This window comes from Cyprinus carpio, chromosome A8 (genome assembly GCF_018340385.1).
Source record: "Cyprinus carpio isolate SPL01 chromosome A8, ASM1834038v1, whole genome shotgun sequence".
NCBI classification, from domain to species: Eukaryota; Metazoa; Chordata; class Actinopteri; order Cypriniformes; family Cyprinidae; genus Cyprinus; species Cyprinus carpio.
Genome location: NC_056579.1, coordinates 22,637,447 through 22,749,924, shown reverse-complemented (window position 1 = coordinate 22,749,924; position 112,478 = coordinate 22,637,447). Strand labels below are relative to the sequence as shown.

Here is a 112,478-nt window from a genome sequence, read left to right as displayed (position 1 = left end):
ACTGAATCTAATCTAATTCAAAGTAGTAACATGTTTTAAACCATTAAGGGCATGTTAATATAAAGGTACATAACATTATATGAAATCGATACAGCAGCATTTTATGGCTCATACACTTGGTCTACATCAGTGGAATGAAATTCAAATAAATGTACAGCTGTAAGTGTTTTTTCAAAAATGCTTTGTTTTCCAATTTTCAAAGGTGTACACAAGAGTAATAATATTTACTCCAGCTGCACTGAGACTTTCTAGTGTGAAATGATCAGAGCTGGGTAAATAACTTGAAAATTGCAATCTGTTACTGATTCCAAATTATATGGCAAAAATTGTAGTTAGTACTGTAATCCATTACATTACATGTTAGGTAATAATCAGACTACTTTTTGATTACTTTTAGATTACTTTTGACCTAACTCTTTTATCACATTGATTTAAATAAGACAGTCTTGTACCATATTGACATACAAATGCAAAGAAAAAGAAAATATAGTCCATTCATTGTTATTAACAACATAAAGTGCATTAAACAGTACATTACTTCAAGGTTTACCAAGCTGGGGTTTGTGAGGGAACTGAAGGGGGTTTCTGAGTTTAATGAAAAGCAAATAATTAATTGAATCATAAAAATGTACAATTAAAATAAATCATTTTAAATTTAATTTGATTACCTGCATGTCATGTGACCATTAACCAATATCAGAGAACCTGAGTATGCAAATGTTACTTAATTATGAACTTATTATCCTAAAATCTCAGGGGTAGTTCAAGTAAATGTATTGGTTTTGCTGACCAAAAAAAAAAAAGTGAATTGTGAATCCCTGCAGTAAATGTAAATAAGAAATAACATGGATTTGTGCATTTTAATGTGTTTGAAAGACAAAAAACTTTCCAAGACAATAGGCTAATACATGGTTAAATAACTACTGAGTAATAATAATAAAACATTAGTTGAAATGATTTTTGAAAAAACATTAACAAAATTCTCCATTACTTGAAATGATTTTTGTAAATCCACTCAACAAACTCTCTAATTATACTCAACTTTCTGTTTAATTATAGCCACCCCACCTGACTGTAGTGTGAATGTCCACAAAAAATGCAGACTTTCTGAATGCATATTACTTAATTTTAGGAATCTGATTACTTAATCCAGATAACATGTAATCAATTACTATCCAGGGGTATGTCTCCCAAAAGCCTACTATGGTTGCAAGTTCTGTCGTTACAACATAGTTCAACGATTAAGTGTTTCGTGAAACCATAGTTCAAACTAACATTCGCAAACAGCTACTTGCATGGAAGGAACTACAGCTCTCAACCTGTAGTTAGAAGCACATGCTGCGTCCCAGTTGTGCCTATATACTACGCCCTTAAAGTATGTACTCTTTTGAGTGACATATTATAATGTCATACTGTACAATTGCATCTTTAATGGTCCGCTCTGTCGCATAATTACCATAGACTGTAAAAAAAAAAAAAAATGGAAGTAATGTCCGTGACGTCACCCATAGGTTTCTAAAGAACATTTTTGATGCCCAAAGTGGGCGGAGCCGGCCATCTTCTTGGCAGCCCTTCACCGCGCATCACTCTCGGATAATCGAAAATGGGCAAAGAGGCGAGACATGGGTGGAGCTGGTAGTTGAAACCACGCCTGCCTAGGGGCAAACCACCTGTCACTCAAATGGCCACACCCTTAATTATGCAGAAATTTACGGCTTAATATAATTTAAATGGATGAGTTATAAAAAATTCACCCCCAGTTGTCATGAAGGCCAAAATTAGCTATATAGACCAAAACTACTTTTTGTACCAGGCTGTTAATATATTTTTCTGCTGTAAATTTGGGCATTTTAACATGGAGGGTCTAAGGCGGGGTTATTCAAATCTTACCCTCGAGGGCCAGTGCACTGCAGAGTTTAGCTCCAACCCTGATCAAACTTACCTACCTGTGATTTTCTAATGATCCTGAAGACACTGATTAGCATGCTCAGGTGTGTTTGATCAGGGTTGGAGCTAAACTCTGCAGTGCACTGGCCCTCAAGGGTAAGATTTGAATAACCCTGGTCTAAGGGATTGACTCCCTTTGGGAGCCAGTCTCTATCAAACATCCAACAAACACAACCTCAATCCACCTCCATGTTGGTTTCAAGAAAGGGGGTGGAAGATTGCCGCTTGATAATTACATGCATCCTGTCACTGTAAACTGGCCTGTCAATCATACTCCACATTTAATTTCATTTAACTTCCTACTGTATTGGAGAGAAAAGAAGAAGCACGTTGATCTACCAGCCGTGGGTATTTATGCAAAGAATTCTGCTCATATTTTTTGCAAAATGATGCATTGAAAAGTTGATGGCCAACGGGTATTTATAAAAGTTCACATTGCTGTTGTAGATGAAATATCCTAACACAGATAACATTAAATATATATTTTAAAATGTTAAATGTTGATTATTAGTAACTCTAACCCCTTATTTAAACCTTTCTACTTAACTGTCGATCACACACATCCGCCATCTTTGTAGTTTTTTAACTTTTGTAGTTCTGAACTGATTTATTCGTCAAAGCGCAATGGATTGTGGGTAATATAAGCCATTAGAATGTGCACAGATCCACACTTCAAAGATCTTCCTGAAATAGTTGATGATCTGAGGACTTCTGGCATACATTTTTTAACATACTATGCTTTGGGACACACTTATTTTAATATTTAATACTATTTAGGATGGATAGTATGAACATTGGGACGCAGGGATAGTTTCTTGTTAGTAACACATATGGGCTTAAAATAAAGTATGCTCTTGGGTACAATAAGCAAGCTAACATGCAGTACCATTTATATCTTCCATTCTATTTAAATATATATACATTTTAATCAATAAATTTTAGCGCGTCCTCAATAAGCGCCGTTTTTGAAGACTGCACATGCATATAAATGCCTAAGGGAACCCCGGAGTATGAGGTAAAAGGAAACCCGAGATGAATCAAACATCAAATAAAGAAAAATGACAGGGAATAAAACATAGTAAATTAGTCATCAGGTGCCATTCAATACAGCAACATCTCAGAGATCTCGAATAAATGAACGGCCCTAAATTGTTGAACTAATGTGGTTCAAATAACAGTGAGTGTATCTGACTCCGCCCTCAGTGCTACAAACCACGCCTCTACACGCAACGCCCGCCCACTATCACAAGTTACGCCCACCATTAAAAAACGCTTCCACTTTCCACTACCGCCGCATTGATAAGGCACACGAGTCATATTCTATTTATCACAGACAAAGCAACACATCCTGTTTGGTTTCCCTATGGTTTTAAAGCATTTTAATTATTAAATTATACAGTAATTGTGTGTGCATGTTTCAGACAAATATTGTCTACTTTAGTGGTGAGGAATTTTTAATTACTCCTTTCTCAGGTTACGTCCACTGTCCATATCAGAGAGTCATTGAATCATTGAATCGATTCATTTAAAACACTGATGGATTCAGGAACGCGACTATCGTGTTCCTCGAAGAGCAGCTTGCTTCTGCTTTGATGAAGATGAAGTAAAGTAAGTGGCAATATTGTGTAAGTTAGGCTACTCAGTGTTAACTTCATGTTCATTTTATCAGCATTGTCATGATTTCCCACGTCCTTATTCATAAAGCGAATCACAGCCGGGCTGATCGAAAGGCTATTCCGAAGTTTGTTTGTATATTACTTCATGACATTCAGTTTTTGATTTGTAATTAGAAAATGTTAAAACAGCATCAACAAATTCTAAAAAAGGAGTGAAAATCTGACATAAATTTTTATTTAGGGAGTTAATGCAGTTCTATACAGACATGTTTGCTTATAAAGTACTTCACGCATTGAATGCAGACTCTAGACATTAATATATTCAATAATCTGAAAACATACAACTTTTAAAATTCTATTCAATTATTTGAAAACCTTCCTCTTACTTGAATCATTAAAAAACTGAATTACTTCAAAACCTTAATTTTCTAAACCGGCAAGTGTGTCACTGTTAGACCTTGAAAAGAAAAAAAGAAAGTATAGAATGTACTATTATTAACATTCCTAAATCTTATAAGATTGAGACATTGGTTGACACTCATTTGTCTTACCTTGTGTTTCCGAGATCCTGTTGAATCTGCTTCCGATGTGATTTATTGATTGGGTACAAATAGAAAAACACTAAACCCACCAGCAAAAAGGCGACTGGTATGGGGGCCCAAAGCAGTTTGAGGGCCAAGACGATTTCATCCACATGACTACATGCACCTGCTTTATATCCTGTGAAGCTTCAACAAAACACATTGCTCAGTGTAAATATATCAAGACATTGCTCAGTGTAAATATATCAAGACATTGCTCAGTGTAAATATATCAAGACATTGCTCAGTGTAAATATATCAAGGTAAACATTTCAGACTTCCACAAAAAGGCTGAACTATTTCAGACATGAGCTTGGTTTTGGTTTGGTCAAACATTCTCGCCTGACAGTATTTAAAAACTTGCAGGACACAGAGCCTGAACGATCAAATTCGGATTTAGTGCCGATGTCCTCAGTATTTTTAAAAATTGACCGACTGTCACTTTAAGTGAGGCATTACATTGGCTTAAAGAGAGCGAGTGCTGACTCACTGTAGTGTCATAGTGGAGATGCCAGCAGACAGGCCGCCTCCGAGCTTGTTACAAAACCTCGAGCCAGAAATAAACAGGGGCTCCAGGCCTTTGCAGGACGGGTTCTGAACAGCAATCTCATCCACTACATCCGACAGCATTGACCTGAGCAAAACAAGGCATTTTAGCCATTTTACTGAAGTTTCGCAAAACTCACAACCACCATGCTAGGGAGTAGGCTGGTTGTTAGGATGTTCGGAGGGGTTTTTAGTGCATTGCTGTGGAATTTCTAGGGTGTTGCATACTGGCCCCATTTCAAAACTCTACTTCTCTCCTTTTGTGTAAATCGATTAGATTTTGTCACCCATTATATCATTCAGTAGGCAAAATTGTACATCTGTTTGCTTATAGAAATAATAGCACACCTCTCACTAATAAGATTTAATGTTTCATTGCACAGTGGTTCAGGATTAGCTAGTGGTGTGCAGAAGTTTAATCGATCAATGGCTAATGATAAATAAGAGTGTCCAAGATGAAGAAAAGGGGGAAAAAAAAAGAAAAAAAAAATCTAGTTTAAAAGACATGTGCCGAGTTCTTAGAAATGTACTCTTTGTTTGAAATGTAATGCGGTGTAATCATCAAGTAAAAACATTTTAACATATCGTCCTTGCATCTGATTGTAAGTATACACGTCTTAAACATTATGTAAATTTTAATTAATTAATTAATAATAATAATAAAAAAAAAACATTCACATGTTTTTGGGAGGCTGCACCACATGACATTTTACAACCTGAACTAACCATGTAATGAAAATTTGTTGGACCACGTGACTTTTACCCACCCATGTGGGACAAAATATTATTATAAATTATTTTGTTCAAATATTACTTAGCAGTGAAGCAGTTTTTTTCCTTAGAATTAATAATAAAATTTTATAATTAAATAATATAATATCATAAAACATTTAATAATTTTAATGAGGCTGTTCTGAGGCTTCATTATGGAGGACAGTTGTATGACCCTGACATTTCTGACTTTCCCCCTAAAAGTATGTTTGTATAAATTGCATTTTAATGTATTTTGAAGACATTAATAGATCCAGTTGACCCATCTACCATTTAATGCTCTCTCCTTAAGCAGTGATCGTATTAGCAAAATACCACTAAATATATGACCTCTCCATTGTGTAAAACGAATGACTGAGAAGTCATTTAATTGACAATGTAATAAAACCAGTGCACAATGTCCCATTAAAATATAAACGTTACCAAAAGTGATGGCAGTGTCCTGCATAAAACTTGTGAAGATTTACTGATGGATCACCAAGTGCTGAACTCTTCATGGTGAGGAATGCTGGCCTGATTAGCAGAGATGAACAGTGTGAAGTGGACAGATCTAGGTCTTACTGTTACTCACCATGGTAACAAGAACAGTGCCGCTAAACTAGAGCCAGCCGAAACACACGATCATGTACACTGGAAATTTCTCTGGCATGGAAACTAGGACCACCAGAGCTTGCATGAGGAGCTATGGAGAAACGCAGGCAAATTACATATTGATTGCCAAAAAAAAAAAAAAAAAAAAAAGTTAAGTTGTTTTACGGTGGGAACAAAATTAATAGCTCAAGTACCTTCCAGCTACTAACCCAGATCTTTAACCACCAGAATTACTATGTATGGTCTCTTCACCATCACCATTAAACAGAGGGATCTTACAGGTAGACCTATAAAAAGTGCAGTTTTCTTGCCCAGCCTCACCAGCGTCATCTGCCACATTGGCACTGATATGTTAGCAGACACCTGTACGCACATTAGGACATCCAATGAAATAAAAATCTCATAAACCATGCTAAAGCATATTTCCATTATAACTGATTTGGATTTTGGCAAAATAAAGATTATAATGACAATTATAAAATAGATACAGTAATTCTAGTCCTGGTTGCTGATTTGTCAATACAGTGTTCAAGTTCAGCTCCAACCTTGATCAAACTCACCTGCTGTAACTTTCTAGCAGTCCTGAAGACCTTGATGATCTTATTAAGATTTGATCTAAAATATACAGAACCAAACCACATAGGAATATCTAATCAAACATGCAATACATGTTACACAACAGTGTTGTTTTGAGTTTAATTATACAACTCCCTACCACATTTGTATATCTAGTCGGTCCTTCTCGAAAAATTAGAATATTGTGAAAAAGTTCATTATTTTCCATAATGTAATGATAAAAATTAAACGTTCATATATTTTAGATTCATTGCACACCAACTAAAATATTTCAGGTCTTTTATTGTTTTAATACTGATGATTTTGGCATACAGCTCATGAAAACCCAAAATTCCTATCTCAAAAAAAAATAGCATATTTCATCCGACCAATAAAATAAAATTGTTTTTAATACAAAAAAGTCAACCTTCAAATAATTATGTTCAGTTATGCACTCAATACTTGGTCGGGAATCCTTTTGCAGAAATGACTGCTTCAATGCGGCGTGGCATGGAGGCAATCAGCCTGTGGCACTGCTGAGGTGTTATGGAGGCCCAGGATGCTTCGATAGCGGCCTTAAGCTCATCCAGAGTGTTGGGTCTTGCGTCTCTCAACTTCCTCTTCACAATATCCCACAGATTCTCTATGGGGTTCAGGTCAGGAGAGTTGGCAGGCCAATTGAGCACAGTAATACCATGGTCAGTAAACCATTTACCAGTGGTTTTGGCACTGTGAGCAGGTGCCAGGTCGTGCTGAAAAACAAAATCTTCATCTCCATAAAGCTTTTCAGCAGATGGAAGCATGAAGTGCTCCAAAATCTCCTGATAGCTAGCTGCATTGACCCTGCCCTTGATAAAAACACAGTGGACCAACACCAGCAGCTGACATGGCACCCCAGACCATCACTGACTGTGGGTACTTGACACTGGACTTCAGGCATTTTGGCATTTCCTTCTCCCCAGTCTTCCTCCAGACTCTGGCACCTTGATTTCCGAATGACATGCAAAATTTGCTTTCATCCGAAAAAAAAGTACTTTGGACCACTGAGCAACAGTCCAGTGCTGCTTCTCTGTAGCCCAGGTCAGGCACTTCTGCCGCTGTTTCTGGTTCAAAAGCACACGCCTGTGCACGGTGTCTCTGGATGTTTCTACTCCAGACTCAGTCCACTGCTTCCGCAGGTCCCCCAAGGTCTGGAATCGGTCCTTCTCCACAATCTTCCTCAGGGTCTGGTCACCTCTTCTCTTTGTGCAGCGTTTTTTGTCACACTTTTTCCTTCCCACAGACTTCCCACTGAGGTGCCTTGATACAGCACTCTGGGAACAGCCTATTCGTTCAGAAATTTCTTTCTGTGTCTTACCCTCTCGCTTGAGGGTGTCAATGATGGCCTTCTGGACAGCAGTCAGGTCGGCAGTCTTACCCATGATTGCGGTTTTGAGTAATGAACCAGGCTGGGCGTTTTTAAAAGCCTCAGGAATCTTTTGCAGGTGTTTAGAGTTAATTAGTTGATTCAGATGATAAGGTTAATAGCTCGTTTAGAGAACCTTTTTCATGATATGCTAATTTTTTTAGATAGGAATTTTGGGTTTTCGTGAGCTGTATGCCAAAATCATCAGTATTAAAAACAATAAAAGACCTGAAATATTTCAGTTGGTGTGCAATGAATCTAAAATATATGAAAGTTTAATTTTTTATCATTACTATATCTAAAATAACCAACCTATCCAAAATAAGATAATGTAACTAACATCCTAACTACAACTCCCTACCACATTTGTATATCTAGTCTTACCAGTATAGCTAACATGAGATACTGTAACTGAGCTCCTAAACCAGCAACATGAGTGCAAAACAGTGACATTCCCCAAAGACATCTGGAAATGAACACAAAAAGGTTTCAGCAACCACTAATGGAGCACTCTCATAAAAATGGAAGTTATTTGCTGTATTAGTTCCTAGCTTCCAAATAACCATGATCAAAATAATGAAACCACCTTTTTATACATTATAGAAGATTGTTCTAGTTCTAATTTTACATGTACTGTATAAGTAAACCAGTCATCTGACCTGAAAAGCTACAGTGGAGAAGAGGAAGCAGAGGATCAGACGCTGGTATGACACATGGCCAATCAGCTTCTTCACAGCATTCAGGTATGTAGTGTGCATGTGACTCCCACCTACAGCAACCAGAGAGAGAACAATACATCTGAACAAAGCCATGGAATTTGACACTGAACTGGTGAAGAGTTTAAGAGCCAGTTTGATAAGATTTTATTCGTAAACAATGAATTCACTACAGTTTAAACACATATTGGTTCACTGCCTGATAAACAAAATTTAGCCTGCTATAAAGTTATTATTGTAATGTTGTTAAGAGTCCTTAACAAACCCTCACTATAAATCACCAATATTGTCTATATTCATGGAATCTGGCAAAACAAAAACAATACAAAACATATATTCATGGAACATAGACAATCACTTCACTACAGTCCAAACCCATATTTGTTAAATATTGTTAAGAGTCTATATTCATGGAATAATATATTTAAATTATATATAATAATTATAAATTATATTCATAATCAATTCACTACAGAGGAGGATTTTATTCATAATCAGTTCACTACAGCTCAAAGCTGTATACTTGTTGAATATTGTTGAGAGTCTTCAATAAAGTCTCATGCTCAATTATATATTTATGGAATCTAGCAAAAAAAAAAAATCTAGCCTGTCATAAAGCTATTATTTAATGTTGTTAAAAAAGCCTAATTCTCAATAATATACTCAAATGTTTCACTGATAAACATGCCTAAAATGAAACATAAACAATTCAAGCCCATTATGTTTCACTGATAAACATGCCTAAAATGTAACCTACCACAATAATAATAAAAAGTCATAACAAAAAAAAAAAAAAATTTAACTTGCAAAAAATAAACAAAACAAAAATTAAGATTTTATTTTTAAACAGTGAATTCACTACATTTCAAACCCATATTGTTTCTCTGATGAACATGTGCAAAATTAGCCTAATATAAAGTTATTATTAAATGTTAAGACTCAACAAAACCTCATGCTTAATAATATATTCAGGGAATCTTGCAAAACAAACAAACAAAACAAAACAAAACAAAAAGTAAGATTTCATTTGTAAACAGTGATTTTGCTACAGTTCATATTGGTTCGCTGATGAACATGTGCAAAATGTAGCCTACTATAAAGTTGTTAAATGTCATTAAGAGTCTTCAACAAACCTGTGTGCTCAACAATATAATCAGGGAATCTGACAAAACAAAACATTTTTGGAATTGACTCTTATTTGTGCAAAAATGTACACCGCACCTCTTTGCTCTTCGACCCCCAGGAACAGCACCGCAGCAAACAAAGGAGAGAGCACTCATGTGCTGATATCATAAAAGCCATTCACTGATAAGAAACACAGACATATATGTACAGTAAGTTATATGCAAACAGTCTTAGATCGCAAATTACAGGGGCTTTAGAAACCTCTCTAAAGAAAGTGTGAGGGGTCTGCAGTATACTATACAGTCTACATATAAGGCATTTTTCAACCGTGTTTCCAAACAGTGATTTGTCTAGATTACAAGAGTTCAAAGTTGGATTACATGTCAGACAGAATGTGAAATTTCACATGACACCACAGACTAAGAGTCCCCGAGGCCCCAAAACAATCTGCAAATTACCCATAGAAACTGCTTTAAAAAAGATTGATAGTAATTGTATAATTGACACACTAAACAGAACCAAAATTACACCCTAAGGTTCCTTCATGGCTTTGTTCAGATTGAGCAGTATTACGAGTAATGCTTTCCTCATCGAACGCCAGTAATTATAAATAGTAAAATGGCTGAGTAACGTCAGAAGAGTTGCACTGCACAGTATTTTACAGTGTGATGTGGGTGTGTAGGTGTTATCGTGTTTCAGTTTCGTGCAGCGCTGTACTGTGTGGGAGATCCAGTGTTTGGTCCACGTTCAGACAGGCTTGATCTCTGTCTTTGTTATACACCCACAGCTACTGACCCTGAATCACAGACTCCACAAACAAATCAAACCACACCACACCAGCTACTGCTCAGAGAAATGCCATCACACACTTCCTGCCTGGAATACGTTTTTTTTAATAATAGGTTATAATGGCTCTGTTGCACAATCTAGTGAGCTATCTACTGCCTAAATGGACAGCTGTTTTATAAGGCAGCATTCTACCCAAAATGTAACTTTGCAAGTGACTGATTTGGAACAGTCTCTGTAGGTGGCAACATTTGCCCCACACAAGCCAGGTGTAAACGACTGAGTGCTGCTTGTAATTGTAACATAGGGCATCAGTTCTCTCTGATACAGTGTGCTTATGAATAATGAAGCGAGCTGTATTGTTTAACATGTGGTCTTTTGGGTATACACTATAATCCAAATGTTTGGGGTCCTGAAATTTTTATATTTACAATCAGGCACTAGATAAAGAAGCTATTTAAAGACTTTTCGACCGATGTAATTGTTAGAAGGACCAGTCTCCAAAAGACAATGGCTTAGGAGACTTAACAGTTGTTTCCAACAGAGCAGTGTTCTTTTAGTATCATTATATACAATTATAGTATTTATTAATATTTCGAATTAGCTCTAATTTTTATATTTTCAATTATAATTTTAAGTTTTAATACATTTGTTATGTGTTTGACACTTTTATTAAGTTGTAAAAAAAAATCAATGTAGCCTTTTTATTTAAGTTCAAGTGATTTTAGTACATCAAATTATACTGAAGTTAGTCGGCAATGTATCTATTTTTTGTGAAGTAGTTACATTTGTGTTAAACTTTTTCATCTAATATTTATATTTTATATGATTACAGCTTTATTTAAATTAATGAAAAACATTTCTAATAAATAAAAATGCATAGCACAAACAAACATTGCATAAAATAGAAAAAAAGACAAAAAGTCACTCTCATGTTGTTTCAAACCTGTATGAATTTCTTTAATTCTTCCGTGGAACACATAAGGTGAATATTTGAAGCATGTTCTGACTGCTCCTTCCCACGTTGTTTCCTCAGAATTCCTCCTTTTGTGTTCCATAAATAAAAGTCAGGTTTGAAACAAGGTGGTTATGAGAAAATGATGACTGAATTTGAATATTTGAGAGCTGACGACTGAAGTGTTCTCACTGTAAGCTGTGGCAGAGTCTCCTCCCAGAAACATGTTGAGGGATGTATAGGGAACACTGTAGCGCTGCAGGGAGCAGAACGTTCACTTTAAAGAGAACAGCACATAAAAGACGTGTGGGGGAAGCTGTGTGATGTAACAGCCATTTGACCTCAATAATGAACACTAGAGTGCCGCTAATGGAAACCGGCTAATTTTGCTATTACATAAAAAGCATCACATGGTAAAAGGCTTATGTTAGTGATTGAGAGAATAAGGAAGGAAGTCATACACTCATGAAGGTCTCAAAAAAACAGCTGATGGTTAGGTACCAGGGCACACTGAAGGCTGAGCTCATTGCATTGCGGGGTATGAACCAAAGGAAGATGTAAGCGAGAATGGCCAATGACATTGACAGCACAGCCCTGAGACAGGAACAACCAGATCAGTCATGTCAAGCAGCATAAAGCAGCCTGAACTACTTTTAAGATTTCTTGCAAGTGTTGGCAACTTAGAACATGCACTTCACTTTAGAACCATTCCATTCTCAGCTCTTTAATAGAATGTAATGTGTTATTTTCAGCTTGATGTCTGTGATCATCTGTAGTATACTGTCTGTCATAATAATTATGACTCGTACATCAGTGTGTGAAAACAAACAGGAAATGCACTTACAGTGCAGAGGCCAGATGGTTTAAAAGCATAAATGACAAGCTTTTATTTTTTATTTATTTTGGCAATTTGTAAATGGACACTTTTCACATTTGGAATGCAAGTAAAGTATAACAGGGTAAACTTTTATAAAAGTGAATAGGAGATTGTAGCAACTATTTTGCAACTTACTGTCCATCATCATAAAAAAAAAAAAAATAACAATAATAATAACATAAATACAAAACATCATAGGAGTCGAATTGGTTGTGAATGTGTTTCATGTTTACTTTTAACTGAAAAAAAAAAAATGGGAGGGCGGGCTTCAACAGAAGGAAATGGTTTTATTAGATCAGGAGTAAATCTACAGAATACCGGGAGACTGAAGTAGAGCAGATGGCAAACGCACGTATGGCCTGCGATAAGAATGTATTTGATTATATAAATCATTAAGCTGTGTTTGGACTATAATTCAGCCAAAGGTGAGAAAATGCAGATTCCTCCCTGTACTACATCTAACAGAAAGATCTGTAGTGAAAAACCCATAGCAATGTTGGTCATCTGATATGGGACACCACCTTCTGCATAACACAGCTTTGTGGAAAGGGGAAGCCTCATCTTATTGTGAAGACACAGAAAGAGTGACAAATGCAGAGACGTCAGCCTCTTAAAAAAATGAAAAAGCATACAAAAGTTTAAAAGAGATATGCTCTTTATGGATGTGTTGCAAAACACTTTAAGAAGAACTTCCAGAGGTCTCTTGTCTTTCTCTGTTGCCATGTTCATCACTGATGCAAGTGAAAACACTGTTCGTTATCTAGCCGTGTTGTAGCAGGCGGCATACTGAGTGAAACTAGTCCGGCTGAATCCTGATTTCACTGATCCTCCCACAGGAACAGCACACTGTAACTAGAGCTGCTGGCACTCACATAGGGACTACTTTTACAAAGTAAACACAATTTGCAGAACAACATTGATTTTTTTTAATAAATCATTTTTCATTATCAACTTTCATTTGTTGGGTTACTTTCTGGATTTCATTTGGAGAAAGTATTTCAGTTAAAGACAAAAATCCTAAGAATTTCACTGTATCGAGAAGGATCTTATCCCATTCTTAAAATCTTATGGCATATTATGTCATTTTTAATGAATTTTTTAATTATTGTATTTTGATTTTGCTGAAGGCTTCCAGTGGGAGCTACTGGAGTATTTTAAAATATAAAAATTGAAGCATAAATAGACATATTTAAAGTGATTTAATTCATAGTTAAAATGTAGTTAAACGTAACATTTTCAATACCATTTTAAATTATTTAAAACATTTTTAAAATTTTATTTATGGTTCAAATTATATTTGAATGTTTCAATTAAAAATGTCATTGGAGTGTTTATTGCAAACATCTTTATTTTAGATACTATTATAGTTTTATCAATAGTTTGAATTATTATTTTTTTCCCATTTAAATTTTTGTTAAAAGTTGTAGTAATTTAAAAAAATAAAAATAAAAAAATTCTATAGTTTCAGTATAGTTATTTTAGTACATCATGTATGTTAAACAAAATAAAAATGAGAATATTCCTTGACAGCTAGCTGAAATAAAATAAGTTTTAATATTTTATTTTATTTATGTTTCATTGTATTTCAAGTAACAAAAAAAAAAAATTTTTTTTTTATATTTTTAATGGTTTTGCTTTTGGTTAACTATAATAACCCTGTTCGGTCAAGACTGAAAGACTAAATGCCATGCACCAGAAGAAGTATAAAAAAATAAAAATAAAACAAAAAACTTGTTGTCTTTGTCAAATAGTACAGTAACTTTATATCAGCATACTGTCAGTTTAATAAACATTTCATGTTTAATCACAAAACAATAAAAATTAATAGTTATGTTTATTTGTAATTTTTTTTATTATAATTATTAAGAATACAACCAAATATTCATCTTATAAATTATCAGAATTATCATAATTCGTCAGTTATACACTATAACAGTGCATTATGTATATAAAAGTGTGCACTATATAGGGAATTAAATAGTTTATTTAGAATTTGCAAAATGCCCGGCTCCTATTATTGTGCACATTGCATAGACAGTGATTTACAGTAAGTTGGAAACAGGAATTAGGTGGTTCTATTTAATGTTGGAGAAGCAACTTTGAAACTCTAGTTTGTCGTGCTGCAGTTTAAAGTAATTCAGCTCTAGTCGTGTCCACAGGAACCCAGTTTCACTCCTGACAATGTGTGACCCATGAAATGGAAAGTTACAGAGATTTGTTTTCATCACTTTGCCCTTGAATAGAAAACTTAATCCCAGGTTGTTTCTAGATGCCTGTGCCTTTCACAAACTCTTAAGAGATAGATGGGCTGGGCACAAGAGAAGGTAAGCGTTTCTACACTTTTGATGGAAATATACAGCTTAGAAAGTTAAAACTATGTTCTAAAAACTTAACTACATCCCCCACGTTTTTTCCTGGCCATAATAACAGGAAATGATGATAAAGTGAAAACAGAAAAAAAAACAAAAAAAAAACGTTGTGACCTTCAAATACTGTATTCTTTTAAATGCTATTTTTATGCCAGAGGAAACACCAGTTTTGACGCCACCCCAACTGTATTCATTACGGTCCAAACTGTTACATAGTATACAATGACAAAACAGAAATGCTCTGATGTAAATTAATTTTTATTCCCATTTGTTTGTTAAAAAGGTCTGTTTGTCAGTACAACACAACACTGGTTTTTGGACTGCCATTTGATGACAAACCCCTAAACAGATCAAAGCTGCTCACTTCTGCTCAAATCATACACAGAGTATGCTGTGCACCATTGCGTTCAGTGTACCAAATGTTATCAAAGTCATAATACTCATAATAAAGATCTGAGGCGACTTGAGTCAACCAATTAGTTTTAACACATTGACAAACAATAGAAATATATTTACATGTTATTTGTCGTCACATGACACAAGATATAAAAAAGATATTAAAACAAGCAATAAAGCTTAGCTGCAATATTTTAGTTTTTTTGGATGACACAAATAACTTTGCATTCATCAGTTTTGCATATCTTCACCAAAACTCCTGCCATTGTTTGATTTGGCCTGTCAAGTACAGCATGTCATTGCTGAAAAAGACAACAATGCAAAATAATGCATTGTATTTAAGGGTTTATTGGTGGTCACCATAACAATGCAACCATGCATGTGTAGTTATTGTTTGAGAACACGGGTGTTTATGGTAAGGCAAGTGACAACGATGCGTAAGCTACTGTATATGACACATGTACAGCAGATTCAACTTGACAACTCTAAAGTACACAGATAAGCGACAAAATACAAAATGCGAAAAGTAAGCATTTTGTACAATAGATTGCATTACATTTCTGTCTGGATAGTGGTTGTTTGTTACACCCTTGTTGTCTGTTACATATCGGCCACTTTGGGACTCTCTTTGGCCTGACGCATTCCATAAAGCCACTTGATCACTCGAGCATTTCTCTCAATGACGGAAACACCATAAACAGGACGTTCATCTTTTGCTGCTGCTGCTTCTTCCTCATCTTCACCCTCAGCCGAACGCTCGGATGCCGGGGCACTGGCGCTACGTAGACGTGAAACGGACACAATGTCAGAACCCGGTCTTGCTAACTCCTCTAAATCCGATGGGTCAAGGCCACAATAATTAAAGAAGCGCTCAAGCTCTGCTCCTGCTCGTGAAAAGCAGTCGCTGACGTCCGATTTTGAGCGTGTCAGTGAAGGACGCTTCCTGGAGCTTGTTGAGGAGATGCGAGTGATGGCTGGAGATGGCGGAGACTGGAAGTCATTTTTGGCTAGGAGCGAATCAACGGAGTTTGGAGTAAGTGGGGTCGGTGAGGGACATGATAATGATTCTGTGTTTGGTTTTATGGGGAGGGGTAGAGGTGGGCTAGTTGGGGATTTCAAAGGAGGCGAGGTTTGTGCAGCACAGTTTGGTGGTTTAACAGGTCCTCTGGTGACATTTGTTTGTGTGACATTGTGGGGCCTTTTGAAGTCAGTTGGTTGCTGATTTGGCTGTATGTATGGTCTAAGCAAGCGCAGAAGTTGCATTGGGACCTGCGGCATGGTCTGTTGCACCGGTGAGCGGTTCTTTAGCTGTGGTCTACCGGCCATCCTCATCTGAGGTAACTGGGGTCTGACGTCGACTCTCCGCACTGTCATGGTAGGACATCCACTTGCCCCTGAGGCTTCTACTGCAGCTTTCCCTTGACTTGCAGAAGTTGACCCCAGAGAAGGTTCTTCTGGTGTTGGAGAGGTGGTCTTGCATGGATCTGTAGCATCTTTCTCATTGCTGTTGGGTTGTGTAGGAACGACTGGAACGGTGGCATCCCTGACTCCATCAATCAGTTTGCAAAGATGTTCCAGGTTAAGGGGCGGCGTCTCAGACTTTGTGGGTCTTGCAGGGATCTTCCTTGATGGCTGTTGAGTACCTTGTCCATTCGGGCTGTTGTTGGAGGGACAAATAACTGGCTGCTGCTTCTTCAAAACCACCTGTTGGCTCTTGACGTACTTGGCCTTGTCTGCTTCTAAACGTTCCACTGCACTTGGTTTGCGTATCCCTGGAGATGCTTTGTCTGGACAACTGGACTCTGTGTTGCGACTTGGAGTGGCAGGAGTTCCAGCCAGCCTTATTATTCTCCGTGAAGACGGCTGGAGAGTGTCAGTTGACATCCTTGAAAAATAAAAATTCTGCACTGGTTTGCTTGGAAGTAGATGAATGGACTTACAGACAAAGTATACTTCCACATTAATGGGTTGGATTCATGCTTTAATACCTGGGGGAAGAGAAATAATTATGACAAACAGACAATTGCAACCAGACATCATTCTACAGTAGATGGTTTACTCTTCATTGTTTAGGGCGTTGTTTGTGGGTGGTTGCAATGTATATCAGGTTTTTAGAATGTGGCTGGGTTTGTTGTGGTTAAAGAAGATATTTTGAAGAATGTGGGTAAACAAATAGTTTCTGGTTCTCATTGACTTCCATAGTCTTTTTTCCCCACCCTATGGAACAAACAACTGTTTGGTAACCCACATTCTTCAAAATATCTGCTTGTTTTCAGTAAAAAATGAAAAAGGGGGAGGGGGGTAGGGGTGTCTAACGTTATTTCATGCATTCTGAGTTGTTTACACTGTTAAAGAGTTGGATTCTAATGCAAAACATGACCAAAGTCTCAAAAAACGAGTTGAACGTTTTTGCACCAAATACACTTCTTCCGGGTTCTTATAAGTTTTGGAATGTTTTTTTCGAGTATGGCCCTACATGACATCATGAAGGGCTGAATTCCTTGTATGAGCCCCTTCTCCCAGAAGAGCTCGACTGTTTTCAGAGAGAAGTATAAATCTGTATCTTTCTTTAATAAATCTGATCAAAAGAAAGACTCGGAGTAATGCTACTATAAAGGTACTCAAGATTAAAATGAGATTGGCCGAAACTGTGTGTGTCCCCTTTAAGTCTGATGTCATGTGTCACAGTTCCGGGGTCCAAACCAGTGTTGCCAGGTCTGCGGTTTTCCAGCGGAATTTGGCTACTTTAACACTGTTATCCCTGGAATGCTAATTTTACCAGGGGAAACCCACCAAAAAAATGTATTTTACCCCCGGAATGTGATTTATACTGGTGGAATTTTGAGTAGCAATTAGGCAGGTTTAGTTGTGAAAACCAGGCAACACTGATCCAAACGCTCCTTAAGATACAAAAGCAAAAAAAAAACAGTACTAAATGCTAATATACACTCATGATGTGCTGTAATACTACTGAAAAATCATGGTCCTAAGCTTTTTATCTCCATAGTGAAATATAATTTGGCCAGACAGTGATTTTTTTTTTTTATAATAATTTGTTAAAATATTGGTGTCCATCGTGAGTTTTTAAACTCCAACATAAAAATAGTGCAGTTTATAAACAGCTAACGTAAACCGCTAATGAGATACAATTCTCACTTAAACGGACTAAAGTTTTGGACCCAGATTCAGTATTTGATATGTCACAAGCAGATTTGATACATATTTGATATTCGTCACAAGCAGACAAGTGTGTTTTCCAGCATAGGGCCGACATGTAACAGCACCAATACCATCCAGTAGAACATGTTTTAATATGGTATGATTGTAAACTGTTTCACACATACATTTCACAGCATGGTTCGGTAACCATACCTTAGGACAGAATTGCGATATGAATTACGAATGGTCACATGGATTCAAATCCTGATTTTGCAGCACCGCAATGTCAACCTGCCCAGATTACTATAGACTATAGATTTGGTGGCAGTTGCCGAATGGTCAGATGGTTAAAAAGTCTCTACATATATGGCTCAAGTCTTTCCGTAAACAAGTCAATGGGATTTTCTGTCCTCAGTTTTATTGTATGCTATTGGAAATCGTTTTATTTGCTTACAAAAGTGATAGCACAACTCTTATCAGCTAGCTCCACAGTTTGAGTCTGGCCGCAACACAAATGGCACAGAAAGTTATGCTTCCAAAAAATAAATACTTTGGGTTAGAGGTATGAGCATTAATAAAAGTGATACTTGCTTAAGCAGACACCACTAATGAGCTCTTTAGGCTGTTGATGTATATTCCAGGATGGCTTGAAACCATTATGACTCCATTCTCAGAAGACTATATTAGCAGTGGCTAAAAGGCTAGCACTTACGTCTAGAATATTGATGAAACTAACATTCACTTAATTGATTTTTAAAGGAATTATTATTTGACTACTTCCTAAAATAACTGTAAATCACACTGAAAGCCTGCAGTGTCCTTCCATTTAGCAAACCAACATGACTGATATGAAAACATTGTTCCGAGACTGTGGGAAATACATTGCCCACTTAGGAATGTGACCTCGTGAGAAATGTGACGCTGAAGTCACTGGTTAACTCGAGGGAATTTTTGATGTTTCATACTGGATTTTTGTCCAGTGTTGTTGATAAATGACAGCTGTGCTGCAATGGACTTAAGATACTTTCACTTAGAGGCAAAGTACAGCCAATGACATACCAGCTCATTGTCTAAATGCTTATCATTCGTTTAACATATCAGCCAGCACTCCTCCTGAGGTTAAAGTGCGCCGTGTCTTTCCTGTCTAATACGATCCATACATTATTCCATCCTTTCATCCTCTCTGCTCTCCCATTGTCTCCATCAATTAATCAGTCTTTCTGACCTCACCCTCCCTTTATCTCTTTCTATATACTGGTTTAAAACACAACAATGATATTACAATTCAAGATGAATTAAATATGAAATCGATCCCTTAAGGCAAGAGAAAATAAGGTCAACAAGAATAAACGAAACACAAGATTTTCACTTACAGATTCCAGGGACAGGATACAGCATGTCTCTACATGATCCAGGATTGTTTCTAGAACCAAAACAACAGTTACAGGGAATTAAAAGGGACAAACTTAGATAACAGAGTGTAGTAAAGTATATGTAAGCCACATTGTTTAAAGGTATAGATCGCATTGAGACACATTAACAGACAACACACACACAACCAAACACATACCTGTGACTGTTTCAGGAAACTCAACAGCACTGCTTCCCCTCTAACCTCTAAAGTTTGAGTCAGGTAGGACAGAGAGAGACTGAGTTCAGTCAGTAATGTCTTTTGTGTGTCAGAGAGCAGAAAGATAGCAAGGCAGATGGTGCACGCGTGTGTTTGTGTTAAGGAGAAAGTAAAACTTGCCAGACCGGTTCGACTCTCTCCTCAAACACTCCTCCTGCCCTTTTTCTTGTCCCATCCAATCAGAAACTCATTCACGCTCCAGGAAGTATGTCCCATATGCCCTTTGAGTCACCTGATCACTAAAGGAAAAAGCCACCTTTTGTCTGTAATCTACGAGTGCTGCTGTATGTAGAGAAGAGACAAGCCGTTTGACATCAAGCAAAACTTACATGCTAAAAACAAGATGCGAGTATAATCATTTATTTTTGCATAGTGCCTTAAAAAATTACTTTAAAATACACACAAAAAAAAGAAAGAAAAAAAAAAAGACCATAATGTTTAGGATCAAGTGTTTATTTTCTCATTGAAAAAGATATCTTTTCAAAGTTTCTAAAAATGATATTAGGCCACAAAGCATCTTGACAAGAATATAAAACCATCACCATGTTGTTTATAAAAATACAATTCTAACATACAGTCCTTTGAGCTCTATTTTGCAAAACACAAAGTGAAAGTCATGTCTTTATTTAAACTCTCATTTACACAGAGAGAGGTTTGAAATGTCAGTATGTACATATTTACAGTTGATGAGAAGATAAAGATTATATTTCCCCACATTATGGCCTGCAGTAGCCTTATGTCTTTCACTATACAGCATGTTGACTTGTGACTCTAGTACATGCTGTAAAACAATAACTTCACCACATTGTGTTTGCATTTCAATTCAGTGAGTTTCATGTAGTTAAACCTTCAGCAAGTGCAAGTTACACAGCACTCTCAAAACCAGACAAGCAACCACTATTCACCTGTTTAAGTAGTTTGTTTTAGATTTAGCACTTAACATTTTATCTTATAACACCTTACAAGTAATGTGAGTTACGTAATCAGATTACTTTTTTCAAGTAACTAGTAAAGTATCCAGTTACTTTTTAATTTACAGGAAAATATATGAGTTACTTTTTCAAATAAATAATTCCAGCTACTCTGTTTTCCCACTGATCGGCTGACAGTTCTCCTGTCCTCATGTTGAGAGAAATCAGGAGTGAGTGCAGAAGTGTTGTGTTCGCTGTGTGAACATGTGAACATGCATTTACTCATCTCACTTACACAAAAACAGATTCAGTATTCCTCAAAATAAATAAAAAACAGTGAAATGCACTCTCAGAATATGATGCAAACCTGCAATATTTAAATGTCCTTCAGCCTGAGGCTTATTCATTTCACTTTTGGTGTGAAAGGGCTTTTACATTTGCCAAAAATATAACCTTTTTTATTTTTTTTTTTTTTTTAATTTTTAAATTGCGTGAAATTGCTTTTTCATTGATTCGTCTGACTATGGAAGCCCGGTTCCGCCACTGAATGAAATATAAAAAAAGTAATTGGTAATTCTAACGTTTTAATATTTAACATATATTACACATTTCTCATTAAATTTTGATTTAAATACTAATTCTCAGAATTACACGACTATATCTCACAAAAACACGTTTATATCATAACAAAAAGTCATAACTGCGAGATGTAAATTACGAGAAAAAAGTCTGAATTATGAGGGGGAAAAAGTAGCATTTACCTTTTATTTATTTATTACGTGGAGGAAACAAGCTTCCATACTGATCAAATGAACTGCATGCCAAAATTGAAGTGATTTTTTGCGCTAAATATTTTTGTGTGAAACAGGCCTTTAGCTGTAAAGAGATGTAAAATGAAATCAGCTCACCTAGCTCTCTCACATTAAATGTAGAAACTGTAGTTCTAATTTTCCTGTAACAAACAAAGCTTGGATTCAAAATGTTCCTCGGCCCGAATAATAATGCTAGTAAATTTGACTAAGCACCATGATACTGAAACTGATATTAGATAATATTTCATCACCTTTATAAAAATACTGGCACACATTTGCAAAGACTGTAAGATAGTTTCTATTTTTATCACACAAAATGTGACTCATAAACTTTGATCTACACTGAGCAGCTGGGACCGCGTTCTTTAATTTCCAGTTTTTAACACGCATGTCTTTGTCTCAGGACAGTATGCAGTTCTTGTCCTTATCCTTGTCTTTTCTACCAAGACTCTGTGTCCTCCTCCTGAAACTTCCTCTTCGGCTCTTGTCCTCGTCCTCTCTCTGTCCTTCTGCTGCTCTCTCTCCACCCGTCAGCTGCGGCGGCAGAGGAATGCGCTGGCCCAGAAAGAAGCCTTCCTCCTCTGAGTCTGAGGAGGAGGAGCAGGTGGAGCAGGAGTCTTCGTGCCGGTAGCGGGTGGAGTGCAGGGTAAGGCTGCCGTCCAGGACGCTGTTGGACCGCCTGCGGTCCCCTACCCTGCATTCCAGGGTTTCCAGGCGAGGTCTGTCGCTTCGTGGACCTCGGGAGCGTCTGAGCCGCTTCTCGCTGGGATGGTGGCCGCCGCTTCCCCGATGGAACCTGCGGTGGTTTGACCCATCTGAAGGAAACATGATCAAATGAGATCACCACTGATGCAAGTCAAAACAGCATTTTGCTGGAACTTAGTGAAAGTGAAAAAAGTGAAAGTGAAAGTGACGTGACATACAGCCAAGTATGGTGACCCATACTCGGAATTCGTGCTCTGCTTTTAACCCATCCAAAGTGCACACACACACACAGCACTGAACACACACACACACCGTGAACACACACCCCGGAGCAGTGGGCAGCCATTTTATGCTGCGGCGCCCGGGGAGCAGTTGGGGGTTCGATGCCTTGCTCAAGGGCACCTCAGTCGTGGTATTGAGGGTGGAGAGAGCACTGTACATGCACTCCCCCCACCCACAATTCCTGCCGGCCCGAGACTCAAACTCACAACCCCTGAATTGCAAGTCCGACACTCTAACCGTTAGGCCACGACTTCCCCAAGTGTGAATAGTTCACCCAAAAACTAAACTTTATTATTTACTCAAGTCTCATGAGTTATTTTCCTGATTCATAAAGAAATCATTATTTTGATTCAGATCTTTTCTGTGAATCTGCTGATCCAGCGTGTGCATGGCATCCGGTGTGTAAAGTGTGTACGCACTCTGGCAAAGTTTATGCAAGTCATCTCTCGCGAGAATACGTCACTCATTGTATACACAGAGCACGGTCATGGATTGATGGATGACGGATGACGTGCACGCGTTCAAGGCAGTTGGACATAGTGGTGTATTAGAGGTAAAAAATTATATAAATACTATTCGGTTTCTCACACAAACCGATGGTTTCGTGTCTCAGGACATCAGTGTGTCATCACGAGCCGCAGGGTTAATTTGGATTTGTCTGTGTATGTTTGTTTTTTTACTCTCATGGATTTTTGTTACCATTGCCATGCATTATACGTCTGGGAGACTGAAACGGCTGGAGTTAAAAATCATCATTTGTGTTCTGCTGAAGAAACAAAGTTACCTACATCCTGGATGCCCCGGGGGTAAGCAGATAAACACCAAATTAAAATTTTTGGGTGAACTATCCCTTTTAGCCTCCGCAAGCTTTCATGGTCCCAGTTGCCAGATGTAAAGAATTTAAGTGACCCTATCAGAGCTTTTCTCCTGAATGCATACAGTTTCTGCCCAGTGTCATGCAAATTTTGTAATCTTCCCAACCTGGCGTTGTTTGGGTGAACTATGCCCTGATGCAAACATGACATGATAAACTTCTTGAATTTCTTGTTTTGGCTCCCAGGTTTCAGTCTGGCCTCATCACTACTGAATCCATCTGTCCGATCCAGAATTTGGATAAAAAAAATAAAAAACGGTGACTAGTATAAACTTGAAACACCAACAGCTTCTTCGTAATGATGTTAGACAAAAGTGTCTTTCCTAAAATAACCTAAATCTTGATAATCACAGTTCTTGTGTTCAATCACATAATCCTGTCTTCTATTGAATTAATTATTAGCTTTTTGTGAATTCGCAAACCCTGCGCGGTTCCCTCACAAACCCCCGTTCGGGAAACCTAGCCTTTAAGCATTTCCAACACAACCTCGTCAGGTGCTTGGAAGTGCTGAAAGTTTCATGATCTTACCCAGCAGGTCCATTTGAGAGGGTCCTTCAGCGCAGAAGTGCAACCTGTGTCCCAAACTTCCTTCATCTTCCTCCTGCTCCTCATCCTCACCCCCTCTTCTCTCCGTCTCCACCACTTCCTCTTCCTCCCACTCTTCCTCTTCCACTGAATAGCTGCAGCTGATTGGCTCTCTGAAGCTGACCCTGGCGGTGCTGCTGCGGACCGGTGTCGCGGGCACGTCTTCGGCTTCGGTGACAGCCGCCGGGGAATCAGACGGATCAAAGAAAACCGGGGGCGGAGGAGGCGGGAAGGAGTCGGAGTCATTTAGATCATCAAATGCATCTGAAGACTCCAGCTGAGAGGAAATTCCTATGATAGAGGTAGTGAAATAAGAAATACAGCTTCTGACCAGATACACTGCCTTACTGACTCACGCATACCTGAACAACTGCTCTCGATGATGTTCCCACAATCCTTTGCAGTGGAAGTCCCTCTAGACGTGAAGCTTGGTGGGAAAGGGCCAAATTCTGCGTATCCGTTCAGCTCCACGGTAAACTCCAGACTGTCTGGCCGGTGATTCACTTGCTGTGTGCTGATGCTTGACTGGTCCTTGCAAACTAATGCTGCCCTGTCATTGGCTGCTGGACAGAGCTGAGAGGACAGATGTGAGTGTGGTCCATACGGTGGAGGCTCGCCATTCAACATAGGATGGAAAGAGGTGTGAACACCTGCAAAATCAACAAGCAGGGACTTTAGAGACGCTTCTGATTACAAACAGTGTCAATAATATTCAATTTTACAAATGTTGATCATGAAGGTAAATCTCACAATAAAAATGTCCTGGGCTGCGCTTCCCAAAAGCACTTAATCGTAGAGAACACTGATCAACTTGAGCTCACACTGCTTTTGGGAAACGCAGCATCGGTTATATTTTGGTAAGATTTTTTTATATTTTTTACAGAAGTGTCTTTTCTTCACCATTTGGAAATTAGTGAAATATTATTACAATTTAAAATAACTGTTTTATATTTGAATATATTGTAAAGTGTAATTTATTTCTGTGATTCAAAGCTGGATTTTCAGCATCATTACTCCAGTCTTCAGTGTCACATGATCCTTCAGAAATCGTTCCAAAATGCTGATTTGCTGCTCAAGTAACATTTCTTAATATTATCAGTGTTAATACATTTATGCTATATTTTTGTTGAAACTGTAATTTACAGGATTCTTAGATGAATAGAAAGTTCAAAAGAACAACATTTATAATTTGTATCTTTTGTAACATTATAAATGTCTTTACTATCAATTTTGATCAATTTAACCCATCCATGTTGAATATCAATTTTTCCAGACAGACAGACTATTTTAGGACCTGATCATCTTGTCCAGAATTTTTTTTTTTTTTTAAATCAGCATAAACTAAAGGTAACATATGCATACAATTGTACTTTACAATTAAAATATCTAAATAATTTGTCTTTACAATAATGAGAATTTAGAGATAAAAAAGTGCTTAATTGTGTTTAATTACCAAATAATTAGATTTATAAATGTTAATATATATATATATATATATATTATATATATATATATATATATATATATATATATATATTTATAGATATATATATATATATTTTTTTTTTTTATTTTGGGGTGAAATGACTTTTCTTGCTAGGTTTTGTGAGATTTACCTAAGTTATGTATATTCCTTGTATTTTAATGAGAAAATAGTGCATATGTGTGAACCACCACAAAAAAGCAAGGTAAATATAATAATGCATGGTAACATTTGTACCTTTGCTCTCCAGTGGAAAGCTGGCTGTTGTTGTACTGGCTGCTTTGACTGCAGTTCTGCATGTGTTCACTTTAGAGGTGACAGTGACGCTGCTTCCCCCCTGTGGCCGTGGTGTGGAACTATGCTGTGGGTTTTGAATGGTCTTGTGTGACACTGGTTTGCTCTGTAGGGCAGAATCGCAGGAGTCGGAGTTGTCTGGGTCTTCCCCGAGCGAGCAGGAGCGGGAGCAGAAGATGAGTCCGCGGCGAGGCAGGAAGGGTCTGCCCAGCAGAGGGAGCCGACAGCAGGCGCAGGAGAAACACTCTTCAGACGCGTGCCAGTGCTGGCCCTCGTACGTCATCTGACCCTGGTCTATACCTACAGACAGACAGAGAGAGAGAGAGAGGAAATCAAGCCTCACAGCACTCCTAAAAACGAGTTAAGCTTCTGCATCTGTAGCAATGCTGTCAATTACACAGAGAAATCTTCAACAAGTGCTTCAAACTGTTTTTGTGTGTGAATCTATTTTATAATGTAACTTATTTCTGTGATGCACAGATTAATTTTTTCAGTCTTCAGTGTCACATGATCCTTCTGAATATAATTATATATATGCTGATTTGCTCCTCAAGAAAAACATCGTATATATCATATATATATTGTATTTAATTTTTTTCCTGGAATAAATGTATTTCTGGAATAAAATCAGTTATTTGAAATATAAATCTTTTGCTCTCTCACTTTTTGATCAATACTATAATTATAATGTGTCCAAAGTGTACATTACATAAATAAAAATAAAAAAAAAAAAAATAAAAAAAAATTACAAATAAACAAAACAAATAACAAAAAAAAAAATAAAAAAAAATAATTTATACCACACATTTTTCATAAAAACTTTTATGACACAAACATACACAACATAAATATACTAAAAAAAATAGATTTATACCACATATTTTGCATAAATACATTTTTAGGACACACATTAAGACTATAATTTCATGATTATAAAGTACATTTCCCCCATATTCTCAATATTGTAATGAATAAGGTATATTATTTAGATTATTTAAATATATTTATACATCAGAAGTATTTGTTGCTTTGCCTTCAATTTTTATGGTTTTTAATTAAAAATGTGATATAATGAAAAGTGGATTTTTTTCTGATGATATGTATTTGTTTATCCTCAAAAATTCACCTATATATGAGTTATATTTATATTTACTCTAAATATTCTTTCCCTCTCTCACTGTGTGGCAGCGGTTTGCTCCTCGTGCTGTATACAGTGTAGTCTGTGTGCTCTCACCGATATGTTCTCCGCAGGCGTCGCAGTATTCGGCGTACAGGGACTCGTAGCAGTGGCAGCAGTACGGCCGGCTCTCTCTCATGATGTACCGCTGGCCGCCCAGCACCGTCTCACACTCAAAACAACAGAAGTGCTTCATGTGCCAGTGCCGGCCCTCAGCCTCCGTACACTCGTCTGCAAAGATGATCTGATCACCACAGGAGGAGCAAGATACTGCGTAAGTCACATGCACCACCTCTGTTTCTATCGCAGAAATATGTGTTTGAAATATGTGATCCACTCAGTAAATGATGGAGGGCTGTGATCAAACTCTATTTCAGTGTCAAATTCTGTTTTGGTAAATTTGAACCTGTGTCTCCTGCATGAGCACCAAGGCTCTGTGTGTCTGGCACATGTGTGATAAGCATTACACCACGCCTCCAACAAATGGATGAAAACATGAACTGGGTGGAAAGCAGTGGGATAGCGGTCACCTCGTCGCAGGCCTGGCAGCGGGGTTTGATGCGCTCGGCGTGGTGCCGGCCGCAGTAGATGTGTCCGTCCTGATAGAAGTATATGAGATCCACCAGCAGCTCGTTACAGGAACCGCACTGGAAGCACTGAGGATGCCAGCAGGAGCCGTGACCTGCTCGCGACGCAAACACTGCTATGTCACCACCGCAGATCTGCCTGCCACACTGAGACGAAGACAGCGGGGTGAGAAGAGAGATACAGAAAGTTTCTAAACTCATAATTACATGTTGAAAACTCTGTGATGAGACAGAAACAAGACGAACAGCAGGAGCAGGAACAGTTCAAGATCCCACCAAATCTCCTGATCAGTGCTATTTATTCATTTATTTATAACTTATAATATAATAACAAAATAACACTCTGTGGTTTAACATTTGAAAGCAAAGAAATTAAAACATCCATAAATATTAGTATTGTCAATTTACAAAATTGTAAAATTACTATTTTTTACAGTCCAATAGTACTATTTCTATAAAATATTTGTATAACTTAACATAAAATTTGTACATAATAATAAAATATTTAATAGTAATGGTTATTATTATTATTATTATGAAATACTCTATTTTAAAGTACAATAGTATTATGACTAAAGCAATATTTCTTTATTGACAATTTTCTAAATTATTAAAATCTTTTAATAAAAATAATAATTATATTAATAATAATAGTATTATTATTATTATTATTACTACTATTATTATTAAATACTCGATTTTTTTTACAGAACAATAATAATACTATAGTAATATCTTTATTGATTTAATTGTTTTAATTTATTAAAATTAAACTGTTATTACTATTATTACTACTAATACTATTAAATACTCTATACTTTTTTACAGTACAATAATATTACTATAGAAACATATCTTTATTGATTTAATTATTTTTATAATTTATTAAAATTAAATTATTGTTATTACTATTATTACTACTAATATGAAATACTCCATTCTTTTTTTACAGTACAATAATATTATTGTAGCAACATATCTTTGATTAAATTTTTATAATTTATTAAAATTAAATTGTTATTACTATTATTACTACTAATATTATTAAATACTCCATTCTTTTTTTACAGTACAATAATATTACTATAGTAACGTTATAATATCTTTTTATAATTTATTAAAATTAAATTATTATATTATAAATTAAAAAAATATATATACTAGGGAAGGAAAAAAAGTCACTCAAACTTGTGTTACAGTGATTTTAACACAAGTAAAGTGGCAAATCTGCTTCATATCATTTCTAGCACTCTTTAACAGCACTTCCTTGGTCTTTAGCAGAGCACAGCCTCTATAATGAACAGCTATAATAAAGCCAAAATTTCTAAGTAAAATATGAAAAAGATACATACTATTTCTGTTTCTTCTGTGTTTGATGACATACAAAGTCTGAGTATTCACACAAATCAACACAACATGACACAAACTGCCTCTCCTCAGCACAGTCACACCCTCCTGGCAGCTACTCATCAGCTGGAGTGCATTATGGGTGTTGAAATGTGGCAAAACTCTTAAAATATCACAGAGGGTGAATGGAAAGTATGTGCTTTTATCTAGTACAAATGATATCTGCCTTGGCTCTGCTCAGGCTGGAGTCTGAATTGATCGCAGCATATTAAAAAGTTTCCTGAAGCCACATGCCAGACGAGAGCCTCTTCAGCTCAAGTAGCTCAACGCACACACCAGCTTCAGCTGAAGCGCTGCTCAGATAAGTATGCACTGTTTGTCCTGGGCAAGGAAGCAGTGAGTTGTCATTTCAAGGTGACGTTACAGTTGAGAAGATCTTTCATGTCTCTGTTTCTCTACCTGTTGACAGATGGCTCCGGTCATGGTGACTGGAAAAAGTCGTACGATGCCACGGCCCAGATTCTCTCTCTTCCTCTGCTGGCTGAATAACCTCAATTCTTTTTTCTCTTCTTCACCCAGAGAGTTACAGTACTGAGGCTGTGCACACACACATTTACAGTTCTGTTACAACTCCACACAGACCAACACACACTTAGAACCTAACACTGTCATCGTCATTGATGGATTCAGGGTGAAATCCATGAAAACATGTTGAACATGAAAAAAGAAATTATGTTTTGCATAATGAAAATGAAGCCTTATGGCCATTAAGTTTGTTTTGCATTATTTATATGGTGATTAAGTTATCCCAAAAATATCTTATTACCATAGTAAAAAAAGGTAAAAACTGATTTTAATTTATTTTTTTGTTCCAAATCAGCATGAAAATGTAAAGTTCAAAAGAACAGCATTTATTTGAAATGCAAACCTTCTCCAACATTATAAAATAATGTCTTTGCTGTCACTTTTGATCAATTTAATGTACATCTCATAACTTGTAGCATACTGTACTGTTGTTTTTAATTAGTTTTAATAATAATCACTGCATACTGCTTACTACTGTAAAAAGTAGTACTCCGTATGCAGGAAGCTATGATTCATGTGTGAGTTTGGATAAGAATCTAAGACCAGGCTGTAGGGTTCATAGATTCAGGATTCACAGCTGTGGGTTTGGGATCCGGAGACGAGTGTGAGGATGTAAGCAGTTTTACCTCGCTGTCATGGGCCGGCAGCTGGTGTAAAAGCTGTTTGATACGGTATCGCTCTCCTGGACTGTTGACGAATGGAACCTTTTCCTCTGGAATACAGCTGAAGTACTGATACACCTGTATCAGGTAATGAACACAGATAACTGTCACAGCCTTTCTGAACATAGATGTGAAAATCTGAACTTAAATGGTTGTAATTTATGAACGCTTTGGAATACAGATCTAAGGTTGGTCAGATTATTAAAAGTGAACATAAAAAAATATATATATTAATAATCATTTAAAAAAATAAAGTGTAAAAAAAAAAAAATGATATAAAACCAAAGATACGAAAAAAAAAAAAAACTGTCAAATTGCTATAAAACCAAAGCTATGCATTTAATTAAGTTAGGTTCCAAATTTGAAGTTGATATTACAAAAACTGAGGTCCTGGTGTTGAGGCGTTATACCAAAAATAGCCACCGGGTGTAAATGTGTGTCAAAGTACTTTGAGACTCAAACCTTTCCAATAATGTTTTTTCAAGATTAGAAAATTTAGATTAATAGTGTAGTAAATTTCGTAATATGACACTCGATACCGCCCACTAGGGGGTGGTGCCTGCTAAATGGATTTAAAGTATAATTTCTATGGTTATGCAATGTCTGTTTTCAAAACTACTTTCACAGGATGAATTCTGAGTGTTTCACTGTTTCGAATGATATTTAATTTAGGATGATTACTAAAATATGTGATGGGGGGGAAAAGGCCATAAAAAGAGCACTATGGACACACACTTAAAATACAATTTTAGACTGACCTAGAAAACTACTCACAAACTGAGACTGGTCGCTTTTCATGCGAGTACAATCTCTTCCTGTGCTAGTGGGTGGTTAAAATAAAATGGGCTGTGATTGGCTGATTCAGACCAAACTCTCCAATCACTAAATCAATGTAACTTTATGTATAGATTCTCCTGAATGCTGCCTGCTCACCTGTTCAGGCTTGATCCCGGGCGGCACCCAGGCATATTCTTCCGAGGCGCAGCCCGAGTCGTCGTCAGATATGGAGTGCCTCTGGAAGTCAGACACCAGCTTTAACATCATTCTCTCCAGCTGTCCGGGCACAGAGCGCACCACATGCTCCTCCCGCACACACTTACAGTGCACACAGATCTTCCTGTGGAAACAGGTCAGCAGAGCGGCGCTGAATGACCACAGCCAAAACAACCAACCCAAACTGAAACTATGCAAAACTCTTCATGATTTAGGATCTGTAAAAAGTTAATAAAATTTTGTGAAACAGACAACCAGGCAAACAAAATGATATATTCATTGTTGAACGGAAGCAGCTAAAAAAGACTTTATAAACATAAGAAAGAGGGAGACGGCACTGCCCATGGTACATTTGTGCAACTTCAGCATTTCCACAAAAAGACAGTTCACCCAAAATAAAAATGTTGTCATCTACTCATCATCATTTTTCATGAAACGCAATAGGAGATATTAAGACTCCTCATTTCCACAATGTGAATTCAGACCATTCATGACTTGTGTGCTATACAAAAACCCAAAGTTGACTTCCCTTTTTTATGCGTACACTAAGGTTATCAGAACAGTAAGGACATACTGTATATGCACCGCCTGATTTTTGTAAAGCTCAAAGTGTACTCAGGTTTTAACATGTGCGCGAGGTTCCATGCACAGTGTGCTTGATGCATATTTCCTCACCAGGGGTGCATTTCCCAAAAGCAACTCGTTGCAAGTTCCGTCATTACCAATAGAGTTCAATGGAACTAACAATCATAGGTAGCCAACGATGCTTTTGGGAAACACACCCCAGAATAGTACGCAAGTACTGCATGCGTACAAAACAAAAACTAAAGAGACAGAACAACAACAACAATATAGCAGAGACTGCAAGAACAACAGATGGCTGCATTGACAAGTACATGTGTGAGAGAGTTATGAGGCTTCTGCAACTTTAGTTTAAAAGAGTACAAAGGTCATAACTTCTGGAGTAAAATAGTGCAGGCGATGGACAAAGACGACGCTTTCTAGAGTGCATGTTTCGACCGCCTGTGTTCGAGCACGCTATGGAGTATATTTGAAAGGCTACGTGTTTGACTGTATATTTCTCCTTGTGTTATCATTAAACTTAAACGTAGAGTAGGCGATTTCAAAGAGGCTAGCAATAGCAAGCTAGCTCTGAAAGCATAAGATCCCAGCCTCCCTGCAAATCACTCTCCAAAGCCACGCTTCCTCCAAAACACATGACCTGAGGCTAACCAGCGACATGATGAGAGACGGTGTTAGTGGAGGATTGAATACAACACTGTCAGATTAGCTCATGTCTCATTCATTCATATTATAATAATAACACCTTTCATTCTCGCTCAGTCTGATATAGCGTAATGGAACGCTCTGATGATGTATCATGTGTGAATCTCTGCATCTTACTCTATTCTGTTCCATTATCATCTATAGCACAACTGTTCATTCAATTTATTTATTTGCATTTTTTTTTCTCTGTGTGTTGTTGTGAAAGAGGTTTGCAAATACATACATTAACAGGCAGGTAGGACCATAGATATGTATAGGTAGGTGCCTCATTCGACAGCTCCAAGCATGTAGACGCGTCCGCTATCTCGCAACTCGACATCATTCACCATAATAATCAACCAGTATTCGAAGATGCCACAATCCAAAAAAAACCATGATTTAAAAAACCAAAGGGAAACCTAATAACAAAGAAACGGAATAACCTTTCACAGGTGAGAATGCGAGAAAAGGGGCGGGACCTTAGATATGTAAGGATTGTGGCATCTTTGGATATTCATTGATTATTATGGTGAATGACGTCAAGTAGACTCTTCCAATATGGCAGACAGCTCACGTTTAGCGGCCCAGAGAAACAGTCGCTAATGAGGAATCTATGTATACTTATCTATGGGTAGGACAGCCTATCGTAGCCCTCGGAACCAAGGGATGTTATTAGAAGAACATTTTATGGTCCTAGGCCTTCCACAGATTATATAAATACATTTAGACCACTTCATTAAGTAATTGCTATCTGAAGAGACTTTCAACCAGCAAAACAAAACATGTTTTTGAACCAAATCACCCTGCCTTTAAATGAGAGAAATGTCTAATCAGTTATTAAGAAAAAAGTATTTTCTTTAAATCATGAAAAAAAATGGCATAATTATTTGTCAGAGGCTATCTGCAATGTGAAAATAGCTGTATTTTCTTTGCACTAAGTCTAATGTATTATAGTACACTGTAAAACAGTATGCAATAGACTATTCAGTGAATCTGATTATATTAAAAAAATAATAAATGTACATATTTATTAAAATAATAAATGGATGTTGGCTTATTGGGACCTTACAAATAAAGCACCTATTATTAACACCTATTATGATACCTATTATTACTCAAAACACACCATCATTTCAGGCAGATGATTCATGACTTAAACCACACACACACACACACACACACACACACACACACACACACACACACACACACACACACACACACACACACACACACACAAAAGGTGTTTCATCCACTCAAGTTCACATCCCTCAAAAATCAAATGTCAAAACTGCCCCAGAGCCAAACTTTTTACTTTCTACCCATAACTGGTCTTACTGTGAATGATTAATCATTCAACACATCAATTCAAAGAAAAAAAAAAAATCATCAAAATCAAACCAAATTATAGAACTTCCTCTGCCTTTGCTATGACTTTTCTTTTTGGCTGATGTTACCAATCCCTCTTATTTTTCAGGCTCTCCCTTCTGTCATAGAGAGAATTTTCACAATCCAATCAATTCCTCAATGATAAAATCAAGCCCTGACCTCATTTTTTTTTCTCACTGACTATCCTGTCAAATTACGGAAAAAAGTCTGGGTTGTAAATGGCGTTCATGTTGGCTTCTACATGTTTCTTAAACACCCATAATATTAAAAAGGCTAAACATACATCTTATCCAATCACACATTAAAACACATTTCAAGAAATAAGAAAAGTTGTGTTTTTGTTCGTGCAGACTGGCCTGTCCAACTGCATTGGTTTTACACCTCACCCTGATTTAATTAATCTGCTGCTGTGACAGCAATTTATTTAATGACATCTGAGATATCTATTAATGACAACATATTCTAATGTTTCTGATGCAGTCAAGCACAGCAGGTTCATCCATGGCAACTACAGAAACAATGACTAGAGTCACGGCAACATGTTCTGAACTTACACTTCACTACACAGTGAAACTCACACCAACAAAAACCACCAACAAACACAAAATCACAGCAAAACAAAACTAATCTTCACGTTATTTCACATAGAACCAAGACCAAATAAATAAATAAATAATAATAAAGAAAAAAGAAAGTCAGTAGGTTCCAATGTTGTTTTGGACCCCATTGATATTCATTGTATGGACAAACATGAAAAACATTCTTCAAAATATCTTCTTTTTAAAAAAATAATCAAATCAGAGGTTTGAAACAACAATGATAACAGAATTTACAATGCCTCACATGAAATGGAATGGTTTATTAAACCTTTAGCAAAATATTTTTTTGAAAATCTAATTATGTATTGCATACGTTTGATATGTATTTTTAGTCGAGCGTCACATTTGATACATCTTTTACTTACATATTTAATTTTTCTACATAAGACATTATTGCTCATGGAGTATGGAGCTCATACTTGAGGAAAAACAAGTCAACTTTATTTAGAAACACAAACTGAACAAAGATATGCAATTTGGTGCAGTTGCTGATATAGCTAAATATTAGTTTATATTATTGGGAGATCCTCTATATCTCCCAAAAATATGTCTTCGTAAGATGATATTAAAATGCTTAGTTTTGTGATCAGTGCTCCTTAGTTTCAAAACATATAATGCAATGCAATACAATTATGATTGAGAGATGAACAAATAAACATTGATCGAAAGCCTGATGTTCAGTAATGCTCACATTTAACAGGAACTTTTTCAAATATTATATACATATAATCAAATAAACCTCAGTACAGCAAGTGTTAATCTTGAAATATTACTAACAATATAAAAGTTATTCTTTTTTACTTTAAATAAAATAAAGATTTCATAGCAAAAAAAAAAAACAACAACAAAAAAAACACATGACCTGAAGTTTTACATATAATAATAATAATAATAATAATAGGATTTTTACTTGCTAAAAAAAGTATAAACTATCAATCAGACAACAGAAGGTATATTTTAGACTGTGTACAACAGATTTCAGGTAAAAATTTGATCATGCTCATAATTTAGAAATTTGCTAATCAAATATGATACAGTAGGCTTAAAAGTAAATTGACAAAAGTTTAAGAATATAGATTTTGTGTTCTATTCTTAATGAAATACAGATGTTGTGTTGACTTGCCTATACAGTTTGAGATGTTTAAATAACTTGTTTAATGAAATAAAGTTTTTTTTTTCCCCTGTAATATTATTATTATGCAGTGTTTTAAAGCCATAAACGAATGTAATGTAAACAATCCGCAATCCTTAAAACATTAGATTAAAAGAGAATGAATAAATACGTACGTACTGAATACAGTTCAAGAATCAGCCAGAAAACGTCCAGGTGCGACACACTTTTCAAAGAAACTAATCCTCTGTCCTGACTTTGTCCCAACAAAACTCTAAACAAACGTCCTCCTCGGACGGCGTGCTGCTGAGACTGATGAACGCACGTGTCCCAGTCTGAGCCGCCGTCCCTGGACACGCCACCGATGATATCAAACCCTTCATCTCACTCTCTCTCTGTCTCATGCTGAGAATGAGGTCAGAGCCGGGTCTACAGGTCCACACGGAGGTGAAGCGGCAATACAGCGGTCTGTGTGTGTGTGTGTGTGTGGACGGGATGGGGGTTTAATCCTCCTCAGTACAGTTATGGGATAAGTGCTGGTGTTCTCTTTAAATCAGACATCAGTTCATTTTAATGGACATCTTCAGTCACCATGTCTTATTAAAAAATAAAATCTCACAGACCATAATCTTTTGAATGTAAGTGTACTGTATATACAGTATGTTGTCTTGTATATTAAAGATAATGAATATAATTCATTAGCACATGATATGATAAATAATTAAATAACTGTAATTAAGTTATCAATATATAAATATATTATATATCAATACTTTGCAAAAAACAAACAAAGATCATTTAAACACATTATGAGCCTGATCCATTCCTGACTTTTTAGACTGTTTTCTGTCATGAGTGTCATGTTTTATTAGGCAATCAAGTAAAAAGCAGCTCAACTTTAAAAAGAAAACATTTTCAGGGATCTTGTGTAAGTGTGAAATACAGCTCCTGTAGTATCAAGAAAATGTATATGGAATCTAATTCAAAAGTTGTTAACTTATGTGCATTTATTTTGAGAACCACTAAGTACGTACTTCACACAAATCTTCCGGAATAATAACTAATATTTATACAACTCCACACAATAAGAGGTTACAGGAAAGCTTACATAAACGGGACATTTTGTCCTATTGTTCCCAGAAAGGGACAAACACAGATTAACACACTACAAAAACAGCGTAGAAACGTTAAAGCTCAGGCACTGGTCAACAGGTTCACTCATGCTGGTTAAGCTCTGCTGGCAAAAGCCATCCTCCTGACGAAAGATCAACATGCAATCTGCTGCCAGATGTGTCCTCGAGATGCTATGACTGCACATGATTCATGCACACGCATTCACAGGGAAATTACTTGTAATAATGTGCCGTACCATTTATGATGAATCAGCACACCGACACAGAGTAATATAAGCGCGTGCGGTCACAGTAATATTTCAGCAAAAATGTTTTCAATAGATTAACAAAGCAGTTTTCCGAGTAAAAACTTGAGCACAATTGGAAATTACTGGAAATTATTTAACGTTGTAACTGCTAGCTAGATAACGTTACTAAAATAAAACCATCACAGTTTAGCAGAATGCTAGTTTCTGTTCTTTCAAACACTCGACTGACGTAGTTAATAGAGTGAGTTTAGGGCAGTGACATTGTATTAATCTCATAAATGGTTGTGTTTTGTCACTATGCTAAGATAACATACTACCTAACCCTAAAGCACCTGTTGCCACCAGCGATTATGTTTTATAGGACAAATGTTATTTTTGAAAATTGTGAATAGAAAGTGGTTAGTAAAAGTGTTTTTATGCTTCTTTATGATGGTATTCAACTTAATAGAACATTTAAATGTAAAGCCTCTCATGCAAATCCAGTCTTGTCAGTTAAATCTTTTTTTTTTTGCTCAAACAATCTATAATTTGTTAAAAAACAACAATAGCAAGGCTTTGGATTCACTGCAGAATAAGACAAAGTGTAAGTTGAGGAGCATACAGAAGGAGAGATTGGAAAAGAAATAGAAATTAATTACAGATGTAATTACATGCAGGTATTTTTAAAATATAAGTACCATGTAAAAACATGTATGTACACAATAAGAGCAGAGGTTCTGAACTCTTGCGCTGGACGTCCATGTTCCTGCAGAGTTTAGCAAGCTGGGACTCTCCAGTGATCCTGAAGACCTTGATGAGCTTGTTCAGGTGTGTTTGATTAGGGATGGAGCTAAACTCTGCAGGAAAGTGAGAAACCCCTGCTATAGAAATTAATATAGTTTATGTGGTCATAATAAAAAAATAAAAAAAGAGCAATGTTTACATAATCGTAGGAAGTACTATTTATTCATAGAAAGAAATGGAAATATCAAACATAAATATATAATTATATCGACTTGTTAAATTCAGTAAATAGTCAGATTTACTTAATATTTTGATAAATGCAAGGCATTATTATAAAATAATACACTTTACTTAATTACATTAAATAAGCACAAATTCCAAATTAAATATAATTAAGTACAAACCCGATTCCAAAAAAGTTGGGACACTGTACAAATTGTGAGTAAAAAAGGAATGGAATAATTTACAAATCTCATAAACTTATATTTTATTCACAATAGAATATAGATAACATATCAAATGTTGAAAGTGAGACATTTTGAAATGTCATGCCAAATATTGGCTCATTTTGGATTTCATTTCATTTACACATTCCAAAAAAGTTGGGACAGGTAGCAATAAGAGGCTGGAGAAGTTAAATGTACATATAAGGAACAGCTGGAGGACCAATTTGCAACTTATTAGGACAATTGGCAACATGATTGGGTATAAAAAGAGCCTCTCAGAGTGGCAGTGTCTCTCAGAAGTCAAGATGGGCAGAGGATCACCAATTCCCCCAATGCTGCCGCGAAAAATAGTGGAGCAATATCAAAAAGGAGTTTCTCAGAGAATAATTGCAAAGAGTTGGAAGTTATCATCATCTACAGTGCATAATATCATCCAGAGATTCAGAGAATCTCGAACAATCATACTGCACAAGGGTCAAGGCCAGAAAACCATACTGGATGCCCGTGATCTTCGGGCCCTTAGACGGCACTGCATCACATACAGGAATGCTACTGTAATGGAAATCACAACATGGGCTCAGGAATACTTCCAGAAAACATTGTCGGTGAACACAATCCACCGTGCCATTCACCGTTGCCGGCGAAAACTCTATAGGTCAAAAAAGAAGCCATATCTAAGCATGATCCAGAAGCGCAGGCGTTTTCTCTGGGCCAAGGCTCATTTAAAATGGACTGTGGCAAAGTGGAAAACTGTTCTGTGGTCAGACGAATCAAAATTTGAAGTTCTTTTTGGAAAACTGGGGATGCCATGTCATCCGATATAAAGAGGACAAGGACAACCCAAGTTGTTATCAGCGCTCAGTTTCAGAAGCCTGCCATCTCTGATGGTATGGGGTTGCATGAGTGCGTGTGGCATGGGCAGCTTACACATCTGGAAAGGCACCATCAATGCTGAAAGGTATATCCAAGTTCTAGAACAACATATTTCTCCCATCCAGACGTCGTCTCTTTCAGGGAAGACCTTGCATTTTTCAACATGACAATGCCAGACCACATACTGCATCAATTACAACATCATGGCTGCGTAGAAGAAGGATCCTGGTACTGAAATGGCCAGCCTGCAGTCCAGGCAGATCTTTCACTCAGAGAAACATTTGGCGCATTATAAAGAGGAAGATGTGACAAAGAAGACCTAAGACAGTTGAGCAACTAGAAGCCTGTATTACACAAGAATGGGACAACATTCCTATTCCTAAACTTGAGCAACTTGTCTCCTCAGTCCCCAGACGTTTGCAGACTGTTATAAAAAGAAGAGGGAATGCCACACAGTGGTAAACATGGCCTTGTCCCAACATTTTTGAGATGTGTTGATGCCATGAAATTTAAAATCAACTTATTTTCCCTTAAAATTATAAATTTTCTTAGTTTAAACATTTGATATGTAATCTATGTTGGATTCTGAATAAAATATTGAAATTTGAAACTTCCACATCATTGCATTCTGTTTTTATTCACATTTTGTACAGTGTCCCAACTTTTTTGGAATCGGGTTTGTAATATTTAATTAGAGTGCAATTAGATTTAATTTCTTCATGAATGTTAAAGGCACAATATGTAATTTTTTGCCGCTAGAGGACATATTCAAAACAAACAAAGAAGTTTGATGACGCCGTGACTGAGTGTAGAATCATGGGAGTTGTGGTCTTCATCCCCACAGCTGATGCAATCCATGTTCATGGATGAGCTAATGATTTATTAACGTAGTAGAATGAAGCAGGGTGAGGCTGAAAGACGAGGCTGCTGAACGAGTGCAACACACGGCTTGAAAGCAGCGGAGCATTTATAGTGCCACAAGGGGCGGTCACACTGCACTTTTCTTTCCGTTGACTTCCATTCATACGCATGCGTCAGACCAGAAACGCAAGCTAATGCGAAAAATTTCGCATTTCGCTGTGTTCCAAAGTTCAAGTTTGGTGACCTAGGTGGGCGTGGCTTCAGCAACCAGCTCCCGCCTCTTTGCCCATTTTCGATGATCCGGGAGTGACGCGCTGCCAAGATGGCGATGGACCACTCCTCCCACTTTGAGCTTCAAAAACGCTCCTCAGAAAACTTCGGGTGACGTCACGGACACTATGTCCATGTTTAATGATTAAAACGCACAACATATTAATGCGTCTTTGGTGTTTCCATGTTTTCTACAAAACAAAACCGGAACTCGAGGGGTAATGACGTCATTGGGAGGCGACACAATGACACTATGGACACGGTCCGTGTCACTAGTTAAAACTGCTTATTCTCTGGATTTAAACATTCTTCTAAACATTTGGGATAATGTAAGTACACTAGTCAGCAAAATATATAACACTGTTCTAGTGGTTTTTGGATTTTTTTTTTATAAAAAAATCTTACATATTGTGCCTTTAAGTTCAGTAGTAAGCAGATTTGACTTGATAGTAGTTGTACTTGTACTTTATATCAAAGCAGTAAAATTAGCTTAAAATGTGTTATAATAAGACTATATAAGATTATAATAATTAAGGTTCACCTTTAAAAAAAATTGTACTGTACCAAAACCATTGCTAATAAATCATGTATAAATCAGATACATTGTCAAATCTACCTGGCAATAATTAAATGCTGACTTCATTTTTACCTTTTACTTTATTGAGTCACTCTGGCCATGCCACAGTCACCACTGAATTAAACTTATTAAATACTGGCTCACTTGCTGCCCTAGGCAAGACTTAATCAAAGAACATTTTCAATCAACCAATAAATCAATTGATTTGACATTTTAATGAAATAATAGTTCACTTTTCATGTTTAAGATATGATAGTCTACTGATATCACTTTGTTTAGCAAGCTTATGGATGCAGGTTCGAATCCTGACAACCTTCTTGCAAAACTGCAATTAAACATGAAAGCTAATAATAACCGCTCATTGTATGAAGAAGATATGGGAAAAGGCAGCATTTTCATAATAACTCATTTTCCACTATTTCAGTTTAAAGAAAGCGATCTGGAGAAAATTTTAATATTAATTTTGATATCTGCAACTTTCAGACAATCACCCCCCCCCCACCCACCCGATAGTAGAGTAATGACGGGCACCTTAATTAACAAAGAAAATTACAGGAATGAAAACATTTTAACTTGAATTATTATATATGCCATTTTAAGAAAACAATTTCCCTCCACAGTCCAGTAATCATGCACACTTTACTATAAAACTGCATTTCTGCATTCATAAGCTACTTGTCCGAAAAATCTGAGGGGGAATATTTACAAAATTTGAGACGTTATTTAAAACTCCAAAATGAGTAATTCAACAAAGAAACCGGAGCAAACCTCCCACAAGCCCTCAGCACATACTTCTTCCAAACTACAGCCAATACATCATCACCATCATCATCATCACTGCTGCTGTTCTGACTGTGGAACCGAACAGACTTCCTGTCAGACGAGTTCAAACACAAAACCAATTGATATGCTTTACAAAATCATATATAAAGCACCGAACACCATGTGATCAGTATCCAGAGTATATTACCTTGATCACAGTGTCGTCCATGACACAGCAAAATCCATTTCCAACTTGGTTTTTAAGAGCTGTAATATGTCGAATTGTTCAAACATAAGAAGGTTTAAGCAAGTTCAGCCATTCATCAATGACCGCGTAGCGAATAAAACGTCATCCCACTTGAGCCGAGTCAAATGACGGTCCTCTCCGCTTCTCTGATTCTCGCCCCTCAGGCCGCTGAAGCCAACACTGGACCCAAACAATAGGTGGCTTCCTTCACAATCCCTCCCCTCGGCCTCCTCCCTCACTAACGTTTCAGATTTCATTTTTCAAACATGTTCTCATCTATAACAGCTCATGTGATAGTAAGGATGTACAGTATGAAGCTGCCTCTCTTTTGCCTCCTTCATCTAAAAGAATATTCCGGTTTTAAAGCAAGTTAAGCTCAATGGACAATTTCTTCTCCAAAAACTGGCACCATTCCCATCCATTAAATGACTCACTGTAACCTTGCTGTTTTTTTTTTTTTTTTTTTTTTTTTTTTAAGAGAACTATTCAGAACATCAACATTATGCCACAAATGCCTGCTGAAAAAAAAAACAGCATAAGCTTGTTAGCTGGTTTTATCTGGTTTAAGCTGGAAATAGCCTGACCAGCTAAAGAGGTGGTCAAAACCCCTCTAAAACCAGCCTGCAAACCAGCTATGACCAGACTGGAAGACCAGCTTAAACCAGCCATCCGGCTTAGGCTGGTTTTTTGGTTTGGTTTTTTTAAGCAGGGATGCTGTTGATAGTTTAACCTGTAATTTTCCTTAACAAATATGACCAAATATTTCAAATTTGACCTGATTTATTGGTGTTTGCTAAGGCATTACTATTTTACATTCTTGGTTACCTTTGTTTTGGACTAACTTTGGCCATGTGGCTTGTGCTGTGGATATTTATGGTGCTTCAAATCATGTCACTTCCTGAGGAGAGCATAGCAACTCTCTAGCAACAACCCAGAACACATTAGCAATGCATTGGAAACCATTAACCTTAGCAAACACTTTAGCCAAGCCAACTCCAACAGACCTCAATCAGGTTAGATGCCATATTGAATTATACGTGGATGAAAATGAGGCTGTGAGAATAGACTTACAGTTACAATAGCATGCACTGTATAAAGGACAAAGATCAAACAATTGTCAAACCTCACAAAAAAATTAAACATGGTGTCACCCTTGCTGCGGCACTCATATTTTCTTAAGAAAATGTAAAAATCTAGTTTGATTTACCATTACAACCACTAAGACTTCTACTGCAACCAAATGAATGGGGTTAGGTTTTAATACGCTTGTCAATCAATGGAGAAAGCATCCGTCAGCCAGAATGCTTTAACAAGGCCTCTGTCAGCATGTTTGTCAGTCTCTTCATTCTTGTCAATCTTTAAATCTTTGATGTGGTCCAAGTCAAGTCAAAACATGTCAGGTAAAAGATCCTTTATAAAACTGATAGTTTTGAGTCTAAAGCCCAAAGTATCCTTTGATTATGTTAGCGTACATGTAAAGAACATGTGGCATTAATTTCCTTATCAGTATAGTATGCATGTATTGTTCACATAAAGCCTGATTTTCTAACCCTGAGTACTTTGTATGTGCCGCTTACATATGAGGAATTCACAATTTAGTCTTGGAAGTTTGTTAACACGGGGAGGTGTACAATGTTCGCATGTAAATGGTCAACAACAAACACAACTAAGAAAACATCTACAGAGTTCTGGAAGAAAAACTCTATTTTCTCCATAACGAAATAGAAATAGAGTTTCTTAACTGATGGTAAATGCTTTTGTTGATCTCATCTATGTTCACATTAATTCAAATTAGGTTTAAAATGATCGTGTTTAATTTGTGGTGAAAAACTACATTACCTGTGATGCTGTAAGAAAATTCCACCAATCAGAGAGTCGCAGCGAGCAAAGTGTGCCAATGCGCTCTTTAGCTCCGCCCACCCCTTTGAAGCACAGTACTTAATCGAGTACTAAATATTGGTGTGTGTTTATATATGCATATTTTGCAATGAACTTAAAAGGTTTTATTTTTATAAATACAACCAACAACTTAAATGAACAGTTTTGTATTTCTCTGTCGTTTTTAATCCAACTAATGTCATTCACAATGCTTCATGGGATTGTAGTTCTTTCCCTCACTAAAGCAGTTTTGTCAGATTTTCATGTACTTGTTTTGCTTCAAATCAAAGTATGTAATGTTTTGATAGTCCTCATAGCTGGTTGGTTTGGTTCATGGCTTATAACACTAAGATTTTTTTTTTTTCCAAAACCCTATGGGAAAAAATACTAGAACCAGCGCCACTGAAAAAGATGCTGAAAAAACGCACTCTATACTGATATGCAAATTTCCTGTTTTACCTACCGTCATGCTTTTGAAGTACAAAAGAAATTTAAACAATGCAGTATAAATAGCATTCTGTGCTAAAGAGTTGCATGAGTTATGGAGGGATGTGGTTTCAGTAACAGATGGACACTTTCTGGTGCGGGTGTCACGATGGCAGCAATTAGCGGTTGAGTAATAGCTGCCATGTGTTATTCAGCTAGTATCATCCTGCCAGACTCTTATCACGACCAGGAGGACACTGGTAACTCAATCAAAATCTCACAAGAGCTGGACGACCTCCATGACATCTTAACTTGTACTCCAGCAGACACGCATGACATGATGGATGCTCTCTCTCTCTCTCTCTCTCTCTCTCTCTGTCTAGATCTCTCTCGGCACGCTTTCTGGGTCTATTCACAGATATTTCATCATCCTGGCACACACAATCACCATCTAGCTAAATCACACCTAATTAAGTCACATAAATAAGGAGTTTTGGTGTGTTTTTAAATTAAATTTGGTGCTGAATGTAATGCAATGACAGTCATTTCAGTTCATGCTAATAAATTCAGGGTTAGAAATCCCTTTTCCTTTGTTCTTCAAATGTGTTAATTCAACAAGAGTGTGTCGTTCATGCTAAAAAGGCCGGGTCACCCACCACAGTGACTGGTAAATATAGCACAATTACTATTAGCACTAACTATTGAGAAAAAAATAAAATAATAATTTTGCTGTTTCTATATGTTACTTTCCCATCCTAATTATAATACATAATTAAAACATATTATAAACATAATAAGCAGACTAATTTATAATAGTATTAGTGGTTTGGCATTTTTGTTATTATGAGCATCGATAAGTGTCGGAAGTGAGACTTTTATTTTGACAGCACTGAGACTTTCCAGATTATAGAGTGCACTGTTGGTTAGTGTTTACTTCCTTTTTATTGATGTTTTTAAATTTAATTGTTCTTCATTTGTGAAAAATACTAAAACAGGCTTACAGAAATAAGAAGTTGCCATCTAAAGTACAAATGTTTATTTTTTGTTATTTGTTAAATCGCATTTTAAATCACTTTTTTTTTTATCAGAAAAAAAAAAAAAAAAAAAAACGCTATTCGTTTTTCCCAAATCGACATAATTAAAATCAAAAACATAATGAACAGCAGCAAATTATATTTCTATCTCTAAAAACCGTTTACATTACAGTGTCCACAAAAATATCGATAATAATCAGAAATGTTTCTTCAGCAACTTGGAACTTGAATCTGAATAAGCTCAAAAAAGTAGTTCCTGGAAACACCATTAACTTTGAAAACAGCCAAACTACTGTCACACTGATAAATGTTACTAGTACAGTAAGCACTGCTGCATGTAGATGTTACCCCCCAACACTGACCTAAACCTAAACATGTGACATAATGAAGGGAAAGGAGAGTGAGTCAATGACTAAAATCAGTAAAAAGAGTAGTGAGACAGAAGAGGACACTCTTCAGAGAGGAGGGGAGTGTGGGAGTCGGATGGCTCTATTCCTGCAGTCCTGGCAGCAGAAGGACCTGAAAGGACTAATCTTATTAGTCTGACAAGACAGCTTAGGACACGAAACAGGGGGCCAGACGGGTGGACATGGGGGAAAGAGTCTGTGAAGAAAAGAAACAAGGCAGAACGGGTAGAATATGACAAAAGAAATGTTGCAGTGATGGACAGTAACGATAAATGCTGATTTTTACATGATGCTCCTGAGCTTATTGAGCACAATCTGAATACTTCACCGAGATTAAAGCAGCACATAATCAGATTAGAGACATGTCATTGCACTTCTGGATGTGATTGCTTCTGTTCGCTAGATTAGTTTGTAGTCATATGAAGAGTGATTGACTGGAAGAATGGATTAGATTTCACCTGATGTTGATGTATGACTTTGGACAGAACCACAGGCGTGAGATTGAAGAGCGCAGTTACAAGATATATGGCTACCTTCTGCTCTGTTCATTTAGACAAAGAGACCAACAGTGCCATCCCACTAATTTAAGGTGAGAACAGACCTCATGCACACACATTCATTCACCTAGCAGTATTGATACATCCCCTATAAAGAGCCATGTGAGTGTATTTATATAGCAGGCCATTTTTTATGTACTATATGGCATCCTCAAACTTGAAAATTGTAGGGAACTTGATGCACTACCAAATTGCATCTGAAATGATGTATTAAATAAGCAAACCTGCAAAAATCCATTTTTTTCATCTGAATGATACGATTCCCAAAAGACTATCATTAAGATGCACATGCTATCAAGTTTGCCTGCAAACCTTTATTAAATCAGGGCCTCAACGAGGAAATACCATAGACTTCATGCTATTTCATGCAAATATAAGAATGTCAGAATAATGCTACTCCGAAGTAGTGTTATTTTAGTAATATTTTTATGTAGTATTGTTCTTCATTAATATTTTAATTATCTTTCATTTTCATATTTTAAATTATTAAACTTAATTTTATCATAATCTATTATACTTTTATATCAATATTTATTTTAGTTTTTTATATTTATATTTTGGCTCAATATTTTTTTTTTTTCAATTTTAGTAATGTTAGTACTTCAACTTCAGCTTATTTAGTTAGGTGCCAAGACAACACTTATAATTTCCTATGTTTAAAAACATTTTTTTTTAATATAGATATTTTATAAAATATCTATATTTTATTTCAGATATATTTCAATTGCTGAAAATTAGCCTTAGTTTGTCAACTTCATGAACCATTTTTAAATGTGGTTCATGAAGTAAAATTTTTAAACCATTTAAAAAAAAAAAGTTCCCAAAACAAATCTACCCAAACACACACACACACACACACACACACACACACACACCTTTGAACTCGCTGGAACACACCACCACACACAGGCACGCGCATGCAACACACACAGACACACACACACCTTTGAACTCACTGGAATGCCTCATGTCCTTTAGCATTTGTTCCAGGTCACTGTCTGGCTTCTTAACACGCCGGCTGCCGGTTGAAGGTGTTTCTGAGGCACGCGCATGCGTGTGTGTTTAAACAAGTGGTCAAAATATGACCTAAACTGTGCAGACATACATTTGTGCTTTCAGTCAAATATATCTTTTAAGGTGTGTAACCACTGATCTAAAATATAGAATATAATAAAATATAGATCAGTGTGTGTAACCCTTATGTGCTGGCTGATACAACAGTGGTCTTACACTGCAAACTGACACCTTTTGGTCGCGCAAAAGTAAAACCTCTCAGAAACTGATGCCATCCAAATATATATATATTTTTTTTTACAGTGGTGCATAACAACAAAATATTTTAAATTACTATTTGCAGTAGCTGATGAAGAAATTGGCATGTGATTCTGAAAAAGAGAGACATCCAAGACTAGACTACAGTAGTCACATGGTCTATTTGTGATGATTTTTAAAATAATGCCCATAAAAAGAAGGATCACCAGCTGGCGTGTATTAACGTCACAAACTGCCTTTGGATTCTTACTTCTGACATCTAAAATTAATCTGACGGAAGCACAATCTGCGGCTCTAAACTGGTTTTGAAATATATATAAATATTTCCAAATCTACAGCATGCTAGTAGTCATGATTTCAGAAGTACTGTGTCTACTGGTCGATGGGTTTTTCAATCTCTAATACACAAAACCTAAAATTAACACAAGTCAAGTGCTTATGTATGGTTGCAAAACAGACTCAAAATGGTTTACAATTCAAAATATGAATTTTAGAATAGTCATTTCACAAAAAAAAAAAAAAAAAAAAAACATATAATTCATGTATAATTCATAATACAAGTCTGTCTGTAAAAGTTTGCAACTGCCAGCAAGGAAAGTGAACAGCATCTTTTAAACAGCCAAGTAGGCATATTTACCAGCTGATGCTAAGCGATCTGGATTGTTTCAATGTGGATAATGTTGGAGTCATAAACTCATTCCCAGAAATAACAATCAAGAATCATGTAATGTTCTATTGTAATCAGCATTAGAGAGCAGAAAACACAAACACACACTGCAGCTACACAAAGGCGGTTCATTCTTCATCTGATGGCTCGTCTAATGGTGTAACAGTGACGTGTGGTCAGTGTAAACACTCTGCGGCTCTCATTACCTGCTCTGGAAATATGATTAGACGTCTCACGTTACACACAAGAACCTCAGGTCTCCCTCACCACACACACGTATCTGGTCCTGACAGACTGCAGTTTATCAGCACCATTTTCCCTCCTTTCCTTTTCCGCGACGTAATTTCAAAACAAACGTATAACTAAAACAATAATCCAAAGTGTTATGTCTGAGGATGTTATGTTTCCGTCTGTACGTTCTCAGGCTTGAGACAAATGTCCTTCAAAAGTCAGTCAAGGGTCAGATCCCGTGGTGCTCATACCGAATGTGTTGCTTTGAATCTGGCTCGCATCATTTTCATTTCAAGTGACAAAAAATACAGTAAAAAGGGAGGACATGGAAGTTTTGACAGCCTTCTTTCTGGGTCTTACCTCCATCCATGCATGCGGAAGCCAGGACACTGTTCTCCACAGCGCATACACGGCTGTCCCTGGTCCGGATCCTCCGCCTCTGTCTGCGAGACACAATTACACACAATGTCAAAACTATTTCATAATGTACATCCTATTTTACAGCAAGTCGTATTAACCTGGATTTCTAAATATATTGGACATGAAATTTGATCTGAACTAATGGGGCAGTGACAGTGACAAAAATTAAACATTTTATGTGTTTTCTTTTACACAACAAATGCATTTTGGGGGCACGTTTTTGAAAATGATACTGTTATCGTCTTTGTGTCATAAAAACATTTATGCGTACAGTATGCATGGAATTGGACAAATAACCTGTTAGCGAATATAGGATATAGAGCTATTTTCCTGCTCATCTGAACACATGCAAATGTTGCAAGACAGAACCAATCAATCACAGACAGCGTTCACTCACTGCTGACAGTGTATTCAAACAGAGCTGCGTTTCCCACGAGTATCATAAGAAACCATTGCATTTGTAGATTTCCATAGTTACCACTACAGTGAACATTTTAACCATGTGTAAACAAAAATATAACCTAATAACTTGCAATTAAAGCGTACTGAATGTTAAAATGTGTTTCAAATATAGTCTTAATCATTAGCCATTTTACTCTTAATAATTTAATAAATTTAATAATTTAAAAGTTCAGTTTACAAGTATCGTACCGGTTTTCAAATGCACCGGGAGTCGATATCGACCGATACTGGCCTTTAAAATGCGTTAATATCGGCGTATCAGTGTATCGGAAACTGCCGCTCCCGTTTGAAAACAAACATTTACCGCTAATAAGTGGTAGACACCCATGACAAATCCATAGTAGTGTTTCTTTAAAATTTCAGTGACAAGTATCGTACCAGTTACAGATCTGAGTGAATGGGGATCATTTTGACAACGTTGTCGACTGTATGCAAAACTTTTCAAAACACAAATTAAAAAACAAATGGGGATCATTTTGACAACGTTGTCGACTGTATGCAAAACTTTTCAAAACACAAATGAAAAACCTTTTTCGTTTTTAGTACATTGTTGTGGTGTAAACTTACCCTTAAAATCACAATAATAAACAAACAGTGTGATTCAACAACAACAAAACACAAGCAATGATACTGTATATGTCACATATGTGTAAAAGTTCACAGTTCAGAGTGTACAGCAGTTAACTTCAATAAACTTAAAACATAATTCATTAAATATGTTGTTTAGGTAAGCAGGTGTGTAGTATAAATACATTCCTGCACTCGCTACATCCCCCCAGCTGACACTGTCCACTGATCTGTATGTTCTGACCTGTAACGTATTAACAGAATATGAACATATTTCATTCAGGTGTTGTAAAAGGGATAGTAGTTCACCCCAAAATGAGAAAACTGTCATCATTTACTTGTTTATCTTCTTCCAAACCTATATGACTTTCATTTTACCTGTGAAACACGAAAGAAGATATTTGGAAGAATGTTTTGGTGACTGTAGACTTGCACTGAATGGAAGACACACTTTCCAGATACCGTAGCATTATGGGTTCATAAAGTGTCCACTGGCTATGATAATCTTAGGAAATGAAGTATGTAATTCGTAAATTTTTAGTTAAAAAAATAAATAAAAAGTATTGCATTTAGTAATTTTTTAGTGTTTGGGTATTTTCTTATTTTGTTGTTGTCACAGATAAGTTGCTTTAAGTTGTTTTAAAGTGTCTTGCTGGTGACGCATATAATATCATAAATAAAAAAAAATCTGTTTTTTCTATGTCTGCAACACTAACTGCTCCAACAAAACACAGCAACAAAATGTTGAAGAGCAACTCAGTGTTAAGTACAAATCTAGATGTTTCTACTGTACAACTCTATGTCAGGCTTAGTTTAGCCTCGAGGTCTTCTGCTTGTTTGTGGGAACAAATAAAGCAATAAAACTGAGAACTTGTTCTTCAAAACCTGCGAGTGACGTAGTAAGGGTGTTTGAAATCTTTGGCGTACTTATACACGGCAACACAACAGCCGTAAAACTAAAGCACCTGGTTTGATCTCTCACACACTGAGCAGGAACCCAGGAGAAAGTGAAAATCAGTTTGAAAACAAGACAAAGAGAAAAATATATATGACAGAACATCAGTACAAAGCCCAGTCGGGATGAGCGAGTGTGAAAGAGACACTGCGCAAGGAACGAGAGATCTATGGAAACACGCGTGCTAAAACAAACACTGCCTGTAAGATCAGTGAACTCTAACACTTCACTGAACCGAGACCAGAGCACTGCCATTCACTACTGAGAGAGAGAGAGAGAGAGAGAGAGAGAGAGGGGACAGGATCTTTGAGTGTCCTTTCTTTGCTGAATAGTTAATTGCATTAGCTGATTTAAAAAGAATGAATAGGAAAGAAGGAAAGGGGAAGGTATGAAAGAAAAAAAAAAAACATTCACACAAACGTTTTTCCTGTGTCGCCTTGTACAGACACAGCCATAGATAGTCCAAGAGTTTTGTGAGAAACAAAACTGCCATATCAGGGCTCCAAACTGTGACTAAAAATATTCAATTGCAAGTGCAGTTTTTGCTGAGGTCACCACTGGCGACTAGGCCTATGTATTTACATGTTATAACTCAGTATTTCAAACTGCAGAAAACATGTAAAGCTTGTAAACATTGCAAGGTAATATTCATTTACCTCAGAATAACCATTCGGTGTCAATAAGCTCATCAGTCAGCTAGAAAAATAACTATAAAGAGGAGAATATTGCTATATTTATGCACTATTGCATTTTAATATTTTTCCTTAACCTGTTGTCTACATGACTCAACTCATCCTATAAAATTGCATTTTACTAATTAAGAAAAACAGACTGAAAGTGTGAAAGACATACGCTCTTAAAAATAAAGGGGCTTAAAAAGGTTCTTCACAGAACAATTTTTGGTTCCACAAAGAACCCTTCAGTCAAAGGTTCTTTAAAGAACCATCTCTTTCTCAACTTTTTTTAATCTGAAGAACCTTCTTTCACCTTCTTTATGTGAAACATAAAGGTTCTTCAGATGTTAAAGTTCTTTATGAAACCATTTAGACAAAAAAGGTTCTTTTATGGCATAGTGAAGCACCTTTATTTTTAAGAGTGTATGACAACATTTCCAGGATGCATTGAGGAGGAGCCCAAACTACACTCAGTGGCCAAGTGATGCTTATGGTCCATGATATTGGTACAGATTCTGTGCAATAAACAATTCTTAGTGACTGTAGATTTCAAGTTGGAAAAAAACATTTAGTTCCCACTTTATGTTTATTCTGTGGCACCTAATAAATAATTTGGCGCCTAAGAGTTTTTTCTTATAGGAGCCAATGGCTCCTTACTTGATGTTTTTGTTTGGAGCCCTGCATATTCACAGGCATCAGACTGGTATGGTCATAAAGAAGAAAACCTGCCATACAGGTCCAGAGCTGGTAATGTCCATGGATTTGATTTACATTTTGCAGACGTTTTTATCCAAAGCGACTTACAAATGAGGACAATGGAAGCAATCAAAATCAACAAAAAAGCAATGATACACAAGTGCTATAACAGGTCTCAGTTAGCTGAAACAGTACACATAGCAAGGGCTTTCTAAATAATATAATAAATAAAAAGAAAACAGACAGAATAGAAAAAAATAGAGCAAGCTAATGTTAGAAGTCTGTTTTGTATAACAAATGAAAAGAAAACAGATAGAACACTAAAAGATTAGAAAGCTAGTTAGTTTTTTTTTTTTTTTTTTTTTTTTAAAGCAGGAAATGAATAGAGTGCAAGTCTAAAACGGACAAGTGTTTTTTTTAAAGAATAGAATTAGAATAGAGAGTGCTAGAGTTAGAGGGTCAAATAAAGATTTAATGTACTATTATGCATTGAAAAACTGAAGGCTGCATCATATAGTAGTATATATGACAACAACGAATTAATACAAGTATACAAGAATGTATACAAATACTTTATCTAAAGCAAGAGTCAGTTGTACAAGAACTTGCAAAGTTTGAAAGTTCCCAACTACCCAAAGTAACGCAAATAACAAAAATATCAAATGTACTCAAAGTAACATAAGCAAGGAAAGGAATAAAAATATCAAAGCAATAATGTTAGTAAGCAAAGTAATTTGTTTTATTTCGTCTAACCATGGCTCAAAACAAACAAGTCCTCAAACAAAACACAAAGTTTGTAGGTTTTTAAGTACAAAAGTGACACAGGTAAGCAACAAAAGTAATGCAAGTACACAAAGTAACAAAAGAAAGGCAAATAAAGAAAATATCAGTAGTAATGTAAGCAAAGTAAGTAACAAAAGTGCCACAAGTAATTCAAATATGTAAAGTAAGGAAAGTAAAATAGAGAAAAGTAAAGCAAGTAATGACAGTGTCAAAAATAACGTGAGTAACAAAAGTAACACAAGTATGTAAAGTAAAGAAAGTAACGAATATACGTACTGTACTTACGTATAGTAACAGAGGTAACTAAAGTAGAGATGCATCGATATGAAATTTCTCAGCCGATACTGATAGCCGATTATTCAGAATGATATCCGTCAAAACCGATGCCAATACCGATAGTTTGGTTTTCTTAAGGAAAAAAAAAGTCTCTCTAAACTAATGCTGAAGACTACAGGGAAAACTCTTATTTGGTAAATTAGAGATTATAATGAACAACAACACTATACTGTTCCAAGATATTTAGCTTTTATTTATTATTTAGTTAAGTTATTTTCAAATATAATAATCACTCTCAAATATAAACGTCTAAAAACAAACAAATCAAAAAAACCACACAAAAAAAATATCACACAAAATTTAACAAACATAAACAAAAATTTAAAGGCAACACATGGTGGCAATACATGAATGGCTTAATATAACGTGAATTATGTCTCTTACTGAAATATGTAGTAGAAAACCCATGAAAGATTTACATTATTTAAAAAAATCCACATAGTTGTATACATATTTTGGACTATGGGCGGCACCATTATTCCAATGATGTCAAATGGTTGCACTTTGTGAGCTACAGCTGCTACTTGTTAATATTTGTAAAATAAAATACTGATATGAGGCCACATTGTGCGGCTTTTGGTTGTTATTTTCAGTCGAAGAGCAACAAGTGAAGCAATTTAAGTCTTCACTGCTTTCGTAGCGATAAGGAGAAAAGAGTGGGAAGATGCCTGTGGATGAATAAAACTTCCTAAAGACCCGCGTCTTTGTTCTCTCCACTTTAGCCCTGATGACTTTGAGGCTTTTAGTAGACCACAGCTACAGAAAGTGCTTACAGGTGGCGATGGCTATGGAGTCAGTTCACTGCCACATATACTTGCAAAAGAATTAAGTATTGCAAAAGAAAGTACAGTTTTGCAAACAAAAACAAAAGTCTTGAGAAAAAATTCATGTGCTTTTTGCAAACAAAAGAACTGCAAAAGAAAATGAAGTATTGCAAGAAAAAAAAGAAGGTTTGCAAACAAAAATAACTAATTGCAAAATATAAATGAAACAAAAGCAATGATTTTGCAACATATTGTTATTTGCAACGCTGCTTTTATTTTGTGTTTCAGTTAATTGTGAGCTTATGATACAGTCACATACAAGTGTCAAAACGGCATTTATTGTTTAAATTTTGTGATAATTTTGCCGATACTGATTATTGGCCGAAACAACGGTGTATCTCTAAACTAAAGTATTATAAAGGAAAGTAAAACAAGTAACAACAGTGTTAAAAATAACACAAGTAATGCAAGTATATAAAGGAAAGTAGTATAAGTAGTGTAAAGCAAGTAACAAACATGCTAAAAGTAATGCAAGTATGTGAAGTAAACAAAAGAACAAAAGTATAAGGAAAGTAATGCAAGTAATAAAAGTGCTGAAAGTAACACAATGTAAATTAAGTAAAGTTACAAAAAATAATAACAAAAGTAGCAAAGTACAAAAATAAACTTAAGTGACCTGAGAAAGGAAAGCAGTGAAGGTGAGACAGGTATGCAAGTAAGGTAAATAACAAAAAAGTAGTAAATAAAATATTAAGTAAATAAAAATGCAAGTAAAGGAAGTACAGAGTGAAGAAATGAACAAAGAGTAAAGCAAGTAAGGAAAGCAACAGAAGTACAAAAACTACTTTCATGAAGACAAAACAAAGACTTGATAACCAGTCAGAGTTAGCAGAGTGATCTCTCTTGTGCAGATTAATGTGTGGATATATTTGCATTGTAGAGATAGTGTGAAAGAAATCATAAATCAAATGAATTTATGTCATGAACAGTGTATGTGGAGAAACATACTATGTTCATGTAGAAAACTGGCGTCTGCGTCACCTTTGTGTCCCGTCTCTGACGGTGAGACAGGATGCCCTCGGAGTGTCTTCCTGTCCACACCCTCGGGGGAAATTTCCTCTCGATTGTGACCATGACAACAGTTACGAGAGGTCAAAAGCTCAAAAACACTTTTTAAAAATGTTATAAGGCCCACGATCATTGCTTCCTCATGCTGAGATCTCAGTAGAGTCGGAGAGAGTAAAGACGTTCTGATAATAGCTAGCATGGCACACACAACAAGGTTCTCGACAAAATCTGAATGTCAGAAGGTAACTTCTCTGTTTTTATTTGTCAAGACACTTGCCTGTGATTCCTGGTCAAAATTGAAAGGACAATATCAAATGATCTCCATTCACGACTACAAGATTAAGTCAATCTGGTAAACTTCTGAATAGAGCCGACTCAAGAAACAAAGAGTTCCTGAGTTTAATTCAAATCCATTCAAAATAATCTAATGCATTCACATCTTCAGTGAACAGAAGCGTGTCCTGATGTTTTTAGGTTGGGTATATTTTTGTACATTTCCTTAATAGAAAGCACTTCCTTCAGGAAAGAAAATACATACAAGACCAAACTTAACATGAAGCATTCAGTTGGGATGATAACTGATGCAGATGCAGAGCATTTCAGGACTAACTGTGAAATGAAAACATTTCGTAATATTCTTAAAACTGTAGAATATGACAGTTTTTGGGGCGACGTTGTTCAAAAATGACAAATTCTTTTTGGTTTATACTTAAACCACAAATAATTATTTTGCATTAGACCATATTTATTATTTAAGACATAAACTATGCATAAACACTTGCATATTTTTATTTTGTAAAATTAATACAGTGTAATATATTCATTCACATAATAATACTAATTTATTTCTTTTATATGAAATGTTATACTTAAACGATGACGTCACCTGCACAGGTAAAGGTGACGTAGGCACAAATAAGCCACGCCTCCTCAATACAATAGTTATCAAAATCACGAAAAATGCCTCATTAATAGTTAGGGGCAACATAATTAGTGATAACTATCCATGCTGCACACAAAACGCACTACTGATACGAGTCAAATTAAATACGGGAGTGTAAGTTTTAATAGGTCTATTCCGTGTGTTTAGCGAGAGATGAAAACAGTCTCCTCAGGTGAAATAAGTGCGAGACACAAAAGTAACTTTCGATCATCAACACAGCACGCTAGGATTCAAATGACCTTTAAAACTTCAGTCCACGCTCTGTTCATTCAGAGAACCGAGCACAGGCTTTAGTAAAGGATCAAATGCGTTTAGATTGGGATAAAAGCGGGATGCCACGACATGAGAGCAACTTACCGAGCGACCGGAGCGTCGCTTCTTCGCCCCGCGCGTGAACATGTCTGCGCTAGAGTCTCGTGCGCGGGTTCACGCGGACGCTCGCATGTGTCCGCCGAAGTTTACTTCAGTCCGCCGTAACTTGTTTTGGCTGTTCCCCGCGGTCTGGTTTCTGGCCTGTAGAGCTCCGTGTGAGGAGAAGAACTATCGGGCTACACCTACAGGACAAGAGTTTAACTGAAGAGGACCAGGAGCACCCCCTGCGCACCACTGCTGTACCTCCTGCTCTCAACACAAACACTAGATCAATGCAATCGCTTTAAATTTCCCCTGAAAACTGATTGGTGTATAAAAATATTTGTATTGTGTGTACCATGTCAACTGTGTATTGTGATATATAGCGATTCATACTGATTTGATCGGTTTCTATCTATCTATCTATCTATCTATCTATCTATCTATCTATCTATCTATCTATCTATCTATCTATCTATGTAGCCTATATCTATCTATCTATCTATCTATCTATCTATCTATCTATCTATGTAGCCTATATCTATCTATCTATCTATCTATCTATCTATCTATCTATCTATCTATTGAATAATATTTATGTTCGTTTGTGTGTGCTGTGATCGTAAAGCTCATAACTTGCTTTGCTTCATAGCAAGATCATTCATTTTTTAATGGAGAAGTTATTTGAAATTGAACAAATCATCTGGTTATTTAACTTTATGAAGTTGCAAACAGTGAAATATTAAAATATCAGAATGCTCCCTCTCAGTTTTATCAATAACTTTTTGTAAATTGATAAATTGTTTTATTATGTAAACCATTAGCCTACATATTAAGCTATATATATTGTTAATTTTATGTATAGTATACAAAAATTTGTTATAGACTTACCTAAAATTTTCATCAGCTATTACTTAAGTCTGCTGAGAAACTGTTACATTAACTGTTATATGTGTAGAGAGTGTATCGATATATTAGGATTTTTTTTTTTTTAGAAACCATTGCTTTACAAAAAAAATAAATAAATAAAAATAAATCTTAGCTTTTCGCAATTAATTTAATGCATTAATTCATTACATAATAAAACTTATACATAAATCAGTTTCTTAAAAAGCTAAGACTTATCCGCTTTAAAAAAAACTCCACACAGAATAAGAGATTGTCACTCTAAGAGTGAATGTAGATGCTGCCATCTAGTGACAAATATTTAAGTCACCTGGAATAATATTAAGTCACCTGGTTTATCGTTGAATATAGCAAAACTTTTATTATATTAAATATTATATTAAATGTAAAAATAATAAAATAAAATTCTGCAAACATTTTTAAGATGAAATAAATTTGTGATATTATTTATTATATTATTTTGATATATTATTTGTGTTTTTGCAGTCTAAATGATTGGTTTGAACCCAGCAGGTGGCGCTGTTGTCTCCATCGAGGCTTCAAAGGGCACACACACACACACACACACACACACACACACACACACACACACACACACACACACACACACACACACACACACACACCAGTAGCAGTTCAACACGTTCTAACAACCTTTTATTAAATGTTATCGAAATACCAGCCACATCTGTTAGAAAGACACATAAATCCTGCAGACTTATTTCCACGAGCTGTACTTGTAAAACCAAAAACATCCAATAAAGTGTTTCTTTAAAAGTGTCCGTTTAAAAAGATCAGAACATCCTGAGGTTATCATTTTTTACACAACCATCTCACAAATAAATGCTTTCAGGAAGTTATTGGGGTAGAACTGAGATTGCAAAAACAATACAGACATGAGAGGAAAAATCAGGCAGTCTTTGCACTTTGGAATATATAATTCATAAATGGTTACAGCAATTTAAACATGTCATAAATGGTTTCCAAAAAAATTATAAAAATTACTAAGAGTCTTACTAAAACTGCAGATTTATGAGAAGCTTCTGACAGCACGTTTGAATAACTGGAGGTCCAAATACTTCTGAATAATCTCTTTTAAGGCACTTAAAAAAAAAAAAAAGTCTTAAGGTACAGTTGAGTGAACAGATATTTATTCATTATTTTTTCTTGGAAATCTTGAATGAGCGAATGTTGACAAACTGTGAGAACTGTTTTAGTATTTCTTCCTCAGCAGGGTTGAACTATAGAGACTGTAAATGAAGACATTAATATTTGTGATCAGTTTATTATTAGAATAATAACAAAAAAAATACTTATGGCATCAAGATAATGAGCAACTCTTGAGGTAACAGGTTTAATGGCAGTAAGTAAGAAAAGATGAATGAAAATGAACATATTGTACCAACACATGGACATCAGAACTTTTTACAGTACAAATCTGTGCCACCATGGAAGATATCAGGGTTGATATTCACTCCTTTTCAGTTTAAAACGTGTGACTTTTTCTTGACCGCGCCTGAGTTGGATATATCCGACTCAAATCCTGTTTGATTAACCTTACACGACTAACTTTTTTAAAGCACAAACCAGAAGAACAATCAATAGTTATTAGAATTTAAGCTACAGTTATGAATTACAGTGAAATTTTACACCATAACAAATTTATGCAACCTTCATGTTTCATCATAAAAAACAGCAGGAGACTGAATTAAATCAAGTTTCCAACACAACTTAATAATAACGACTGTTTAAAATCCCTTGGTCAAACTGTGTCTTTCTCTAGTAGAGAATGGGAAGACGGACTGACTTTGAATCTCTTTCGTAACTTGTGTACAAATCGTCAGTTTTATCTGACGCAGTTTTATCTCTTATTAAATGTTGTGATCATGCTTTTGTAACCGACCAAGCCAACAAAAAAACTGTGGTAACAAAAGCCACCTGACCAAGACGACGGTAATGGATCCTTGGATGCCAACAGCTTTCTGTGCCTTCATATACAGTGGTTTCTTTAATCTTACAGTTCTCTTTTTAATCCCTTTTATACATAATCCTCTTGTGTTGTGTAAAGCTTTGTCCCTTTTGCATTCCTCTGGTCTTCATCTCTCATGGTAACTTTGCGATAACTCTCAGGAATTCACTCCTTTTGCCATTTTTAGACTTGTTCTCCTTATTTTGGTTGCTGTTAATGTTGTAGTGAGGAAAGTAGTTTCAAACGGTGTCATCTGTTAAAAAACAGAGAGAAAACAAAAAGGAAGACGCAAAATAAATAACTGGGGAATAGTTAGTCAGGTTAAGTTGTTATGGTTACACAACATTAGGAGCGGACGTGTAAAACGGCATAGCTTTCGCGGAGATACCAGTGTTGCCACTGGCGTCTCTGTCAGAGTAACTGTTTGACTCAAATGCCAAATGTCAGTCGTAAACGTCCCACAGAGGGCCTTCAGCGACCTGTTCAAAGAGAGTTAACAACACGTGTCACCAACTGCCAGAAATATCCTGTAAATTCACTCCATTATCCATAATACTGTAAATATGTACACATCCTTAAATATTTTCTAACTGAAACTATCTTCATACTTTCATTCTTTAATGTTAGATTATGTTTCTGGTTGTTGTATTTGTGTTCTTTCTCATTAAGATCAAATCTGCATAAAAACTCGGCAAAAAAACCTCTTTCTGATTCTGAGTGAACAGATTTAAAAGGACAGCTCACCCCCAAATGAAAGTGTTGTCATGTTTTACTCGCACTCGGGGTCATGAATTGAGAAATCAACTTTTACTTGAGCTTTTGATATATAAGAGGTCATCGTACTAAAAGAATATCCTGTAAGTTTCAGAACAGAAAACGTCCTTGTTACTGAAATAAAAGCTTTTATTGACACCAGGCCCATGAACGCCAGATCCAGGAATGTGCCTGTAGGTTAAACTCCGCCTCCACAGAAGAATATCAATGCCTGATTATGTAGCCCCGCCCACTGACTCATGCATGACACGGTAGGAAAATAACATAAGTGGTGCTAAACCCGGCTTTATTTTTAATGAAGTTTCAGCTCAAATTGAGCTTCATTTCTCCACGGATTCCTTTGTAAACAAGACACAGGTCGATGCTGGATTTGCAGAGAGACTGAGATTTAAAAGCAATGCTATGCGTCTATATCGGATCAGACAGGAATGGTGCAGCGCACTTATGTGAGTAAAATATATTTGTACTCATGCCTTGTCCAAATACACACACTTGCGGTCTTTGCACTTGATCAACTTGACGTATTTCCTGTATTTGGCCCAAGTGTTCAAGTGAGGATGAAGACCACAAGTGTGTCGAACATTCATTACCTGATGGCACACACTTATAGTGTTGTAAAAATGCAAGTGTTTACAGAGATTTATTTTCTTGTTAACCAACAAAAACCATAAAATCAAATTCTAAATAACCATTCAGTAGCCTCTATAACATGACAGAATTTTAATTTGTGGTGCTTCTAATTAAGTGATAAAAAGCAGTTGCAAATGTTATCACCACTACTCATCTTTGCACCAACAAAACATAAAAACATATAATTTTTCTACCAAATTATACGTGATATCTAATTATTATATTAATATTTAACTAACATTGGAAAGGTTTCCGTGACCTCTCACAAGATCTCGGCAAAAAGTCTCACGATTTATTTCCAGAACATGATGCATGTGGATTTAGTGTGTGTTAAAGGGGTCATATGATGCAATTAAAATTTTTCCTTTCTCTTTGGAGTGTCACAAGCTCTTGATGCATAAAGAAGATCTGTAAAGTTGCAAAGACTAAAGTCTAAAACCCAAAGAGATATTATTTATAAAAGTTAAGACTCGTCCACACCCTTCTAAAGTGGCTCGTTCTAACACGCTCCCACATCTCTACATCACTGTGTGGGAAGATTTGCAGAACACCGCCAAAGGTTTACACAAAGAAAGAAGGCGTAACTTTTATTCTCTCTGTTGACGCCGCTGCCGTGTTGTGGAGACGCTGTGTGTTTTGTTGTGAAAGTGAAACTACTTTGTTTGGTCTTCCAAAAGAGGACACAACTAGAAATCAGCGGTTAAGATGTATTTACAACACTGTTCCAGAACAGATCAAAACAAATATTTAGATGTGCACTGTGCATTTTATGGAGGACTGTTTCCTGATCCTGCAGAGTAGCCTACAATGTGTCGGTGCTCAGAGGCTGTTTCTATAAAGTGGGGCAGTTCCAACTTTGCAAGGAAAGTCTGGCACTTCTGACTCACAGCCTGTAAGTACATTTACATATTTGAAGAATTTGCCACTGATGATTCAAACGCAAGTTTGGAGCAGTGTAGAATAGCGCTTCTTGTTTGTTGTTTCTCCGATCACAAATGCAGACATGGTTTTATGTTTACGCTACACACCACAATGCGTAAAAGCACAGTATAAGTCATTATAATCAGTAATTATGTCCCCACTGGATGCAGCAAATGCCTCATTTGTAATCACTCTTATACACTTTGTCTCGCCGGGCCAGGACACGGCATCACAGTATGGTGAGAGGCGTAACATTTCCGTCACAAGCTTGAGGTATAATGTTCTTTTGAGCAACGTCCTATTATCCCTTTAAGGGCACACTAACACACCCTTAACACACACTAAATCCACATGTATCCCATCATGCATCATGTTCTGAAAATAAATTGTGAAAATTGGGCCGAGATCTCACGAGAGGTCAAGGAAACCTTTCAAATGTAAGTTAAATATTAATAAAATAATTAGCTATTACGTATAATTTGGTAGAAAAACATTTATAGTTTTTACATTTATTGGTGCAAAGATGAGTAGTGGTGATAACATTTGCAACTGTGAAGCACCACAAATTAAAATTATGTCATGTTTTAGAGACTAATGAACAGACATTCATTTTATTGATTTTAAATGCAAAGTATTTAAAATTAAAATAAAACTCTAAACACTTGCATTTTTACAACACTATAAGTGTGTCCCATCAGGTAATGAAAAGTTCGACACACACTTGTGGTCTTCATACTCACTTGAACACTTGGGCCAAATACAGGAAATACGTCATAGAAGTTGTCAAGTGGTGAAGTGCAAAGACCTCAAGTGTGTGTATTTGGACAAGCATTAGTTTACGATGCAAAACTGTTATCCAATCACAGCAGTGGGCGTTTACTTACAAGTCTTCAATGCGGCACACCCATAAAAACCCAGCGTTTCTCGAGCCGGCCTCAAAACAAAGGGTAGAAAATAGCCTATTACATATTGATTTTGATGTTTTTGAATGTAAAATCCATACATAGGTCATAAGTGGACCTCAGACAACAGTATAAGATAATAAAAAAGCCAATTCATGACCCCTTTAAAAAACAGAAAAGATGTAACTGCTTATATATATATATATATATATATATATATATTTATATATATATATATATATATATATATATATATATAAATAAACATACCTAACATAGGCTTTCATTCTTTGATCAGTGCATATATAGAGCAAATGTGCTTAAGTGATGCAAAAACAAACCTCACTGATTCTCGTGCATCAAGAAGTACGTTTGAGCTTCCAGTGAACTTATTTGATGGAGTTGCTGTATAAGAATTTGTCAATCTTTATATGCGAGTAAAAGCCTAAATGAAACCTTTCATCAGTTAAGTGATCATGTCTCTAGTGTAATGGACAGAAAACTCTCAGGTTTCATTAAAGATGTATTTTCATTTCATTTAATTCAGTTTGGTAAAGGAACAAATGGACAGCATCTGTTGATGTGTTGTCAGTTACCACATCCCTCAGTTTGTATAAACAAACAAAGATCTAACGTAAGTGCTTTACTGTCCACATGGTTTGTGTTTATGCAGACTGAAGCATTGAAGTATTAACTTGTACTAAACCCAGAATGTTACTGTAAGACAAAATTCTTTTTCATATTTAAATATCTTAAAAATGTAATCACACTGAAATTTAAACATATGAGATTTTTTTGAAAATGCTGGTGATCAGCATTAATTTTCCCACTTAAAGGAAAAACATCTTGGAATTCAATGCAATTTTTAAAAATTACATTAAAAAGCAATAAAACTATGAAGCAGACAATTAATTAGACATGCATCTACCTATAAATAAAAATCTTAAAATATCACCTCTCTTTTAGAATGGTTAATTAGGGTTCGAAATATTTTTAAGGTCTCAATAATTTGTTTTATAAAATTACTCATGTTCATTTAGGGCATACTTTACATACAATGGCCCTATAAAGGAATGTCACTGCATTTGATAAAATATCAAACCAAGGAGATTTATTTCATAGAAAGATGTAAGAACACGTTTCAGGTCAAACATTTCACAAGAACTTTTTTGATTAGGTATTGAAATATTAGAAATACTGAACATGAAGTGAAAAAGTGGTTACTCCACTAGGACGTCTGTGTAAACTTAAAGGAATAGTTCACATCAATGGGTCCTCTGCAGTGAATGGGTGCCGTCAGAATGAGAGTCCAAACAGCTGATAAAACCAGTAATCCACACCACTCCAGTCCATCAGTTAACATCTTGTGAAGCCAAAAGCTGCATTTTTGTAAGAAACAAACCCATCAAGATGTATTTAACGTCAAACCACTGCTTCTGGCTACAATATGAGTCCTCTATCTACAATATTGCTTTTTCCAGTGAAAGAGTCATCTCATCTGAATCAGTTGAGAAATATGCTTCAATCAAGCACCGTTTCCAAGTGAAAACAGTTCTAACGAAACATGTCAGTTGATTTTGATGTGAAAGGACAACAGTGGAGGAAGCGCTTTTATGGATTATGGATTTGGCCACAAAGTTAAAACGCTTTAATGATGCATTGTTTCTTACAAACACAGTTTCTGGTTTCACAAGTCATTAACTGATGGACTGGAGTGAAGTGGATTATTGTGATGTTTTTATCAACTGTTTAGACTCTCATTCTGACGGCACCCATTCACTGCAAAGCATCCATTGGTAATAAAAAAAAAAGAAACTCATCTATATTTTGGATGGCCTGTGGGTGAGTACATTTTCAGCAAATTTTCATTTTTGGGTGAACTATTCCTTTAAGGAGAATTGACACAGTATATCCACTAAAAATCTGCTGACGCTTTATTTGATATTTGATATCTAATGCAATGGTATTTAAATGAGGTTTAAGTGTCCAAATAACTTTTTGAGGCCAGTGAACTTTCTAAATGAATGTGTTCATGCACCTGTGGAAGCAGCTGTATGCTGTCTGCCGCTCTTGATGTCCAAGAAGATTGTGTAGGAATCATAAGTAAACAAGATCCCAGCCACCAGACCGAACACCTGCGAGAAAAGGTGAGCATTATTATAAACAGATGCCAGCAGTGCAAAAATCAGAGGAGGATATAAAGCACTAATAAATCCGATTTGATCATAAAGAAAGAAATATAGCATGCATTTGATGCTGAACGTTGGATGTCTCACCCCGCCAGCGATGCGAGCCCCGTCCCCGGATCCGCCGATCACACAGATCAGAGAGGTAATGAGATAAAGTGCTGCACCGATTGCAGCGCGGATGAGATCCTGAAGGGACAAACAGAGAAAATGAAAGCGGCGCTTGCTCGTGTAAAACTCGCCACCACAATGCTAGGCTGGACCACGATGCAAGTGTGTGTGTGAATTCATACTCACGCTCCAGAGCCAATTCACCACCAGGAACTGTTTGTCCAGCTCCATCATGAAGACAATGAAGAAGATGATGGCAAAGACCATCTCACAGATGGCGACCGCTGAATACCCGCCATACATTGACGCGGCGTAACAGATAAGGATGATGAAACTGAGGAGCTACAGAAAACAGACAGACATAAAGTTTAATAGCTTAAAAGAAACTCGACTGCATCAGAGTAGAAGTGTGTAAGGGTGTGTAAGGAACGTGGTTTTGATCGGGGGGTCAAGGTCTAGCTAGTTAGCCCTTGCTGATAGATAGCGTATTTATACAGTTCTGCAGTAAGACTGTTTCTCTATTGCAATATTATTATCATCATTAAAGTCACAATAAAAGGGAAGAAGTGACAGACATTTTTCATTAACTGAAAAAAAACTGAAAAACTTAAATAGCTACAAATTCCAAATGTACTTTAAACTGAAACTGAATTGAAATGACAAGATTCCAAAATTATTCCAAAAATGGCCACAAATTAATTTGTAATTTGATACATTCTAAAACTTGATACCATTACAAACGGCCTACATTAAACATGAAAATGCCACCAGAAAACTATAACACTAGACGGTGCTAAGAAATTAATGTTTAACACTGTTAAACACTTTTAATAACACCAATAAACTTTGGCAGCCCTAAAATACTAAAACTAAAACTGAAACTACAAAATTCTCAAAAAAAAAAAAAAAAAAAAAAACTAATGACAGAATAAAAACTAAGAACAATTAATCTAAATGATTAAAAATAAAAACAGAAAAAAAGACTAACTTTAAAATTCAAATCTATAATGGCCCGGCTTCATTGACAGTCATTCAAAAGTAGTTTTATATTGTATAAAATATTCTATTTTGGTTTTCTGTCCATATGCTTCCATTAGTAGTAATTTGCAATTTATATAGTCATTTTGTATGAAACAAACCCTAACTTGTTCAGTTGTATCTTGTGTCTAATGCAAAGACATTTAAATGTGGTTTAAGTGTCCAAATACCTGTTGAGGCCAGTGTACTTTCTAACATGTTTTAATAAAACAGGCATTCAAAAGTAGTTTCATATTTTCTGCCATATGCCTCCAGTAGTATTCATTTGCTCATATAAAACAATCCGTAACTTGTTCAGTTGTATCTTGTTAAACGGTGTATAAAACGTTTGTGTGCATGAGTGTTTTATTATTTTCCTAAATGTCTTTGGCTTTTTAGTGTGGAAATTCTCCCTCTCCAGTGCGTCACCCATGTTTGCTGCCAATTCACCAAAGCTTTCTCCTGTTCACTACCCACAATTCATCTGAACGTGCCATCTGCTCTAGGTGTCAGTTAACAGTGCAGCTCTGAATCGCTTACATCCTGTGAAGATTTGTGAAGCTTTTTCAAGTCTGATTACTAAAACGTGTGGTGAGGACTAAAGAGAGGACTCCAGCACAGATGTAAACACAGCACAATTCACAAAGAGCGAGGTTGTAGACGAGGTCGAAGGTCCTTATATGGTTATAAACAGAGAACTATTATAAGAATACTTTTGGGAGTACATGACTATTATGAACGTCTAATCAAATTGCCCATAAACTCAAACATCTAAATAAACACTGCTGGCAACAACTAGGAAACATCAGTGGACATTTGTCCACATTAATCTATGAAACAATGACAAATATTAAAAAATCATGACAAGTATGCAGATTTAAATAAGATAAAAAAAATAACAGATTTCACTGCTTGCCTTAGCAAACACTTATATTTCTTTCATACTTGTTTGAAGGACAGTACAGGTGTTCTTGCATGGTTCAGTTCATCTGGAAGTGTTGCCATGGTTTGTGGTGGTGCTAATGATTTGTACACATGCCACTGTTAAACACCTGTGCCTTGTGTTTGCAATGATCTGCTGCCACAGAAACCACTGATAAAACACAGAATAAGACTGCTTTCTCAAACAGAAAGATTCTTCATGTGTTAGGAGGCAAGTTTCCTGTTTTCTGTCACTTGGGGAAACAACAAACCTATGCTACCATGGCAATATCTACCAGAAACATTAAATGAGACATGATTTTCTAAATGCATGTTATTGATCTTAATGTAACGATTCATGGTTTCCCGCCAGCGTTAGGGTTAGTTGCCAGCCACCGCCAGCATTTTTAATAATTTTTACTATTTCATGGTCCCCAGAATATATTTATATATTGTTTGAATTTCTGAACATACATCAAAATAAAGATCAGAGCCTCTACCTTTAAACAAACAAACAAACAATTTGAACAAAAAGCTGAGAAAATTAAATTTTTATCAAAGATTACATCTGGATCTTATTCATTACGATGATAAAATGATCGTTTCCATCAAGAGAGGCGGTGCGAATTTAGCGTTTCGGACATTTGACACATGTAACGCATGATTCGCGCGAATCGCGGGAGTTGAAAACTCCTTTCTCCTCTCCTTCACTTTGGCCCTCACTCTTCCCTCTTCCGAGCAAGATCCTTTTTATTTCTGCATGTAAATAGTTGTAAATGTTCTTATATATATATTTGATTTATTTTGTATAAATAAATGTTCTATACAATGACCAAAGGTTTTGGTGTTGTGTTACTTTGTGTACAACATCATAATTTTTATTTGTTACATCAAATATTATTTCTATGTTAAGACTAGAATACTTATGGCAAACATTAGTACATTAATTCTAATTATATCCTATTGCAAATACACTCACAATAGTATAGTAAACAATAGTTATTTGTGATTAGGCCAGTGTTGTGGTATAGTGTAATGAGAATGCAGCAACGAGACAGGGATTCCTTTTGGAGACTGGCTCCATTTATCATTTGAAAAGAAGGAAACTATAACAATCTAAACTTGACCAAAAAACACCACTGCCTCTTTTTATTTTCATTTAAACATATTAATAGCCACATAAATGTAGTTCAGGGAAATGTGCATATATACAGCCTACATTACAATGAAACTAAATATTATATCAAACAGCATTGCCTCTTTTTATTTTCATTTTAACATAGTAATAGATTAACTGAATAAAGACCGAAGATTACCTGTTAGATTTACCCAAAACTAATTATATTTTATGTTTAATCATTAAAGAGACATCAGAGCCAGCGGCAAATGTCAGAAGGACTAGCCGAGTTGAGACTGCTCTAGGCGTATACATGAGCTCTGAGCTCCCGCTGATCACGTGGAACTGATCGTCTCCGAAATCTGCAAAACACATTTTTAAATAGACGCTGTCTTCATAAATAAACCGCATATTTGAGTTTTAAACAACTACATTCTCGTCCGAAATACTTTTAAAACTACATTTCATGACACGATAACAGTAATATTTAGAAAATTATATGCATCTGCTTACATATGAGATTGCTCGTTTCTGCGTCTTCATCACATTTTTTGATCAAGATATTCTGGATATTCAGGAGATGCGTAATAGCGCCCCGAGTGTATAACAGTGAAAACGCAGAAACCCGGAAAATTCCGTGTTTGGCGAGGAAAGAGTTAATTGAAATGTCCAAACTTGACCTTCGGTAAATTGACAGACTTTTCTCTGGTGATGTGTGCAGGGCTTTTCCAATCATTTATTTTGCTTAAGCCCCGACTCTTTATCCACTGCAAGCTCACGTTCAGCTGATCCGCTTCCATTAATTCAATAACCGATGTAGAGAACCAGGCCTCCATCGCACATTTCTTCTTTTTCACTAAACCGTTTCACTCAGATGTACATCACAATACTGAAGAAAAGATCTGTCGCTACTTTGTTTGATTTCGACTTTAGTCACTGTTTATGTTCTCAACACGTTCCTGGTGTTATTTTGAATGATTTATTGGTGCATGTTATTCTAAAGAAAGAAAAAAAATTGTCTTCATCAAACCAATTTCCTTTGTTTTCTTAAGTTATTTCAATCCTTCCCTTTCAACCTGTTTATCTGCTTACCATATCAACAAATACTGATTATATGAAAAAACTGAACAAAAAACATTGGAGGAGATTCCGGTGTTGACACATAACAGGCAACCACAATTCCAGGTCCTTCTGCTTGATAAGCAGGACTGCAGCTTGAAGTATCTTTTAAGCATTATATACATAAAAAAATAAAAAATAATAATAATCTAGTTTACATTTATGCATTTTGCAGTTGCTTTTATCCAAAGCACCTTACATTGCATTCAAGGTAAATTCAAGGTTTATCAGTTCTTGCTTTCCCTGGAAATCAAACCCATGACCTTGGTGTTGCTAGTGCCATGTTTTAAAGTTAGAGCAACAAGAAGATGTTTATAGAGAAGAAATACACACTACCATTCAAAAATGTGGGATCACTATGATTTTTTTTTTTTTTTTAATTAATTGATATTTTATTCAGCAAAGATGTTCAATTGACCAAAAAATGACAGTAAATACATTTAAAATGTAATAATAATAATAATAATAATAATAAAATAAATGCGCTGTCCTCCAAACTTAGTTTTTTTTTTCATCAGAGCTTTTGTTTCATCAAAGAATTCTGAAAAAAATCTTTGATCAAATAAATGCTGCCTTGTTGAGCAAAAGAATCTTCTTTTTAAAAACCTAAAAAAAATATTACTGACCCAAAAAAATTGATAAGTAGTGTGTATTTATTTATTTATTTTTTATTTTTTTTTTTTTTTGGGGGGGGGGGGTCAATGTTGTTTCAGGCATTCAGAGTTGTTTACACTGTTAAACGAGTTGGATTCTCATGCTAAGGATGGACAAAATTTCAACATTTCAAACAATTCTGTGCTAAAAATCTTACTTCCGGGTTCGTACAAGTTTCGGAGTTTTTTTTCGATCGTGGCTCTTCATGACGTAGACGAGGGTGGAACTCCTTATATTGACATTTCTCCCGGAAAAACGCACCCGCATCGATCAGAGCGAGAGAGAGAGAGCGTGCACATCAACGAGATTTATCCGGCGGCAGCGCTGGGAATGATAACTTAGTTCAGCTTCCTAAAGAACCCAGTGTTATGTAAACAGTGGATGCAGTTTGTTTTTCTGGGGCAGCAACGGAGTTTCAAAAGTGTGTTTGTTGACAAACGTTTTATAAACAAAGCCAAGTTCGATGCTGGATTTGCACATCGTTTGATACTGAAAGATGGAGCAGTCCCAGCTATGAAAGATCCCGGTAAGTGTCTGTTTTGTTGGCATTCGGCGCTCAAGTGCTCGTCACTCTTTAGCTCCGCCCACAGTGCACCTCCAGGAGCTCGACTGTTTCCAGAGAGAATCGTAAAGCTGTATCGTTCTTCTATAAATAAGTTAAAACTAAAGACTTTTTGGAGATATGAAGGATGCAGTGCTACTCTATAGGTACTCAAGATTACATGAGATTGGGTGAAACTGTGTGTGTTATGCCCCCTTTAAATTTAATTTATACATTTATATTATTTTATTTTAAGGTTTTTCATTTAAATTATCCACTCACAAATTCTCACTGCAGTAATAAAGCTGTCTCCTGTTACATCACTGATGGATATCTGGGATTATTATTCATATTAGCCACATGTTATATTTGTCACTGTGTCACTTCAGTGTTTGTGTCATGCATTACTGAAACACAAATCCACTGACTGGAAAAAGAAATACTATTGCAATCTTTTGGAAATTGAGTGTTTTAACCACACAAATAGCACATGAGCTCATTTTCACCTCAATTTGACCAAAGCAGCAACATTGATAAACTGACTGATATACTGTATATACAGTATATACTGATATTCTGGTGCCCCTTTTTTCATATATAAAAGAGACTAACTAGTAGTGCACTCATCACATCATATCCAGTAAAAAGTGCAGCTATCCTGGGCTTAACACGTCAAATGCTGGCCTTATACAGAACACCACTTAAACTGTAAACAAACCAGTTTTAGCACAGAGAGCTTTCATTTTCAGCTAAGCTCAGAATACCAGAGAAAGGGCTGATAAAGGCATGTCAGGAGCCGCACAGTCGTATCTCTTTACATGCCTTTGAAATGAAGCCAGCATGGGTGCACATAAATATACTGCTGCCAGCAGAACGACTGCAGTTTGTCTTCCACCTACTCAGCTTGACAAAACACTGAATTCACACAGTTACCATGACTACAATCTGGTATACAAACTCTCCCAAACTTTTAAAAGTGGTTAAATGAATAAACAAACAAATAAATAAAGTCAGTAACACTTTAGTTTATGGACCTATTCCCACTATTACAGTTTTTCACATTTGCCAAGACACAAATCCTCTACAACCTAAACCAATTAATCAAATAAATCACTCTTCCTGCAAAACCTTAAACAAGTTCAGGCAGTTTAGACCCTGTTTGCAGATCTCATGCACTCTTTTTGCAAAACTCTAAACAAATTCTCACTCAATAAAACGCAAATTTGCACCATGATAAACTTTTGATGCAAAACCCTTAACACAAGAAAGCTAAAGTTAAGCACAACTGCAAACAGAATTTTTTCTTTATGAACATTATTATATTTTAAAGTATGCATGAACATGCCTAAAACTCACTGTAGCTTTACAAACGTCATTATATTGCCTCATTTAAATAATTGGAAAGCTGAGAAAATACATATTTTTTATACGTTTAATCTTATGCTAAAAAGTTTTTCTAGAGCCCTACATAGTAATTGAACGATCATTAAATCTACATCCCACAGTCATTATGCCTGGCCTGTGGGCAGCAAGGAGGAGTGCAGCGGAGCGGGCCGCATGATGTCATCAGGCACCCCTCCTTCATGCACATATGTATCGGAGCTTTATGAGTTGTGGGGACTGGCACAAACTGCCTCTATGAGCCTCACAGGCAGACTGAACTCCAGGCAGAGCACAATGAAGCTCTATTCAAAGATGCAGCGCTGCCCCTTTAAGAACACCCACTGCTGAGGGCTCCGAGCTGCACAGGGTCACGAGGGTGAACAGATAAATAAGGAAACACCAGAAATAAAGAATGCCTAAAAGCACATACACACACACACACACACACACACACACACACACACAAAAAAAACATTCACTGTAATGCACAAAACATGGTAAATAAATGCACAGCCTACTGTACTAACATAGCCTACTTAGTTACAGTGTGTATATTACAAGGAATATTCAACACCCCAACACTGATCATTTGGCAAAGACCCACTTAGTGATGGCAAGATGGTCACTGCTTGTTCGAGTGACTAGTGAGAGGCTCTTTTTATACCCAATCATGTTGCCAATTGTCCTAATAAGTTGCAAAGTGGTCCTCCAGCTGTTCCTTATATGTACAGTACATTTAACTTTTCTGGCCTCTTATTGCTACCTGTCCCAACTTTTTTGGAATGTGTAGCTCTCATGAAATCCAAAATGAGCCAATATTTGGCATGCCATTTCAAAATTTCTCACTTTCAACATTTGATATGTTATCTATATTCTATTGTGAATAAAATATAAGTTTATGAGATTTGTAAATTATTCCATTCCTTTTTTAAACACTCTTGCATGTGTTTACATTTGTTTTTGTCCAAACGGACAAATCATAAGAGAGCTATACAGTACATCACTCATCTACTATAAGTCTTGGTAAAAGTCTCAGCATGCATGGCAACTTACTGTAAGCTACTAGGCGTGTCTTTTTACTTACTGTGACTCAGTATGTTTGGATGTGGGTGTGTGTTGGAAATGAGTGCATGATGTTCAACGTCCATGACCTTAACCATCAATTAGTTATATAACATGCTATTATTCCTGATGGTGCCACAGTATTTAGTGTTAGTTAGTTAGTTATTAGGTAGTTATTCCATCATAGGCCATGCAACAAATGCAGATTATTTTGATAACGACACAATATGCTGATGTTAATTTTCAACAGGATACAGGAAGTAGGCCATGTGAAATGTGGTGAACTAGGAAAGCTTCATTCAGGCATAATAAATGATAGAGCCGGGCCGGTTTATCATTCTGGCATTTATCTGTGTTTTCTCTGAAGGTTTATGTCATGTATGCAAAGACATGGTGAGTTTATGGGTCTACAAAAGTCCCTCTGTCAGCATTATTTACTCTGAACAAATTTGCTAACAAGAACTTTTTATACTTTTTTTTAACAATACGGAAAGCTATTACAGACTATTTATGCTTAGTTTAAAGGGTTAGTTCACCACAAATGAAAATTGTCTCATCATTTATTCATACTTGTGTCTCAATGCTTTCTTCCAGCGCACACAAAAGCAGAACCAAATAGTGACCACGGTCTGTCAAGCTCCACAAAAATCAATGTCATGTGATGACTTGACAGGCAAGTTTTAAGTAAGAATGAGGTCTGAGAATGAGCTGTGGCGGCGGCGAAGGAATTTCAGCAATTTGTTACAGTACTGTGCATCAATAGAATTGAGAAAGTTTTTAAATTGACATTAAATATCTTCATTTGAATTGAATTTGAATTGGGGTTGCAAACACTATAAAGAGCTGCAGTTTGAATTAGAAATTAAGGAAGTAGAAAGAGACCAAAATAAATCCATATGCAATACTTTGAACTAGAGAAGTCAGTCACAGACTGGCAGACAAACAGAAAAATAGCTAGAACAGACAGAAAGACAAAACAAACAGAAAAATAGCTAGAACAGACAGAAAGACAAAACAAACAATCAACAGACAGACTGAGAGAGCGATAGAACAGACAGACAGAACAATACACCGAATGATCAGCAGACAGAATAAAGAAATGCACAAATAAACAAACGGAAAACAGACAGACAGACAGAACAAACAATCAACAGACAGAAGGACAGAACGAAAGAACTATATACAGACAAAACAAACAAGTATATGAACGTACGACAGACTGACGGATAGACAGACAGATCGAAAGAATAAGTAGACAGACACAGGCAAATAAAATGATACAAACAAACAAACGTATGAATGAACAGAACTACTGAAAAAAGACCGAACGACTAAATGAACATACGACAGACAGAACAACAGTTAGAATGACAGACGGACAGAATCAACAAACAAATAATCTAAACAAATGTATGACAGACAGAACAAACATATGACAGACAGACAGATATATAGATATTCAGTTTTACATATTTGGTATTCAAAGGCCTGCTATGTTACAGTGCTTAAACATTTTGCCATGGTTCCAATATCTCAGATCACCCACAACTACGTCTTTCTGAGGACTGAGAGACGTGATAAGAGAGAACAGCAGCCTGGTCTCTGTGGTTCCAGCAGATGGGTGACGCCTCATGAACTCTGACCTCACACACACACACACACACACACACACACACACACACCATCAAGCACATGGTCTGCATTCCATGCCACCTCCACCCAAAAGCACACACTAGTGTGTCAGTGTGAAGTTTCAAATGGCTCTGCAATGGGAGCTATTTCATTCACCATTAATACTCTTTTAGCCACACTGCTATACACTTAAAACAAGACACAACTGAATACGTAGTGATGCAGTTTAATAATTATATTCGCAACCATACTTTATCTTAGTCAAGTTTGTTACTTTGAACAGTTGCTTGAATGCAACTGTGTGACAATGACGCCACTTTCTTCGAATCTATTTTTAGCTCTTATAGTGTGTGGTTTATGGCCAAAAGTTGAGACTCTCACAGACACTTTACACACTATCAGACAAACTGTTTAGCACATATGTTGTTTGATGAATTAAAAACAAACGCAATTAACTTTTCTCCGTGACTCCAGTGTGTGAATCAACAGGTGAATTATTCTTATTCAGCGAGTTCTTCATGACAACAGATCATTTTAATCCACAGTATTGTGTTTATTTATTCTGTAACTGAAGGTATTCTGTAAATGAGATGTAAGTAAAGTTCAAATGAAAGTTAATGTCACAGTCATGTTAATAACTTACTATTTCAGCGGTCAGGATCGTTCCTTTCCGAGTTCGCACGTAGCTCTTCATTTTCTCCAAACAGCCTCCGAACGGACTTCCCTCGGTTTCTGCCATTCTGTAGATGTGTTCCTATGAAATAACGCCTTCTTATGAAGCCTAGTGCCCGTATCAGCAAACTCTCACAAAAACGCAGTTATTGATTTAGAGCGTCTTCATGAACTTCCCAAGTGTGTGTCGGACTGTAGCAGAGCAGGAGCGAGTGCGACAGGGAAGCGTTGAGAGAGTGAGTGAGTGAGTGAGTGTGCGGGGCGTTGGCTAAGGCTGTAGTGTACTTGCTCTTTTTCTTGAGGGTAAATCACGGACGACCCGGAAGCTGAAATACCTACAAATGCTGTCTGAGTAGGCAGCGTGCTAGGTTTTGAAACCTGGCCCGAAATAATTACAGCTGCGAGCGGTGGAAATTTTCATTCAGCAAACTACCAGTGCTGACTGAGCTCTCTTTGAAAGACTATTACATTCATAACGAGTTTTCAAAAAGAAAACCGCAGTAGCCCCAGTTTAAAACTGCATTGGAAAACTAAAACTCTAAAACATTTTTAGAGATGTCCATGTGATAGGCTACTCTGCTTTAAAAAATACAAAACTTATGCTAGCAAATGAATTAATTATTATTTATATTATTTTTGTATATAATAAAAACACTTAGGACTTTTTTCTTTGTGATATTACTTGCATAAAATTTATTATTATCGTCATTGTTTTACTGTTCCTTTTGAGCGTCTGAGTTCTCTCTCTCTTTCTGTGTGTGTGTTACGATTGCCAGCTGGAGTGCCCACAAGTTCCACTAGAGGGCACTCCGTCCTGTACCTTTGCCATTCATCCTGGACTCCATTTCCCATAATCCTTTGCCCGGACTCAGCACCCATTGCAATCACCTGTATCTCAGCACCTTGTCAGTCTCACACGATATAAGATCACGCACACACACTTGGCTCAGTGTTGTTATTCTGTAGTGTTCCCTAGTTCCTGTGTCTTTTTGTGTTTCCTAGATCCTTGTTTTCTTGCCTAGCCTTGTCTCTTCACATTTGGACTGTTTACCTCATTTCTGATTGTTTGCTGCCTGCCCTGATCTTTGCCTGTTTTGTGGATTATTCTTTTGTCTCGCCCTGGACTATACCTGTTTGCTGGTGTGTGACCCTGCCTGTTTGACCACTCTTTTGAATAAAGCCTGCATTTGGATCCACCAACCCCTTTGTCACTTCTCCACGTTACTGTGTGTGTCATTGCAAATATATATTTTTACTGCTTTAAAAATGCATTAATATTTTACATATTTAATAATATTTTCATCAAATTTACATTTTTTTTGCATCATAGTAAATAGCATTTTTTCAGTACTGATGATTATTAGGGATGCATTTTATTGATGAAAAAAAAAGCTAAATTAAAAATTGTAGTATTCCAAAACGTTTCTTCAGACAAAATATGATTTTATATATATTTTGATTTTGCAGTGAAATATGACCCACCCATGTTCTTGACAGGTTTCTTGAGATTAACCCATTAAAGCAGTGTTTCCCAAACCTGTCCTGGATGCCCCCCTGCCCTGCACCTTTTGTATGTCTTTCTTATCCAACACACCTGATTCCACTCATCAGCTCGTTGAGTAGAGATTGTAAGAGCTAAATTGGGTTTAGGAAGCACTGCATTAAAGCATTCAATATTATGCATATTAAAGTAGCGTGGTATTACCATTTGATACCACTACTGAGCCATGGTTCTGCTACAATACGATTTTGGGACCTATAGTTATTTCTGTGAATTCCGTTTTTTTTTTTCTCTCTCTCTCCTTTTTTGCTTAATTTTTTGCTTCTTTATTTACAGTTTATTTTTAAAATAAGAGCAGAGGGAGAAAGAGCTGTGAAGAGATGTGACAAATGGTTTGAATGGGGAAACTTACTGTAAATGTTTCACATCTGGAATGTGTTTCTTTCTCCTTATTTACAGGGAGTGAAGCTACGCTGATGAGAGAGAGAGAGAGAGAGAGAGAGAGAATTCAAGGAAACTATCATTAACAGGCAGTGTTCGAATTGTGTCCCCCTAACCAGACCCCCACCCCTTCACAAATAAATAAATACATACATAATAAATAAATAAACTATATATTTCTCCACAAAAATAAATCAATGTAATAGAAAACTTAGCACATTTCTTTCAATCTCTTGTTATATTTTTATTTTAGGGGTTGTTTCAATTAAATATGGTCCCCTTTTTTTGTCTTCCTTGTTATCGCTCAGAAAATCTAATAAGATAGCTGTTTGTTGGTTCTAAGACAAAAGCTTATTCAGTATCAGTTAATTTGGTGTACCAAACTATCATTAAGCAAAGAATTAAATATCTACCAATGCAGGGTAAAGCTAAAAGTAGCCTAGTGTAATGTAGCCAAAAACACACATCATAAACCCGCCTAGTCCAAAAATAACAAAAATTACGACTTTATTCAGCATTTTCTTCTCTTCCGGGTCTGTTGTGAGCACGTTCACAACACTGCAGTGACGCCGCTGACGTACGACACTGCTGACATGTTATCTTTGTTATTGGGCGCACCTGATAACACGTCAGCAGCGTCGTGAACGCACTCACAACAGACCCGGAAGAGAAGAAAATGCTGAATAAAGTCGTTATTTTTGGACCAAAATGTATTTTCGATGCTTCAACAAATTCTAACTGACCCTTTGATGTCACATGGACTACTTTGATGATGTTTTTATTACCTTTCTGGACATGGACAGTATACCGTACATACATTTTCAATGGAGGGACAGAAAGCTCTTGGACTAAATCTAAAATATCATATATAACTGTGTTCTGAAGATAAACGGAGGTCTTATGGGTTTGGAACGACATGAGGGTGAGTCATTAATGACATAATTTTAATATTTGGGTGAACTAACCCTTTAAGCACTCAAAATTCCTGTTATAATCAATGAAGCTGTCCATACACTATAAGATAAATTAATCTCTTACTTACATAATTCATACATCTGCACTTTGTTGCTTATGATGAGAAAATTTGAGAGATTTAGCACACGTGCAAAAACTCAGAGGTTTCAGTGATGACTAATGTGGATGCCTCTGATTGGCCATTGTGTTCAACAGAATCGTGTGTGATTGGTTATAATCTGCAACGCTGTGAAAACGCGTAAAATATATGATGTGACATGAGCAGGTCTACATTTATTATAGCAATCAACAATTTACATTCAATTTTCATTTTCATTAGTTTCAAGTTTCAAGTATTATTATTATTATTTTTTTTTTGAAAAATCAAGGGAACTCCCATAAAAGCCCAAAAAATAAATAAATGGGGGGTCCCTTGGTTAAAAAAAAAAAAAAAAAACTATAATACTTGAAACATGAAACTAATGAAAATGAGAATTAAATGAAAAGTGTTGATTAATTCACCCCCTAATTTGAACACTGTTTATAGGTAACGATTTGATTTTAAGTGACACTGTGGAAATACGCCCTAAGAATTTTGGCGGTTCTCCCGCACACACACAGGGCCTTGTTTTAGCAACACTAGTGAGTGATCAGAACAAATGTGCTACCACAAGCAGGGAGGACACAACAGGAAACCACACTTTTTCTGGCTTACAGCCTATTTCAGAACACCACTTGTCTTGAAAAGATGAGAAGAAACCATCAAGACATCAATCATTGTCCCATCACGGTATTGATAATAATCGTTATATTTGTACTGTAGCACTTGTAAAATGAATACAAGCTATTATTAGATCAACTTTTCCTTAAAGATGCTAATTAATACACTAATAGAAAAGATATTAGTGTATTCAGGTTTACTGGGAATTTGAAGTAGAATAGTTAAAGTGATTGTGCACACATTACCATTCAAAAGTTCAAGGTCAGTAAGATTTATTATTATTATTATTTTTTTTTTTTTTCAAAAAAGTCTCTTATACCAAGGCTGAATTTATTTTATCAAAATACAGCAAAAACATCAATACTGTGAAATATTATTACAATTTAAAATAAACTTTTTCTATGTGAATATATTTTAAAATGTAATTTATTCTTGTGATGTAAAGCTGAATTTTCAGCATCATTACTCCAGTCTCCAGTGTCACATGATCCTTCAGAAATCATTCTAATATGATGTTTTGATGCTCAGCAAACATTATTATACATTAGTATTATGTAGTAGTTATGTAGTGTTTTTTACAAGAAAAAATAACATAATATTGTAAATGTAGATTTAATTCCCAATATAATATAATAATCTTATAATATAATCAGTTGTATTTATATATTTTATTTTGCATATTTATTTTTGTTAGTTACTTCTAGTCCAACAGTTCTAACAGTCGCATAATTTACTAAAGGTCTCCCTCTTCTGGTCTTAAAAGTCATCAACCATGTCTGTTATAAGATCAGGAATGATACACAATCCTACATCTTGCATCCCTAGAGAACTCAAAATGTTTCAGCCTTAAGATAAACATTTTAATAAAAAAAATAGTATTTCCTCTAAACACACAGGGACATTACAATGGCTCTACGTGAAAGTGTTCTTTAAAACTGTAAGACATTAGAATTCATGAAAACCTGCTTTCGCTAAAAAACAAACACACTGGAGCATTAATGTCATCACTCATCATTCTCTAACATTATTTTATTTTGCATTATCAGATAATATAATGAGGGAGAGAAATAAAGCTATGGACCTGCACATACAGGCAGAGAGACAGAGACAGCATTAAAATATCAATTTCAATCTGAACAAAAAGCCAAAACACATGGAAATGAATTTTCAGGAAGAATATCATTGGTTGTCTGAATAAGAGCATCAGTGGAGATTCACAGCACTAGAAAAACCAAACATCAAGTACTGAAGCACCCATGACGATATATTGTACAAGTCATTTAATAGCATCAACAATACATATGTGCTTTAGATTAAAGATTTGGACAATTAACCAAAAAATAAAAGGAAATAAATCTCGTGCATGTACATCTGTACTTCCTGTTTCACTTTGTTCTTTAGTTTTTTTCTAGTGTTACTCAGTTTCTCTCCCTACCAGTTTTAACTAAGACTACTGACTTTTGTTAACACTTTTAGTAGTGACTGACACATAACTGTTATACTATTTAATCTTTGCGCTCTCATAAACCTTAAAAGAAAGTTTCACACAAATAAAAAAAGAAAAACATTAAATAGGAGGTTTAAGGTCAGTACTGTGGGTTGAATGATGAAGGAGGATAATATATAAAAAAATTTAAACACAACTAAAATAAACAAAAAACAGACAAACACATTTATTATAATATTAATATCACACACACACACACACACACACACACACACACACACACACACACACACACACAAGCGACAGTTAAATTCACAATACAGCATATCTATTTAAATATAATTCAGATTTACATCACACAGACAAACACATTTATTATAATATTAATATAATTCATATAATTAATTCAAACAGCTCCCCGTATGTAGCATATACATATATATATATATCATAGGTTTCATTCATTTTTTGGTAGCATATTCAAGTTTTTACTCATCACAATAGGACAGATGATCTCCTGCTGGATTCAATGTGACAGACAGTATGTTGAAATCAGGATCCTCACTTCCTCTTGGGTCCAAAGCATTTTCTCCTGGCTATGATTTAGTAACAACCCTGCTAACATTTCTTAAATGTGCTTTAGCCCTCACCCACCCCTTCCCTTTAAACCCACTGCTCATACAGAAAGACTGAAAAGAGAGGAAACATAGCTAGTATTTCCATGCTGGCTGATCACATGACTGTCCTCTTGCTGTGATCTATAAAGAAGACACATGTTTAAATGTTTACAATTTTTATCCATGAAAATGTGTAAAAAAGTTTAAACAAAAATATATAAACAGGTAAAATGTATTTTAAAAACCATGTGGCTATGTACATGGCATATTTTATTTTTGCAGTATGCAGCATGTGTACTATGCGCAATGTAAGTTCAGCCAAAGTCCCTCTAAGGCAAGTCGTGTAACCAAATTTCAAATGTCTCTTGGCATGCAAATCCATCTCCTAAATCTCTCTAAATGTGCAAACACAAAACCCACCAATTTTTAAAATTAAAAAACATAAAATAAACCAAGTTTAAGATTAAATTTCATATTTGAAATGACCAATGAAATCTGACAAGTCTCATAAATGTTGTTTCTAATGCATTAAAAAAGCTTATTTTTCAGGCTAGACCAGCCAGTGTGCATGCGAAGTCCTAAGCGCACATCTCCGAATGCTGTTTCTATAGCAACCGGGACTTCTAACGGCAGCTACAGCTGACTTTACCGATTAGCGATTGGTTCTTTTACTCCGAAGGCGGGCCTTTGTTCGATAGAGCAGCCATATTGAGCTTTGCATTTTCCCCCATTCAAAACTATACGAGTGACACTACTTGGCCATTCTACTGTACAGTCTTAGGTTTAGCATACTGGACATTCCCTTAGAAGCCAAATATAAACCAGCAAAACAACAAAGTTTTATTCTTTTACAATTACTATTGCCCACCCTGTTAAAATCCACTCTGTAGTTGTGTATCGGCCCCCAGGTCAACTGGGTAATTTCTTGGAGGAGTTGGATGTGCTACTCTCAAACTTCCCTGAGGTACTACTCGTTGAATTCCACCAATAAAACCCCAGGCTGCTGACTTCAACACTCTGCTTGCCTCATTTTACCTCAAGCGAGTGTCTACTATGGCTACCCGCAAATCAGGTAACCAATTGGACTTTATCTACACATGCTACTGATCCACTGTCCACACGTAAGTTACTCTGTTGCACACCTCAGACCACATTCTCTTTATCTCTCATCCTCATCACTTTAACCTCAAACTGACTCCTGACACAACACACACTCCTCCAAAGGTCACCATTCAGCGTAACCTACGCTTACACTCATCTCGCCTATCTTCTATGGTTTCATCTTCACTTCCTTCGCCCTCTCAGGTTTTAGCACTGGACACTAACACACTTTGCTCCACTCTAACATCTTACTTAGACAACTTTTGCCCTCTTTCATCCAGACCAGCACGCACCACCCCCTTTGGCCCCTGGCTTTCCTATGTTCTCTGTAAACTTTGCTCTAGGCTCAGGGCTGCAGAGAGGAAGTGGCGTAAATCAAAAAACTCTACTGACCTTAGTTTGTTTCAGTCACTCCTCTCTTCCTTCTCTGCAAATGTCTCCACTGCCAAATCGACATACTATCACAACAAAATTAACAATTGCTCTGACTCTCGTACACTTTTCAAAACCTTCTCTTCTCTCTCCTCCTTCTCTTCACTCTCGGAGGCAGATGTTTCCAAACGTATCCTTTCCAATCATCCCACTACCTTCTTCAGGCCATTTCACTTATCCCCTTCACTTTCACCACGGCTTCTTCAGGCCATTTCGTGCTCTTCAGTTATACTTGCGCTCACGAGTGACTCAAATTATGAACACCTCTCTTCACACTGGGTACATTTCCCACAGCATTTAAGCAGGCCTTGAGTAAAACCCCACTGTTTAAAAACACCTCTCTATAACATCCAGCACTTTTAAAAAAACCTACAGACAGCCAATCCCTTCTTCCATTCATTGCAAAGACACTTGAGCGGGTTGTGTTCAACCAACTCTCTATGTTTCTCGCACAGAACAACGTCCTGGACAACAACCAATCTGGCTATAAAGGCAGCCACTCAACTGAGACTGCCTTGCTCTTGATTACTGAAGCCTTGAGACTGGCAAGAGCAGCATCCAAATCCTCAGTTTTCATATTGCTGGATCTGTCTGCTGCTTTTGACACAGTTAACCACCAGATCCTCCTCTCCACCCTCATGAAGGTGGAGGTTTCTAAGTCACAACTTCTTGCTACTGGGGTTCCTCAGGGCTCAGTGCTTGGACCACTTCTCTTCTCCATTTACATGACGTCATTAGGATCTGTCATTCAGAAATATGGCTTTTTCTATCATTCCTATGCTGATTACACTCAACTCTACTTCTCATTCCAACCTGATGATCCTGACGGGAGCTGTTCGCATTGCAACCTACCACAACCCATTCCAGGACCTTCAACTCAACCTTGCTAAGACAGAACTGCTCGTGGTCTCATCCAACACAGAACTTCATCACAACTTCTCTATACAGCTAGGTTCATCAACCACAACTCCTTCCAGGACAGCCAGGAACCTTGGGAGTTGTGTTTGATGATCAGTTAAGCTTCACAGACCCTATTGCTATAACGGCCCAGTCCTGTAGATTTGCCTTATACGACATTAGGAAGATTAGACCCTTCCTATCAGAGTTGGCCACACAACTCCTTGTCCAAGCTCTTGCTCTCCAGACTGCACTATTGTAATGCAATGCTCTTGGGGGGCCTTCCGGCATGTACCATCAAGCCTCTGCAACTGATACAGAATGCAGCAGCGAGAGTGGTCTTCAATGAGTCAAAGAAAGCCCACATCCTTCATCAGTTTGCACTGGCTGATAATAGCCGCTCACATCAGATTCAAGATACTGATGTTTGCCTACAAGACAACTACTAACTCTTCTCCAATATACCTAAACTCACTTGATCAGACTTATGCACCCTCCAGAATCTTGCGTTCTGCAAGTGAACGCCTCATGGTGCCGTCCCAGAGATGCACAAAATCACTCTCACAGACCTTTTCCTGAACTGTTCCCAGCTGGTGGAACGACTTGCCTTTCTCAATTCGAGCAGCCGAGTCTTAAGCTATTTTCAAAAAACATCTAAAGACACATCTTTTTCTTCAGCACCTGACCACTTAATACTATAATTAATAATATTTAATAATAATAACATAATTAATACTATTCTATTCTTTTCTGTTCTAATTTTTTTTTTTCTAATTTATAGTAAAAAAAAAGAACTTGCTATGTGTACTGTGCTAGACTAACTGAGACTTGACACATCACTTGTATACTGTTGCTCTCTCTGTGGTCTGATTGCTTCCATTGTTCTCCTCAATTGTTAGTCACTTTGGATAAAATCTTCTGCTTAATGATTAAATGTAAATGTAAATGTATAAATAGACACAAATCACAAATATAAACATTGTCATTCAAAAGTTTGTGATCAGTAAAATGTATTAAAGGCAATTAGATGCATTAAACTGATCAAAAGTGTCAGTAAAGACTTTTATAATGTTACAAAAGATTTCGGTTTCAAATAAACACAGTTCTTTTGAACTTTCTGTTCATTAAAAATCCTGAGGAAATGTATCACAATTTCAACAAAAATAATGAAGCAGCACAAGTGTTTTCACCAGTGGTAATAATCATAAATATTTATTGAGCAGCAAATCAGCATATTAGAATGATTTCTGAAGAATACTGTGTCTTGAGTAATGATGCTGAAAATTCAGCTATTCATCTTTCAAAAACATAAAAAAAAAACTGACCCCAAACTTTGAATAGTAGTGTAAAATTTAAAATATTACCCCTTTAAAAATGTTGATTGTAAACCTAAAAACATTTATATGTCATCAGTGAACTGACCTTAACTGAAAAATTGACTGTTTGTTATTGTCCTCTTGCATTACTGGCAAACTATTTTCCCGTTTGACACTGTAAAGCTGCTTTGACACGATCTGTATTGAATAAAGTGCTATACAGGGCCGGATTAACAATAGGACTGGGTCCAAGCAAGGGCCCTTGGGCTATATATATATATATATATGTGTGTGTGTGTGTGTGTGTGTGTGTGTGTGTGTGTGTAGGGAGCAATAGAAGAAAAAAAAACTCTGACTTTGAAAATCTGTGACTTTTTTTGTTTAAAAAATATTCAATACAATTATTAAAAAAAGTTATAATTTAAAACGATTTCAAATGAATACAAGAAGAAAAAAAAACTCTGATTGTGCATATTTTTTCTGTAACTAATAAAATAAGTAAATTTGTGTTACTGATGGTGTGAATCTTTTTACAAACAATCAGATGTTCTTGATTCCACTGATGCACAAGATTCATTAAAAGCTAGAGAACATGATCATCATGATCAACACAAACTTGTGGAGTTCATGGAGATTGAGCACTGCTATCATTAAGAAAATAACAAATACATGGTGATTTTTTTTTTTTTTTTTTTTTTTAAACAGAATTTTACATGTGTCATGTTCGGTTTCAGGGCTTGTTCACTCACCAGTGCAGAGCTTGAGCTCACATCTCATTGGAGAAGGAGGTGGGCTCACCCTGACCATACTGGTTGTACCCTCCGCCTTCGTATCCACCGCCCTGCTGGCTGTAGTCGGGCTGGTACCCGCTCTGAGAGCTCGCGTAAGGGTCCTGGCCATGACCTCTTGTCCATAGCCTAGAAAAATACATTTAAAGGAGAATATAGTTAAGTTTTGACTGTCATAAACTAACTTAACTTCATCATAAATGTTTATAACAGCTACAAAAAAACTTGCTGACATTAACTTATGGACTGTGACTGTAATGCCCACCTTGGCCGAAGGAGTCTGGTGCTGGCTGCTTCTCTCCTGAGGGCATGTAAGTGCCGGCAAAGGCTGCAACCCAGCCGGTTTCCTTTAAGACAAACCACAGGTTTCCTGCCCACAGCACCACATTACAGAAGCCAAACGCCTGCGGGAAACACAGAAATCAGCCAAATAGTTATTTGCACATATGCATTCATTTGTGTACCCAAATATATCTACATCCTGTTTCACCTGATAAGACTAAACGTGACTAACCAAGTGTGGTTCACACTGATTTTATCACTGGACGTGATTTAAACTATTTTTAGTTCTAGCAGGCATTGCCCTAGTAGTATTGGTAATCTGTATAACTGGCCATGACTTTTTAAAGTCTGATCACAAATAAGATTCATTGCAGATAAAAAATCTAAAAATAAAAATCTATTTTGATATTTTGACTGGTTTCCTTGCCATTAAAAATTAACATTGTGGAGGGACAAAACATTGCTAGCTTGCATTTCAATGTTTAATCAACAGATTAATCAATGTCATGGATCAAGATTGAATCACTGTCTGTTAACTTATTATTAACTAGCATTATTTATATACTACTATAGTATTTATTAACTTAAATTTTTATACTTTCAGTTTGAATTTTGTTTTTAGTTTAAATTTTGTACATTTTTGAATGTGATTTTGTCATTTTTATTAGTTTAATATATATATATATATATATATATATATATATATATATATCTATATATAATTTTTTTTTTCTTTCAGTTTTAGTTTTAGTAAATTTACTTTACCTAAACTTATTTTATTTCATTTAGGTGCCAAGGCAGCTTTTCTAATTTGTTTATTTTTTAAAAGTTTTTCATTATTTATAATATAGTTTTTCAATATTTATAATATCTTTTAGCTTTATTTCTATTAACTTTAACAATTTTTAATTGTTTTAGTTTAAGTTAACAATAACAACTCTGTTCACTGTTGAATTTTGCAAATCGAATTAATGTTGATAATGCAACATTGTTTTAACGTCTTTTTATCATGGCTGAATTAAAATTCCATCATTGATTTATACAGGTAAGTATTTTTTATCCTTTTTAGAACCATTTAGCATGAAATGTTAAATGAAACAACAGCTTACATTATTTTAACCACATTTCTGCATTGAAGTTTGGTAACATTCTGGCTGGGTTTGTATATAGCAGGGCTCATCAAGGAGTCACATCATCTCGTCATTCCACATAATGCTGAACCGGTCTCAACTGCCCACGTGTCATCGTGAAATTCCAGAAACACATTTAATATATGTGCATCATGAGAGGGTTAAAGTGTCTGAACCCACCACAGATGTGTTTAGGCCGGACACCACGGGCTCATGGATTTCTTCGCAGCGGTTTTCCTCGTGGTCACACGCAGGGATGAGGTCGATGATCTCATCAGGGTCAGTGGCACTCTTCACATCTGAGAGACCTTTGGCCCACGCCGCTGAACTCACCAACCACATAAAGGTAAAAATAGCTGTCACCACAAAATCCTGTAGAACGTCAAAAACACAATTATATTTCAGATTTTGTAATTGATAAATTATTGGAATACACATCATCATTGCATTTTAATGGGTTACATAAGATTCAATTAATTAAAAATAATTAAGCTTTCACTGCCATCCTGTTATACTGTCACATTTTCCCCTTTAAAAATAATCTTTCTGACATAAAATGTAAAGAGAAAGACAAGACATCATTTTTTACTGCAAGGCTCAAACAGAGGCAAGGTTTTCTTACAGTTCCAGTATTTCACTCTGTTTGCACTTTCATCAAGCTCATTAGCTTTCCATAATTAATATGCCTTAAAGTCATAGTGATCACTCTATTAAAGGAAAAATATTATGCTTGGCACAAACGTAAGAATACTGACTGTAAATAATGTGGTGGGTGCAATGCCATTTGTTAGTTAAGGCTGTTAGACATCTACACTGATCTTCAGTCTCATAACATTATATTTTAAGTGCAACAGTGTTGATAAAACATCCAAGATGTAGATGTGTTTGTATCTTCATCAGATTTGAGGAAATGTAGCATTGCATCACTTGCTCACCAACGGATCCTTTGCAGTGAATGGGTGCCGTCAGAATGAGAGTCCAAACAGCTGATAAAAACCGTATTTTGTGAAGTGAAAAACTTTGGATTTGTTTCTTACAAACATGCCGCTTTTCACTTCACAAGTCATTAGCTGATGGACTGGAGTGGTGTGGATTACTTGTGATGTTTTATCAGCTGTTTGGACTCTCATTCTGACGGCACCCATTCACTGCAGAGCATTCATTGTTGAGCAAGTGATGTAATGCTACATTTCTCCAAATCTGTTCCCATGGAGAAACAAACTCATCTACATCTTGAATGGCCCGAGAGTGAGTAAATTTTCAGCAAATTTCATTTTTGGGTGAACTATTCCTTTCATGGACCTGAGCTAACATGAACTAACAATTAACTAATAATTAACCAATTAATGAATAACATTAAGATACATAACAATTGTGCTTCACAGGATGTTGACTGCAAGAAGACTCACAGCCTGAGCTCCTCTGTTTCCCTCACGGTATTTCTCCAGGAGGAAGATGTACACAGAAATGGCTGCCATTGAATAAAGGAAGGAAAAGACACCAATGGTGACAAAGAACTCAGCAGAGGAAGAGTGGTCTCCCACCAGAAACAGACGTTCAGGCTCCGGCCCTTTACACGTAGGAGCATCAAACCATACCTGGTGCAGTCTGTGGAGAAAGACTTCTGGTTAATGTCTGTCAGAAGTTGTATTCGTTGACCAGAGTATGAGAGTGTGTGTGCATGTTCATTCAAGCTAATTCATTTGAATGAGTTTTTAAAAAAGACAATTTAAACCCTTCTTAAGCAGTGGCGCCTGCAGCTTAACAGCTGTGTGTACCACGAATGCTCTGACTAACCAGAGAAGTGTTTTCCCTGCCAGTATTTCTGCAGTTATTATGTGTATGTCCCGTATTTCTTTTGATGGCTATCATTTGTAATTTAATTCTTTGGAGTAGGTTGTTTTTTTTTCAATAGGGTATGGCCTTTTTCACTGGAGGAAGCGTTATTATGGATAATGGACTTGTATTTTGGCCAGAAGCAATGGTTTAAAGTTAAAACACATTAATGATGGATTTGTTTCTTACAAACATGAAGCTTTTCACTTCACAAGACATTAACTGATGGACTGGAGTGATTCACAGCAACTCAATAATCACTATCATCTTTTTATCATCTCATTATAATGGCACCCATTCACCACACATTCAATACAGAGGATCTATTAGTGAGAAAGTGATGTAATGATAAATTCTGATGTAATGTGATGCAAGTGATGTAATGCTCTCCAAATCTGTTCTCATGAAGAAACAAACTCATCTACATCTTGGATTGCCTTGAGTGAATAAATTGTCAACTAATTTTAATTTTTGGGTGAACTTGTTATGCTTGTTAACTTGTTGCTGCCTGCCCTGACCAGTGCCTGTTATCAAGATTACTCATTTTGTCTTGCCTTTGGGAATTGTTGTTTTCTGGTGTTTGACCTTGTCCACGCTCTTTCATATAAAGCCTGCATTTGGATCCCCAACTCCGTTGCCGCACTTCTCTGTTACAGAACTATTCCATTAAAATTTCTCTAGAGATACATTCATTCTGATCAGGTGTACCGTTCCTCTCACTGATAGTTTGGTCTAAAGTGTGAAATAGGCTGCATTTACACTGGCACAAAAATCTGATTTTTTTTATTTTTTTCGAAACCGATCTGAACCACTTTCTAAATGTGGTTTTAAATCAGACACATATCCGATATCTGGACATCCAACCTATGTCTAAACACTCATATCTGATTCCCTGCAGAACTCCCAATGCGAAGGCGACACGTTTGCCAGACATGCATGGACTTTGCACATTCAGGAGCTGGTTTTCAAGCCCTGCCCCGTGAACTTTATAAATACAACAGCTTTGCTACTTAAAGCTACATAATATTTCTTAGCAATTATGTGATCATTTTCTTTTTCGCAAGCTTCACACTAGCTCTCTCTCTCTCTCTCTCTCGCTCTCTCTCTCTTCTCTCCCTAATTCATTAGAATTCATTTAAATTATTTCATCTTGCCAATACTTTATTTCACTAAAGAATTCCACTTCTAACGTGCTGAAGATAAAATAGCCTAACAAATGAAAATTACCGTTATTTTCCATTATTTATCCGTTCATTCAGATTTTGTGCTGCAGAACATCCATGACAGCTGTGTCCATGCTGGCAAATAATAATGGCCACTTGACATGAATTATATAAATTATTTTAATAGCACGGCCATTCAAAACCCGAGGGTCTACCATATGCATAGTAAAGTGATCACTGACTATCATTTTGGGTGGGAATCATGTAAACACAGATATCAGTTACTAGTCATGTCTAAAAGTGAATGTAAACATACAGGTCAAAAAAATCGTATATGGTCAAAAGATTGGATCTGTGCATTAAGACTTGCAGTGTAAATGCAGCCATAGTTGCATGAATTCTAAATATACTCTTAAGAATACTTAAGAGTTGAATGACCTTTTTTAGTGTTGTTTTTGCAAAAATAACTAAATAAAATTAAATTAAAGGTGTGTTTCGAACCATTATTTCTTATATATTTATTTTTTTATTTGCTTATATAATCTAAATATTTGCATCCAGATCTGGATCTGATTGGACAGGAATGGCAGTGGGACACTGACCTGAACGGGTAGCCAAACTCAACCTCAATGTTCAGGTCACTCTCTGTGCGGTTCTTACACTCCACGCTCAGACGTAACTCTCCAGAGTAACCGCCACAGGTGGCGAACGCGAAGATGGCAAAGAACTGAGAAGGAGAAAGAGAGTCAGTTACACTGAATACATGTGTAGAATGGCAGCTAGCATTAAAACAGGTGTCCTAAAAATGCTCATGTACAATAGATTATTATAATAAATATCTTTCACTGTGTTTGTACAAGCAGCAGTATAAATCAATGTAATATTATAGTTCGAGGCGTAATCTTTTCGTTATATTATGTTTTATCATATAATGATGTTACGTCCCTAGGCGTAATTTTGTTGTTGTATTTTGTGTTATCTGTGCGGGATTTGATTATTGCTGATATGTTGATTTCAGTTTGTCTTTGCAGTTTTTTGTTTTCTGTCTCTCTCTCTCTCTCTCTCTTCTGTGTAAAAGCGTAATGAAGATCAGCTGGTCCTAGTTGTCATCAATCACTTGGTTGCTCTGATTGGCTGCTGGAGGGAGAGCTTGTGGATAAAGCTGGAGACTTCATCTGAAGTGGTGCCCTTCTTGGCCTCTGCTGTTGCTGGAGACTTCTTTGCCTGCCCCAGACCGTAGTGTGTTGATTGTCTGTTTGCGTTGTTGTTGGGGTATACAATTTGAAACTCTGTAGAGTTGTTGTACACCAGTAAACTCCTAAGGTGACCCTTAAGTTGAATGTTTATTTTTGGAGCAGTAGGGAGGAGGATGCCATTTCTTTTATTGTCCATGTTTTCACCTGTTTTTGGTTAGAAAGGGAGTAAGGTAAGACTTTTGTTGTTTATTTTGAATTTTATTTTGAGAGATTAGAAAGTACCCCTCTTGTAAGTTAGATCTGTTATGTTTGTTGTTTTGGCCTGGTCCCCTCCTGAAGTTTTTTTCTGTGCATAGTTTTCCTTGGAACTTGTTAAATAAACCAATCTTCTAGACTGTGCTGAAAGTCTGTGTGATTCTCTGTGGAGTGCTGGACAGGAGAGGAGATCTCCAGGTGGCTGGTAGAAGAGTTGTCTTCTCTACCTTGTTCATAAATTTCCTTGTTCCAACAAACAATGACCATACACACTGCATTATAGCTCATACTGTTCTAATATATAATGATCTGTCACACTGCATTATAGCTCATATTTCGAAAAATGTCAAATGGAGAAAAGATGGCAAATTCTATATATATGAAAAATATTTCCATATGTACTCTATATATAGTGTATGGCTGAAAAAGCTGAATTTTCAGCATCATTCCTCCAGTCTTCAGTGTTTACTATTGTCAGTGCTGAAAACAAACATTCTTACTAATTATTTTTAAAAAAAAAAAAAAAAAACCAAAAAAAAAATTATATCAATAAAAAAAAAAAAATACAATACCATTCAAAAGTTTAGAGTAAGTTAAAAAAAGACAGAAATGAATACTTCTATTTAACAAGGATGCATTAAAGGGATAGTTCACCCTAAAATGAAAATTCTGTCATTAATTCCTCACCCTCATGTTGTTTCGAACCCGTGAGACCTTCGTTCATCTTCAGAACATAAATTAAGACATTTTTGATGAAATCCAAGAGCTTTCTGACCCTCCATAGACAGGGAACTACCACGTTCAAGATCCAGAAAGGTAGTAAGGACATCGATAAAATAGTCCATGTGACATCAGTGGTTCAACCTTAATGTTATGAAGTAGGGATGCACCGATAGAATTTTTTGGGGCCGATACTGATTTGAACAAACACTTATTGGCTGATTCCGATACCGATATTTGTCACTTCCTCTCTTATTTGAAATTTTGGCATCAAAGTAGATAGTGTTTTGATCATGTTTTAAATCAGCAAAGTTCAAAATCACCTGCATTAAATTATACTAGCAGTTTTATTGCTGCAACACCAAATGAACATGGGTTGGATCCATTTAACATTTAGCAGGCCTACAGTACATAAATACAACAGAACAAAGATACATATTAAATAAACAGTGATTTTTATGTAGGTTTAACAGTTTTCAGGTACAGAAATAAAGTAAACAAATGTAAAATAACACCTCACTATATAAATTCAACTAATTATAATCCTTTATTGTAACAGACTTTATTATTAATCTTCTAATTTGTTTTTGTATACATTTTAATATTTTTTGAAAGTTTAAATATGTATGAGATCTCCTTTGTCTTTTGTAATTTGATTAGCATTAAAGTGCAGGCAGCAGCGCTAGAATTATGGAACAGACATTAGGCCTATACAGCTCAGTACCTTTATGCAGTTAATTAAATAAACCATCGGTTTGTTATATCGGCCTTTTTCCTTATATAGCCGATATGCCGATGGTTGTAAATTGAGGAAAAGTTGGCCGATAAATATCGGCAGCCGATACATCGGTGCATCTCTATTATGAAGCTACGAGAATACTTTCTGTGTGCAAAGAAAGCAAAAATAATGACTTTATTCAACTATTTCTTCTCTTCCGTGTCAGTCTTAGATGCACATTCACAAGAGTACTACGACACATGCGTGTGATGATGCTGCTGACGCAGGAGCCGGCATTCTGACGCAGAACATGCATGCAGTGCGGCTTGTTTCTAAGCAGAGGAATACACACGCATGCATTGTGGTATTCTCGTAGCTTCATAACATTAAGGTTGAACCACTGATGTCACATGGACTATTTTATCGATGTCCTTACTACCTTTCTGGATCTTGAATGTGGTAGTTCCCTTGCTGTCTATGCAGGGTCAGAAAGCTCTTGGATTTCATCAAAAATATCTTAATTTGTGTTCCAAAGATGAACGAAGGTCTTACAGGTTCGGAACGACGCGAGGGTGAGGAATTAATGACATCATTTTTATTTTTGGGTGAACTATCTCTTTAAATTGATATCTCTTGAATTGAGGCAGTAAAGACATTATTTTATAATGTTAGAAAAGTTTAATATTTCAAATAAATGCTGTTCTTTTGAACTTTCTATACATCAAAGAATCCTAGAAAAAATTTATCACAGTTTCCAATATGAAGCAGTTTTTGAACTGCTGAAATGGATGCTGTAACTCTTTTCAACATTGATAATAATAGGAAATGTCATGCAAGACAGCTAAGCTTATTAGCTTAGCACAATGCAAGCCGGATAGGAAATGTAAATTCTTCAAAATGATACACACTATCCATCAAAAGTTTGGTGTATGTAAGATTTTTTATGTTTTTGAAAGAAAAAAATTTCTTACACTCACCAAGGCTGCATTAACAATACATTAAAACAATAATAATGTGAAATATTATTACAATTTAAAATGACTGTTTTCTATTTGAATATTTGTTCATATGTGAATGAGTAAAAGTTTCATTCCTGTGATCAAAACTGAATTTAACAAATATTTCCACATATACTCTATATATAGTGTATGGCTGAAAATTATGGCAAAGCTGCATCATTTCTCCAGTCTTCAGTGTCACATAATCATTCAGAAACCAATCTAATATGCTGATTTGCTGCTCAAGAAACATTTATTATCATAAATGTTGGAAACAGTTATGCTCCTTCATATTTTTGTGGAAATTATCAATAATTTCAAGATTCTCTGATGAAGAGAAAGTACAAAAGAACAGCATTTATCTGAAACAGAAATCTTTTGTAACATTTTAAAAGTATTTGCTGTCACTTTTAAACAATTTTAATGTATCTTTGCTGAGTAAAAGTATTTAAAAATCTTACTGACCCTGATTTTGAATATTGAAATCATATATTTAATAAAAATATGGTTTCAGACATTTCACTTGTAAAATTCTAATTAAATATATCAAGAAAAAGAAAGGAGTTATATTTTAAAATATAAAATAGAGAGAAAATACAGAGTGATACAGTAAATTATAGAGTGGTTTTATGATATGATTGACCATCTGCCATATCACACCACTGACGGTTCTCACCCTTTCCTCTGCTACCCAATCAGATGCACTGCTGACACAAGCATACTAGTGCAAAGTGTTGCACCTGTTGTCATGGATGATACTTAGCAAATGAGATGAGGTGACAAACATGAGGCATTAAGAAACTGTCACAATAATGTTAGTGAATGGATTGGAATTTAAGCAGTAATTACAGAACATCTAGCATTAGCACAACGTCACAATGGTGCAGGCACATGCTCACACACACACACACACACACACACACACACACACACACACACACACACACAGATTAGTTGGTCGGAGTATTTTTACCACACCCTCCCTTCACTGCAGGAAGATCCGATTGAATAGACAATCCGGCTATTAATCTTACCGAGGTGCTTCACCATCTGTCACTACACACGCTGTGCCGATCTACTACATGTCACTCTGCGCACACATTTACACACAAACACACAAACACACACATAAGCTCTGTTCTCAAACCTAGTGAGCTGCCTCACGTCCTACACTAGCAGCATCCAAACAATCACGGACAAAAGGACTGATCTGGATCACTCTGTCTATACAGACAGAGACTCTACATGACACAAGTAGCACTCTGCATGCAATTTATTTAAAGTCATGATGAAATCAAAATTCACAATTCTTATTCTCTTATGGGATTCATTACACATGGTTTATCCATGCATATCATATCATCAGGCACGTGCACACATAGACATCAAAGGGCGCTTGAGCACCTGCCTTTTTCTTCCTCGAGAGAAAGTGCCCTTTTTTCTGGGGAGTTTTTTTTTTTTTTTTTTTTTTTTAAATATTAAGAAATTAATCTATGTATATATGTGTGTGTTTCTGTTTGCGCACAGCTTTCTTGCTCAAACAAATAAAGAAACTAAATATCTGGTCACGGGGCGGGAAATGTTGAGCTCTGTTGAGTTCCGATGCCTTTCTCCCCTCCGTGTCTCCGTGCAGCACAGCAGTGTAGCACACATTGATCGGCACATCACAGACAGACAGAGAGCCGCAGAAGTGAACCCTCCCTCCCTGTCCAGTTGTGTTTGTCTTGGTGTGGAGGTGAGTGGTGATGAACAACAGACTAAGGCAAATATAGTTCAAAAAATGTCTTGCTAACAGCCATGACTCAGCTACCATGTAATAAGTTAGCCAAAGTGTAGCTAAGACAATATATCATGGGCATACAGGCTAACTTAATGGAGAAACGTGTGCAGTAATGTAATTATACAACACTGTGAACTGATTATTTTGTAGACATCTGTTGAAAAATGAAACAACATGAAACAATTGGGTGAGTGTGAGGGAATTAAAATAAATTGGTATTTCAGAGTTGTGTTAATATATTTAACGTTTTGTTTAGAAATAAATTGAAATAAATATGAGAAGTGCCTTTTTTTCCACTTGAGCCCCTGCCCCTCAAAATGTCTGTGCACGTCACTGCATATCATTATTTTATTTTTATTCATGTGCCCTCCACATCTCTTCTCTTCTCTTGATGACATGTTTAGTGGCATGCAGCAACCTGTCAATTCTATAAGATTGCACCAATAGAGTGCATTAGTGCCTGCCCACTTTTTCAGCAGCGCTGGTTCTGGAAGTATTGTTTCTGTTCATTTTTCCCATAGGGACATAAAAAGTCTTTGTTAAAGCATTATCAGCCACGACCCAAAATCAAGCATCTACAAAGTAAAATAACATATGTTAACTTAATTGTAAAATGTGTGTGTGTTCGTGTCTGTGTGTGTGTATATATATATATATAGTGCTGGGCAACGATTAATCGCGATTAACCACATCCAAAATAAAGGTTTTTGTTTACATAGTATATGTATATATATATATATATATATATATATATATATATATATATATATGTGTGTGTTTGTGTGTGTGTGTGTGTGTGTGTCAGACCAAAAGTTTTATATATATATATATATATATATATATATACACACACACACACACACACACACACACACAAATATTAAAGTATTTTGATAGCATAAAAAGACTGACTCATTTGCAGTGCTTCATGGCAGTAGGCGGAACTAAAGATAACTTTTGGTGCACTTTGCTGCAACTTTCTGATTGGTGGAATATTCTGCACAGCATCATGGGTAATGTGGTATTTCACCATGAATTTCGGTTCACGATTATTAAAAAAAGTAAGCTGAAAAAATGTGGTCTGACAGTTACAGAAGCAAATACCATCGATTATCAACCTCACAGTGGGTCTGTCTGTAAAGGTTTATAAGTTCTGGAACCCGACTCTTCTGCTCTAAAGCAAAGGACAATGATCCAACGATCCAATCAATTTCCGATGGACCAAATTAAATCCCACCCTACATTTTTGTTGGATGTACACTTCCTATGCATATCCTTTGTTACTAAGCTATTGGAGTGCACTCTAATAAGCATTAAATGCACTTTCATTGTTACTGACATTTTTTATATATTTTGTGAACAAGTGAACATTTTGTAAATCTTTTGTGTTCCACGGAATCAAGAAATTCATTCAGGTTTGGAACAGCGTGAGGGTGAGTAAATGATGATAACATTTGGGTAAACTATCCATTTGGAGTACACAAATACACAAAATGGATCAATGACATGGATCAGAATTGTTTCACTGCTGAATTTAGCTTGTTGATTCACAACACTGTCAACGTCTTGCTTTTCAGCGTGGCAGAATTACAATTTCAGCATCGATTTATTAACATTTTGTTAACCTTTTTACAGCAATTTAGCATTAAACAATGTTTCAATGTTTTTACCGGCAATGAAACAAAAACATACTTTTAGTTCAACCACATTTCAAGGTTGAAGGTGTGTCACGTGCTGGCTGGTAAGTAAACAAGTCCATTTTTAATTACATTATAGTAATTTAATTACATATCAGTAATTATTTACAGTGACTGCCTAACTTCTGTGCAACCTGTGAATCTCTGTACACAAATAGTCACTGGCATAATATGGCACAAGCACCAGATGTAATGGACACAACACTTCATTATCCTGGGCTGTCTGCGTGTCTCAGGAAATGAAATGGGTTATTACTTGCACTGAGTGATTATATTCATTAGAAGGCAACAGGACTGAGAAAAAATAAGATAAAGTATATCACACAATCATTTTGCATTAATAAAGGTGCAAGGGCTACTACTTTATTTGTAGTATATATTGAAAAAATAAATAAAAAAAGTAATTTAATTTCCAAAAAATAAAACAAGAATCAAAGCATTCAATAGGAATTTCAGATCCAGTAGGATCTTATTTGATTCCTAGAAACCTACTGGATATTGTGAACTCAACTTCATTTGTACTGGAATAAAACATGAAATCCCAGAGAGAGCTTTAGCTGTTTTCAAATCCCCACAGATTTTCTTTTAATTCTTTTTGATACACAGATATTTTATCCAGCTGCTTCAGTTAGGAACACCTAAAGGCAAATGCACTTTACAACTTCAAACATACACAAACACACACTTTTGTAAGCTCACATGCTTTCGAAAGATACCGGAGCACTTGAAATCTTACAACCATAGAAGATTAATAACGGACAGCCTTGATTTCCTAGACCTCGTGACTGTAAACTAGCGTCAGGTTCCTCTCTGAGCGCCGGTTACATAAGCAGCAGCGACTGTTCACAGCCTCCCACGCAAGCTGTTCACAACCCATGTGCATGTGCTGTGTTTACTGCCAGCTATAATTGAGAGAATTTAGATTTGCACTTCTTGTAAGAAAATACCAGTGCTTTCAGTAAAACTGCAGTCTTACAAAGTTGCAAACCCAAATATCTAAAGATAAACTACAGTTTTGTAGAAGGAAATAATATGAAGGAAAGAAAAAAGAAAAAGGCATTCTTTTTTTAAAAAATAGCAAGATAAAAAAAAAAAACACCTAGCAAGGTCTGTAGTTACTCACCCATTGTAAGACTTTAATAAATCCTAATGGCTGTTTGAAGACTGTGAACTGCCCGGTGGCGACCAGCTAAAAAATAAATACATAATATCAGCAACAAAACGTACAGCTATAAAGACCATGATAAGTAAAATGAGTACATAATTGAGTACACTTTAGCATACCTTTTAAAAAGAGTACTTATTATGGATATAACATACTTTAAAAGAATATGCAGTACAGAGTGACCTGATGTTTTCAGACACTTAAATGCATGCTAACTGCAAGTAAATGAAAATGTACTGTAGTATAAATTTGTATTTAAACTATAATAACCACAATTAGAGTGGCTTTAAATAGGACTTTACATGTAATTTCAAAATAATTTCTATCGTCTTTGAAATATGGTTAAAGTGTGCTGCTGAATGTACTGACTAAACTAAAATATACTTTAATGTCACTTCTATTGAAACGTGTATGTCGTGTATTTAAACATATTTATAATTACATAATTGTAATCATGAAGTTGCAGTTTAGTACATTAAAAATATTTTAACTTCAAATGTAAATCAAATAACACACTACAGTTAAAATTATAAACAAGTACTGTACACGTGCTTTAGTATATTAATCAACGCATCAAAATAAGTTTACTTCTGTATAGCACAACAAGAGTTTATTAAAACATAATGACTTAAAATGTACTTTAATGTCAAAATTTTAAACGTGTACTTAGCCATCAAAGTGAACTCTCTATAAATACACTTAACCTTATTTTTTCAATAATATTATATTATTTTCAAGTAGTTTTTTTTTTTCCAAATATATTTATAGGATTTGAAGTACAGTACATTACAATTGCACATTCAGTAGAATTAAGCGCACTTCTTAAATATCTATCTATTTATCTACAGTCTCTATATGTCTGTCTGTGCAATGCATAGAGTGTTTACAGTTTATAACTTCTGCTGAGCACACTGTCACATATTTGAGTGGACATGCACAATGCAGGTATGTTGCATTTGGCTCCTTTCTCTCGATACACTGTACCAACCTGACCGACCCTGGTGACGTCAGAGCGCCCGCGGGAGGAGAGGGAGACTTTGCAAGCATTAGAATTAGTCAAAGCTGCTTATCTCAACGTTTCCTTTATGAAAGTGCAACTGGCGAGCACATACAGGCCAAAGGCAGATATATCTGACTCGCACAGCGGGCGCAAGGCCAGAGAGCGCGCGAGTGAATGCGGCACGCTGCAGACTGATGCAGCGACGGCGTCGCGATGTCATCTCTCATCTTGCTCTTTAATGCCTGTGCAAACTATATGCCATCTGCAGTAACCCAGTGGGTGATATCCCTGTTCTGTTACGATGTAATAACTGACCAACACTGTCTGGATAAATAGTATTCTGAAGTCCGAATCGTTTGAGCGAATCGGTTCTCTCGAACAGTTTGACTCAAAGAGCTAGTTCACCGAATCGTTTGTGGCGTCGCTCAAAAAGCAGCATTTTAAGTTAATTTTTTTTGTTATATAGATTGTTTATGATTCAATTATGTCTCCCACTAAAAGTTCTCCCTTACACAGTCGAGTCGTTTACGAACTCTGTGGGAATCGGTTCGATTGCATCACTAAAAAGAACCGGTTCAAAAGACGATTCTTTAGCGAATCGGACGTCAGTGTAAATACAGATAAATAGCCCGCAGACGGATCTAGTTCTTTAATGCCTCATCTCACTTATGCATCATGAAAATAAAGACATTGAGCTGTCTGAACAGCAAATTTTGGGTTATGTGAATCATACAGCACCCCGTTTAAAAAATAGTTGCGCATTAGTTCCGTCATTCTCACTAAATATATATCCTGCAGACAAAATACCACCGTCGCAATGCACTGCATAAATCCTAGAGCTATTTAACGGTTTCACGAGAAATGTCTCGAATTGCCAACGGGTTTCTGTAGTGTTTTATTTTGTTTTATTATTATTTTTTTCCCTGAAAGTCTACGAAACGCATCTAGGTATGTACCTTATTTATTTAAACTCCGTTATCCGTGATGTTAAAATCAACGTCGGTCAGTCAAATAACAGCAGGCTGTCTGGTCTACACGCGAATAAGTGCGAGGAGTTTGCAGTAGATTGCAGAATGTATTAGGTGAATAGCTGTGATTGAAAGCCCTACCTGGTTGACAACATCCATTTCGACCGCCTTGTCGCTGAGAAGAGGATCAGACGAGTGGAGGTAGAGCGCCGCTGCATCCGGGTCACCGCAGAACCTCCAAAACACCGCTCACGATAATCTCTCGGTCAAATCCGAGTCATGCTTGTCTGAAGAAATGTGCTTCTTTTTTCAGGATGGGCAACCTCGGATACTACAATAATAATATACAACAATAATAAATAATAATACTACATTAAATAAATTAAATATTTTGTCAGACATACAAGGATGCAAATCTTCCATTAATACATTACAATCAATAGGCTACGTTATTTCTTTATACATTAAATATAAAATTTATCTACACAAAATACACATAATAAATAATATTTAAAAAAGAAAAACGTGAAAACTTTTCACAGTACACACACAAATAACGAATCAATAAATTAGAATGTTGTGGAAAAGTTCATTTCAGTAATTCAACTCAAATTGTGAAACTCGTGTGTTAAATTCAGTGCACACAGACTGAAGTAGTTTAAGTCTTTGGTTCTTTTAATTGTGATGATTCTGGCTCACATTTAACAAAAACACACCAATTCACTATCTCAACCAATTAGAATACTTCATAAGACCAATTAAAAATAAAAAAATAAAATAAAACATTTTTAGTGAATTGTTGGCCTTCTGGAAAGTATGTTCATTTACTGTACATGTACTCAATACTTGGTAGGGGCTCCTTTTTCTTTAATTACTGCCTCAATTCGGCGTGGCATGGAGGTGATCAGTTTGTGTCACTGCCGAGGTGGTATGGAAGGTCAGGTTTCTTTGACAGTGGCCTTCAGCTCATCTGCATTTTTTGGTCTCTTGTTTCTCATTTTCCTCTTGACAATACCTCATAGATTCACTCTGGGGTTCAGGTCTGGTGAGTTTTCTGGCCAGTCAAGCACACCAACACCATGGTCATTTAACCAACTTTTGGTGCTTTTGGCAGTGTGGGCAGGTGCCAAATCCTGCTGGAAAATGAAATCAGCATCTTCAAAAAGCTGGTCAGAAGAAGGAAGCATGAAGTGCTCCAAAATTTCTTGGTAAACGGGTGCAGTGACTTTGGTTTTCAAAAAAACACAATGGACCAACACCAGCAGATGACATTGCGCCCCAAATCATCACAGACTGTGGAAACTTAACACTGGACTTCAAGCAACTTGGGCTATGAGCTTCTCCCTTCCTCCAGACTCTAGGACCTTGGTTTCCAAATGAAATACAAAACTTGCTCTCATCTGAAAAGAGGACAGTTCTTCTTCTCCTTCTTAGCCCAGGTGAGATGCCTCTGACGTTGTCTGCGGTTCAGGAGTGGCTTAACAAGAGGAAAACGACAACTGTAGACAAATTCCTTGACACGTCTGTGTGTGGTGGCTCTTGATGCCTTGACCCCAGCCTCAGTCCATTACTTGTGAAGTTCACTTAAATTCTTAAATCGATTTTGCTTGACAATCCCCATAAGGCTGCTGTTCTCTCGGTTGGTTGTGCATCTTTTTCTTCCACACTTTTTCCTTCCACTCAACTTTCTGTTAACATGCTTGGATACAGCACTCTGTGAACAGCCAGCTTCTTTGGCAATTAATGTTTGTGGCTTACCCTCCTTGTAAAGGGTGTCAATGATTGTCTTCTGGTCAGATCAGCAGTGTTCCCCATGATTGTGTAGCCTAGTGAACCAAACTGAGAGACCATTTTGAAGGCTCAGGAAACCTTTGCAGGTGTTTTGAGTTGATTAGCTGATTTGCATGTCACTATATTCTAATTGGTTGAGATAGTGAATTGGTGGGTTTTTGTTAAATGTGAGCCAAAATCATCACAATTAAAAGAACCAAAGACTTAAACTACTTCAGTCTGTGTGCACTGAATTTATTTAATACACAAGTTTCACAATTTGAGTTGAATTACTGAAATAAATGAAATTTTCCATGACATTCTAATTTATTGAGATGCACCTGTATGTGATTTTCAAATTTAAAATGTGGCACAATCTCATAGCAATTTATAACTATTTTACGTTTTAGTGAATAAGTGGCTAAATCTGCTCATGCCCCAGTGAGGGTTATGTTGGGTCAGGGGCAGGCCTTAATGCTTACTTTTTCTAAACATCATATGTTACGATTCACATAGTACAAATTCTTACAAAATCGCTACACCATAAAATAGTTACGTTTTCCGGTGAGACCGGGTTGGTATAATACATAACCGTGACTGTATGGACTGTTTTAGAAATGGGAGTGACATATTTTTGGGGGCTAATTTTAATTGGACGAGAATTCCAGCATGACACTTCAGGTTTAATGGTGAGTGCAAGGTAAAATATATACGTAAGCTAGCTAAAATAAACTAGGTAAACAAAGTTTCGAGAAAGACAAGAGGACTTCTTGTCTCCAGATCCAGCACTACAATAACAACACTTCAGTAATGGAAAAGAAAAGTTAGTTTTTAGTAGTAAACCAAAGAAATGAACATGGAATAAAAATCAGGGGTGTTTACACAACACCCTTTTCAACTAAAAATGCATTTTGGCCATTCATTTATACAACAACAAGATTTTGGGGGCCTGAAAACGAAACCTTTGAAAATGGGTTTCAAAATGCGAGGTTTTGAAAACTATACCATTACCATTTCTGTGAAAACTATAAAACATGAATTTGTGAAAACTGTGATGCACACGTGATGTGTTCAATCTAGGAATGTGCAGGCAAAGAGACATCAACTACTGGCCTGGCATGCATAATACCACGCTTTTAGTTGTTTGCACTGTTGTCTGCATGCAAAACTTTTCATAAACGTAAAGTTTCAAGTTTAATTCATTTATAAAGCACATTTAAAACACCTTGGTTGACCAAAGTACTGTACAAAATTGTACAAAAACTGTACAAAAAGTCCATCAACCAAATTAAAATAGACATTCACAGAACATTGAAAGCACAGGAATACAAATAGGTTTTTAAAAGACTTTTAAACTCAGACACTTTAGTCACTGTTCTGATAGATAATGGTAATTTATTCCATAATTTGGGTCCGGCTACTGCAAAAGATCTGTCACCCCTGCATTGCAGTCTCGGTAGGCCCAAACAGAACATTTCGTGTTTTGTCATCATCCAGGGGCAGAAAATTATTGGTTAGACATGTTTTCAATTCTTGAAGACATGCTGTTAATTTATTAATGGCAGACCTGTCTTTGCGCCTATATGGTATGTAAAGCTGAGTATAATCTGCATAACAATAAGACACACCATATCTCCTAAATATAGAACCAATGGGTAACATGTACAATGAAAACCGCAACAGTGCCAAAGTTGAACCTTGAGGGACACCACATGTAACATGCACTACAGAAGAAGAATGCATCTCTGTATTTACTGAGAATCTTCTGTTGGACAGAAAAGTCCGAAACCAGTTGAGTACACTGCCTCTAACACCAATGCAGCGCTCCAAGCGAGACAGCAAGAGACCATGGTCAACAAAATCAAACGCAGAGCTGAGATCTAACATCACTAAGGCCATAGTATTACCAGCATCAGTAGATATTAAAATGTTATTTAAAACATTTAAAAGGGCAGACTCTTTGCTGTGTAGAGTTTTAAAACCAGACTGAAAAACATCAGAAATACTGTTACTATTCAAATAATTTTGCATTTGCATAAACACTATTTTTTTCTACATTTTTTGATAAGAACGGCAGATTGGAGATTGGTCTAAATTTTGAATAAACTTCAGGATCAGGCGAAGGCTTCTTAGGCATCGGTGTCACAGAAGCTAGTTTAAAACAATCCGGAACAGTCCCTGTCAAAAGGCAGTTGTTTATGATATTCACTAAATCAGGTCTGATTGTATTTAAAAATGTGTTAGTAGTATTATCATATCCTTTGTGTCAGATTGGTGATTTATTACCCTGATTTATGGCCTGAGTTATGGAGGGTCCAGCCAGCGTTGATTGACAGGTTGTGATATGTCCAATGTGTACATGGTCAGATTTATGTGTTGATTTATCGCTATATGGCCTGTCTGTCACAGTGGTTGCCATGTCACTGGGTGCTGTCACCCTTGATTGACATGACAGAGGTGTGTGTAAAATCAAAAGATCAAAACAGATCTCCGATTTGACTTGTGTTGCATTTATTACTGGATATATGATGGTTGTATCTGTAACCAGAGCTGTGGGGTTTTTCTGTGGACTTCCTTCCTGAGCTGTTACTCACTTCCAGTCAGGAGGAGGTGTTTGGGTTCTTCCTGGAATAAAATGGCTGAGCAAAAGTGAGTGTATTTACACCTTGACAGGATCAATGTTTGATCTATATGGTATATGGTATGTTGGTATGGTATGTTAATACCAGTGTGGCTACCGACTGGTCTACATCTAGCCCTAAGCAAGGAGGTTGTCTGGGCCTCTGGCTTCCGTGTTTGTGTTTTAGGTCAACACCTTTGGTGGATTGGTTTCTAGACACCAGAACCCAAAGCTTCTCCCCTGTCTGTTTTCCTCCTGTGATGTAGTCTGTGTCCGATATAATGTTTTAGTATGTTTGTTAACGGGAATGTGGTTTGTTTGGGGTTGGAGGATATTCAGACACGTGACCATCTCAAACCTCTAAACGGTTCAGTTCTGCTTGATCTATAGGCTCAGTATTGATAGCTAAGCCATCACTGTTTTGATTGTTTGCAACAATACTGGAATGCTCTGGCAATACGAATGTACAACATATTTTCCATGTCAATAAAGCACCAGAAAACTGAAACATAGATTAAAGAGCTCACCAAGAACATTACCCATCACACTTTTTATATGCTTCTGAAAAGTGTGTTATGTTTGAGCATGTTCTTTCTACCCTCATCTGTATGTGTGTATGCTAACACCTCTGTAGGATCAGTACAACCTAATCTGTAGGTTGAATAGATAAACTTATGAGGAGTCTTAAGTTAAAAAATGATTCAACATCCTTGCTCACCGACTCTATCCACCAAATCCACCTCACCTAACTATTTACTCCTGACTGTGAAGGTGTCTAACAGACAGTGGGTAATAGTATCTTCTACGTGCTTGTGTTAATGGCTTTACAACATCCACCTCATATTATGCACACAGAATCATGCTTTAGTTCAGTTCATTTTATTTATAAAGCACAATAACACAACAATTGTTGACACTTTGTTAAAAGAAATCAAAGTACATAACATGATATGACAAGACAAAACAAATTTTAAATAAACCGTGGTTTACAACGAATCAACACTTTAGCTAATTCTTTGGGCTCTCTCTCTCTCTCTCTCACACACACACACACACACACACACACACACGTTGGGTTTCTATGTTTTATGGGACATCCCAGTACAAACTGTATCTCCTTACACTAAACAAATTGTATTTTCAATCACCAAACACCAACCTTACACATAAACCTACCCCTAACAGAAAACTTATTCCATATTAATAATAACAAAAATACTTAATTCTGTATGATTTATAAGCTTGTTTCGTCACGGGGGACAAAAAAAAAAAAAAAATCCACAAGGACAAGGATTTTGGATATTGCCATCATTGTCCATATAACGTAGGATATACCTGAACCACACACACACACACACACACATCTGAGTATACTGAATTTAAAGTATGACCAAAATCATATTTGTTGTTTTTTTTACTTTTTTTTTATTTAAGAAATGTTTTCATTTTAATCTAATTGCTTAAACTCAGTAAAATTAATTACACCTATAATTTTAAACATATTTAAAAGGTTAAACACATTGTGTGTCACTAAAGCAAGGCACACTGTCTATGTTTTTTTTTTTTTTTTTAATAACCTGATGACCAGCATTGTTTCTTTAGATCATTTATGCACCCAAGTGCTTTTCTCACACGAGTAGAAAAACTCTTGGATGTGTTTGTGAAACAAATAATTTTTTACTCACTCGGTGTTTTTTAAATGTACGACTGAACTTTTCTCATTCGACAGAAATACTATTTTCAAATTATTTACCCAGCCTATAACACTCGGTGTAAATGTTCTTACCTAGAACAGAAAACATATATTTTGTAGGCATCATGTTATTTTTAAATTATTCGCTAAAAGATTAAACACACTAGAATCTGTGATTTTCAGAATGAAAGAAATGTACAAGCTAAGGATGTTTCAACTGTTATCATCATTTCCTTTTGACCCTGATAAACTGGTAATGAATTTTCTATGCAAGTGACACGATATACAGTTATGTGTGTGTAAATAGCTGTGCTAAAACATTTATGACTATTTTTGTATGCCAACAGATTGTGTCAAGGATGTGTCACATCTAAGAATCACAATGTTTTGTAAATGACAGTTTTCTTTCTTTACACCACTAGTTTTTCGCCATATCAAGATTTTGGATGGCCGTTCACAATTTTTTTGTTGGACTTTGTAAGTTTTTAGGTGAAGACATCTCTTTGTGAGCTGTCATCATTAATAAGAATAATAAAAATTCCACAAAGTCCACAAAGCGCGATCACATGAAGCATCAACACGAAAAATTAAGTCTTGCTGTTTTACCCTTAAAACTATTACAACTTAAACAAATCAAACTATTGCACTGAAAGTTGCACATTCAAGTTTGAGCATGTTAAAGTTTCCACACTCTTGTGTAGATTCATTTTATCCATAACCTTTCATGTATTCAAGCGACCAAATCACTAAGAAAGAGAGCATAGCAAGAAAACAAATGTCTAAAATGCATATAGAATTCAGAATACAATTGTTATTTTATTTTTTATTTTTTAAATGTGGATTCGTGAATGATATTTTTATTACTCCACTAAATTTAGTCATCTTGTTCAGATAGCAGATGACACAATTCACATTTTGTTTGTTTGGCTGTTTTTGTTTTAAGACTTCTCTGTAAGTTCATGCTAATCCTTGCATGGGATAGAGAGCATGATGAGCACACACCTATTCATTTAAGAAAAATGATTAAACATTTGACTGAACTTTTTTTATTATTTTGACAAACCTCCATTACAAATTATTTCCCCTGATGTGTTTATCCACAGAATCTTTTCCAATACAATGACATTAAACATTAAAGAATGTTATCAGTTCCTATCATCATCATCTTCGTTGACTCAAATAAAAAACAACATCTCTGGTGTACGTAAGCATCTACAATGTGTGCATGTGCTAAACATCTTTGTTTTTCTCCACTTCTCCCATATATTAGATGTAATGCAAACACATTTAAGGGACTATGGTGTTCCACACTTTTGTTAAGGTTATAGAAAACAAAAATCAAACAGTCTTTACATAGGAATTATCTTTGCACAAAACAAAACTGACTAAAAATCATTGCTGAATTACAAAATGCAGAAGTGTGGCACGGGATTTGGCAAAAGAGTGTTTTAGCTATAATGAGCACATGAGACAGAAAATCCTTTCTTATGTTCTATTGTGAATGTGTAAATTGTAAACACTATTTTTCCACCAGAGATAATCTGGTTTACATTTTGTTTTTGCATAGTTTTCAGGTGTTGAGCTTTTTTCTGATTGTGCTCAAACATGCAGTGTCCATGTTCATAGTAATTTATGAACAACTACAGCATAAAAAAATAATTTATCACTACATCTAGTGCTCTCGTTCATATAGCTGATGACCATGTTCACATTTTTAATTTGTCGTACTCGTTTTGTTTCAACATTTCCGCGCTTGACATTAAAGATCAGACCTATGTGTACTCCCCTTCGGTCATAAGCATAAGCTGTGTGCTAAGATTTTTCTGTTTTGTCCACTTTTGGCAGATTTGCTAGAGGGCACTATGTCACCTGTTTGTAATGTGATTAGTTTAAGATCCATAAGTTTGCACTACACACCCTTGAATAGGTTATAGACATACTCTTTTATACAGGAATATGTTTGCACAAACAGAATATGTGTCAGAATAACACATACCTAATAGTGAAAATCCTCTCTTCTAAACTATTGTGAACACTTTTAATGTTGTTTGGTGGGGGGGTGATGTCTGCTCCACCAACCCACAGACACATGTTTTTAGGTAGTCAGCAGACCAAAAGGTTTGATATCCGGGAAAACAATCACGACTGCAACGGAGACGTTAGTCATGACGGATCTTCATTAATTGATCTACTGTTTATAAAAACAAACATAGTGTGAAGTTACCTCGTCGTCAAACAGCACGGAGGTCCAACACTAGAAACATGTAGATATATATTTAGTTTTTTCACTAAATGTCTAAACTCCTTATCTGGCTTTTAAATAATGTTGTTACGTGTTACAGAAGTTGTCATGTCTGAACGTTATATTTTTAGAGAAACCTTTGATATATAGTTTATAGTTTTTAATTTTCAACCAGATATTTCCACCCACATCTCTTAAAAGGGCCGGATAAAAAGGTTTTAGCATGTCCTGGCCAAAAAATTATCAGCTGGGAGGCAAGGCGAGAAATTCCATTACTGAGATACTCCTACAGAATGTGAAACTAGGTGCACAGTAACAGTTAGATGTTTGTTGACTTTTAGTTTCGTGAATAGGTTTGTTACGCTTTACCAGAAGGTGTTTCACACCGCAATCAAACATCCCGACAATAAAAATGTGAACGGGAATCGGGCTATATGAACGAGGAAATAGATGTAGTGAAAATTATTTTTAGCTGTTTGTTCAAAAATTTAAATATAAAACAGAACTGCATGTTTGGCACAACAGAAAAAAACTCAAACCAAAAAAACTATGCAAAAAAAATGTAAAAGATTATTCTGGGGAAAACACTGAAACAAAATCAAATGGTTCCCACTGAAAGCTGAACACCAGCGATCTCTCTTTAAGTTTTGAGCATGTTAAGTTTTTTCCACACTCTTGTGTAGAGATTCATTTTATCCATAACCTTTCGTGTATTCAAGCGACCAAAAAATCACTAAGAAAGAGAGCATAGCAAGAAAACAAATGTCTAAAATGCATATAGAATTCAGAATACAATTGTTATTTTATTTATTTATTTTTTTTTAAATGTGGATTTGTGAATGATATTTTTATTACTCCACTAAATTTAGTCATCTTGTTCAGATAGCGGATGGCACAATTCACATTTTGGTTTGTTTGGCTGTTTTTGTTTTAAGACTTCTCTCTAAGTCAATGCTAATCCTTGCATGGGATAGAGAGCATGATGAGCACACACCTATTCATTTAAGAAAAATTATTAAACATTTGACTGAACTTTTTTTATTATTTAGACAAACCTCCATTACAAATTATTTCCCCTGATGTGTTTATCCACAGAATCTTTTCCAATACAATGACATTAAACATTAAAGAATGTTATCAGTTCCTATCATCATCATCTTCGTTGACTCAAATAAAACAACATCTCTGGTGTACGTAAGCATCTACAATGTGTGCATGTGCTAAACATCTTTGTTTCTTCTCCACTTCTTCCCATATATTTTAGATGTATGCAAACACATTTAAGGACTATGGTGTTCGCACACTTTTGTTAAGGTTATAGAAAACAAAAATCAAACAGTCTTTACATAGGAATTATCTTTGCACAAAACAAAACTGACTAAAAAATCATTGAATTACAAAATGCAGAAGTGTGTACGGGATTTGGCAAAAGAGTGGTTTTTTAGCTATAATGAGCACATGAGACAGAAATCCTTTCTTATGTTCTATTGTGAATGTGTAAATTGTAAACACTATTTTTCCACCAGAGATAATCTGTTTACATTTTGTTTTTGCATAGTTTTCAGGTGTTGAGTTTTTTCTGATTGTGCTCAAATATGCAGTTCATGTTCATAGTAATTTATGAACAACTACAGCATAAAAATAATTTATCACTACATCTAGTGCTCTCGTTCATATAGCTGATGACCATTTTCACATTTTTATTTGTTTGTACTCGTTTGTTTCAACATTTCCGCTTGACATTAAAGAGCAGACCTATGTGTACTCCCCTTCGGTCATAAGCATAAGCATCTACCTAAGTGTGCTAAGATTTTTCTGTTTTGTCCACTTTTGGCAGATTTGCTAGAGGGACTATGTCACCTTGTTGTAATGTGATTACGTTTAAGATCCATAAGTTTGCACTACACACACCTTGAATAGGTTATAGAGACATACTCTTTTATACAGGAAATATGTTTGCACAACAGAAATATGTGTCAGAATAACACATACCTAATAGTGAAATCCTCTCTTCTAAACTATTGTGAACACTTTTAATGTTGGTTTTGATGTCTGCTCCACCAACACACAGACACATGTTTTAGGGTATTCATCAGACCAAAAGGTTTGATCCGGGAAACACACACGACTGCAACGGCGTGTTGTCATGACGGTCTTCATAATTGATCTACTTTTATAAAAACAACATAGTGTGAAGTTACTGTCTTCAACAGCACGGTCCCAACTGAAACATTGTAGTATATATTTATTTTTTTTTCACTAAATATCTAAACATTTATCTGGCTTAAAATATTAGTTGTTACGTGTTTTAACAAAGTTGTCATGTCTGACGTTTATATTTTTAAGAACATTTGATATAGTTTATCGTTTTTTAATTTTATAACATATATTTTCACCAAACCTTAAGGCCTGAAAAATAGGTTTAGCATCAGTCCAAATTTCAGCTGTGAGGCGAGGCGAGAATTCATTTACTGAGATAATCTACAGAATGTGAAACTAGCTCACAGTTACATTAGAGTTTTTGAATTCTAGTTTATGTTGAATATAGTGTTTGTTACTGTTCCACATGTTTAACACACCGCATTACTCCATTGTGAAGACACGTACGGTATATATCACACATGAAAATCATTGTGTTTTATCTTTCCATGATTTGTTCATGTTGTTCTGAACCACTGTTTCACTTGAGCCTTAGTTGTAGCAGTATGAAAATCATTGTGTTTTATCTTTCCATGATTTGTTCATGTTGTTCTGAACCACTGTTTCATTTTTACCATACAGTTCGTATTGTATTGTCATGTGTGATTGGAAAAAGTTTTGTATGTGAGTGTCTGTGTTTTTTTTTTTTTGTTTGTTTGTTTATTTGCAAACAGTACTGCTGTAATGTTAGCAAGCTCTTTGTGTTCTCGGCTTCGCTTTGTTCATATACATCATTATTCCTTGAATTTGCTCGATTAAATTAAGTATTTAACACAATTTTGGGTAATGTGTGTATGCAGATTGTGAAACTCTACATTTTGGAATCTTACGAAGAATATACATCTGAATGCACCTACCTGCTTTTGACCGCCGTAGACTGGGCATACTTCTACAATCAAATTTGGAGAAACTTTAATATGGAGAAAAACACATTTGGTACATTTTCCAATGGGATGGTACAACGCCTGGTATGGCGGTACCATGCGAGCAAGCCACCAGACTACATATCCATAGCATCCTGTTGGAACAAAACGCTTCATGACCAGAATTATCTAATGCTGGTAAATAAATGTCAGGAGGACTTTGAAACAAACTTTGACTCTGATGAGTATGATCGTGACTGGCCTCTTCCTGAGGTCAACCCTTTTGAATGCTGCAAAACGAGTCTATATTTCGAGCAATGTGACATACCCATGTTAAACACAATTTTTTTTCATTTTTTAATGATAAACAAGCCATTTCAGTCAATTTAAATGTATTTTAAAAACCGAATGATTTGTCTGATAATAGTGTATTCGGTATAAACCAAACCTGAACAATAATATTGTAATGTTTCTTTTTTCAGCGTTTACTCACCCATCTGTGTTCCTTGCTGAATGTTTACCATAAATGGCTATTGGGATTAAGTTTTCCAAAAGCTGTAATAAATTACCATTACTTGAAAAAAAATTACAAGCGTCTTAACTTGTAATCTTTAATCAAAATATCTTCCAGTGAAAACGACAGAATTCTCTCTTTGGTGACATAAGTTGTCAAAACACATCCCTTATTAGGCCCCCTTCACCCTCTCTCCTCCATTATTGAGTGCAGCACCCCCATCTCAGCAACCAACCAAGCAACATCTGCAACGTAGAAACAAGACCACCCCATTTTTGTTTTTTTTTCGTTTTTTGACTTCGAATGTACAGAAGATCTGCCACTACTTGCCTCAGTTCTATGGACTAAATCTAGTCTACAATCCCCTATGAGCGGCTGACCTCATAAACTCTGTAGTTAACACAGGCGTTCCTTGATCTGTGAACAAGGGTTTGACAGCATGGTCTACTGAGCCCATGCACTCTCTACCCTTTTAACAGTTAATAAGGCTTTGAAGGATCTGAACCATAAACTAGAAATTGAAACTGAAATTGCACAAGGCCTGGACCGTCGTGGATTAATACAGTCAGTCCAGATTCTAGGAAATGGTGACAACATTCTATATCGGTTAGGGGACAAA

The 112,478-nt window shown here is 36.1% G+C and overlaps 4 protein-coding genes and 1 pseudogene across 8 annotated transcripts; all 5 read right to left on the bottom strand.

Annotated features, from left to right (window-relative positions):
• Positions 1-3,966: 3,966 nt before the first annotated feature.
• On the bottom strand, positions 3,967-38,056 carry LOC109095494 (annotated as a pseudogene).
• LOC109095001 (protein FAM110A-like) lies at positions 15,081-20,203 on the bottom strand. Its single transcript, XM_042762841.1, has 3 exons — positions 19,966-20,203; positions 19,769-19,818; positions 15,081-17,224 (listed from the first exon to the last, which is right to left on the bottom strand). The coding sequence occupies exon 3, from the start codon at positions 17,118-17,120 to the stop codon at positions 15,837-15,839; it is 1,284 nt and encodes a 427-aa protein (XP_042618775.1). The 5' UTR covers positions 17,121-17,224; positions 19,769-19,818; positions 19,966-20,203; the 3' UTR covers positions 15,081-15,836.
• On the bottom strand, positions 21,634-56,606 carry LOC109095000 (prickle homolog 3). 4 transcript variants are annotated; one of them, XM_042762837.1, is made up of 11 exons: positions 56,325-56,604; positions 48,660-48,742; positions 31,263-31,446; positions 30,294-30,407; positions 29,542-29,679; positions 27,679-27,882; positions 27,206-27,392; positions 25,915-26,271; positions 24,557-24,844; positions 24,138-24,485; positions 21,634-22,563 (listed from the first exon to the last, which is right to left on the bottom strand). In XM_042762837.1, the coding sequence occupies exons 1-11, from the start codon at positions 56,364-56,366 to the stop codon at positions 22,148-22,150; spliced, it is 2,361 nt and encodes a 786-aa protein (XP_042618771.1). In that variant the 5' UTR covers positions 56,367-56,604; the 3' UTR covers positions 21,634-22,147. The 4 variants fall into 4 exon arrangements, with proteins under 4 accessions (XP_042618771.1, XP_042618774.1, XP_042618773.1 ...); XM_042762838.1 differs by lacking the exon at positions 21,634-22,563 and adding an exon at positions 23,414-23,828 and having other exon boundaries at positions 56,325-56,606; XM_042762840.1 differs by lacking the exons at positions 48,660-48,742; positions 56,325-56,604 and adding an exon at positions 41,789-41,940.
• Positions 56,607-57,853: 1,247 nt separating this feature from the next.
• Positions 57,854-75,115, bottom strand: plp2b (proteolipid protein 2b). 2 transcript variants are annotated; one of them, XM_042762836.1, is made up of 5 exons: positions 74,807-75,115; positions 64,904-65,059; positions 64,697-64,795; positions 64,459-64,555; positions 57,854-59,672 (listed from the first exon to the last, which is right to left on the bottom strand). In XM_042762836.1, exons 1-5 carry the CDS (start codon positions 74,900-74,902, stop codon positions 59,665-59,667), a joined length of 456 nt encoding a protein of 151 aa, XP_042618770.1. In that variant the 5' UTR covers positions 74,903-75,115; the 3' UTR covers positions 57,854-59,664. The 2 variants fall into 2 exon arrangements, with proteins under 2 accessions (XP_042618770.1, XP_042618769.1); XM_042762835.1 differs by having other exon boundaries at positions 57,854-59,446; positions 74,807-75,112.
• A 5,033-nt stretch (positions 75,116-80,148) lies between these two features.
• sypb (synaptophysin b) lies at positions 80,149-100,250 on the bottom strand. Its single transcript, XM_042762833.1, is given in 9 exon segments — positions 80,149-80,657; positions 85,012-85,168; positions 85,171-85,179; positions 85,316-85,454; positions 86,643-86,834; positions 87,872-88,070; positions 90,064-90,188; positions 97,949-98,014; positions 100,100-100,250. Coding segments are annotated over 8 exon segments (888 nt in total). The 5' UTR covers positions 100,118-100,250; the 3' UTR covers positions 80,149-80,657; positions 85,012-85,028.
• Positions 100,251-112,478: the final 12,228 nt, after the last annotated feature.

What these genes read in the sequence shown, in the direction of transcription:
- plp2b (XM_042762835.1), bottom strand. Translation starts at nt 74,902, where the DNA reads ATGGCAGAAACCGAGGGAAGTCCGTTCGGAGGCTGTTTGGAGAAAATG. An exon ending in TGGTGAATTGGCTCTGGAGC is followed by an intron (nt 64,796 to 64,903) that starts GTGAGTATGAAT and finishes TTGTCCCTTCAG; the next exon opens with GATCTCATCCGCGCTGCAAT. An exon ending in GGGCTCGCATCGCTGGCGGG is followed by an intron (nt 64,556 to 64,696) that starts GTGAGACATCCA and finishes CTTTTCTCGCAG; the next exon opens with GTGTTCGGTCTGGTGGCTGG.
- LOC109095001 (XM_042762841.1), bottom strand. Translation starts at nt 17,120, where the DNA reads ATGTCAACTGACACTCTCCAGCCGTCTTCACGGAGAATAATAAGGCTG.
- LOC109095000 (XM_042762837.1), bottom strand. Translation starts at nt 56,366, where the DNA reads ATGTTCACGCGCGGGGCGAAGAAGCGACGCTCCGGTCGCTCG. An exon ending in TTCCGCATGCATGGATGGAG is followed by an intron (nt 31,447 to 48,659) that starts GTAAGACCCAGA and finishes CTGTTTCCACAG; the next exon opens with GAAGATCTGTGTGCACTGTA. An exon ending in CTCTCAAATGGACCTGCTGG is followed by an intron (nt 22,564 to 24,137) that starts GTAAGATCATGA and finishes TGTTTCCTTCAG; the next exon opens with ATGGGTCAAACCACCGCAGG.